Source organism: Hibiscus syriacus, unplaced genomic scaffold (genome assembly GCF_006381635.1).
Source record: "Hibiscus syriacus cultivar Baekdansim isolate YM2019G1 unplaced genomic scaffold, ASM638163v2 tig00014370_pilon, whole genome shotgun sequence".
Lineage (NCBI taxonomy): Eukaryota > Viridiplantae > Streptophyta > Magnoliopsida > Malvales > Malvaceae > Hibiscus > Hibiscus syriacus.
This window is the reverse complement of record NW_024062323.1, coordinates 191,864-327,738: the sequence shown is the minus strand read 5'-3', so window position 1 is coordinate 327,738 and position 135,875 is coordinate 191,864. Positions and strand designations below refer to the sequence as shown.

Sequence of the window (135,875 nt, the reverse complement as noted above, 5' to 3'; positions counted from 1 at the left end):
ACATCTTGTTCAATTCCATCAAAGAATGATGTGAATCGACATTTTTATTTCGCTCAAATCCATCGCAGAAGGAGTTGGATCAGCGTCAACTTTTTGCTCGTTTCTATCACAGAAGGAGGTAGATCAGCACCAACGTCTCGTTCGATTCCATCACAGAATGATGTGGATCGACATTTTTATTTCGCTCAAATCCATCGCAGAAGGAGTTAGATCAACGTCAACTTTTTGCTCGATTCTATCACAGAAGGAGATAGATCAGCATCGACATCTTGTTCGATTCCATCACAGAAGGAGGTGGATCGACATTTTTATTTCGCTCAAATCCATCGCAGAAGGAGTTGGATCAGCGTCAACTTTTGCTCGATTCTATCACAGAATGAGGTAGATCAGCATCGACATATCGTTCGATTTCCATCACAGAAGGAAGTGGATCGACATTTTTATTTTCGCTCAAATCCATCGCAGAAGGAGTTGGATCAGCGTCAACTTCTTTCTTGATTCATCACATATGGAGTTGAATCAGCAACACCTCTCTAGAGGGATCAACATTTCCAGTGGAAAGACCAGGATGAGAAGAACACATAATCAGAAGAACTGAAGATGAAGACTCAACCAAGAGAACGAAGCAAAGATGACATCATTTGCAGCAAGGACCCGATGAATTTCGCAGGAGGAGAAGAATTGAAATTCTCAGTGAAGAGTTTGCAGCGCGACAAGAAGAGACCAATATAAAAAATGGTGTTTTATTGTCTTTGCTCCATTCCCGTTTCACAGCAATGAGCAAAGAGGGGTAGCTGTGAGCACCATTTTTTCAATTCTTTATCTCCACCATCATATATTTCAACACCAACCCCCCACAATCCCGCAAGAAATTTGCAACCACCCCACTTTGCTTATTTTATATATGTAAATTTTAGCTATAAAGAAAAGGAGGGGGGAAGAAAAAAAAAGGAATATAAAACGGGGGTTCAAACAGAAAAATGAGTGAAACAATTGTAGGGTTTTCTCTCAGAGATTTTAGAGAAATAAACAAGCAGATTAAAGGGTCAATTTTTAATTTTCGTATTCAAATACTGATTTTTTTTACTCTATGCTATTACGAGAAAATACTAAAATAAATAGAGGAATGAAGCAAAGTAGTTTACCTTGGCCAGAGTGGTGGTCCTAGAGGGTTAAAGCTTTCGGGTTGGTGGCCTAAGGTTGGTTCAACGCCGATTCACGGCGGTTTTGTGTGTTTCGGGTCTCGGTCAAGAGGAAAGAAAGAGGTTAGGCGATAGATGAAGTGAAAGAAGAAAAGAGTAAAGGAAGAAGGGCTTGAGGGAGGAGATGTAATGGTGGTGAATGGCCACCGACGTGGTGGCCGACGCGGTGGCCCTAAGGGTTTTGGTTGTGTCAGTCGAAGTTTGAGAGAAAAAATGGTTGAGAGTGGCGCAGGAGTTGTGAGCGTGAAGAAGAGAAAAGAAGAAGAAATTTATGTGCGGCTTTAGGGAAATTTATGTGCGTGGATGATAGCTTAGGTTTAGTTTAGGTTACATATTAAAAACGTTTTGGTAAAATTATAGTTTAGCCACTAGAATTTTAAGAGAATTAGTTATAGACCTATATTTATGTATATTTTGATTTAGGTCACTAGTTATTTTTAATTTACATGCTTATTCTCACATGTTTTATATATATTTTAAATTTTATATTTTAGCATGGCATGTCTTTATTTTTATATTTAAGTCACGTTTGTACATTATATATTAATATGTATGGTTTATAATTTTAATTATATATATATATATATATATATATATATATATATATGTATGTATATAATTTGTGATATTAAATTGCATGATATTTTTCATATATAGTTTAATAACTTAGATTAATTAGATTTTTAATTAGTTCCCTAACTTTAGAAGTTGTCATTTTAGATCCTTATTCTTTTAAATATTTTAGGATTCGGTACTTTAAACCTTGACCTTTTTAGTCTTTGAACTTAGATTTGACATAATTAAATAGGTTAAATAGAGCCTCCATTTTAGTATATATTTCAAACTAATCTTTTAATTTAGGGGATAATTCGAGACGGCCCTCGCGTAAACGCTCGAGGGACCATCTCAGTTATTCGATTCAATAATTAATTAAAATCAAATAGGATTAATATTAGATCCTACGTTCTTAGGCTTGAGCCCCTAGGTTCTTTAATTTTCATAATTTGACACCGTAGGTTAGAAAAAGCCTTAATTTATTTTTAGTATAATTAGGATAAATAAAATTTTGCTTGATTGCATTGTTTTTAAAACTTAAGGCACTGTTCACTTATTAAGGAGTTAATAGTATATCCTCCGCGATCGTGCTCAGGGGGTGACTACTGGTAATTCCCTAAAATAGTTGACATCCTTTTCAAAACTGCATCATGTTTTTCTAAAAACGAGGCAATGTTCGGTTATTAGGCACAATAGCTGATCTCCCGCATTTACGCTCGGGGGCGAATGCTATCGGTCTCAATAAACAAATACCCTTTTCAACTTTGCACCCTTAATGATTTTTAAATTAAATAAAGATCGAACTCAAAATTTACGATTTTAAATATAGGGTAATCAACTAGGTACCAATTTTTGGCCGCTTGTGGGGGTGCTAATCCTTCCCCACGCGTAACCGACTCCCGAACCTGATTTCTGGATTTTCGCAGACCCCAAAACTCGGTATTTTATTAAAATAAAATGTTTTACTAAAATCACCCAGTTTTTTACGGTGTTCCAATCTCACCTTAAATGATTGGTGGCGACTCCTCACATTTTTAAATGATTTTCAAAGAGAAAACCCCCGAGTCGGTATCGGTCTTTCCCCGCCCGGGCGAAAAACGGTGTCGACAACACGCATTTGTGTGAAATAAACTTAAACACAATATATAAAAAATTGTACAAATTAAAACTAAATAAATGGCTTGCCCTATTGATAAGGGCACGCCCAAGATGTCCCTGGTTCGAATCCATGCCAAAGCTCTTTTACATCCAGTATATTTTCCCTTGTCACATGTGATGAACGTGTCACCACCTGATTGGTGAGAAAAAATATTTAATTAACATATTAAAATTAATTAAATTTACCCTCTAATTATATAGTGACTCGTGACACCTTCAGATTGGAGGATTAAATTTATTTAATTGAATTAAAATAATGACTATATTGATACAATATGTAAATATTAAGGATCAAATATATAATTATACAAATTTTATTAACTGTCGCATCATCAGCTCCGTTAAAAATTAACGGCCGGTGACTTGATTGAACCATTTAAATAATTGAGTGGTCTAATTGATCATTTTCAAACGTCGGTGGTCAAAATGGTTTATGACTATAGTTCGGTGGTCACCTTTATAGTTTACCCTAAATTGTATATACAGTTAAAACTCTATAAATTAATAATGTCATGACCGGAGAAATTTATTAATTTAGAGAGTTATTAATTTATTGATAAATTAATAATTATTAATTTAAAGAGTTTTTAAGTAATTATACTGTACATACCAAACAAAAAGGTAAATTAGTCTATGCCTTTTAGAATTACGTTGTAAGAGATGAGTTAAATTAATAATGAGCTCCAAATAGACTTGAACTTTAAAGAAAAACAGACAACTATTAAATCATATTTCAATAGAGTGTAATATATATTTTTTTCAGTTTCTATGAATTATTAATTTATAATTTTCGTGGGACCGAAAATTATAAAGGGATCTCACGAAAAATTATTATCTTATTATTTTATCGAGTTTTTCATTTTTTTACATTGACCCAAGTCAAAACCGGATAAATTTATTATTTTAAAAAATTTATTAATTTATAAGTATTAATTTAAAGAGTTTATACTGTATGCGCAACTTGTAAAGTGGTTAAACAATATCTTTTGTTTTGACTTCAATTTTTGGTTTTTCGGATTTCATTATCTGCACGCATATCAAAGTATTATTTACATCTTTTTATTAAAAGGGAGTCTTATGTACATTTTATTTCCATTATTTGAGGACATAGAATTTTGTCCTCCCTAATAAACAAATTTTCAAAATTACTATAAAAAAATGGAAAATTATTTGGTATAATATTTCATTGGAGAAGAAAAGTAGAGCAGTACGTCACGCAACTTAGACCCGTCAAGCAAACCAAGTTCTTGTCCATTTTGTCTCTTACCAACGGGACATTAAATTTATTTTTTATTCTCTTTTACTCTTTTATTATATATTTATCATCACATATTTATTATTTGAATTTAAATATTAGTATATTTTTTGTGCAGGTGATGTCAAATTATAATCGAGTTTATTGTTTTTAATACCTATGTAAATGAATTACTATGGGAAGCCTAATTTTTATTATCATCAAATGAAATAAAAAATTATGCAAATAACATACTCAAAAGCGAGGGTTCTAATAGTTTCATGGACCTCATCTAATTTAAGATTATGGTTAGTTAATACACCATTGTAACTTAAGTAACGTGCTACACTTATTTGTAGGATAAAGTAAACAAATGGTTCATCGGCTATTAGGTATTGTTTTATTAAGTTTCTCGATTATTAAAAGTTATAAAATAGTCATCATACTATTTATTATGTTCCGAACTCGTCATTTTCCATTAAAAAAACCGACAGTTGTCTAAGTTGGATGTTAATATGGTGATTGGGATGTGATAGTTGTTTGAGATTTTGGAATAAGATTTTATCATATCATAGTTAACAAATTAACGTTCAACTAATAATACCATCAACTTTTTAACGAAAAAGGACGAAATTCGGAACATAATGAATAGTCGGATGACCATTTTGTAACTTTTAATAGTCGATAAATTTAATAAAACATTACTCTATAGAAGAATGATAATTTTGTAACTTTTAATAATCAAGAGACTTAATAAAATATTATCTTATAGTCGGGGTACCAGTTATGTCATTTACCTTTATTTTTATGAGAATGAGCAACTTGAAATAAATGTTTATGGGTTTAATTGTATTGAGTTCAAACAACATCTTATTTGAGTCGTTTGAAATGCTCATTTATAATAAAACTTAAAATATATAAAATAAAATAAAATAAAATATAATCTAATTCTCATTTTAATTTCCGAATAATTTAAAAAAAAATAATGTGAACTAAACTGCTTTTTTAAGAGAAAAAATGAACTATAACTAAAATCACATTCACATCTCACTTGAAAAAATAGAATGAATAATTATTTTTATAGATTAAAAAACATCGGAGGGACCAAAGGTCACCGTTACTGACAATAAAAATACAAATTAAATAAAGGAATTTGTTGATGAGATGAGAAAATATTGAAGAGATAAGTAATTCTGTTTATTATTCAAGAAGCGGCAAATCCTGCTATCACAGAACAAACAACCCAGAACAACAACATTTAGGAGGAACAAATCCCCCATGTTATACAAAGATCATGATTAACCACATCACTCCTAATAATTTTCCTAAACATATTTACTCTAACTATCCCTTTTATACATTCTATAATATCTTCAACACCTCTATGTATACCCCTAAACTGCCTATGATTTCTCGTTTCCATATACAATATATGTAAGCATTCCAAAGTAACTTAAGTGTATACACCTGTTTTGTCCGAATTTTAATTATTATTATTATTTTATTTTAATATTAATACATTTTATTTTATTTAAAGACCCAAAACCCAATTACAAGGAGACCAACTAGCCCTAACATTACAATAGACCCGGGCCCAACCAAAAGGGGCCCTATAGAGCATCCCTCACCACTCCATCACCGACTGTTGTTGCCTCTGTCGTTCACCTCAATCGCGCCGACACTGCCGAGAAGGCCATTGTTTCAACCACTCCATCGTCATCACCTTAGCAAACAATGAAAAGGAGGGAAATCAGTCAATCCATACCAAACTCATTAAAAATCACACTAAATAAAAAATGGATATGGTTTTTAATGAGGTTTAGGGAAATCATTTCCCTATGGCCATAACTTTCACCGAATTATCACCAAACACAACAACCATATAAGGAAAACAGAGGAAGAAAAAGAGGGGATCGAAAATACAGAGGGAAAACGAAAGGAAAAAAATAAAAAAGAGAAAAAAAACGTTACCGCTCAGTTTCAAACGCCCTTGATTCGCCGGAGTCGTGGAGATCCCCACAACATTAAAGGTATCCCCTTTCTTTTTCGAGTTTTGGTATTTAAGAGAGTGTGATGAGTTAAGATAGAGATTTGGGGTCTTTTTGTTTGCGGGTTTGAAAAGATGGGGTCAAAGGAGATTATTGGCCTCTCGTCGGGATTGTCTAAGATGGTGGTCGGAGGGATTTAAAACAGGATGAGAGAAGAAAAAAAAAGTTTAATATAAAAATAAGTGTCAAAACTATACTCAAAATTAACTTTTGATACATAAGGTTTTTTTCGTTACACTTTTAGGTTTCTACCATTAAAATTTTTTATTAAGTGACACATGTCAAGTTCTGATTTTTTTAAAAAATATTTTTTAAAAATATTTTATTTAAAAAAAAAGATAGGCGCGACACGTGTTACTTAATAATTTTTTAAAGATAGATACCTAAAAATATAACAAAAAAAATTAAATACTTATTTTTAATATAAAATTCTTTATGCATTAAAACGTTGATGATACTCACTCATTTTTGTATTAAGCCAAAAAAAAATTGAAGGAAGGGGGAAACGGCGGCAGGAGTTATTGAAATAAAAGAATTAGGTTTTGTGAAACATAATTTAGGCTTGATTGGGCCCCAGCGAAGCATAGCCGTTTAGGCTGACCCACTATTTTCTTTTTTCGTGATTCATGGGTTATTTACAATATTAGGGCTTACTATTTTGCGTTCTTCTCTTGTTATCCCTGATTTTAGCAATGAAGTTCTTGATTTCAGATTTAAATTTTTGATCTGTTTCATTCTGGTCCATAATCCATGTTGGTTCTTATTTTTGTTTCTTTTATTTTAGGCATGTTATTTCATTGATTTTCATTTTAGTCCTAATTGGTTGTTAAGTGTTTTATTGCGATTCAAGTGCTTGTGCTTAACGTTATTTATGTTTCAATCCTCATCTTTGTCATGCCTTATATTTATGCATATTTAGTTTCTGAACTTGGCATTCAAATATCTCATGTTTGACACTCGTTGCATTTAAATCCCGCCTTTTAGTATATACGTATGCTATACGCAAACATATATTATAATTTGATTATGTCCATGTATATAAATTTGTGCTTTTTGGTTCTCATTTTTTTGAATATTAATATATATACGTAATAGACGTATTATACGCCTCTGTTTTCATGCCAGCTCTTTATTTATATATTAATTTATTATCTAAATATTTTTTGAGATGTTAATTAATGTTTCAACGCCTGTATGTATAGTAAGTATATTTTATATTGTTTCTCGTAGGTAATAGGTCACATGTGTACATATTTGTAATATTATTTATTTCTGTATACTAAGTACAATAATATATATATATATATTAATTGTATTATTTTTATGCATGCCATGTATGTATATGTGTAATTTGGTGCATATAGGTGTAGGTTTTATTTTAATTAATTTGTATGATATCATTCATTAACGTTCCTTGACTCGAATCAAATAATTTGATTAAAGTATAATACCCGTTTATTTTGAAATTGTGGGAAGTGATTGTCTTAAGGTATAAGAAGGTCACACTCGATGATTTTTAAAATAAAGGGGTATCATATTAAGCGAAATCATAAAATTTATTTCAAATACGAGACTTAGAAAAATATTACGTTATTTTAATTAAATTCACTGAGAAAAAACTATTAGATTAGATCTAAGATTTGGTCTCGATGTCTTTAAATAATTGAATATCTTTATTCTCATTAAAGGTTGGTAAAATAGTTAATTAATTGTATTCATTTGATGTATACATTTACGTTTCATCTTATTTTGAACGTGTTTAAAAGGGGTCTCAAATTAAGTTATACTTGAATGTATAAGTTTTATTGCAATGACAACTAATAATTAATTAGGTACCGATTTAGGACGTTGTGGGGGTGTTAATCCTTCCACGTGCGTAACCGACTCCCGAACTCAAATATTTGGTAACACATACCGTAAAATTATTGTTTTAATTCAAATTAATATTTTATTAAAATAACAAATATGTTTTTGGGTGCCCAATAACACCCTAATCAAATATTGGTGGTGACTCCACGAACCAATTTTATTGTTTTTAAACTCGAGCCCCAAATTATTCTAGGCGAATGTTTTTACAAAATCCCATTTTTTAATCGACAATATTTTAAAAGGAACGTCTCGACACTAAGAACGTAAACAATTAAAGATTTTCCTTTGAACCGTGCAACAACCCAACTGAACTATCCTTCCCAGCTCGCTACATCCCTCTCATTCCCATACAGCTCCTATTATCAGGCAACACACCACAGTTCCTACAGCTCCCATCAACTACCATCCCCATTCTAAGCAATCTATCAACAGCAGGTAGCCTATCTAGAATTGCCATCAAAATATCATAGAATGCTTGTGAACACTCATAGGAAACCAAACAATCTTCTGCCACACCACATTCCCAAACACAACCCTGATCTCATTCCAAATCCACCTTGCAGTGACCTTAGACCCATCAACCAAGGCACTATATTTCAATAATAAAAATAATAAAATAAATCAAAATTACAATAAACAAGTATAGAGAGAAAAATTGGAAACAATAGTCACCAAAATATTCATACAAAAATAAAATATTAAATCTTAAGATACAAAGAAAAACAAAACATTCTATTGAGAATGGCGACCAACATCAAAAGAACTCGGTAATCTTCATAAAAATTCATTGTCTTTGTCGAATGACACATTAGGAAGTGATGGAGTGTTGAGCGAACCAAACTATCTAAAAGGTTGTTTCGCTACACAATACTGATTATATCGACAAATAACATTTTACCAAAGAGATGATCTGACTATACTTGACCATTGATGAACAAATAAAAAAATAAATGTCGTGATGATTTTTGTACGAGCACCAAAACGACAATAAGATATGTGAAAAACTTACAAATTATTACTATTACACTATCATTAATTTCAATTGTTAAGTACTACTGGTTAGACATGCTATAATATCAATTCATTTTGAAGCCTAAAAAGGTACTGATAAATAAGAGATAATCTAAAGCCACATTTGTTATCCTCTAGAATATCTTTATTTACCAATGGCGTGGAATCGAAATATATTATAGATGATGAATATAACCTTTAAATAATTTTATAAAAAATATCTCTAATTTGTCGGCAAATATGTGTATGAGAAAACACCAAATGTGATGTTATATTATGTTTTGTATACAAGAAAGCATGGATTATTAAGTCGTATCTGTTTCCTTTCGCGTTAGGTTAATGGAAAGGGTAAAGTAAAAAAATGGTCCTCTGATTATAGGACACTACTTTATTAAGTCATTCGACTATTAAAAATTATGAAACGGTCATTCGACTATAGAGTGTTAATTTATTAAGTCCCTTGACTATTAAAAAATACAAAATGTTCAACTGACTATTCATTATATTTCAAACTTATCCTTTTATGCTAAAAAATTAACGACTTTATGAGCTAAACGTTATCTTGTTGACTGTGATATGATAAAACATAATTCTAAAATCTCAAACAACTTTCATATTTTAGTCATCATGTTAATATCTCGTTCAAATGATAGTCAAATTTTTAACAAAAAATTGATGAGTTTGAAACATAATAATAGTCGGCTGACCATTTTATAACTTTTAATAGTCGAGAGACTCAACAAAACAACACTCTATGATCAAATGATCATTTTGTAACTTTTAATAGTGTTAGAGCTTAATAAAGTAATATCCTATAGTCAGGGGACCATATGTGTACTTTACCCTAATAAAAATTAACAAACCCCTCACAAAATGCTACCGCTGTATAAGCCTAGAAACTTACACAAAATGCCAATTTAGTCATCTGACTGTTAAATCTCCGCCCTTCCTTCCTTATCACACCCAGTACTTCCTTTCTCTTATATTTATCTCCCCCACCATCATCTTCTAGCGGACGAGAGCTTCAGTTCTAATTTTTCATTTTTCCAATAATCACGCCTTCTTCATTATCCTATATCTGAAATAACTTCGTTTTCCCAGCTTTTAAACTAGTCTATCCTCTCTTATTCATTGGCTATTGCCGCCCTTCCTCGATTAGTTTTTAGTGCATTAAAAGGTCCGTTTTCTTCGCTCTCGAATCCTGTTTTGCTGCTGCTGCTCAGTAATTGTTGAAGCAAAAGGTTGAAAATGGCTCCAAGGAACAGCCGCGGAAAGGCCAAAGGAGAGAAGAAGAAGAAAGAAGATAAGCGTATATCTCCATTTCTATTAAAGCTTTTTCTGGATTTTTTCTTTAATATTTTTTTGTTCATTGATGAGATTCGAATCAGAAATTCGAGAATTAGCATGAAATTAGCACTTGTCCTATCATTTTTGTTTCGCCATTGCAGTTCTTCCATTGGCGATGGACATCACCGTACACCTCCCCGATGAAACTCATGTTATTCTCAAGGTTAATTTGTTCGTCGCTATATATTTCATGTTCTTTTGCACTCTCCATAATTTATGAACGAATCTTTGTTTTTTTAATCTGTAATTCAGTACAAGCTTCGCCCCTAACCGTTTCTTCTAATTCTGTTTTATCGTGGCATGCCATGCGTGCCTGTGAAGCCCTTACGCTTTTCTTTAGATTTTAGAGGCGACTCTCCACCTCACATGCTTTTCGAGCTTGGTTCTTTTAGTTACACAGCCGTAAATATTTTATTCCTTTCTATTACCATGAATGCTCACTGGTTGGTTATATAAACAGTCAAATACGAAAATACACTTCGAACATATCATAGTATTTTATAAAATATAAAAAAATATTTAATTTTTAAATTATTAAATTTATTAAATTGTTATAAAAAAATAGAAAGTGGTTGCGTGAATAGGTTAGGTACCAGTACCACAAAAGAATATACGGTTACGTAATTTGACTGTTGCAATATTTGGTTTTTTGTGGACAATTAGGCAAGAAATTAAAGTTTTATTTTGTTTTTATTTTATTTTCCACATGTGTTCTAATTTCTAAATTCAGATTGGAAAATATATGCAGGGAGTATCAACGGACAAAATCCTAGATGTTCGCCGTCTGTTGTCGGTGAAAACTGAGGCTTGCCACATCACCAATTTTTCGTTATCTCATGAGGTAAGGATAAAAGAAGGTGCTTGCATTTCTTATACAATTAATTACTTCTAAAGTTTTTTTTAGAAAATATATTATTTTATTAAACAAAATCTAATTCATTTATTTAATAATTTATAGATTTTCGAAAGAAAGAAAACCAAAGAGGGCAAAAGTGACACAAATAGGTTGAAATTGACACCTTGGAATCAATCACGGTGGCAATCATCCATTAATTGATAACGAAAACATTTATCAAAAACAGTGTTTAGTTTAATTATTCTAATTGTGAAAAAAAAACATAAAAAAAAAACTATAAACTTTTGAAAATTTGGACGGTAAATTTCATCACGTATTTGATATTTTCCTATTAACTCGGTGCGAACAAATGTTGCAATTGAAATTCTCCCGTTTTTTGTAAAAGGATAGGTTGATTGAATTATGTAAAAATAATTTATTTAATCAGTAATTTTTAAAATTTTCAAACAGTTATACAATTATTATAACAATTTATTTAATTGTTATAAAATAATCTTTAAATTAATAAATTATTATAAAATAAATTTAAGTTATCAAATTTAAAATTTAATGATTATTTTATAATATTTAAAATATTATTTTTACACTATTCAACAATTACTTTATCTTTTCAGGAAAAAAAGAATTTCTTTGTCATAAAATTCTCCGCTCCCTTCCCACCTACTTTTTTATTTTGCAAAATTGGATTCTCTTTATTTACAGAAAATCCAAAATTTGTATTGAAATGAGGATTGAGAGAAAATCTGGTGTCTTTTAGGCAATTTAGGCGTAGTTTAAGGGAAAATTTGAATGTTTCAACCTAAACTAATTATATATATATATATTGTTTTCTAAACTTTGCAGGTTAGAGGAGCGCGGTTAAAAGATACGGTCGACGTTTCAGCACTCAAGCCGTGCATTTTAACTTTGACCGAAGGTAAAAATTTTAGCAGGGCAAAAAAGTAAAATTCTACGACGATCAGTACTGTCATTGCATGCTAAGTACGTAATTACTAATTAGTAGTAGCATTACCATCTCAGAGTTATCTAATCGTCGTTGTTCTGTTTCTGCCATCAAAATTTGATTAAAAATATGAACAGACGACTACACTGAAGAGAGCGCGGTGGCGCACGTTAGACGGGTGCTGGATATCGTCGCCTGCACTACGTGCTTCGGGCCATCCGCCACCGTCAAAGATCAGCCCAAGCTTGACTCTAGCAAGAATACGCCGGTTGCGCTGGACAAGGGTAGTGTCGCCGCCAAGAAAACTACCGTCATTAAGGATAAAGAATCTTTGTCGAAATCTTCAACGAAGGACGTGCCAATTGATGCAGAAGGAGAGATAAGCCATTCTCGTCCTAAGCTCGGCACCTTCTACGAATTCTTCTCTCTCTCTCATCTCACTCCTCCTCTTCAGTGTACTCTCTCCCTCTCTCTCTCTCTCTCTCTCTCTCTCTCTCAAACTTTGATTTTTTTTTCTTGTTTCTCTCTCGCACGATTTGAATTTAGCAACATTTTCCTGCCTTTTCAGTTATAAGGAAAGGGGAGAAGCGGCATGTTGAGGAGCTGGCCAGTGACGATCATATCTTCTCTCTTGAAGTGAGATATTGTTTTCTGAACCGCTTGCAGTGATGCGTCTTTTTCTTCGCAGTACTATCTCTCTCTTAGACTCTTTCTCTTGTATTTGTAATGTGATTTTGTAATAACGATCAGGTTAAGCTTTGCAATGGAAAGCTGGTTCATGTTGAAGCTTGCCGGAAAGGATTTTGTAGCGTTGGGAAGCAGCTGATCCTTTGTCACAATCTTGTTGATTTGTTACGCCAACTCAGTAGAGCTTTTGATAATGTCAGCTTTTTTTATTTTCCCTCCTTTTTAGATATTACTTCTGTTTGTTTATTTTCTCTTTATCTAAACTAATAAAATTATTTGAAATATGATCCGCATCAAATTTTGATAATCTTTATGATAGGTTAGCGGTTTTGCAGATGATGTTGTCTTTTATATGTTATCATGGTTTTCCATCGTTAAGCATGATATAGTTTGTTTATCAGCATATCTTAAGGGTTGATTTACTTCTGTAATTTTGATGATATTTGTGGTTTTTTAGCTGAATGAGTGATGTGGAGATTGATTTTTATCATTGGTTTTTAGCACCGATGTTTCGGGAATATGTTGAAGTTTGATATGGAATGCTATGAACATGTTAATGGTAAATATGATTGTTTTGTGATTTTGGTTTTTCCACTTAGGTCAATGGTTACTAAGTGATACATTTGGTTGGTTACTAATCTTAAATTTGATATGATTCCTATTATTTGGTATTGTATAGTTTAGAATTTTTACAAGTGGTTTGTGATCAATTTTGACTTTGACTTGGGGAAAATAATGTATTTGGCTAAAAGAAATTTTTTGAATATGTTCAAGCATGATATTTGATCTTTGAAATTATAAATAATAATATTTGGGTATGAAGTTTAATTGAGTACTCTAAGATTTATGTATGAATTTCTATGGTGCTAAACTTGTGGATATGAGCTACCGACTACTGTGTTGGCATGACCTTTACATAGTTTTGTAATGGTTAAATTGATGAGAAACTTTCTTTTAGTTAGCGGAAAAGAAAAATGAAGTTTGTGTGTGATGCTTGAGGTGACTAGATGAGTTGTTGATATCCTTAAATCAGATTTAAAATTATATTGCCATCGATTGAAAGTTCCTTTCAAAGAGATTTTAATGACAATATTACGAATATGTAGTGCGTCTTTTCTACGTGTTTCTTTTGACTTGTTTTTGTGAAGTTAACTGAATTGTGTCTGAATCTATTAATTGGTTCATGTTTCCTCCTCTTATTTTTCTAAAGAATTTACTCATGTTAATATCTTGATATGTATATTACAGGCTTACTCTGATCTCATGAAAGCGTTTTTGGAACGTAACAAGGTATGCTCATTGCATCACTGCTTGTCCTTTTAATTTAGTTTCTTTGTTGGACTTAGCTTAAGATATCATCTATCAAGATAAACTACGATTGTGTTGTTTCACGATTTTTTTTCTTTTTGAACTTCTTTTTCCAGTTTGGGAATCTTCCTTATGGCTTTAGAGCCAATACCTGGCTCGTACCTCCAATCGCAGCACAATCACCTTCAAATTTCCCACCTCTCCCCACAGAGGATGAAACATGGGGAGGCAATGGAGGCGGTTTAGGAAGAGATGGAAAAAGTGATTTGATACCTTGGGAAAATGAGTTTTTATTTCTGGCATCTATGCCCTGCAAAACAGCAGAGGAGAGACAAATACGGGACAGAAAAGCATTCCTTCTTCACGGTCTATTTGTTGACGTGGCCATTCTCAGAGCCATTAAGGCTGTGAAGTATGTAATGGAAAATCTGAATCCAAGTTGTTCAATAAAGAATGGCGAGAATCTTTACACCAAGAGAGTGGGGGACTTGAATATTACGGTAATGAAAGATGCTTCAAATGCGAGCTGTAAGGTGGACACTAAAATTGATGGTATTCAAACTATTGGAGATCAAAATAATTTGCTAGAAAGGAACTTACTGAAAGGGATCACAGTTGATGAAAATACAGCTGCACACGTAAGATATTTTGGAAAACGTTAATGATGAATGATTCTCTTCACAGTTTGGGATTCTACTTTGTGAACTGATGGTATTGAAACAGATTTTACATGTCAACTGCAGGACATTTCAACTCTAGGTGTGGTAAATGTGAGATACTGTGGCTATATTGCCATTGTGAAAGTTGAGGGGAGACAGAAGGAGAAAAGCAGCCTTCCATCTCCAAGCATTGAATTAGAGCAGCCTGAAGGCGGGGCCAACGCCCTCAATATTAACAGGTTATTCTGATTCCCACTCTATGTTAAACATATGTATTTACAAGCTGTATTATATTTTATTTTATCAAACTGTCGATTTAACGTATTTTAACATGTTTAGTAAATGGGTCTCTTCTTCAGTGTATTTACAGTATGATTTAAAAAATAAAATTTTGTTTCAAGTTTGCATTAAATCTTTTATAATGTTCACATTAATCTTTTTTGTAGGGATAACGTAAACCTCAAAGATGCAAATCAGTGGTTTGGCGGTATCTTGATTAGCATCTAGATGCTGATGCTTACATATAATTTATAGTTTCAACTAATTTTTTGTGATTGATAAATGGGTCACTTCCTGAGTGTATTTACACTACGATTTAAAAAATAATATTCCGTTCCAATTTTGAATTAAGTCTTTTCCGATGTTCAGTATTAATCTTTCTTGGAGGGACAACTTAAATATCAAAGAGGCAAATCATTAGATTTACAGTTTCTTGACTTGCATCTAGATGGTACAGCTAGCATGTGGTTTCAACTTTCAACTAAATCTTTGTGTTCATTATTATTTTAGGGTATTGCTAACAATTACCTAGTAGGCAATCTTTTAGCATATACTATTTATTTTACTAACATTGTGCATTGGTCAATAACTTTATTCATTGTTTCCAATTCATTGGTGAAGATACTATTATATACAGTAATCTTAACGAGTGCCCTAAAATAATAGATTCAAACCTAAATCATTTATAGGTAAAAGATTACTGTATATAATAAAGTTAAGATCATTACTCGAACCTAAATGATGGAAATCACAGGATTGGTGGTTGCTTGACTTGCATCTAGATCTGTGCCTTGCATATAGATTCAAGTTTCATCTAAGTCTTTTCTAGTTTTATTTATCCTGAAGGAAAAACTCTAACCTCGAATATGGAAACCATTTATAGGTGGTTGCTTGAGTTGGATCTACATCAAATGGTCTGGCTTGCATGCATTTTTTGGTTTTAATGGGGTTGCAACATAAACATGTCTTTTAATGCTTCTTCCCTTTTTGATGAAAAAACTAGTAATTTGTTCACTACCATGCGTTCATTTCTCCATAGTTTCGGGGGGTTTTTTTTGCTTTCTTTGTCTTCATGAGCATAACTCAACATTTCCCATTTTTCTCAGTTTGAGATTACTTCTTCACAAAACAATACCTCCAGAACTCAATAAGCCAACTTCACCTTCACAAGTTTTGGAACATGAAGAGCCTAGTTGTTCTCAATTTTCGGTGGAGGACCTGGTGAAAGAAAGTCTTGCTAAACTTGAGGAAGAGGAACTCAAACAGGAACCTTTCATGAGATGGGAGCTTGGAGCCTGTTGGATACAACACTTGCAGGACCAAAAGAATACAGAAAAAGATAAAAAGACATCCAAGGAGAAGCCTAAGAATGAGATGAAGGTTGAGGGACTTGGGACACCTCTTCGGTCCCTCAAGAACAGGAAAAGAACAGATGGGAGTGCAGGGTATGGAAACTCAAATTCTCAACCAGGTGCTGTTGAAATCGGTGCATTTATGGAATCTCCACTTCAAACCCATTCAAGAGATGATGAACTTGGTTTGAAGAGCAAGTTATCTGAAGAGGCCTTCACTCGACTAAAAGAATCAGATACTGGACTTCATAGCAAGGTAGATATTACTGAATACTGGTAGCATAGAGTTTGTTATACGAGGAAGCGTTTGTCTAATATGTCCATTTTTGCGTGACAGTCTTTGCAGGAACTTATTGACTTGTCACAGAAATATTACATTGAAGTGGCTCTTCCAAAATTGGTAACCTGACTGTTACTTATTTTCTTCATTGTGTCTGTCGACAAGGCTAGGGCTATTCCTGGTTCTAGTACTTATTATGTTATTACAGGTTGCAGATTTTGGTTCTTTGGAACTTTCACCAGTTGATGGGCGGACCCTTACTGATTTCATGCACACTAGAGGCCTTCAAATGCGTTCTTTGGGACATGTTGTAAGTGCCATATGCTGGGATATTTGTCTCTTAAATGCTTTCCTTGTACAACATCATTTGCTGCCCATCCCCTTGCCATAAAATTGCTTCTGGTGTTTTGAGCCTGTGAGATATAGCAATATGTAACACCGACATTATCATTTTCCGTAACAAGTTTTTGCTTTATATTTATATTCATAATAAGTTATTGATTGAAATTTCTTTTCTGCTCAGGTCAAGCTTTCTGGAAAGCTATCGCACGTGCAGTCACTTTGTATTCATGAGATGATTGTTCGGGCTTTCAAGCATATCGTACAGGCAGTGATGGCCACTGTTGACAACACTAATAAAATAGCTGAGTCAATAGCTTCTGCACTGAACCTGCTGCTTGGAGTCCCTGATAATGGAGCACTACACAAGTCTTGCAAAATCCATTCCTTGGTGTGGAAATGGTTGCAGGTCTTCCTGAAGAAGCGATATGAATGGGATATTAGCAACTTAGATTTCAATGAAATCAGGAAATTTGCAATTCTACGTGGATTATGCCAAAAGGTACACAGGAAGCCTGATTTTTTTGTTTACTTTTTTAAGGATTTGTAGATGAATTACCTTCCACTGTGTTCACATATTAATTATAAGAAGCTAAATTGTCCTTTGCCACTATTTTTGAAATTACAGTGACACGATACATAGGACTGCTCCTGGATAGTTTCTTACTTTATAACCTAGTTTCATTAGTGCTCTTTCCATGGAAAGAGCATATAATCTATGTAGGTGATAAGCTATGTAGATGATGGATTTTGCTATCAATGTGGCTGAAAACACAATTTTACTCTTCAGAATTTACAGTAAGGAATGGCTGTGTAGAGTACTTTGTATGCCTCGGGAATGGTTATAATTTATAAATATAAAAAACAGGAACTGGTTGTCGATGAAGTATCAACTTCCTTTTTCTTTCCTTCATTTCTTTTAGGTTGGGATTGAGTTGGTTCCAAGGGATTTTAACATGGATTCTTCAAGCCCATTTCAACCATCAGATGTTGTCAGCCTGGTTCCAGTCCATAAGGTGATAAACTCAAATCACGGAACATTCTCTTTTCTCCCTCCCCAACTTTGTTTCTGAATATGTTCACTTTATCTTAGATTTGTATGTTACTTCTTTCAGCAATCAGCATGCTCATCTGCTGATGGAAGGCAACTTTTAGAATCATCAAAAACAGCCTTGGATAAGGGAAAACTCGAAGATGCAGTGACTTATGGAACCAAGGTATATGACTTGTATCCTCTTTACACCTCATTCCAGCCTTGTGCTCCATCAAAATCTAGTCTCTAAAGTCTAACCTACTTTATTTTTCTGGTTGTGACAGGCTCTTTCGAAGCTGGTGGCAGTTTGTGGTCCATATCACCGAATGACAGCTGGAGCTTACAGCCTTCTTGCTGTAGTTTTATATCACACCGGAGACTTCAATCAGGTCTTGTTATTAACTATTTCTATCTTCAGGGTGGAAATCCATATTATACTAGAATAATATTACCCAAAACAAATTTATGGAAGTATTCTTATTTGAAACTTGAATTTTGTTTACTAGGGCTTTCAATTTGAATTTGAATAAGTAATATTTTTCCAATTTCAGGCCACAGTATATCAGCAGAAAGCCTTGGATATCAATGAGAGAGAACTGGGACTAGACCATCCCGACACAATGAAGAGTTATGGAGATCTTGCTGTATTCTATTACAGACTTCAGCATACAGAACTTGCTCTTGAGTACGTTAGTTTTCATTTTATACATTTTAAATCATGGCTAACGCAAGTTGGTTACAATTTATTCTTAGTGTCATGTAGCTGTTTACGTACCTTTTAATACCACAGATTATGCGTTATAGATGTTAAAGCATCTTCACAGTTTGTAGTGGTCATTCAATGAATTTCAGTTTCATGGATCCTAGGTTCTTAGATGCCTATAACTAGATGCATTTCTTTTGAACCCAATCATATCGCGCATAATGGGTTTCTGAAGAAGTATCACGCAATACGATTTAAAGTCATATTTTCCAACCTTTTAATCTAACATTTGTAAATTATTGTCTGATCAGATATGTAAAGCGTACCCTGTATCTTTTACATCTTACTTGTGGCACGTCTCATCCAAATACTGCCGCAACATACATAAATGTAGCCATGATGGAAGAAGGGCTAGGCAATGTTCATGTTGCCCTTAGATATCTCCACAAAGCTCTGAAGTGTAACCAAAGGTTACTTGGTCCAGACCATATTCAGGTTTGAGTTTTTTTTTTAAATCTTTTCCTAGTCAATAATCTTTGATATTTGTTATTTTTAAATTTGTTTTCATCATACACATCTTAAATGACTAAAACTGAAGTAATTGCAGAGTTTTTTTTTCATATATATTTTTTCTTGGTTTTTCTTTTAAAGGTAGTGCTTGCTTCAATAATCCTAATCCAAAAATGCATTCAGGACTACAGATAATTAAAGTAGTTCATAAGCATGATAAGTTAGGTCACATTGTGGTTGGCAAGACAATACTGTATCAGATGTTTCTGAAAAGCAGTGTCTCTTAAAACATGGAAATGGCTACATGAAACTTGATTTCGTATATATACATGCTTCCAAATCATCTCTTTGGAAGTATTACTAATGTATTATGAAATTTACTTCTGGTTTCCTTTTTCCTAACCAGAATAATGCTTTCTATGATAATATGTCCAGACAGCAGCAAGTTATCATGCCATAGCAATTGCACTCTCATTGATGGAAGCTTACCCTTTGAGTGTACAACATGAACAAACAACCTTGCAAATTCTCCGAGCAAAGCTGGGACCAGATGATTTGCGTACCCAGGTCTCTTCCTCATGCAAACCATAAATTGATCATGTACACTGATTCAAACCACTAATAGAAGTAACTTGCGATCTATAAACAGCACAGATACTGGTTCAAACTCTTAGTTGACAGAATAGAATGTAATGAAGAGAAAGTTGGCAGCAACAGCAGCTTTCTAATTTTTGACATAAACACATCAATTGCATGGCTTAAATCAATAATTTCTGACAGGATGCTGCTGCATGGCTTGAGTACTTTGAGTCCAAGGCATTTGAACAACAAGAAGCTGCTCGACATGGTACTAAGAAGCCAGATGCATCCATAGCTAGCAAGGGACACCTAAGGTAAATTATCTTTGCATATTCACCTGATAAGTGACTAAGAAATTGTTGAATGTTGTAACGCTATGCGGTTACGTATTGCTACTTTATGTGGCATTGACATAATTGCTCCTTCTGTTATGCCAGTTGCTTGTATATCTCCCAGTTAACAAGTGGGAAAAGTAATCAATATCCTTTGCTTGTGGATTCTTAAGATTTCACTTATTTCTCTCTGCTTAAGAGAATAAAATGTTCCTTGAGCGCGTTAGCAAAACAAATTAGTTTTCTATATGGTCTGCAATATACCATAAACACCTGTCTCAGCCTCTTCTCGTCATGGCTGGTGGATTATTATTTTATTTGTACCAAATTGAGGAAAATGAGAACAAAACTTTAGCTTGTTGTTTCAAATGTTTTTGGCCGGCATAAATAATTTTGAGCTCTAATATCTAAAATGTTAAAACCTCTTTTTACCGTTTGGGGATATTTATACATCCTTCTACTGGTGTTGATGTCTTACGCAATTTTGCAGTGTATCTGATTTGCTTGACTACATTAGTCCAAATCATGATGCCAAAGGAAGAGATACTGCAGCAGGAAAGAGAAGAAGCTACGCTATGAAGGTAATGTGGAGTTTTATTTGCGGTTTCTCAAACATCTAGTTGACATAATTTTTGATGACTCGCTTGAGATGAGTTAGGATCTAGCTGCCGTCTATGACAATATCTAGAGTTTGTTGGTGACCAAGTTTTTGCATATTGTCTAAGAGCAGTTTAAAGTCCTTAACTACTGAGTTAGCAAAACCGTCATAATGAGGCTCCATTAGACTGATGCATAATATTGCTTAAGTAAACCTTGAAGACATGGTGGCACATTCTTCTCCAAGAAAGGGGAAAATTTACTTTCTACTTTTGTTTAACAATTTTAAATTAAAAAAAAGGAATGCATCTAGACATCCTGGTATAGGCATAGCCGTATGGTCATGGAACGACTCATCAGACAAGCCTGGATAATAGCAAGTCCTTTTTTTTCCGAATAGAATAAAGACAAAAAATAGCAAGTCTGCATTCTAGGAAAAGGGCAACATGAGTTTTTTTTTTTTGGCATGCACTACCTGATGAACATTTTTCTTCCTTTTATTTTACTCAATTTCAATTCTCCTATGCAGGTGAAGGGAAAACTCCATCCGGAAAACTCCGAGGGGTCTTTCAAAGAGGCTGCAAAAGAGGCTTCAGACGAAGAGAAACTTTTATCTGAGCAGGAAGATAAAACATATGTTAAGCAGAAGACTAGCTCTTCACCTTTGCAGCCCCTTGCTCCTGTTGCAGAAGAGACAACTGAGGCAAAACCAAACATTGATAATCACATTCATTCTGAATTACATGACGAGGGGGATGATGGGTGGCAACCTGCTCAAAGGCCAAGAGCATCTACCTCATTTGGTGGACGGCGACTAAAGAATAGGCGAGCAACTATAGGCAAGGTTTTTAGTTATCAGAAAAAGAATATTGATTCTGATGTGGAATACCCCCTGGTCAAGGCTGCTAATCAAAATAGTAGGTATTACTTTTTAAAGAAACGGGCAATATCACATGGAGCTTATACAGATCAGCACACCTTGAAACCCTCCCAAGGTTCAAAATTTGGACGGGGAATAATCAAAACCGTTACGTACAGGGTTAAGTCCACTCCATCAAGTAAAATTTCAGCTGAAATCTCTGGAAATGGAGGCGAGGTCATAAGTTCTTCAGGAGGATCTGCTTCCACCTTGCCACCAAATGATCTCCGACCTATAGTTAGTCTTGGGAAATCTCCTTCTTACAAGGAAGTAGCTTTGGCCCCTCCAGGAAGTATCTCTAAACTGCACATCAGGCCTGAAAGTGATTGCCCTGATAGCCCAGATCTGAGTGTTGGAAAAAATCAGGAGGATGTTAATGAAATAAAAGACGAGTTGGATCAGTTGACTACAGGGACCAAACACATATTTGAAGAGAAGAATGAAAATGCTTCATTGGATTCAATAGATGGCTCAAAAGAGGAAATTGATGTAATTGCAATTCAAGAAACTAAATCACCTACTTTGATGGAAGATAATTCATCCTTGGTGGTGACTGAGAGAATGGAAGGACAAGAACTTGAAGCTGGTGGTGATGAGGCTCAAGAAGTTGTACAGGATGACACATTCATAAGTGGCATGCCAAGTTCTATTGATTCTCCTGAAAAGGAATTCTGCGAGAAGAATTTGTTCACAAGTTTTGTACCCCACAGAGTTTCAAGCTCCAATTTACAAGGGGTAGAAGAATTGAAGGACAAATCCTTAGCCCTAAATTCTGGTAACAGTCAGGGACTTGCCAACAAGAAGTTGTCCGCGTCTGCAGCTCCTTTCAACCCATCAACACCCATTCCACGTCCTGCACCACACCCTATGAACATCACCCTTCCTCCTGGAGCTGGACCTGTTCCAGCCATTGCGCCTTGGCCAGTGAACATGCCTATTCATCCTGTATCGCCTCCTGTCTTACCAAATCCCATATGCTCCCAATCTAACCATCCATATCCATCACCTCCTCCAACTCCAAACATGATGCAGTCTCTATCCTTCATTTATCCACCCTATACTCAACCCCAACCTGTACCAACAAGCTCCTTTCCAGTAACTAGCAGCGCTTTTCACCCTAGCCAATTCTCATGGCAGTGCAATGTGAACCCCAGTGTACCAAAGTTCATTCCTGGGGCAGTTTGGCCCGGTCATCCAATGGATTTCTCCATACCATCAAGGATTGTTGAGCCAAATACTGATCATATATTGGAACCAAAAATCCAAGGTGACGGTTCTAACCCTAGTTCAGCTTCAATGCATCCAGTGGATATTGACAATGCAAGAGAAGCTAGCAAAGAAGTCAACATTTCAACATCTGAGGCATTAAATAATGCTAATGAAATAGCTAGCTCTGGGTTGGAAAGTCCGCACGAAAATGGTCACTTGAATCAATGTATCTTTTACAATTCTGGAAATCAACCGAGCCAATACAACAGCCCAAACAAAAATGCCGGAGGCAGCGCTGAAAGGAAGAGTGATGATGAGAGAACCTTCAGCATTCTAATAAGAGGTAGAAGAAACCGGAAGCAGACGTTGAGAATGCCGATCAGTTTACTTAGTCGACCATATGGCTCGCAGTCTTTTAAAGTTATATACAACAGAGTTATTAGAGGGACTGAAGCTCCAAAACCTACTGATTTTTGTACGAGTGATGATTGTACAGCTAGTGCCACATAGCCAAAAGCTTTTTCCCTTTCCTTGCTGATTTTATCATAGAAAGATTGTCGAACAGGGCAGAAGAAAAAAAAATGATCAGTCTTCTAGCTTTATGGGAACAAGGACGAGTGTGGCTTTTGAAATCAGGTATCATGACTTAACAGTTTCTATTTGTGTTCAACCTTTTGGTGTGGGCATTTTGTTGAGAAGGTTTCATATTTGTGCAGAATTCAGAAATGATCCATTCTTTAGAAAAGCAACTATGATCTAGAAAGATACAATTAGGGCTTTTTGAGTGAGATAGGTCCAGAGTTTAGAAAAGCATACTCAATGTGGCGGGAGTGGAGTTCAGTTTTTCCAACTTAGGACATTTGCAGTTGTGTTTTTCATGTGCTAATGTATCACTGTGGTTTTGTTCTGCAGGTTCAAATGGTATTTAAATACTGGAGATTTAAGGAGTTGTTAAGGTGACAATTTTGGTCTATACTTTAGCTAGAACAATTTTTTATATTATTGAATTTTAAAACACTGGTTTCACCTTTTCGTTTTTTATAGAAATCACGCTGGTATTGGTTTCATTCAATTGTATACGACTTGCTTTGAAAAATATTTTGATGGATTAAAGATCAAAATCGTTCTAGATACATCTTTGATGATGGATCCTCACTTCATGACCACGAACAGACAAATGCTTCATTTTGCGAGAAAGGTTAAAATTTACACTTCACAGAAGGGGAAAAAGAAACTGAGTCATGTTTGTTCTCTGGAAAACTCAAATTGGAATGGTTCAACTTCGGCAAACATATAGGAAGCTATTTAATCACTTTTCACACGAACAAAACTCACTCATGAAATGGATTTCGTAGCAGTTTCCGGTCAGGGGTTAAAGCCCGAACCAGGTCTCGTATAAGTCGAACAATGGTGTTGGCCATGGATTGACTTCTTCAATGATCAAACTGGCGAAAAAACTGAGCACACCTTTCAGATGCAAAATACATTACCCATCGTCACCAACCCCTTAGATCTGTCGATACTACCAAGATTTTCTCAACACGAACTACTAAATTTGATTCATTTGGAAGTTTGGAGGCAGATTGGGCTTGTCATCTCTTCTTCTCCTCAAACAGGAGAGTGCTTCTAAAACAATAATTACAAGTAAAGTTATAGCAAGAAGGAACCCATAGCCAATCTTCCATTCATCCCTTGCATTAGCGTATTGAATCCCCAATACGATGTTCACAGATCCAAAGAAAAGTGCCATTCGTCCGAACCAATGGTGGTACCAGTTCCAATATCGCCGGTACTTGGAATCTTTGTTAGGCCGTAGGAAAAAAGCCAGCACCTGAGATCACGTTTGTCACATTTTCATCAGTAGTTGTAAAAGAAAAAACAAGCGTCAGAGAGGTGATAATCGTGCATTGCAAACCTGAAGAATGCTAAGCACAAGCACAAAGATTCCTATGCCTCTATGAGCTGGAATATCGGCATTCATGCTTTGGTAAAGTTGTAATCCGAGGAGTACGGCTGCAAGTCCGAGGATGAACCCGAGAAACTGGATCGCAGCATGGAGATAATACCAGAGTGGATCTTTGTGCTTCAAGTATCTCGCAACGATAGCACCCGCCGGAAGGAATAATCCCCATCCTAATAAACCCAATGTCCCATGGTTCTTCCTCTGGCTTATGTCTATGTTTGTAACAGACGCTGCAAACGGGGTCGATCCATGATTATATCATATGTTAACATACATTTTCAAATTGAACTTAAGATGAGCAAGCAAACCTTGAGAGAAGTCAAACCAAACGGCGGCCTTATCATCATGTCTAGTTAGGTGCAAATGATTAGGGTATCTGGTTCCAAAAGCCAGTATAATCGGTTGCCGACCGAGTCTATGTTCGAACTTGGCTTGAAACGCCAAGTAAATCATGGCCCCGTGAAGGGCCACAACGGGTGGAATATTGTTAAGTGGCAACTCACCCTTATTAGCTATGACTTGGTATGTATGTCTACCTTGCAAGTAGAATTGCCTGATTCTCGCTTGTTCTTTTTTATTAAACCACCCCACCATGGCACTCGATCCAAGCATCATCCCGTTCCTCGAAAAACCGATCCCCACCCATCCGGTCGTGTATACTGCTGATAACACTATTGTCATCAAATTGTCTGATCTCTGATTATACTGCATATACAAGTAAACAACGAACCATCACTAGCTTAGTAAATGAATTCGCTAAAGGCTTGTTCATGTAGAGTTGAAAGAAACAACTTACCCTCAAAACAAAGTTATTCCATATAGGCGAACAAACCATATTGGAAGCAGAGATATTGCCATAAGGTGGACCAAGAAAACTTAGATCAGTACCACAAAGCTCGGATCTTGATCTTCCATCAACACTGGTACCAGCAGTGCTACTAGTAACTGAACCATTGGTTAAAGGATCCTTCGTATCTTTCTCGACTCGGATCTCCTCGACACCCACAGCGACGAATCGTTTATGTTCCAGGGTTATACAAAGAAGGCATAACCCAACAAGTATCCTGGAAAACGAAACCCTGAATCTCGAAGCGGCCATTGAGATACAAAGGGCCGAAGTTGAACTAACGAGCAGTTGTAAGAAGAAAAAAAGAGTGTGAAGGCAAAGTCGCGCATGGTGGTTAAGATGTTTCGGTTTATTTAAGCTCAAGGCTTTGAATTATGACGGTTGGTGGTGGTGGTGATAAATTGGCGGGTGCAAAATAATCATCATTCCCACCAGCAAACTCATCAACAAACGACAATTTACCTTTGGATGTTTTTAGATCGTTGTCACTTAGCAAGGGAGGAAGATATTAAAAAAAATTGAGGAACACAGATTTATGGAAGGACAAATCTAATTGAACCGTCATAAGCTTCAACTTCACAGGTGTTAAGTAAAGGGTCAAATTATGGTTTTGGTCCCTCTATTATCCACTATGTTACACGTTTCATTTTCAACCTCTACTAAGTTAATTTATTTACGGTTTACTAGGCCTAATATAAACTTGTGGATAATGAATAAGAATTTAAATATGCATATGCTAACCATCCCTAATGAATTTTTTATTGGACGGATTGTTTTAGAAGGAAATTGGAATCTTTTTAAAGATCTACTAGTTAGTTGCTATGTTTCTTTATATAATATGCTTTCTTACAACTCACTGCTATAAAGTACAAGTAAATGATTAAAATATTGAATATATATATATGAACAATCATTTAAAAGTTAACTACTGGAAAGATTCTTGTTGAATCTAACATTATGAAATTTTATTTTTAAAAAAAAGAAGATAAATTTGAGTTTTATAGGCAGAAAGAATAATGTTTGGTGATACGTTCCTTGCCACTGGCCTCGTCAACTTCAACAATCAGTTTGCTCTTAGCAACACCACTCTTCTTCATCTGAACTGTTCTTCGATCTCGTCTTCCGCTTGTATTGCTCCTTCCGGTGGTAGTGGTTGCCAAGTTGTTCGTCACTAATACCACCTTTTTGGGGTCGATGTTCATCGTCTTAAACAACTTTTGCTAGTCGCAGTTCTTGCAATCCGCTAGGGTGAAATCCATTTTCTCATAGTTTCTGCAGAATCCTGATGGGGTCACCTGTTTTGAACTCTACAGCGTTTATGAGACCCGATTCTTTTGCTTATTTTTTGCTCGTTGAAGTTTGACAGTTACGGATCCATAAATATTTTTCAAGATTGACACATATTAATTATTGAAAATTTCATGTAGGTAGACACAAGTAAAATTTCAGGTTGACACCTATAGTAAAAAAAACATCTAATATAAAAAATTCGGATTCCAGGGTGGGCACGTGCCCACCTGAAGATGCTTTGCATCCGCCACTGAAGTTTGGCCTCCGATAGGATGCAGAAGAACCTCACCCCGGTGTGTTTCGCGGCGGTGGCTAACGCGTTCGTGTAGGATGAGACACCGGATGTGGTCTCCACTTATCCTCTCGTGACGTGAGATGATCTAATTATAAGTAAACACGTTTTAGAAGGGCTATAAAGCAATTCTCATATTTTAAGCCGCACGAATGATCACTCGAACATGAACATTCTAATGAATAGTTGATAAGTTCAACCATTTTGAATCGGGTGGGTTGGCAGCTGCCCTGAATTTGACTATCCGGAATGCCGCTGATCGACAAAGACCACAAAATTGATCACATTTAGGGTTTAACGTTATTTATTTATCCCCATCACTTACATTCTCCTCGTTTTTCCCATTCTTCTAGCCTCATTTCTCAAGCATGCAGCATTACGTTGAATGAGGCCCGACTTTGTTGTTTTTGGTCAAGTCAAAAAAATATTTGGTAGAATGATATAAATATCCTCTAACATTTGCAAAAATTGTCGATTTATCCTCTATTCATTTTTGGATCATTTTACTCGCAGACGTTTCAGTTTTTAATCGAAACCTAATAACTTGTTGGAAAAAATTTGATAATTTTGGAATTTTGAATAGGAAATTGATCCAAACGTTGTTGAGGAAAGTGTGGAACCAATTGTTGGTTCGTAAATGTGCACGATGTGGGTAACATGAATGTCCAAACCGATCTAGCTCTTTGTGGGCTTGCGGATATTTTAACCCAAATATGAGATATTTTCCTCAAATAGAGAATATCTTTTCAAAATCTATTTTGGAATTAAAAGGATAAATATTAAAAGTTCTTTTAAACAAAACAATAATTTTGGAAATTGCTTAATTGTCTGATTCTCATTAATGCTTCATTAGGTAAAAAATTTCCAATTGTTCACAACGTGAACTCCCTATAAATATCGTATTAACATACTAGGTTAAAAACAATTCAAAAGCAACTCAGAAATCAATTCAAGGTTGTGATAGGCGAAGACAAGGAATAATTCGTGATCTCGGTAGTTATGCTATTATGTGTTGATCATCTCATTGTTGTATCCTGGGAGGCAGACGACCAAAGATCTCGAGCACCAAGGAATGACCGAAAATCTGTCTTAAGAAAATTAAGTAATTGCATGCCTCAACTTATTTCTATTCATATATTTATGGTTTTCTATTCATATTATTTAATCGAATATTTTCCATTTTATAAATTGTGTTTGTTTTATTCTTGCATGAATCACCGTGATAGCAAATTCTGGATTTATAAAATATTTGATTTTTTATTTGTTCGTCTCATATTGTTATACCTATAACAATCTTATGACATATTCTATCTTCTACCTTTTTGGGAAAAAAATCCGAGACGATTCAAAAATCTTGGAAAAATTGAGATAAACAAATAAATTCGTTTTCAGGATTTATCATGCCGTTTTAACGAGTTTGCTTAATTTTAAAGTAGACAAATATATGTAATAGAAATTATCGTTAGACAAATATATGTAATATAAATTATCGTTAAAGTAACATTGGGTACTATGTTTGAAACGTTATTTTTGTTAGATAATAAAAATAAAAAATAAGCGATATTGATTTGAATATGCGCAATGGTAAATACACAAATTATTTTGCAAGCTCATGTATGAATCAACTTGTGTAAATACACAAATGCAAGGTGACTAACACATGATGATTTGCCTTTTTTGCAAATAAAAGAATAAATGTGTTTCTTTGGTTATAGAAAAAAAATTCATATGTGGTTATTGCATATAAATGTAGAGCAATCAAAGTATCAACGTGATTCTTTCTATATTATGGTATTATTGGGGAATATCATAAAAGTGCACTTGAGCATTAATCATTATATTGTTTATGATATTATTGTTATAGTATTATTACCATATAACCTTTGGTCTATTAATATGGAATATTAAATATGAAATGAATAAAGAATACCTTTGATATTTATAATTATTATTAAATGTTATAATAATTATTGTGTGTGCTTTTGGAAACACTATAAATTTTATTATTGTACTAAAAATTTCTTTTGAGAAATTTTGTAGATATAAACGGATTTAAAATTTAATCTAATGCTTTTGATTATTGGGTTATCAAAAGTAAAATCAAATGATTAGTTCCTTTTGATTATTGTGTTGCCAAAAGTAAAATCAAAGGACTAGTTCCCTTCAATTATTGGACTTAGAAAATTAAAATCAAATGATTAGTTCATTTTGATTATTGGGTTGGTAAAATTAAAGGATTAATTCCTTTTGATTTCTGTTTGTTAAACATAACCGAGTTATTGTAATATATCTGTTTTGAGTTTTAGTGTTACTAATCCTGTAAGTTAACAAAATATAAAGGAAATAAATCATTGGATTTATTTCATCATTAGAATATTGTGTTGATTCTAACTTTGAAATGAAAATATATTGTTGAATTTTTTTCTTGAGAATCTTTAATGATTCTAATATTGTAATAAAAATAAATTGTTAAATTTATTTTTCTTGAGAATCTCACATGATTCTGATATGTAAAAGAAAATCATAGAATTTATTTTCTTGTTTTGAAAAATGAAATAAATCAATAAATTTATTTTCCTAAGAATCTTGTATAATTCTTATATGTAAAAGGAAATAAATCATTGGATTTACTTTTCTATTTTGAAAAAAGAATTAAATCATAAAATTTAGTTTCTTGGTTTGTAAAAGGAAATAAATCGTTAGATTTATTTTCTTATTTTTTAAAAAGCAAATAAATTGCTGGATTTAGTTTCCTATTTTGTAAAAGTAAATAAATTGAAACAAATCGTTTGAGTTATTTTCCTGTTTTGTAAGAGGAAAATAAATCGAAACAAATTGTTTGATTTATTTTCCTATTTTATAAAAGAAAATAAATCGTTAGATTTATTTTCCTATTTTGTAAAAGAAAATAAAACGTTGGATTTATTTTCATGATTTGGAAAAGAAAATAAAACGTTGGATTTATTTTCATGATTTGGAAAAGAAAATAAATCGGTGGATTGAAATTATTTTCTTGGGAATCAAGTATGATTCTATTTTGAAAGAAAGAAAGAAATCGTTAAATTTATTTCTTTAAAATCTTGATATGTTTGTAAAGTGAGATCTTGAAAGTAAATTTATTTTGTAAATTGAATTATTGTCTTCATAATGTGTTTACCTGATTTAATTTTACAAACAAGAAGGAATAAATATTTTATTACCTTCATCGGTGATAGCAAAAAGTATTGTTATATATTTGCTAAAGAGCAAAGGTGAAGATATAGAGAAATATATTCTCTATAAATTCAAAGTTGAAAACCAACTTAATAAAATCATTAAGATGGTAAAAAGTGATATTGGTGGTAAATAAATTAAACCATTAATTGATCAATACTATGCACAACATGATATTATTCATAAAGTGACATCATCATGAGATAGCAAAAGCAGAAGAATTAATTCTTAAAAAGGAAATTATGAACGCAATGCTAAGAAGTTCTGGGTCATCACAAAACATGCTGGGGAAGCTATTTTTTCAACTAATTACCTTTTAAATAAGGTTCTCTAGAAGAAGAAGAAATTGACAAGACATCATATGCGTTATGAAAATGTAAAAAATATTTCTACAATTACTTAAAAATGTGGGGGTGTCTTGTAAAGATAATGATCTCATTATCAAAGAAAACGAAATCTCAAATCGATGGATTATATTGACTATATAGATTATAGTAAGACATATTGACATCTTGTGTATGAATCAAAATTTTTTGAGATTCACAAGAACATGATAACAAAATCAAAGAATATCTCATTCTTTGAAAATATATTCCCTTATATAACTAAGGAAGATGATTGTAGACTATCAATAAAGATAAGTATAGATGTTCAACGAAATGTTGAAACAAAGATATTATCATTATGACAAACCTCTGAAAAGCAATTATGAAAGAACTGAGATATCTCAGATATGCTCAAAAGTATGGATTGTATTATCCCAAGATCATGCTTCCTTAGAAGGATACTCTAATGCCAGTTGAATATATAATATTCAAGATATCAAAGATAAAAGTGAATATGTTTCACATTGGGAAGAGGAGTCATGTCATAGAAATCCTCAAGAAAACGGTTATAACCAAATCTAAAATGGAAAGACAAGTCTAGAGAATAAGTTGAATGATTTAGAATTTCTTGGAGGATATTCTTGAATGACCAAAGTTTAGGCCCACAATATTTGTATATTGGTAGAGCACATAACTTTATGTATAATGGTAAGTTGATATATATACATCATCAACACAATACCATTAGACAACTGATTTTAAATTGAGTTATCACTGTTGACTTTGTAATATCAAAAGGATAACATCGCAGATTCACTAACCGAAGGGTTAATATTGAGATCAAGTTGAGAAAACATCGAAAGAAATGAAACTAAAGCTCATGAAATGAAAGGCTTTTATGTAAAGGAAAGACTTAACTTGTTGATTAGAGATCCCTAGATATAGGTTCAAAGGGACAACCTAATTACATAAACCGTGTGCAATTACTGTGGGGTTTATTATCCCAAGTCTGTTATTATGAGTTAAGTAGCGATCAAATTGATATAGGCTAAGCAAAGCTTTTAATGACCATTATGTGCTTCAAAGAGTCTAGCAACATAAGCCACCTATGTGAGAATGAAGTAGGGATGCTTCAAGGAAACTATTAGGCATAGTTCTTTCAAACTCTTGTAGAACCAGGCAGTGTCCATGGCTTTAAGGACATACCCATGAGAACTAAAATTCTTTTCAGAGGGATAGTTGTGTGAAGTATATCATCGTTTACACAAACGACAAAACAATTCAAGGACATCACGTCTACTGGTTAGCTAGTAAAGTAAATATGTTGTCAAAGGGAAGGTTCAAAGTAGGACACCTTCCTATCCTATGCAAATATCGATCATAGAGTCTATCACCACATCGAGTCAAAATGATTTTGATAAATGATAAATTTCATTTATGTGGGGGATTGTTGGAAATTTTTTTGATAATTTTGGAGCTTTGAATGAGAAATTGATCCAAAAGTTATTGAGGAAAATGTGGAACCAATTGTTGGTTCATAAATGTGCAGATGTGCACGATGTGGGTAACGTGAATGTCTGAACCGGTCTAACTCCCAAATGTGAGATATTTTCCTCAAATAGAGAATATATTTTGGAAATAAAATGATAAATATTAAAAGGTTTCTTTAATCAAAATATTAATTTTGGAAATTGCTTATTTGTTTGATTCTCATTAATGCTTCATTAGGTAAAAAATTTACAATTGTTCACAATGTGAACTCCCTATAAATACAGTGTTAACCTATTAGGTTAAAAAAACTCAAAAACCAATTCAAAGGGATTTTTTCTCTAGTTTTTGGTGGTAGGCGAAGATAAGGAATAGTTCGTCATCTCGACAGTTGTGCTATTGCGCGCTAATCATCTCGTTGTTATATCCTGGGAGAGTGACGACCAAAGATCTCGAGCACTAAGGAATTACCTAAAATCTATCTTAAGAAAATTGCGTAATTGCAGACCTTAACTTATCTCTATTCATATATTTATGGTTTTATATTCATATTATTTAATCGAATATTTTCCATGTTATTAATTGTGTTTGTTTTATTCTTGATTCATGTACACGAATTTTATGACGATATCATACCGAGGAATTGAATGACATTTTCCACGACTTGTATGAATCACCGTGGAAGCAAATTGTGGATCTATAAAATATTTGATTTATTATTTTCTTTTCATCTCAAATTGTTATACCTATAACATAACCTTCATATAAACTCCTTGTCTCTATCGAATGAGACGTTTGACGAAGTTATAAGAGAGTGGAGAGCGAACCAAATAATCTCGGCAAGGTTGGTCTCGGTGGAGTTAAGTCGATCGTGCACTTCATAAATCTGAGTGTGCACATCCGATTGTGGATCCTCTACCAGTGTCGGTGGTGGTGCAATCCTACTAAGAAAGAAACACTCATTACGAGGTGTCATAGTGTCGGGATGAATAATGTAAGGTGTATAGGGAGTGCTGACGAGTAGTCTTATCGTATCCAAACATCGTACATCGAAACTATCCATAGAAAAAACATAAGTAAACTATGTATCATCAAAAGTCAATGGAAAAAGTCCAGAGGTAGATGAGTGATGTAAGGGCTGAAAATAAGCAGTCGATCGGAGTGCACAACTAGCTCAAAAGTGCGAGCAAACTAAAAACCCAAATTTACCTTAGTGTCGGTTTGCATACACCATAAAAAAAATAACTCAACCTTAGTTAAACAGGACATAGTGTCATTACATCCCGTGTAGTTGTATGCAAGAAATTGGTGGAGATATGAAAGTGTCGGGTCATGGTTGTGCCACCCTTTTGTTGTCTGGGCATTGTAGGTTAGCATTGTCGAACCGGTGGATATGAGGATCGTGCCACAAGAGCAGAGGAAATGATGCCACAAGAGCAAAGAAAAATTATGTCACAAGGATATGGATGCTTATTCAAAATTAAAAAGACTTAAGAAAAAAACACAAATACATAATATAAAAAATAAGAGAACTAATAAGTTAAACAAAGTCGAAGAGAAAGAAGAAGATGACATAAAAATATTGAAAGAAAATTAGGTTGAAAGAGAAGAGATGCGGCTAGGGTTTAACCGAAAAATAATCACTTAAATTTTTAGGAGATTATTTTTTATGTACGTGTATTGTCAAAAAAAAAAACAAGTTAACGGGTGATATATGACAAAAATAACGTAAAGATTGTCTTTTTAAAATTCATGTTCAATCGACTCCAGAGGTATTAATATATTTAACAGTGAATATTTTAGGCTGAAAATTAATAACGAAACAGTGATATAAATATATTTTTATATATAAAAAAAGAATGTGTTGTTTAATGATTTAATTAAATAATTATATTTTAATTTTAAATATAATTATATAAAAAATTGAAGACATTAAATTTATGTACTAATGGATATAAATTAGTATAATTCATATACTAACAGGCACTAACCACAACAGGTATAAACACACTAAATAATTGAAACTCGGCAAAATTTTACTATTTCAACATAAGATTGATTTGATTGAACAAGAGTAGAGTATACATATAGTTATCTCACTGTATAATTACCTGACTATATAAATTAGTATATAAATAGTTACCTGACTATATTAGTGTTGTATTATTGAGTCATTAGACTATCAAAAAGCTACAAAATAATCGTCTGATTATAAGACGTTGTTTTATTGAGTCATTTGACTATTAAAAGTTACAAAATGATCTCTCAACTATTCATTATGTTCCAAATTTATCATTTTTTGTTAACAAAATGACGATAATCTGAGCTAGATGTTAATATGTTGTCTAAGATATTAGGGTTGTTCACTATTAGGTTTTAACCGAATTAGTTCGGTTAATTCAACCGGCCACCGAATTAATTCGGTCAGAGAAAGGTTAATACTTTTTTAACATTTGGTTAATGATTAATTCGGTTCAAAATCGGTTAATTAACCGAATTAACCGAAACTATTAAACATTATATATATATTATAAATATATTTTAAGTTCAAACCCATTAAAAATTAATACTCAATTATTTTTTTAATCACAATATACTCATTAAATTATCAATACCTAATTAATTTTTAACTCAAATAAAAATATGAATCTATTATATTTAAATTAATCTAATTATAATTTTTTTTGATTAATTCGGTTAACCGACCGAAATAACCAAACTTTGTTCGGTTCGGTTAATATTTTCAAAAAAAGTTTCGTTCGATAAATTGTTAAAGAAAAAAGTTTGGTTAATTCGGTTAATAGTAATTTAGTTCGTCGATGGCAGAATTAATCGTTTAAACACCCTAGAGATATGATAAAATATGATCTCATAACCTAAAACGACTATCATACCTTCGACTATAGATTAACATTCAACTGAGATCATCATTAATTTTTAAAAGAAAAATGATTAGTTTGGATCATAATGAATAGTTGGTTGACGATTTTATAACTTTTAATAGTCGAATGACTTAATAAAGTAGCATTTTATTATCGGAGATCATTTTGTAACTTTAATAATCAGGTGACTCAACAAAATAGTGTCATATAGTCAGAGGATCATTTGTGTACTTTACCCTTAAATCAAATACTAACAATTAACAACAACAAAATGGTCAAAAGTCAATCCACTATAACCTTAAAAGGGGCGAGGGCTCCGCTCGTCTTCTTCTTCCCTAAAGCTAAAACTAATTTCTCCATAACCATCGGCTTCCAAAAGAAGGCAATTTGACTTTCCTTAGTTCCATTCCTCGCTTTAAAGCTTCACTTTCCTGCTTCCTCCTTTCTTCCGTTCTTTCTTCTGGTAAGAATCCATCTTTCATTGTTAATAGTCTCCGTACGCTCAATCCCTAAACCCTAATATTAAGATCAAGATGAATTGAGCTGTGTTTTCCTTAAAATTTCCGTTTCTGGTACCTGGGGGTTTCGTTTTCTAGGGCTTGGGGTCTTTTCCTTGGGCCTGAACTGTGCTTTTTTTTTTCTTTTCCCGTTTGTATAGAGTTGCTAGATTGGGTGATGGGGCAACTATTGTGAATTTGTACAGACTTAGTTTAAATATTTCTAGTCTTATCTTTCTAGAGCGTTGAGAGGAATTTGTTGTTCAACGGTTCGCTGTAAAAAAATGTCCTCGGCTGGTCTTGATGTTGTTACGATTCGAAATGAACCTTTGACTCCTTCCAGTCATTTGAATCTCAAATTGGATCATTGCGACAACGAATCTATTCGGGTGTATTTGGCATTTTCTGGATCGATGATTCCGATGCGGATTATGGAATCGGATTCAATTGAATCCTTGAAGCTACGCATTCAAACCTGTAAAGGTTTTGTTGTGAAGAATCAGAAGTTGGTTTGTGGAGGCCGCGAGCTGGCACGGAGCAATTCCCTTGTTCGTGACTATGGAGTCAATGATGGGAATGTTTTACACTTGGTTCTTAGGCTTTCTGATCTTCAGGTCATTAATGTTAAGACTTGTTCTGGCAAAGAATTTACATTTCGAGTTCGACGGGGACGTGGATATGATGTTAATTATGTGAAACGGCAGGTTGCTAAGAGAGAGAAAGGGTTTACTAATCTTGACGACCAAGAAGTTGTTTTTGATGGGGAGCAATTAGAGGATCAGAGGCTTATTGATGATATATGTAAGCATAATGATGCTGTGTTGAATTTATTGGTCCAGAAATCTGCCAAAGTTAGGGTTAAGCCTTTTGCTAAGAATTTTGAGTTGTCTATTGTGGCACCAGAATTGAAAGATAAGCGAGTTAATGACGTTGGTGTGACAGATGATAGAGTAAAATATGATTTTTGTGGTGGAGAGAATTATAGCAGAGGATATGAAGTTGAGAGACATGTTGTACCAAGGAAAACTCCTGACAGGGATTTTATACTGGAACCTGTTATTGTTAATCCTAAAGTTGAATTGCCATCAGTGATTGTGGAAATGATTAACTCCACATTTGACGGATTAGATAGCGGGAGAAGTCCAATCAGGTCTACGGAGGGTACTGGAGGAGCCTATTTCATGCAGGATTTGTCAGGCCAAAAGTTTGTTGCTGTTTTTAAGCCAATTGATGAGGAGCCTTTGGCGGTTAACAATCCTCGAGAACTACCAATGTCATCAGACGGTGAAGGGTTGAAAAAGGGTACAAGAGTTGGAGAAGGAGCGTTCAGGGAAGTTGCAGCTTATATTTTGGATCATCCTAAGAATAAGCGGCGCACTATATACGGTGATGAGAAAGGTTTTGCTGGAGTACCTCCTACTGCTATGGTCAAGTGTTTGCATAATGGGTTTAACAATCCTAATGGTTCACCAAAAGTCAAGATCGGGTCATTGCAGATGTTTGTGGAGAACAGCGGAAGTTGTGAGGATATGGGTCCTAGGTCTTTCTCAGTCGACCAAGTACATAAAATCTCTGTTTTGGATATAAGGTTGGCTAATGCAGATAGGCATGCTGGGAATATCTTATTGGGAAAAGATGAAGATGGGCAGACCTTGCTGATTCCTATTGATCATGGCTATTGCTTGCCTGAGAGTGTAAGTAACTTTCCTAATATGTCTTCATTTCCTGCAAATTCATGAATGCTATTATCATTTTTCCTGTTCTTTTTGCTTTAAACCCACATCTCTTATTTCTCTACTAGGTTATAAATGTTAAACACAATACACTGTATGGTTCCAATTCAACTGTGAATTTAACTTGAGTCACATCATAGATTCAGAATTAGAAGGTTATTGAACTTGTATTAGTTCTTATTTAGTCTAGAGACTAGTAAACCGATAATGTTATCCTGATTCTGTAATTCTTTTAATTTTAAGTCTTAACTGAAAAATAAGAGGCCAAACTCTTTTCTTTTTTTTTACCAAGGAATGATTGGGTGTCGAATTTTTTTCATGGATGTTAACGGTTTGACCTTAAAATAGCAATGAAATGAAATTTTAGTCACTTTATTTGACCAAAAAAATTCTTTAGGCACTTAAAACAAAAAAATGTATAGTTTGAGCACTTAATTTTTAGTTAAGCCCAATTTTAATTTGTTATTTAGCCAGCTGATTTATGCTGCCTGCTCGATTCTGCATCTTTCACAACATTGTTAATTTATGTTATACATGTTTTCTGGGCTTTGCAATCTTATTTTTTTCCCATGTTGTCTTTTGTTGTGTTTTCAAGGCTATTCATCGTTGTGCCCGTGTATGTTTTTTGTACAGTTTGAAGATTGCACATTTGACTGGTTGTATTGGCCTCAAGCTCGCCAAGCTTACTCACCTGAGATAGTTGACTATATAAAATCCCTGGATGCTGAAAAAGATATTGCCCTTTTGAAATACCTCGGATGGGATATGCCACCTAAATGCGCGCGTACCCTCCACATCTCCACCATGATTCTCAAAAAGGGTGCAGCGAAAGCGCTCACTCCCTTTGTCATTGGGAGCATAATGTGCAGAGAGAACTTGAACGGGGAGTCGATGATTGAGCAAATTGTACAAGAGGCAGAGGATCATGTGGGTCCTAATGCAAGTGAAGCTGCATTTCTCAAAAAACTATCCCAGATCATGGATCACCGTCTTGATGAGATCGCTGGATCGTCGTAATTGTTTTTGGTCATGCCAACCTCAAATCGCCTGGCATACTGGATATGGAAGCGCGATGATTTTAACTTAAGAAAAGGCTTCTTAATTTGAAGCCTTGATTCACATTTATTAAATTGATTTATTCAAGAATTCTTTTATTGTTCTTTTGAGATTTGTATTGGAGACATGGTTTTCTTTTTGTTTCATTTTTGCATGAGTTGCAGCAACTATTAGCTTTACACCATAATTTAAGGTTATCAAATTATCACTGCCTCAAGTCATTGCTGATGAATTACAACAGATATAGTGAGATAGAAATCTAAACCCTATAATGGGAATGCATCATTTACAGCAAAATGCCGAGTATATACCACTTATTGTTAATGATGGCGAAGGCTTACGACTTCAATATCCATACAGAATTCAAGAATCCTCGACTGCGATTAATATTCCAATAATATGCATCAATCGATCCAACTATAACATTTTAACTACAAAATAGGAATACGTCAATCGATCCAACTATAACATTTTAACTACAAAGGTTGGGTATGCAGGCACCACCTTCGGGATTTTTCTGTTCCTTCCATATCTGCCCCGTTACTCGCAGCTTCAACTCCTTCCTGTCCCCTCCAGAGAAGAAAAGCGCCATGTTACGCTGTATAATAAGGCCATCATGGCTATCCGTAACCTTTCGGTGGCTATCTCTTATGCTTCTTGGGGTGCCTTCCCAAATGAGTTTCCTGCCATTCCCCCCAACTTCTAGGCTATAACTGTAGTTGCGGGCTTCGATCTCATCGCCCATGAAACGGAGGAATGCCATATAAACAGGGGCCATCCCGAGCTGAAAGGCTTCAAAATGCAGACAGAAGTACTGACCAAAACAATAAAATACCTAAACATATATGACAAGATATTAACCATTTAGCATTCAGGAAAATCTAAGATTGTACTGTACTGTGGGACTTCAGGGCTGGAAGTTCAAATAACTGGCAACGAACATACATCAACAGCATATTATTCTTCATCTACATCAAAGCAGATTAGCAAGGGTTACACTGTCACGTATCTATATATCTAATGCATTTTATCAATGAACTAAAACAACAAACTAAATCAGTGAAGGCAAAGAGCTAGCAGCCAAGCACAAGAATGGAGAATTTGACTAAGCATCCTGCCATGGTAGCCTCTCTTGATTTCGAGAAACCACGGTGACGTGAGGCACTGGCTCCAAAAAGAAACTACCAATAGTATAATGGGCAGCTTTTTAAATTCAGGAATAGAAAACATTAGGCAACTTAGAATTTTACATTATTGGTTGTTCATCATGAATTTGTCGAATGTCTCCAACCTGAATGAAGAGTATGGCTACGATGTATGAAAGTGGCAACCTTTTCCAGTACATGCTCAACTCTGTCGTAGAAATGTCAATGCCGTATTCATAAACAAGAAATCACGAAATTGCCGATTATTATATCTTCTTTATCATTATCCATCATCTATTAGTTCAATTCCTAATCAGAACAAAGATGCCTAAGAGCGAGTATACTTACAGTGAGCAACCATGTTGCATTTTCTACTTCCTGAGGATTAGACTTCACATAACGATGGTTAAAGGTGCATCCAGTGTGCATGTCCACCTTGTGGTCATCCTTTAGGTGAGCAACAAGGAGAGGGATATCGCCAACAACAGCACATTCTGATCCAGCATATGGGCAATTGTATGGCCTGAAGTTGCATATGGCCTCATGTTTGAGCTTACTATAGTAGGGAAAGATCTCTGGGCATCCGAGTGACGTAAATTTGCAAGGCAGTTGAAGAGATTCGGCCACCTTCTCTAGTGCCAGGCATCTAATATCACCAAGCTCCTGCCTACAAGTGGGGCATCGATTGTGTACCCTTGTTTTACAGGTTGAACAGAGGGTATGAGCATTGTGGCACTGTGGAAAAGCAAATTTTAAAATACTTAAGATAAGAAATTATATAGAGCAGCTTGATAGAAACCCAGTCCAATGCTACTAGCACACAAATATGGTTTTAACAGCATACAAATATGGTTTTACCAGCACACAAAAGAAGCAAACATAGAAACATGCAGATGTGCCTAGGTATAAACATAAATCTGCTCATGCTAAAGATCCAGCACGAAACCCAACCCGAAGGGGAAAAATAGCGTAGAAGTGGCTGTCGTCATCCTGAAACATCATTGGCTATGGTCAGCTGCTTATTTAACCAACCACTTGTCCCATGCAGGCTAATGATATGTACATACACCCATAGAAGGAGAAAGAAAGAAAGAAAAAAAGAAAGAAAGATAAGTTGACAAATTTCATTAATTTCAGCAAATAATACCGTCTCAATTAAGCCTTTTACTAAACCATATATGTTCATGTGAGGAAGATTAAAAGAAAGAATAGGCACTAAGGCACTCTTCAATTACTATAGCTATAAACACAACCTTACCAGCATTGATTATACTCTAGATGAAACCACTATATCTGTGTTTTTTTAGTGAATTATGCAACTTTAAAACACATATTTCTAATGTTCTTGACTCCCGAAATATCCTAGGAAACTATCATGGGAATAGACATGGATTCCTATATATGCATGAGAATTGAGAAAATGATATTCTATGCGGCCTTTCAGTTTCCGTTCAATTTGCCATCTTAGCCTCTCCAGAATGAGAGAAAGAAAACCACAGCTTTTGACTTTTCTAAAGCCCTTCCCATCCCAAACAGCTACAGACATATCACCTTCATTTACAATCCATAATTCCCTGCACCTGTGCCGAAATTTACAACATAATTGACCCATCATCTACTTCAATTTGCTCCACTTTACTCTATCAAAAAAGGCGGTTATAAGTTTCATTGTCATACAGAAAAAGGACTCATGTTCACTTCTTTGTTCGATCAAAACAAGACGGTAGCACCGGCATAGTCACAACTCTCAATTCAAATGGAAAAGTTGTAAGTTGACAGTTGACACCATTGACCAGGATCAAGCCCCGATAACCTCATCCCCTTTCCCAAATTTGTAATGATAAAAAAAACCAAGGCAGTAGTAGCATTGTAGCGATTCACGCACAGGGCCTAATTCTAAAATAGTCAACAAAATAAAGTCAACCTCAAATAGCATCCCTGCAAACAAAGTTCTCCAGCATATAGTACTAGTTCTAACCCTAAAATCTCTGAAAATAAATTGCAACCCTAAAAGAGCACAATCAAAAACATAAGACTAAGCCTAAAAAGACAATAAATTGACTTTAAAAAGTCACGAAAAAAAGGAACAGATTAATACCATTCAAGCACCCCAAAAGCATTAAACAAAGATGTTCACAAAGAAGAAAAAGAAACCGGCCTGGTGGATCGGAAGGTACATGGACTTGGTACAGACAGGGCATTCAAGGAGTTCATGGACACTGGTGGTGCTTGGGTTAACTGCCGATGACACGTTACTGTTCCTGTTCCCATTGTTGCCGTGGGTCTTCAACAATGGAGAAAGCTGATGATGATGATGATGATTGTGATGGTGTACTTCATCATCATCAATCACATCTGAAGATGCCATACAATCAAATGATATCTGACTCCATCGGAAAAAGGAGATAAATTTACCAAAATTTATCACTAATTAACATCACAATTAATTGTAAATGGATGTAGCTTTGCTTTGTCGGGCGGCTGAGGTAATAGAAGGGCCAACTGGCTACGACTTGGACTAAATCTAAATTCTAGTAGATTGTTTAAGGTACTAAAATTTAATATATTTGAAAATAATTATTTTTAATTTAAAGATTGAAGTTATGTATAATTACAAATTTATTATAAAGTAACTATTTAAAATATATAATATTTTCATGATTAAAGTAAATATTTAAAATTATAACCCTATCTTAATATGAGAACCAAAACATGAATCAGCTCCGGTTGGAACCAACCCTACATTGTCTGGACTTTTCAGACAATGGGATATGATAGGACTAGTAATTAAGAAATAGGGTAAATTATGCATATAATACTAAAATTATCAGTTTTAGTCCGTTTTAATATTTAAACTTTCAAAATTTTGAAATCATATCTAAATTTAGTTTTCATTTCATTTTAATATATGTCGCTAAAAACTTAAAGTGTTTAGTACCTAAACTATCTATTTTGGTTTGTTTTAGCATTTAAACTTTCATTTTTTTCAAAACTTAACATTAAATTTTGAATGGAGTACTAAAATGAAACAAAAATCAAAGTTTTTAAAGGTATGTATCAAAATGAAAAAAACTAAAGTTTATGTATAGTTTTGAAAAAATTAAAAAATTTTGTATTGAAAACATGTCAAAATTAATAGTTTAAGTATTAAATGTCTAATTTACCCTACAAATATCATTGCCAAAACATTTCAAATATACTATAGGTCTTTGAATTTGAATTGGTAATTTGATTCTTAAGCTAATTTAGAAATAACTCTATTATTTAAATTAAGGAGATTACAAATTAATGTGTTCTACATACTCTTAATCATTTGATAATAAATGTTCAATCATCTCTACTATAATTGTTAGTACTCGATTTTGATACCTTTAAGAATAATAATTATTCTTTTAATCACATAGATAATTTGATTAACGCAAAACAACTCTAATTAATCAAAGGTAAAACAAAATTATGTACACAAGTTTTTTTTATACAAAATCCCCATGTTAACTACTACCATTAACATAGAATAACAACTTAAAAGGTAAATTAAAGCAAGATTTAGGGACATTATTATTATTATTCATGAATATTACCGGATTTATTTATTTTCTACTATGACATTACGTGGTCCGCCAAGCGAGGCCGAGCAATAGCCAGTAAAGGCTCGGCCTTGGGCATGGTCATCCCATAAACCTCCACCGTAATAATATCTTCGGGCCTCAAGCCTTCCGGCGGGCTCCAATCGAAGCAATGAAAGAGCCTGGCCAAAGCCATGAGCACCAACGTCACTCCCAGCGGCGCGGGGGGACACTTTCTTTTCCCGGCACTGAAAGGTAGTATTTTGAAATCGGCTCCATGGCTGATCTCGACTCAACTCCCGTCAGCTAGCCAGTGTCTCTCCGGCCTGAATACCTCGACGTCGTCCCACAGTTTGGTGTTCCAGCCAAGCCCGTGCGCGTTGATGAAGACACGTGTCTTCGCCGGGATGTGATAACCGTGGATGTTGGTGTCTCGAAGCGACTCGTGCGGGATCAAGAACGACCCCGCCGGGTGCATGCGGAACGTTTCTCGTACTACGCAGCGCAGGTAGTTAAGGTGAGGCAGATCGGATTCCGCCACCATACGGTTGCGACCCACGACGAATCGAGCTCATCTTGGATCTTACGTAGGACACGTGGATGCTTTATCACCTCCGCCATTGCCCATTCGTTGGTCACTGCTGACTTGTCCGTTGCCGCTGCTATCATATCCTAAAGAAAACACAAAACCAAGAAATAACCCACACACTGCACTGTAACTGGAAAAATTAGAATTAAAAGCTAAAGGTCTAATTATGGTCTTAGTCCTTGTATTCTAAAAACTTATATTTATTCTATATTTTAATTTATAGATCAATCTAAAAGAGGATAGAACCTAATTAGAGCTTTGATATCGGTATCATTCATGAGAGGTTTAGCATCTTCACCGGGCAATGACAGCAAAACATCAACAAAATCCATTTCTTCGCCATCATCTTCTTTGCCAAAATCCTTCTTTGCTCTCCTATGTTCTTCAATGATCCTTTCATGGAAATCATCCACTCTCTTCTCCACTTCCCTCGTCCTTTTCTCGCACCCATGGGGATCCACCCACCTCCAAATGGGCAAATAATCCCCCCAAATAGATAATCCCCAGTTGCCAAAACAGCTCATGTGTTATGTGCATGAACTCCATGGTTTCACTTGGGCCAGCAGATTCGGCCCCAAAATATTGCCTCCCTAGCAACATCCCAGTCACATTGTTCATCGAGAACGCACCCAAAACTTCCCTCAAGTTCGCTGCCTTCCCGAGCCGAAAACGTCCCAGTCACATTGTTCATCGAGAACGCACCACAATTGGACCATTTCAACACTTATCTTCTGATAGGATCTTGCTTTGCTTGTTCAATGGCTATTATTGTTACTACTACAAGAAAATTCTCTTCCTTCGTTCTTTTCAACTAAAGTTGGATATACCCTTTATAGAATTTGAAGGAAAAAAAAAAGGGAAGGGATGGCCTTGAATTCAAGAAGATATTAGGTTTTCTGCACCCAGCTTTTTCTACCCTACTTAAACAAAGCCTACAGAAATGATTGGTACAAAATGTGTACTGTTAATTTCACAACCCCAGAATTTGAATGCTTCTTTTGGGTTGTTTCCTGGTTCCTGCACCATTCACATTCATGTTCTTTTACCCTTTTTATCATACAGAATAAATATTCAGCAACATTGGCATATTATAGAATCCTCAAACGATACATAATAATGCTGATGAGGCAAAGAACAAAAAAAATAAGTATCAATTTCTAAGCAACATTAAATTTACAAATTTAGTTCATCTTGCAAAGATATCTCATTATGACAGATATGAATATGATATAAAAAGAAATCATAGAAATTTTGCTGTCCTATTTGGACAATAAGTAGTTATTTCTTCTACTCCTACCAGGTTCCTTATGCTTCTTTAAGGATTACTTACTACCTGTGTATCAAAAACATTCTGAAGAAGCTTTTTCTAATCTTGTTTTTCAGTTTAATTTTGCACCTATGGACTATGTTAAATGCGATTGTGTGCTATCTAAGGGATTTGAGTCGCGCGAAAATGCTGCAATCAACTTCTCCCTTGTTAGCTTCTCATATCCTTGAGGCTCGATAAGGAATGTATGGTACACGGTGTCATCTGTTGCGGAAAGTTTTGACTCGAGCATGTTGATCTGTGCTTCTTTGAGTGCTTGGATTACTCTTGATGCAGGATGTGAATCTAGAGGGCAGCTTACTTGTATAACAACCTCATCATGAATGGCTTGAACATTGATATCGGGAGCTCGGATATGGTTCTCTGCATTTGCATTTGCATTAGGATCCGATCCTGACAAAACTCTTGGAGTACTACTGCCAAACCTCTTCCTCTCGGCTTCCATGGCATTTAGCTTTGCCTGAAGTTCGTTGATGTAAGCAATTGCATCTCCTAACAATGAAGCTTTATCCATCTTTGATATCTTGGGCACCACAGCTCGCAAGGCATAGAACCGCTGGTTCAGCTTTTCGCGCCGCTGCCGCTCTGCTTCGACATGATTTAGAGGCTCTTCTCTTCCATTAGCAGGCTTTCTACCCCTTTTCCGGGGCCTCCTAGCATCAGCTGCACTTGGCTTCTCTTCCAGGCACAAAACTTCGACATCCGAGTGCTCAAAACCAGTCCTTAATGGCCTAGTAATGGCAGAAGGCCTTGAAGTAGCCCCTGAAAAATCAATCTGTATTTGAGCGGGCTCTTGTGATTGATAGTGGTTAACCTGAAAGTCGCCCCTAGCTCCTTTAGCAAGCTCTTCAAAACTATTCACCGTATTTTTTCGAGAAGCAAGTGAACTCCATTGTTTCACTCCATGAACATGTTGCAAACCCAAACCATGCACACCATTTTGATGACTCGAAAACGAAAGCCTGCCACCATCATCAGCATGTGCACCCCATGCAGCTCTATCATCAATATTTCTAACTGCAAGTTCCTGCCCAAAAATCTTTGGAACTCCTTCAACTGTTTCAACAATCCCCGAATTCGAGATTCGGGGATTTTCATCTTTCTTCTCATTCACCACAGGCATGGCTGCTGCCATTTCTTTAGCCCCAAGCAACGAAGAACTCGATGAAAACAAACTTCTTATCGATTGCAGCAACTCTAAGCTTTCAGGGACATGTCTCACAGACCCCAATTCAACAACACCAACATCCGTAGGAACCAAAACAATGGTCCGAATTCCAGCAGATTTTGTCAAAAACGACCGAACACAATACTCGGAACCCGGTTTCAATGCATCCGAGATCCAAACATGGTTCCCAGAAGCAAAACACTTCCCCGGACCGCCTTCTCCTCCACGAAAAGAGAAATACATGGATGCTAAAAAGAACATCTCAGTATCAGTGACTCTATCCAAACCAATAGCATAATTATCCTCACATGATCCACCGAACAAAGTATGCAATCTCTGCAACACCCTTCTCCTCATACGCTGCAGAGTCTCGTCTTCGAGTCGGGGAGCAAGAATCCGAGTAGCTTCGGATTCTTCCCCTTCTCTAGGCTCTCTGCAACACCCATCTCCCCAACCGAGTACCCAATTGCCAGAGTTGGAAGTCGAAATTTGCCAGAAAATGGCATAGTTCCAGCTAAAATTAGAAGCGTTGGGGCGGTCCACAAGATCTGAGAGCTTGTTTTGAAGATTCTCATCACCATTTATAGCCATTAAAAGGTTCTCATTTGAAACTGAACTTGTTAGCAAGAAGTCAAATGCTTTTGTTCCCAAAACAAAGGCAACCGTAGCCTTATCTTCATTGTTCCAATCCCAGCCTCCCATACCCACTTGAATTTGCATATCCTAAACAACCCCAGAAATGAAAAAAGATATTTTCTTTTTCAAATACCCAAATTATATCTCATCCATGAAAAAAAAAAGTAAACATTTTTTTCAATGTATTGAGTTTTCCCTATTTGCGGAGTTTAAAGTAACCATTTTCCTCCCTTTTCATAAAAGAGCAAAAATTAGAGGAAAAAAGAAACGATAATTGAAGAGAAATAATAATACACACCAGTTTGCACGAAAATGGCAATTTAGGATTAACAGAAGAGCGGGGAAAATCACAGAGCACTGTCGAAGAAACAAAACACAAAAAAACAAAGCAAAAGAGGCAGTTAAGATGGAAGCAGAAGAAGCAATCCAGTTTTTTATATATTTAAACCCAAAAAAAAGTCCAAAAAAAACCCTTTTTTAAAATTTCCCACTTTGTAGCAATTCGTGAGATGGAAAAACAAGGGATAGGAAGAAGGGGGAAAGGGAAAATTGTTGTTGTTATTTTTACAAGAGAACCATGGTTAAGCTGAAAGAGTTGAATACTAACCAAACCATGGTCAAAATTTAATTTATTTTTTGGCTTAATACCAAAATAAGTGCCCAAACTATACAATTTTTCTCAAATAGGTTCCTAAACTAATTTTCGTCTCATCCAGATGGCTAACGTTACAAACGTTACCCATTTAGGTGCTCGGGCCATCAACGGCGTTAATTTTCTCCGTTAAGTGACACGTGTCAAAATCTGGTGATTTTAAAATTTATTTTTTAAAAAATATTAAAAATATTATGATATTTATATAAAAACACTAATTTTCCTTATATTTTAAAAGTCCCAAAATCCCAAATCCAAACCTTAATCCGTTGTCGCCGCCTTTCCGGCCACAACCACCGCCAATGGCGTAGTCCCTACCATCCTCCTACTCATATATCATCGTATTTTCCTTCGATTGGTCGTCGAAATTGCGTGGGATCGAGATTTTAATCCTAGGGTTCGAGCCGTTTCAAATGTTTATTTGTCATCGATCGGTCATGATTTCATGGGGCTTTTGGTCAGCAGGGGGAGGGGAGGTCGAGTGGAGGCTTGACGACGGGCGGTCGATGTGGGTTTAGGGGTTGAAATGAATGTTTTCAAAGTTTTGAGTTTATTTCAAAATTTATGTTTTCTATTTTTTAAGAAAATATATAATTTTAAATAAATTTTTTAAAATTACCCTATTATGACACGTGTCATTTAGCGGGAAAATTAACATCGTTACAGGCCCAAGCACCTAAATGGGTAACGTTTGTAATGTTAGGCACCTGGATCAGACGAAAATTAATTTAGGCACCTATTTGGGAAAAACGATATAGTTTGTGCACTTATTTTGGTATTAAGCCTTAATTTTTTATGTTCAATTCATTTTTTTAATATAATTTAACATGTATTTATTTTTTATTATTAAAAATAATTATATTTATAATTTCTAAAATGTATAGAAGATACTCAAAAAAAACTTATACCTCAAGTTAACAATAATTATAAATTGAATTATACAATTATTGATTAATAATTTTTTTATAATTCTATGGGTGATTATAAGGTGATATCTATTTAAAAGAATTCAATTATTAACAACACGTGTATTTTACAAACATAATTATTTTAAATCAGGACTTTTAAAAGATGATAATCTCTTTCAGTTCAAGACCGGTAAAATAACAACTTTGAGACATGATGGAATTGAAAGTTTAACAAAAAGCAGGTCTTAGGATACCAATAACTTTTAATAAGTTTGAGATTTGAAGATTAATCAGGTAATTAAGCCATAATAATGCATCCTCCGAGGCCCTTAATTTTGTATAATCTTAGGCAAGACCAAAGTTGAGACTGATGAGCCTAATAAAATAACAAAAAATAAAGGAGGAAAGTGTGATTTGTGGGCTAATCTTATTTACTTACAGACTTTATTTTATAATAATGAAACATAAAAGTTGTAGTAGTATAGTTTAATTATAAATTGTGTAAAGTACACGAATGATTCATCGACTATAGGGTGTTATTTTATTAAGTCCCTCGACTCTTAAATGTTACAAAATTTTTCCTTCGACTATAGTTTGTTACTTTGTTGAGTCTCTTGACTGTTAAAAGTTACAAAATAGTCACCCGACTATTCACTATAGAAGGATTTGGTTCTCTTTCGTTAAAAAATTGATAGTATTATGAGCTGAACGTTAACTTTCTGATTGTAATTTGATAAAATATGATATCGGAATCTCAGCCATCATGCTATCGTCCAGCTCAGTCAACCGCCAATCTTTTAATAGAAAATGACGACTTTTGGACGTAATGAATAGTCAGATGATCATTTTGTAACTTTTAATAGTTGAGTATCTTAACAAATCAACATTCTATAGTCGAATGCCCATTTTAAAATTTTTAATAATTAATGAAAGAGATCAATTCAAAAGTAAACTCATCGACCGTGTGAAAATGAGAAAAAAGAGGTCATCTTAAATGAGGGGGGGGGGGAAGACAGATTAAAACAATCAATTGGAGTAAGCAACAGTGAAGAATGAGATGGAGATGATAAGAGACATCGAGAGATTGAAATTGAGCTCTTAAAAAACATTTTTTATTCTGTTTTCACATTTTGTTGCATGGCTGTCCGGCACGTATACCAACTTTCTTACCATTTTCTTTTATAAAATAAATCATCAAATTTCAAAACTAAAAATCATTATCTAAAAACAGTTTTTTTTTTTAATGAAAAGTTGATGAATGAGCTAAATCTTAGACATCTCACTCCCATCCTGATGTTAAAAAAATTAAGGATAAATTACATGTTTACTACCTAAATTTTTTATTTTTTTCAAAATTATATCTAAAGTTTAGTTTTTATTTTATTTTAGTACCAATACTAAAAATTTAATGTTAATTTTATTTTTAAAAATAAAAGTTTAAGTATTAAAATGGATCAAAACTGATAGTTTAGATACTAAATATGTTAAGTTTTTAACAGTGGGATACTAAAATGAAACAAAAACTAAAAGTTAGGTATAATTTTTAAAAAAATTGAAGTTTAGGTAAAAAAAAGAATCAAAATTAATAGTTTAGGTGTTAAATGCATAGTTTACCCAAAAAGGAATTAGATTTTGGTGGATAATATATGTGTGTTTAAGAGTGTGATACTAAAATGAAAAAAAATAAACGTTAGGTATAATTTTAAAAATTTAAAAATTTAAATACTAAAATATATCAAAATTGATAGTTTAGATATTAAATGTCTAATTTACCCAAAAAGATAATTAGATTTTGGTGGATAATATATGTGTATATATAACAAAAACGCACCGGTGTGAAATATTGAAGAGACCAGAAAAGACCGCATGTGGTACGCGTTTTCTCTTTTAAACGTGCGTCGTTTTCAGTTTAACAAACGCGTTGCCTGATGTGGACACGAGAGCACATCCGTTGCGGCTTACTTTACTGGGTGAGTTTCACATTAGCCTGCACGATGAAAAAAAAGCAAACTATGTGCTCCGTTCAACCCTGTTTTTTATTGGTTTAACATTTTCATAGAAAAAGATATTTTTCTGTATTAATATTCCTGCCTATGGGTTTTCTGGAGTTGCTCAAATTACGATTGCTTCTAGCTTAAGAAACGTAGGCAATGAACTGATAAATATGTATACCGTATTTTCTTCCAACAACAACTTTGTCATGTTCCGTGCAAATTTTGGCTGGGTTCAGTCACTGGGCCCAACCATTATGAAATATTCTAAAACTCTTTAGGGATGTAAATGAGACGAGGTAGATCGAGAATTACACGAGATCGACTCGGTCAAAACTCGTTCAATACTCGAATCGAATGAACTCGACTCGAGCTCGAACTCGACTCGAGCTCGATCTCGACTCAAATTTTTAACAAGCTAAAACGAGTTACTTAATACTCGACTCGAAAAGCTCGCAAGCTACTTGAAACAAATATTATATTATAATTTTAATTTTTTTTTAAATTTAAAATTACATTATTAAAAATATATTATTGATAATTATAAATATTTAAAAATATATTTTTAAATATAAAATAAGATTTTTCTAGGTTCAAATTTGAGTTTGAGTTCAAGCTTCAATCGAGCTCTTGAATTTTTTTGAGTTCGAGCCTTTTTGAATTCGATTCAAATTTCAATATTTATTTCAATATTATAAAACGATCATCATGGAACTCGTTTTCCGTCAGATAAAACTTTAAAAAAAATCAAAGAAAAAATAATTGTATTGAAAAATAAATACAAAGTAAATTAATAATTGTAAAAAGTAAAATGTTTAAAAAAATAAAATAAAATTTATTTATTTTCTAAGTTCTCGACGATGCCCAATAGTCTTAAATGACCTCGGATGGTGGCACCTTTCCAAAACTTGGTAGACCGATATCACGAGGTCGTAATTGTTCCGCCTTACTACGGGGCACCATTCATAAGAACACATTTATTATTTATATTTTCAAATGTTTTGAAGTTTAAACAATTATTTTAAAAAATAATTTAAAAAATTAAGAATTTATAATGTTATGGTGTCAAAATTTAAGAATTTAGGATTTTAGAATGTTATAATGAAATAATTTGAGAATTATGAATAAAAAATTAATATAAAATGAAAATGAAAAATAAAAACTATATAATAAATCGAGTACCGTTTTGACGGTCTCCGGTTAACTAACATTTTATGACCCAAGCCCAACCTAGAATCCCCGAAAAAAGTAGCGAGTACACCTTACACCAGTATGACACACAATTGACCAATAAGAGTGCCACATGGTACCACCAAAGTGGCTAACCAACATTTTCTTTAACATGCTCAATTGAAAACATTCATTTAAAATTTGCTCATGATAAAATAAATAATATTATATAAATTAGTTTACAATCGGGAGCTCCCATAATAACATTCCAAAATATACAAACCAAAGTTTAAATTTAGTCATGACTCGATAATATAAAACATGGTTACAATTATATATGTCATCTAAGAAGAAACTTAGATGTATACTATGCTATGAAATATGGGTTTGGACCTACTATGCACAAAAGCTCTTCAACTGCTCCACCTATGAGTATGCGTAAGGAAACAAATTCCAAACGCTGAGCTAACTAGCTCAGTGTCACACTAACAACTAAATCATACTAAGAGTGCATCAATATGCTCAAGCTATCAGATCTCATGTATCAGTGAGTATACTCACTCTCTATTGTAGGGTAGACATCATTGTGTGGCTAAGGGTTACATCTCGAAGCTTACACACCCCTCTAGTCTACCAAGGATGTGGCCCAGAATCTCTACATCGTACACACACCCTCGACTAACCCACCCCTCACGGGTTTCGAACCTCACGCCCTAGTTAGTCAGTTTAAAGTGCCTCGCGCACAACCTAAGGATATCTAGACTGAATCTATACATCGACAATGTATCTTTGCTAAAGAAGCTCGGGTGTCATGATCTTTCCCGAGCATCAATCAAGGTAGTCTTATATCACCCTAATTGATCTCATTGCTAAGTGTAATTTAGCATTATTATAATTTTTCACTTGTAGTCTTTTGAAGGTAACTATAGAGTTCTTGGGAAACCATAATACCCTCTTAAAATTTTGAGAAAATAATTCCCGAAATTATACGTGGTACCGATATTGGTCACTCGGTATCAATACTAGTCCTTTAGTATCGATACCCCTTGGGTATTGAAACCCGTTAAGTATTTAATGACGAGATACTAAAATGAAACAAAATATAAACGTTAGGTATGATTTAAAAAAATAAAAGTTTAGATACTAAAATAAATCAAAATTAATAGTTTAGGTACTAATGTGCAATTTATCCAAAGATGAATTGGTGCATCTCTTTGAGAAGAAACTGACCTACGTTTTGAGATGGTCTGCCATCGGAGAGGTTCTTACCCTCCCTTTGTCTTGGGTAATAAAAGTAGGGTCGAATAGTTTGTCAGTCTTTCCATAAAGATGTCCGTTTTTGTCCTCTTAAATGCATCACTGAAATAGCCTATTGGTTAAGGCAGGCAACCCTAGAGTCACCTCCATTCATGGAGTGCCAGATTTCAAGGATGAAGATAAGCTAAACCATACAAGTTAATTTAGGCCTCGTATCTCTTTAATCTGTGGAAAAATTGACCCAATCATAAGCGAGCTAATTATTTAATCAATATTGCATCAGACTTTTTATTTGAAAATTACGACATATGTTACAGTTTTTTTAAACTCATGAGCATGACGAGTTATAATAAAATATATATTTTTATTGAATTTATAACTCATATGTCATAAAATATAATAAATCATAAAAATAATAAAAAAGTATATTATTATAATTTTAAATAAAAAATATCATAGTGATGAATTTATTATACACTGTACCATTTATCGTAGATTCCAAAATAATTTTGGGATGATATAATGGACTAATATTTTTACCTATGATCTAGTGGGCTGGAAAAAAAACCTTAAAATTTTTATAAACGGGACCCAACTCTATCGGGCTTCATCCACTAATATAGAATCAATAATAATACTTAACGAGATTCATATGACTGGCTTCCCTCTCTTCGTAGTTGGTAATGTGCCTGCCATTTGGTTTGCACGGAGAAGGTTCGAGGGCCGGGTATGGGATTAGGGTTATTGAAATAGGTATATAAAATACCTTTATGCATTTTCTCCACTGAATATAAAAAACAAAATGGATGAGTTGAATTTGAATTTTGAGAGTAATATTTTTGGGTAAACTGCGTATAATATGTCTAAACTTTCAGTTTTAATTTTTAGTACCTATATTTTCATTTTTTTTCTAAATCGTATTTTATTTTTATTTTATTTTAGTATCCGTCTTTAAAATAAACGGAACCTTTGCACGTGACATTTTTCATGGGTAAATTACATCATTCATTCCTTAACTAACTCCTCCTATTTTGGTCATTCAAATTTAAAAATTTTGAAAGTTTATGTACTAAAACGGACCAAAATTAATAGTTTATATATTAAATGCGTAATTTAACTTAATTTTTATCATTTTCTTCAAAAATAGGCAAAAGGGTACCAGAGGCCCATGTACTTGTAAAAAAAAAAAACCAATGTGGTCCTCAACATTTTTTGCATTCAATATGACACTCGAGCTTATAAGAAGAATCCAATGTGGCCATTTAACCAACGGTTTCAATCGTTGACTATTACGATACTAACATGACACATCACAGTGATGATATGGCGATCCATAGTATTGACGTGTAATCCACAATGGTTGGTGACGTGACTGATAGCGTGACAGGTGGGCTAAAATTCAAGGGTCAAATTGTTTTTTTAAAAGTTAAAGGGCTTGTTTGATTTTTTAAATAAAAATATATTAAATTTAAAATATATAAAAAAATATAAATATAAATACCAAAAATAACAATTAAATTACTAATCTATATATATATATATATATATATTATATATATATATTATTTGTTTTAAAATAAAAATAAAAAAAAACTTATATCAATTTTGCCTCTAAATTCTAATGTGAATTTTATTTATTTTTATTTATTGAGATTATTTCTTGATTTTTTTTTTGAAAAAAAACAAATATTAGGGTGACAAAAAACCTCGAATAATGCGGAGATCATATCTACCTTGATTTTTATAGAGTATCTAATAAAATTGACAGTAAATCGATATTCCTACTTTTTCTTAAGATCAAGTTTAGGTGAAATTTACTTCTCTATATCATGTTATATCCACTAATCTATGTAAATAAAAGTCAAATTAAATTTGAAGTAAAAAAGTAATAATATATTTTTTAATTTTTTGAATAATTTAATTTTTATTTTTGGTATTATTAGTTTTAAGTTTTTGAATATTTTTATATTTTGAATTGAAAATATTTTTATTTTTTTAAAATATCAAATAATCCCTTAAACTTAAAAAAACCAATCTTGCCCTTGAACTTAAAAAATCAATTTAGTTCACCTGTCACATCATCAATTATGTCACCATCCACTGTGAATTACTATGTCAGCACTATGGATCGTTACATCAACATTATAAAGTGTCACGTATTATAACGATCAACGATGAAAACTGTTCGTCAAAGGGACATATTAGATCTTTTTATAAGTTCTAGAGCCACATTGAGTGCAAAAAAATGTTGAGGGCTACATTGATTTTTTTGGACAAGTATAGGGACCTCATGTACCCTTTTGCCAAAATATATTAAATATTTTCCATTTTAGATTATAAAACATACTAAAATGATTGGGCTTTCACTTTAGTAATAATGATTATTGGTATTATTAATTTGGACTTATTAATAACAATCCAAAAGTAAAGGACTAAATTAAGTTAATGTAAAATAGGAATTTAATCAAATACTTTTACTTAATATAGTGAATATGCTAAATCGGAAATACACCATTTTAAAAATCAATCAATATTACACGAATCAAGTTACTTTAGTTTTAAGTGATTAAAGAGATGATTATTACCTCTAGAGATATCGAGTTTGCTCATTAATGATGACAAAAGCTTTTAAGCATTTATTGTCAAATGTTTAAAAATATTTAGAGTATATACTATTATTTATAATCACCTTAGATTAATAAAAAAATCAATGGGATATTATTACATTGGTTTTGAGTAGCTTTGTATATATTGTGAGTTATGCCTTGAAAGTTTGGGTCCTCCATACGTATTTATTTTTTTATTGACCCTTTTTCTATATGTAATGGGATAAGGATAAGGTAGGGTAGTAGGCTGCTCCCAATGCTAAGTTGAAAGTAACTTCCGTGAAAGACCTTCAGCAATTATGAATTTCCCACCGTAAGACTCGATCTCACGACTACAAGATTAAGAGCTTTGCACTCTACCAATTGAGTTGGATATGCAATTCTCTATATGTATTTATCATTTGATATAAAGAGGCTCAGTCGTTTTAAATTATTTCAAATAAAGCCCCTCAATTCCATGTACCTAGGCCCTATCATAGCCAGCCTATGTTTTGATTCCCACCCATCGACTCTCGTCTACCATAAGTACCCTCTTCATAGTCAAAGAAAGACATAGTAATTAAGCCCTTTGATTGGCATGCCAAAAGTGAGCAAACATCCTTGGGTTCTGCACTCTCATTTTTATAATATTATTACATTTGCAAAATATTAAAAGTGGTTTATTTACGTCAATGTAAAATTAAAATCATTTTGTATATTTTCTTAAATTTTTATAGGATTATATTTAACAATTTAATTGCATGTTTTATGTTTTTGTCTCTTGTTACCATATGTAATGGGATAAGAGGGAGTAAGATAGTAGGTTCCCCCAACACTAGGTTGAGAGCAAACTTTCGTAGGAGTTTTTGGCGAGTATGATTATATTAGAAAATAAAGTTAAATATTTTAAGCATAAATTAAAAAAATTGTAAGTGTAACACTTTCAGGTATATGACATAAGTATCTATGTATAGCGTGGGTTGCTTAAAGTGAACGGTCTATTAATATTGTACCTTATAAGTTTTAGATAATATATCTCATCAAATTTACTGGGAAAAAAATACAAATATAAATAGCCATAAGAGTTAAATTTGGATGAACAAGAATGGAGACCATTAGAATATTATTTTATTAAATCAATCGATTGTTAAAAGTTATAAAACGATCTTTCGATTACAAGTTTGTTTTGTTGAGTTATTAGACTATTAAGAGTTACGAAATAGTCATTCCATATGTTTCAAACTCATTATTTTCTATTAAAAATTGACGATTGTTTGAGTCGAGCGTTAATTTGCAGGCTGATATATCATAAAATTATTTTAATGATGTCTTAATACCACTATTACTTTTAATGGGTCAACGACATAATGTTTCAAGCACTAGTTCTACGACATAATATAATCGAAGAGTCTATTTGCAAAACACAACTTAAAAATTGACGATTGTTTGAGTCGAGCGTTAATTTGCAGGCTGATATATCATAAAATATTATTTTAATGATGTCTATTAATACCACTATTACTTTAATGGGTCAACGACATAATGTTTCAAGCACTAGTTCTACGACATAATATCGAAAGTCTATTTGCAAAACACAACTCAAATAATTTTGGAACCATATTTTATCATATCCCAATCAAGAGGTCAACGTCCAGTTTAAACGACAGTTAGTTTTTAAAAAAATATGAATTTAGAACATATGAATAATATAATGATCATTTTTGTAACTTTTAATAATCGATAAACTCAATGAATCAACGATATATTGTTAAGGGATTATTTTTGAAATGTTTAAGAAATTGTAGCAGAATGTCCTGCGGGAACTTCTGCTGTGCGGCGCCTAAAAAATGCTAAAAACGGAGTGACCTGTTAATAGTGACCAATTAAAATTTAGACCGGTTATGTTACATTATTTAATCGGAAATATTAAGTACAATAATATTAGGTAGCGCTTATATTGACCTATTTTCTAACTAAACAAATATATTTAAATCGGTATCATTGCAATTTACCTCATTATAATATAGGTTTTGATGTTTTTGGATTGATACAATTTTTGATCCATACACTTCGTTATATTTAAACCTATTTGTAATTAAACCAGTATTTTTTACCAGTTACATTATAAATTTACCTGTTTCTGGGATTTTGTTATTTGAAAAACTGATAACATGATGAGTTTCCCAATGTTATTCTTTTGTTACTGCAAAGTTTTTGTTCTTTCTTATTTGGTTTTGCTTAAAATATTTAACTTTTGTATTAAAAAATGAAAATTATGAAATAAAAATGACCACACAAGTACACTTTTTTACTACGATTTTATCATTTCGAGCCGATTTTATCATTTTTATCTGTTATATTGTTATGGATCGATATATTTTATAAAGTATCGACACTTTATTGACGCTATAACTTCTTTTCTTTTAAATTCCAAAAGTGTCGATACTTATAATAAAATATCGACACTTTCAACATATTTGGTAGCTCTTTACCGATTTTGTCATTTCGAGACCGATTTTTTCATATTTTTACTGTTATATTGTTATGGATCGATACATTCTTATAAAGTATCGACACTTTATTAGCGCTATAATTTATTCTCTTTTAAATTCCAAAAGTGTCGATATTTATAATAAAGTATCGACACTATCAACATATACGGTAGTGTTTTACCTGTTTTGTCATTTTTTACATGTTATATTGTTATGGATCGATACATTTTTATAAAGTATCGACACTTTCAATATATCCGGTAGCGCTTTACCTGTTTTTTCATTTATATACCGGTTTTGTCATTTTTTACATGTTATATTGTTATAGATCGATACATTTTTATAAATTATCGACACTTTCAATATATCCGTAGCGCTTAACTGTTTTGTCATTTATTGACGGTTTTGTTTTTTTCTGTTATATTGTTTGTCATTTTTTACTTGTTATATTGTTATGGATCGATATATTTTTATAAAGTATTGATACTTTCAATATATCCGGTAGCGCTTTACATGTTTTGTCATTTATAGACCGGTTTTGTCATTTTTTTACATGTTATATTATATGGATCAATATATTTTTATAAAGTATCGACACAAACCGACAAGCTAAGTTTGTCGGTTGCCAAATTTTTTAATATTTCTTCATGATTTCCACCTATTATATTATTATTACTCGATATTTCCGATAGCGCTAAACTGAATTTATCAAATATCTTTTAATGTATCTAATAACACCGTATATTAATCGTATATTAATCCGACTTACTAAAAAAATCCCATATCCTGTCTGAATGGGAGATGGCAACACAAGTCGGATCATGACACGCTGGTACGAAAACGACACACCACGTGGCTAGCTTTATGAGGTTGCAGTTCTGACGTGTACTGTGTGGACCATCCCCATTTACACATGGTTTGGTCAGATTTCTCCCCCGCCCAATGGGGCCCTCCCAAAGAGTGTGCCCTGACACTGTCTAACTCACCTTTCTTCTCCATTTATTTATTTCTGCTCTTGCAATTATCTCTTTCTAATGTGATGGAGTTTTAAACTTCAATACAAGATTAGCAATGGTTGAGCGTTTTAGTTCAAAGGGAAAACTTTTTATCGAATATTACTAATATGAGTATGGAAATTAAGCTATAACGATGGAGCAAAGTTTGATCATTGTAGAGATTATATAAAAACGAGGGAAAAAAGAATAATAATGAAAATTCTTCAGTCGGAAACGAACTACCTACCAACAATGAATTCATTTATATTATGTATACATATATAGCCGTGTCTGGTTAGTCTTATTATTCTCTGTTTTGTTATTATTTTATTTTTTTCCCTTTATTCGACTCTTACCGGGGGGATCTTCTCCGTTCTCCGCTAATGGGGTAGACTTTGCCTGCTTCAGAGATTTTTTTTGCTGTTTTTTTAGCTCTAGTGTATCTTCTTCAGTGCTTTATTAGTATTGAATTGTTTTATTTTCTTCGAACTCGAAGAGATCACCGCATTATTACTTTCTTCTGCAGGCTGAACTAGAGACCGATGAAGTTTATGCTCAGATCACTTTGCAGCCTGAAGCAGATGTAAGTGAATGCTATCCCTCACAATTTCACTCATAACGCTTGTATAGAAACAAGGAAAACACTTGTTTCGAACTTTCGATGCTTGACGACTTATAATATAATTGCAGCAAAGTGAGCCGATGAGTCCTGATCCATTCCCAATCGAGGCTCCGAAGAGGGCAGTTCATTCCTTCTGTAAGATTTTAACAGCATCGGACACTAGCACTCATGGAGGGTTTTCCGTCCTCCGAAAGCATGCTACCGAGTGCCTGCTCCATTGGTAATAAGTCAGTTTATGACGTTAATTGTCCTTGTTAGACTGTTGCATTGTGGTGTTTGATTAGAATTCCGTTTCTATTTATTTTGTTCAGGATATGAGTCAAGCTACTCCAACTCAGGAGTTGATTGCCAAGGATCTTCACGGGTACGAGTGGCGGTTCAAGCATATATTTAGGGGTAATGTTTTCGTGCCATTTCGGATTTGCTTTCAGAACACATTCCAAGCTCTCCTGTTCATTTCTTGGTCTTTCCTCGATGTTTAATTACGAACGAACAGGGAAACCGCGGGGACATTTACTTACAACTGGGTGGAGCACCTTTATCACTTCTAAGAGATTGGTTGCGGGAGATGCATTCGTGTTCCTCAGGTACTCGGTATCTTGGAACTTTATCTTATGTTGTGCGTGAGTTTGTGTGTGCATTATCTTTGGTTGTAACCGCACCGGCATGTTTTGTTAGAGGTGATAATGGAGAAGTAAGAGTTGGGGTTCGGCGGCTTGCTCATCAACAAAGCACAATGCCTTCGTCGGTCATATCCAGCCAGAGCATGCATTTAGGAGGCTCGCTACTGCTGCTCATGCAGTTACAACTCAGACTTTCTTTGTTGTGTTCTACAAGCCACGGATCTAATTTTATCTCTTGGTGCAATATGGTTAACATCATTTGTTTGTACTTGTAGTTATGTTTATCTCGGGATCGAGTTTCTTTCGTCTGCTCATGTTCAGGACAAGCCAATTCATAATAGGAGTAAACAAGTACCTGGAGGCTATTAACAATGGATTCTCCATTGGCATGCGTCTCAAGATGAGATTCGAGGGTGAAGACTGTTAGAAGAATGAGTATGTTTAGAAGAATATTAGGCAGTTAGGAAGCTGTTAAGCTGGTTGTTAAGAGAGGTTATTCTGTTAAGCTACCTGTGCAGTATATAAACACAGCAGCCCTTGTATTGTAATCAGAGTATCAATAAATGTTTTACTTCAATAAACGTTTTACTGCTTTCTCTTCAACTACTTCCTAATATGGTATCATTCGCCAAACGGTCCTGACTTCATTTGTTCTTTCGCTGCATGGAAGAGGAGGAGAAAATGTCATCGGCGTCTTCGGCAGCGGCAACGGCTGCTAAACCGGCGTCGTTTACTGCATCAGGAAACATGAGATTGCAACGAATTATGGCGGTTTCTATGATCTTCTCATCACATTTGCATCATGTCCACTCTTCCAGAGAGATAGAGATACTTATTAAGCAGATCGCCGTGCCGGTTTCTTCGGCAGTCCATGCCTTGGTCTAAATGGCCCAAGGGGTAAGGCTAGCACCAGTTTCATCGCGAGTTCCATCCAAGGTATTAAGCATTGTTTGATAAGTGGAAAGGGCTTCCTCCGTGATCATATCACCCACCAGAACGACAAAGTAATCATCGGGAATCTCCTTTGCCCTTTCCCGGAGCTCGTTGACTTGGTCATAAAAACCATTGGAATTAGGATCCGGGAGAAAGTAGGCGGGCTGCCAACATTTCTCGACTGGTTTCAAGTGAGTCAGGATGTTGTTCTCGGCCCATCCTTCCAGAGATTTGAAGATCTCAACCTTACGAGGCGGCATGGAGTGGGTGATCTGAGCAGGCACCTCCCGTGGAGGCGCGAAAGGCTTTTTCAGATTCCCAACATCTTTGGAGCCATAAGGAATGGTGGAGATCATGGAAAACTTGGGAGATCTGAGAGTGGATTTGGGAGGAAGAGCATGGCAAGGGAGTTTCTGAGAAATCGAGGCAATGAGACTGAGATTCAGAGCCATTTTCGCGCTCGCCAGATGGGTAGTGTCGCTTCTGCGCTTAAAAATTCCCCCATATTCCGAACGCTGGGTCTAATAGGCGGGAAATGGATTGAGGCTTATGATCACCACACTCTTCAGGTTAATAATTCTGCCAATGGGAACTTATAACAGAGATTCCGTTTATGGGTACACTGGAGACCATGATGTTATTTCTGCATAGTAGTATAATTTTTTTGTGTAAGTAAACAGAAGTTTAATTTTGCATTCATTTTGTTGCTTTTATTGCTTATATCTCAAAAGTGTTATGGGACTTGAAAGCTTCTCAGCTAAAAGTCCATAAAAAAATTTTCAAGGAATCTGGTAAAAGAGGGTGAAGAACAAAGAAATGAAGGTGAATCAGAAGTACGAAAGGAAGCATAAGCACTTTCGATTCAAAGTGAACGGAAGGAAGCATCGGCACTTTCGGTTCAAGAAGAATGAAAGGAAGCATCGAAAGCATCGACACTTTCGATTCAAAGTGAACGGAAGGAAGCATCAGCACTTTCGACTCAATTGTTCATCTTTTTGTCAAGAAGGTTGAGAAAGTAGGGAGAATGTTAGAAGAATGAGTATGTTTAGAAGAATATTAGGCAGTTAGGAAGCTGTTAAGCTGGTTGTTAAGAGAGGTTATTCTGTTAAGCTACCTGTGCAGTATATAAACACAGCAGCCCTTGTATTGTAATCAGAGTATCAATAAATGTTTTACTTCAATAAACGTTTTACTGCTTTCTCTTCAACTACTTCCTAATAAAGACTCCCCTGAGAGAAGGTATTAAAAATGGATTCTCCTTTGGCATGTGTTTCTGTTGTTTCTGACCCTTTTTCGAAATCAAGTTCACCGGGACCATAGTCGGCATTGGAGACATTTCCCCACATTGGTCAGAATCTAAATGGCGGTCCTTAATGGTTGAATATAGCTTTCAATCCGTGATTTTGAAATGCTAACTTGACTCTTTTTCTTGTTTTTTTTATAGTAGTTCTGTCCAACTATTTCTCCTTTGAGGTTCAATGGGATGAACCTGCAATAATACAAAGGCCAGGGAGAGTTTCTCCTTGGGAAATAGAGCCATTTGCGATTTCTACTTCCATTGGTGTTGTACAACCGGCTTCGAAGAACAAAAGACCACGACCGGTTTATATTCTGGCTTCTGGTGCGGGAAAATGATCCTTTCAAGCATTTTTATTAGATTCATGAGTGCTGACTTTATTAACTTTAGGATTCAATTATTGAAGTTGCGGAAATGACTTCAAATTCAGATGGATCAGCCTTCTGGTGTCACGGGTCAACCGTGTCTCACGAACTCACCCAAGTCGGAACTGGAAGCACAGCTGAAGTCCAAAGCCGTGACAGCCAAGTTATCTGGCCAATGAGACAGAAAGAAGTTAATAACAGTCTTATCAATAGTAGCAGAGTTTATAACTCAATGACTCAACTTGAAAATGCCTGGCCACCTTCGCCTCTTCTAAATGTCTATCTAAACATTTTTCGCAATCCAGTGGATTCATCTTCGGTTCAATCCCGACCATGCAAAGGCCTGAAGTATGACCTAGTTGAAAAAGGGGGAAAACTCGGAAATGTCCTCAGGTTGCAGGTTGTTCAGGTTCAATTTGAGAGATGGCCGTAATGCAGTGAGAGTGTGACCGATATAGCTTCATCCCCAATTGATCAAAATACAGAAACTTCAAATTTATCCAAGGAGAAAAAGCAAGTTGCAACATCAGAGACGTCAACCAAGGAGATACAGGCTAAGCAGGGAACTGCAACGTCGGTGAGAACACGTGCCAAGGTAAATTCTCCGCATTTATTTAGGTTATTTAGGTTCATTTCTTATGAAAAACAAGATTTGTGGATTCCATAGGTACAAATGCAAGGCATTGCAGTCGGTCGTGCCGTCGACTTAGCTTCATTGAAAGGATACAACGATCTCATAAACGAGCTGGAGAAAATGTTCGATATCGAGGGAGAGCTTTCTCCCCGTAGTAAATGGTCCGTTTTTTTACGATGACTAGGGTGACATGATGCTTGCGGGCAATGATTCCTGGCTGTAAGTAAACCACTTTTTGTGGCCTTCTCATGGCTGGCTTTTAGATAAAATGCTTACCCTTATTTTGTTATTTAAATTGCAGGGAATTCTGTAAGATGGTGAGAAAGATCTTCATATATTCGATCGAGGAGGTGAAGAAAATCAGTACAAAATGCAAATTTCCAGCCTCATCTTTGGAGGGAGAAGGGACTATTGTAAGGTTGGATTCAGAAACATGAAAAAGCTTGAAATCCCATCATATTATATTTGGTATTGTTTATGGTAAGACAATAGGGGAAGACTTTCCATGTTTAGAAACGGAAGCATGTTGCAGACACTCGCATTGTTGGGTGATGGTGTGGCTTCGGCTTAAATGTGTTTGCATTTAATCAATCACTTAGTTTATTGTTGGTTGGTTCGATCACTCGGTTGTTGTTTTTACTAATTAGGGATGGCAAAAAAACCCGAACCCGACGGAAAAAATCGAAAACCGATGCTAAACGGGGACGGAGAAAAATCGTTTATGTTAAACGGGGACGGGTTTAGTAATTCCTGCCCCGATTACCCGGCCCGATACTCGGCTCGATAAATATTAAAAATAATTATTATATATATATATATATATTATTAATAAATTTAATTTAAATTAAAAAATATATAATATTTATATATTTAATTTAAATATATATCATGCCCGATATCCGTTTAAATAACTGTTTATACTAAACGGAGATACCCGTTTTCTCGTGGTTTTCTCCGATTACCCGATGGGGATCCTCGTTTAAATTCTCGCGATTTTTTAAGCGGAGACGAGTATATATTTTTTAAACAAGGAAGGATACGGGAGACCAATACCCAGTCCGTTGTCATCTCTATTTACCATGGGTCCAACCCCGTCGATTTCGGCACCATTTGGAACCAACCGGCTCACTGGTGCTCTCTGCCCAGAGGACCCCAACGTGCTGTCCAAAAGTTAGCCGTGCCCAAAATGCTGTGTTGCTGCAGCTGCTGGTCCCTATTGCACGGTCTTATCCACACTATATGTCCTCGATTAAATGCCGAAAGTGTCCGGTCCTTCGATGGGTCGGGTACCGCTTTCGTGGTTTTAACGAGTGCTGGACCGATCTAATAAGGATAAAGTACACGTCACTGACAAATAATCATTTTAGTTAAACACATTTTTAAAAATAATTGAATAATTATTAGAAAATGGTTACTAAATTTTATACAACTAATATTATAAAGATGTCCAAGGAAGGGTTGTTTAGCACAACCAAATTGAGGATGGGGAAATTAGGCATTACAAGTTGGTAGAAAATCCACTTGATAATGACGGTTAAGACTTTGTCAATTTAAACAGTCCTCTTTTATTTTTTAATATCACCTAATAAAGTACTATATTGTTAATTGTATATATTTTGGTGGGTCATACTTATAATCGTAAGTCTTTATTTCAAATATTTTGTATGGGTTTATTTGTTAGATTTTTTTTCTTGAAAAATATAATTTTAATTTTTTCTGTCTTTCATTTTCATGAGGTCCAATAACATGGGCCCTAGCATTTTTTATTGGGCAATTTTTCGGCACTACAATTTTTCAAAGTATCATCTCATATTTATTAAGATTTTTTTTTTGTGAAATTGTATTTGTTTTATGATTTATTAAGATCAATTTTTAAATTTTTATCATTATATTTAACACTTTTATCATTGAAATCCGAATTTATTTATTTTTGTAAAAATATAACACGTTAGTTCGTTTCATCTCGTATTCCATGTGATTTGAGAATCATTCCCCCTGGTCACATCCAGAGACCGATGGTAGAACTAAAAACTTTGATAATGGTACGGGCATGGGTCAGGTTGGGTCAGATTTTTGGTTTATTCGATCATACTCGAAATTATATATCATCCACTAGACTCATAAAATATATACTTAACTTGAATCCGACCCGTCTTTTTAGGATAAAATTTGAACCCGACCCGACTCGAAATAATATATAGAGAAAATAACCTCAGTGACCGAAAATACCTTATAATATACGATTTTAACCAACTTTTTTTAGATTTGCCAAAATGACCAACAAAATCGTAACGCAATCTTAAATTCGCAACGCAAACTCTAATTTTTCAACCCCGTTTCCAAATTCGCAACGCGAATATCCAGATTCGCAACGCGATTGTAAGATTCGCAACGCGATTTCGAAAAATGTGTTGCGATAGTTAAAATGTGTTGCGAGAGTTTGAAAAACGTGTTGTTGCGATAGTGAAAAAGTGTTGCGATAGTGAAAAATCCAAAATAAGTTTACATTTTAACTATTCCAAATTCACGTGGAGTTTGAAACAATAAAGAATGTGTTGCGATAGTGTAAAAGATTCCCAAGCCATTTGTAAGATCTTAATTTGAAACAATAAATAATGTGTTGCGATAGTGTAAAAGATTCTTAAGTGTTTGCAATGCTCAATCCCACATAGTATTAGAAACACTATTGGGAATGAGTATTTAAGGCTTGATTTCTCACTTCCTTGTTGAGTGAAAGAGAATAAGGGGGACTCTCGCGCACCACCGATGTCGCCGTCTCGTCCCGTCTCGGGTAGGGTCGGGTCGTGGTCGTGGTAATACGTGTCTTCAACACATCCGCGCGGATATTATCTTTTTTGAGAAAATTCTTAAGAAACAAATACAATACCACCAGTCGTTGCGATTTTTCAAAATCGCAACGTGAACTTGGACTATCGCAACGAATTTGGACTAACGTAAATTTCATTTTGGCAAATCAAAAAAAAGTTGGTCAAAATCGTATATTATAAGGCATTTTCGGTCACTGAAGTTATTTTCTCTAATATATATGTTAAAAATATTACTTTTATTCAATAAAAATGGAGATTTAATTGAGAAAAATAATATGTATATGAGTATTATTACAGTTGTCACTCAATATATAAGGTAAAATTATAATTTTTTTCGGGTCAGATCAATTGAACTCCACCCGAACCTAAAATATTTTTAAAAAAATCTGACCTAATCGGATCGAGTCGGATTAAAACTCATCAGATTTGAATCCCATGCCATCTCTGTCGGTGACTGCTGGCAGTGTGGTCAGTGGAAGACAATAACGATGATGGGTCTCAAATGATCAGCTCATTTACACTTGCCCAAGGAAATGGAATTGCATTATAGAGAAGTGCTTCACTCAACTACTCCCATTTATGACCATCCAAATCATCAAGATTTCTTCCATGGCTCAGCTGCATTGTTTTTTACCAGTGATTTCTAGGGAAAATAAAAGGTAGTAATCCAATGAACGTTAAAATATCTTATAGTCTCATGTGATCGAACCCAAGATCTTTAGTAATAACAATCATCCCTTTAATTATTAAAATCGATTGGTTCATGTTCTTCTATAAGTCACTTTCAATAAATTATTTTGATAATTAATGATATGTGTATCAATGGTGCTTGGTGACTTGTCGGTACTTTAAAAGCTTGGACAAGAAGAGCAAAGTGAAAAGCTTCAACATGAAGAAGGAAATGGGCAAAGAGCCAAAGAACATAATATATTCAGCATGTGCTCGTAATTAAGTAGGAAAAGGACGGAGAGTGATTGTCGTGTTTTTTATACGCTTTAATCATTCTCGGTTCCAGTTCACTAATCGATGATTATTTGCTTATTAAAACAGATTATTATTGAGAAAAAAATTTAATTAGTGAAACATAATGAGAACGTTTGGCAAACAGCTTTTTGAAGAACTTTTAATTTATGTGAACATAAATAGGTTATTGATAATCAAACCTTTTAATTTTAGTGTTTAGTAAACACCTTTTTAAAATAACTTATTCTATAAAATAAACTGAAAATGAAAATACTAGAAAATCTAGCGGTTTGAAAGAACTGGTTGTAAAACAAGATGGTAAATGACATATTTAAGTTAATATAATGAAATAGCATTCATCCTAATATATTTAAGCTAGAATTTTATTTTATTATTTTATTTTATTTTTTAGTTGTAGATTATCAAATATATATAAGAAAATATAGTAAAACATGAAAGTAAAAAAAATATAGTGTTGATATTTTATACAAAGTTAATGGTATGTACCAATCTCAAAAGGTTAATATTTGTAAATATTAAATTTAAAAAATATATTCAAAATTTTTAAAAATATTCACTAATTTTTTTAAGGAATTTTTAATTCCTTGTCAAAAGTATTTTATCCGAATAATTTTACCCTCAATAAAGACTAAAGTATTATAAAACATATATGTACTTAATAACTAAATGTATCACACTCTTATTTGTCATTTTACACATACCAACTATCAACTAAATTATACCGAACATTTTTATATAAACAATTAATCAAATTAGTTTCTCAAATAAACTAATCAAATCATTTGATCAAACCAACTACTGAAATTAACTATAAGTTATCAACTATCAGTTGTTTACCGAACACTCCCAATACAAAAATTTGATTGAAACTTGCTTTCTGGACCTGCTTTTCCCTTCATCCATGCATCTACATAATCATCCTTGCCTGGCCACGTTTTGTATACCTTTTGTTTCTGGGATTTGCATAAGTCAAAACGTCCGATGAAGGATTCTGTAATGAGCACGGCTTTTAGCCTTTACAGATAGTGAAAATTAAGGAAAATGAGAGCCATTTGATGGCTTCTCAAAGGGGAAAAAAAAGGCCTAAAGTCAAAGGAGATACCCAACATTTTTTAGGTTCTAATTAAAAATAGGACAAAGTACACAAATGGTCCCCTGACTATAGGATATTACTTTATTAAGTCTATTGACTATTAAAAGTTATCAAATGGTCAACCGGTTATTCATTATATTCCAAACTCGTCATTTTCCGTTAAAATTGACGATTGTCTAACCTAAACGTTAACATGAGGACTGAGATATGATAATCGTTTGAGATTTTGATATCAAATTTTATCATATCATAGTTAGTAGAGTAACTTTTAACTCAGAATACCCTCAATTTTTAACGAAAAAGGATAAAATTGAAACATAATGAATAACCGGATGATCATTTTATAACTTTTAATAGTCGAGTGACTCAACAAAGTAACACTCTATAGTCAGAGGATCGTTTTGTAACTTTTAATAATCAAGTGACTTAATAAAATAGTAGCTTATAGTTGAGGGACCATTTTTGTACTTTACCCTTAAAAATAACATAATACACATTTATTACTTACTTTTCTAATTGCATGTCCAGCTCAGTTGGTAGAGCGCAAGACTCTTAATCTAGTAGTCGTGAGATCAAATCTTACGGTGGACAATTGATAATTCTGACTACCGGAGGTCTCCCACGGAAGTTGCTCTCAACCTAACGTTGGGAACAACCTACTATCCTACCTCCTCTTACCCAATTACATATGGGAATAAGGTCAGCTAATTTTACATTTATTACTTACTTTTCCCTTACGATTCAACCACTCTCCTTATAAGCTTTGTCTCTTATAGACAAATCATTTATTAGTTAACCTGTCTTCTCCCCCTTTTTGACTTTGCCATTACATAAGCTGGCTTACACAGTCCTCTGCTTTTAATGCCGTTCCTCCATTTTTTTCTACCAAACCCTTAATTAAAGTAACATTGGTGGATGAATATTGTATATGTTTTTTTACGATTCATTCTTTTTGATTTGGATCAAAAATCGTTAATTATGATAGTCAAAAATCTTAAGTACGACTAGTGTATTTGAATAACTTCCGGTGAGAGGTTGAATCCTCTCTTTTTTGTTGTTGTTGCAAGTGATAAAAAATTATCTTCTTTTATCTCTAAAATAATAACCTAAAACATAGGGTAAATGTTGATGAAGATGAATGACTTTTTTTTTGAAGTCTCATGATTCGATAATGAAGTTGTATATACTCGATTTTTTAGCACGTGACAGGAAAGGAGCCGGCGGTGATGATTAATGTAGAAAAGGTTTAATTATAAAATAAGCCTCCAAATTATAACTTTTTCTCAAATAGGTGTTTAATTTTTTTCCCGAATCATCTAGGTGCTTAACGTTACAAATGTTATCGCTTTAGGTACCTTGAACGTAACGGTCGTTGAAAAATCCTGTTAAATGACACGTGTCACATTTATATATATAGTTTTAAAATTTTATTTAAAAACATAAAATTAACATTAAAAAACTTTAAAATTTTAAAATCTAAAAAATAACATCAAAGTCTAAAAAATTTCTTATTCTAGTCCACTTTATTCCGATCATTGGCCATCTCCGATAACCCATCTGTCAACGAATGACCACCCATATGTCGTCGACCACCCACTGACCGGTCAAAACCCTGGCTATCATCTTAAAACTCAAAATTCTCAAATCCTTACACTTCAATCCATGATCCCTAAAATCTCAAATAACCGATCTCTTTAATCTCTTTGGTCGATTGTGGTAATAGGATGTTTAGCCTAATGTGGCAGCGACTGTTTAGACATCCGTTTAAACTTTGGCCATTGTAGGGGAGGGGGACGCAGGTTGGGGAATTTTTCTTTAATTTTTTAATATTATTTATTTATTTATTTTTAAAATAAAAGTTTCAAAATTTTATAAATGTGACACTTGTTACTTAAAGAGATTATTTAATGATTGTTACGATCAAAACACCTAAAGTGATAATATTTGTACCATTAAGTACTTGAATGATTCAAAAAGAAATTTAGACACCTATTTTGATATTGTTTAGACAACTATTTTATAATTAAATCTAAAAAAGTTATAACCTTTAATGGCTGAAACGGCCGAGGCTTGATATTTGATCCGCTAAACTTGTTGTTTAAGGGGCTTTTATTGCATTATGGCTATGTTCTCCGACCAAGACATTTATAGGGTTTTTAAGGTCGTGGGAGTATAAGTTCCACAAGCGTTCGATCGCTTTCGTCTCTTTTCTTTTCATGAATAATATTATGCATTGAACCTATGTTTTCTTTGCAATAACCCACGATGGTGACCATAAATCTGGCCAATGTACATCGTGCATTAATGATTGGTAATTAATTTCCCGTTAAGCATACATGTACATCACGAGTAATGCACAAATCATATTGTTTGAGTGTGATTTTTGTGGATGGATTAAGTGGTAACCAACTTGATATCGGATAAGTAAGGTCTCGAGTTCGAGTCTTTGTATATGTAGAAAATCTCTATTGGAAGACCCACCATAAAAACTAAGTGGACGACCCAAGACAAAACCTAGAAACCAGGTGAACATTCTACAAACACTTTATTGCAGATGTAACATAAATCAATAGAATTATTATATATATATTTTTTCTTTCTAAAAGAAATTATTTAATAAATAATTATAAGTGGAATAATCTATATATTTATTATATATGAGACAAACTCAAACAAAACTTTTATAATAATATACGCAAATTACTTGGGCATATGAATTAAAACCTTGTGGTATCCACTTCACCTTTTATTTTATATTCAAAGTTGGAAAGATTAGGTACCTTTAGTGAAAGATATTCTAAAGGGGTACGCCATCTACGTATGTTTTCCTACTTTAGTGCTTTTATGATTGGGGGTAACCATGAATATATTTGGTGCTTTGTAAATGAATAATTTTTTTAACAATCGTAATTGAATTTCATTAATAAAAATTAAAGAATCAAAATTACAATGCATCTAAAGAAAAAATTAGAGATAATGGTCACCAAAAACTCATACATAAAATAAAAATATTAAACTCAAATATATGAAGAGAATGAAACCTTCCAAACATCAGAACATTCCAGTAACTTTCATAAAATTCATTGTCTCTATCGAACGAGAAGTTTTACGATGTGATAAAGGAGCGGTGAGCGAACCAAACAATTTAGCAGACTGCGTCGCTACACAATTCTAATTATATCGGCAAACGACCATTTACAAAAGAGGGGATTTGACAATATGTGCCTACCGACCAGCTAATCAGAAAAAAATGTCGTGAGGATCTTTGTGGAAACACCAACACGACTGCAGAAATATGTGAAAAACTTACCGAAAAATATAAGGTACGTGCCAAAAGAACAGAGAAAAAGCGTGTCACAAGGATAAAAATTATTATTTAAAATTGAACAAAGTCAAGAAAAATAAATAAAAACATAATATGAAAAAGAACAAGAAAATTAATAATCACCGGCGGTCTGCAACCAGTATCAAAATTTAGTGTAATCGCCGGCTAAACAAAAAAATAAAGGAAGAAAAAAAGATGGCATAAAAATATTGAGAGAAAAAATTACGTTAAAGAAGACGGCTTGTAAATGAATAATTTTATATATTTCAAATGAATATTTGATAATAATAATAATTTAAGTAGAAAATAATCAGATTTGATTCATACTCATAAATTAATCTTAAAAATTCAGAACAAACCAATTTAATTCAGCTGGTAAATGAACATTTTTGTTCTTGGTCACGAATTCGAACACTAACAACTACAGTAGAGTAATTCAACGTTCGTTAATAGCTAATAGGGTGATTCAACGTTGATTAATAACAACCATAGAACTCAATCCTTTAATGTATTTAGTTAGAATTCCATATTAATTTGTAAAGCTTATATTTCAAGTCTTTTTTTTTAACTTAAGGTTCAAGTTGAGAGCTTTACATTATAAGAACGGCTTTTCTTTCCTCTAACCTTCCCGTACGTTAAAAACAATTAGTAACCATTTTCTTAAAGCAGCCAAACCATGGGATTCGAGTCATCAAGGCTACCATTGTTTTCATCTCCACATGCACACATGGAGGTGTCACCGGAAAGACCAGGGACGTTAACCCCACCGTTACGCGCCTCCGCATCGGTCCCGTTCGGGTGGGAGGAGGAACCGGGAAAACCCAAGCCTTGTACCACGGTCACCCCATTCTCCGACGACTTTGCTGGGAAGTGCCTGGAGCTTCCCCCCAGGTTGCTGCTATTGCAGGAAGCCAACAAGAACAACAAACTTAACTCGCCCACCGCCGTATTGGACGTTCCTTACGTGGGTAGGGGTAGGCTTCTGTCTTCTTCTTTTAGGATGGTGAAAAGTGAGCGTTACGGCGGTTCGTTTCGTGCCGGTAGCTTTAGCCCTGAGAACGCGGATGATGATGATGACGGTGGTGCGATGGTTCTTAGCAAGAGAAGGAACAACGGGTTTCTTGGTTCTCGGAGGAGAAGCGATGTTGGGGGTAAGAATTATGTGTTCCCTTCTCATGGAGAAAAAGGAGAAGAATACAGTGACTTTAGTATCACCAGGATGAGAAAGAAGGGCAGCTTCAATAATCTCCCTCCGTCCAAATCCCATTTCTGGGTATGTATCTCTCTGTTTTAGTCTTTTCTTTTCTTGATACAGTTTACAAATGGTATCAACTAAAGGTATTTAGTTTGTTGAGACTTCACCGTCAAAATTTATAAAATGATTTTCTAATTATAAGATGTTATTTTATTTAGTCCATCGATTATTAAAAATTACAAAATTATCATTTGGTTATTTATTATATTCTAAATTTGTCATTTTCCTTAAAAAAATGACGACAATCTGAGCTGAATGTTAATATACTATCTGAGATAATTTTAAAATCTTATTCGATAATCTCAAACGATTATCATAACCCATACAACAGATTAACATCCAACTCAAACTATCGTTAATTTTTGAACGAAAAATGATGAGTTTGGAATATAATGAACAGTTAGGTAACCGTTTTGTGACTTTTAATAGTCAAGGGACTCAACAAAGCAACATCTTATAGTTGAGGATCATTTATAATTTTTAATAGTTGGGAGACTCAATAAAATAATATCTTATAATTGAGGAACCATTTGTGTACTTTACCTTTTTTTTAAGTAATGCAATATCATAATAGAGGAACCTAAGGAGAGGCGGACGGTTGGAGCAATCGTCCTTAAAATTTTGTTTTCTTTTGATAATTTATTATCTCTACCTAAAATTTTATATGTTTGCACGCTAATATAAAATCATGTGTCAATCCCTAAATATCACAAAAGGCTTGGTTTTAGATTAACCCAGGTCTAAAACCTGAGTACTTGGAAATGCAGCAACATTAAATATTTGATAGGAAAAGACACTACATATTAGTCTATATGCTCAGACACTATGATTCATACACAGAGAAAAATTCAGACCATCACTTTGGTATTATAATTTTGGATCTACTAACAACATTATAGTAGTACTAGGACCAAATTGTGTCAAATTAAAGAGAATATATCATTGATTTAACATAGCGGAGGGTCTAATACCATAATTAGACAACTTAGTTACTTCGATATTTTGCATACAGAATAACTCATCCTTTCCTTCATAGAGAAATTAAGTGTGCACCAAAAGAAAATTTTCTGAAATTGTAGGCGCCTGCCTCAATCTGTTTATTTCACATTTAAGTCCCTGCCTTTTGATTTGTTCTAAATATTCATCCTGGAAAGTTGTTTGAATTGTTGCGTGGAACACGACAGGCAAGCATCTATGAAGGCTTAAAGCAAGTGGTTCCATGGAGCAAGAGGGAAAAGAAGGATAGGTATACTGGGGCTGACTTCTGAAATTTCCAATCCATTTAAAGCCGATTTGATATACTTTTACTGTGAATGAAAATGACCAATCAAATGTAATTTAGAGCCAAGTATTGCTGCAATTATGAATTGTGCATGTAAAAACATTTCAATATGAGAAAGATTCAAGACTGTTGTCTTGTATGTATTAGTAGCAATAAATGTCGAGACAGGCCAATCATATCATGGACAGTGGGAGGTTTGTAAGTTTGTAATCCCGTTTTCTCGATTCGAATCTGAAATGTTACTAAAAAAATATCAATTTTTTTATCACTCGAATAACACACAGGCCATCAATGGAACAAGGACCAAAGTACTCGAATTCGGAAGCGGAGTGTTCAATATATCTTCCAAGACACTAACACGGTCACCGCCGAAACCACCCGATCCATCGTCACCGCTGCAGTTTCTACATCGTCGGATACGGTACCCGGAACTGTAATCCGAGTAGTGCAAACTTTAACTTGATCGATCCACCTTATACGGACGCCATCGGAGTCCCGGTAGAAGGATGGGCCGTAATTAGATTTGTTGCAGACAATCCAGGTATGGTACTCGACTTTGAAATCTTTGTAAGGACTATGAGCAGTACTACATTCATGCTAATTACATATTAATTTGATTGTTGCGCCATGTTTAGGGGTCTGGTTAATGTGTTAATTTTAGAGACGACGCCTATTTCTGGACGAAATTACATCAATCTAACGAAATTACACCAATTGTTTAATTTTTTGAAAAGGGTTGCATCCATCCTTCACTCCATTGTCATAAACAAAAGTGAATAAAAGGGAAATGGTAAGCAATCCATCTAACGGTCAAAATCAACAGGATAGCTAACCATATGGATTCATTTACTATTGATTGTTTATGAATTGACCCATCAAATTTACTTTGGACATAAAAGGGTAAATTACAAATTTCATCACTAAACTTTACTCTCTCTCCTATTTTATTCACTAAACTTTAATAAATTTCAATTACCTCACTGAACATAATAAATTGGGTTTTTCTTGTCACTGAACTTTATTCTCTCTCATATTTGGTCACTCCGCCATTAAATAGTTAACGGCATTAAAAAACGATGCCGTTTTATAAAAACAAAATTTCAACCAAAACGAAGTTGTTTTGCATCTATATAACAACTCATTTTAACGCCGTTAACTATTTATCGGGAGAGTGACCAAAAACACCCAATGTATTAAGTTCAGCAAGGAAATTGAAAAGATTTAAAGTATAATGATAAAATAGAAGAGAGAGAATAAAAATTAGTTACCAAATTTATAATTTACCCTATAAGAAAACCATGTGCAAGCGTCATCCTCCCTAGCCCAAATTTAACTCTGATGCGCAGAGTTCATTTATTTTATGTTTTTCAATGGAATAAGGGATGGTGATCAAAGCACGAAATCTTTGAAACCTTATAGGCCTAAACTGCTATACCAACCTACATCGTTCCTTTTTTTTTTCCCCTCCCTGATTTAAAGCTTTACCTTAGTAAATTTGGATCGATTCGCATTGTACATCTAATTATGAAGGGTGAATTTTCCATCAAGAATTTTCTGCATATACAAAAACTTGAACTCAAGATATTACTTAAACGATATCAAACTACTTATCACTTGAACTAACTCATATTAATTACATCGTTCTTTTTTTCTCCTCTGAATTTTCTCATTTATTACTTGAGTTTAGTTGAGATATCACAAGAATTAACAATAATACTCGCGAATCATTTTTCAGATGAAACTTCTGACAAGATTCGAACTTGATGTTTATCAAAGCATTAGTAATAAGGGTAAAATACACGAATGGTCATCCGAAGGATATTATTTTATTAAGAACCCCAACTATTAAAAATTACAAAAATGATCCATTAACTATAGGGTTTTGTTTTGTTGAATCCCTTAACTATAAAAAGTTACAAAATGATCACTCAAACTAATCATATGTAGTTACAAAATGATCATCCCAACTAATCATATGTTTTAAACTCATCATTTTTCATTAGAAAATTCATGACAGTCTGAGCTGAACGTTAACATGTTTATTGAGATATGATAGTCGTTTGAGATTTTGGGATTAGGTTTTATCATGTCACATTCAAGAGGTTAACGTCCAGCTCAGTCTGCCGTCAAATTTCAACAGAAAATGACTAGTTTGAAACACATAAATAGTCAAGTGATCATTTTGTAACTTTTAATTGTCGGGGAACTCAACAAAGCAATACACTATAATCAATTAGTCATTTTGTAATTTCTAATAGTTGTTATAGAATAAAACCCCATTAATGAACGTTCAGATAACTTAAAAGCGATTAACCCCAGCTCTTAGCTTGATTGCAATAATATAAGCAGCAGCATATCGGAGGGAATGAGATTGATCAATAATGAGGAATACCATTGACTTATAATGTTAAATATTTTTTTATAGAAATAATTAATTTTATTTAAAATAAGAAATATATCAAATTATAATAAAAATTTACAATCACAATCGTAAATTAAACATATAATTAGTAAAAATTTCCTATAATTATTGAAACAAAATTATCAATTTAAGATCACATGAGGACCATACAAGTAAAGATTAAATTTAACCAAGAAACTTGAACAAAATAGATATAAACAGATCTGATCGCATACGCAAACGAACTAGAAAAGGGATCAAGCTATTGAAAGAATACGAACAAACAGTAAATCAGACTCGAGTGATGTGAAAAGCTATCAACGAACGCAAATCATGTATACAAATATAATCCGAGAGTCTAAAGCAAGGAAGATCATCAAGATATCAGATAAGCGTCATCTTTATCAGTCGTGGCGATATCAAATCAACCCTTAGAAAAAAATAAATAAAAAATGATCTAAGAACCAATATTTTATCGTTGACTGTTACGATGTTAACGTGACAATTTATTGTACTGACGTGGCAGACTACGGTAGTTGATACGTGGCGGATAACATGGCAAATGAACTAAATTGACAACTCAAACATGATAGATGTACTGGTACATCAGCATCGTGGACCGTCACGTCAGTATCGTAACAATCAACGATGAAAAATGTTGGTCAAAATGTCATATTAAGTTCATTTTCTGAGTTTAAGGGTAACATCGAGAGAATAAATAATACGAGGAATATATTATTTTTTTTAAAAATACAAGGACTTTTTACTTTTTTCCCTAAACATTTTGAGGTTTTATATTCAATTCTTATGGAATTAGTTATTCGAAATTGATTTATTATTAAAATCGTTGATATAATTATATGACGTTATTAAAAGGAAAAGATAAAAAATTTAATCGAGTAACAAATCATTCTTCAAATGAATAGTCATAGATTTTTTTTTGGATTATTGTGGCATGTTCATGATCATTATGTTTATTAACATTGAGTTATTTGTGCTTCGATAAAAAAAATCGTTATTATTAGGTATGTTCCTCTCTCTCTCCTCCCTAATATTACGAGTTGATTACAATTTAATATTTATTTCAAATCTTTCTTAGTTATTAATAACATACATACATTGTAAACATAATTATTCAAACTCGAAACTTCTAAAAAAATAATACTTACTTTTAGAACTAAATTCGCTTGATTAATTCTATTAAATGTGTTTCTAAATATGAAAATCCACATCACAAAAAATATATATTCTATGTTTTGTGGCGTGAATTTTAAACGTAGATTTCATAGGACGTATAAAATTTATGAAATTAAAAGAAAAACAATTCTAATTTAGATTTCACTATTAAACTTATACTATTCTAATTTAACGACTTCGATGGTAAATGAATTATTATTATTTCTTGAGGTCCTACGTTTGAACACTGGGAATGCCAAAAGTATGAGCGTTCAACGTCAAATGATTGAGAGTTAACTTTGAGCAGATGCTACCTTTTAGTCACTCCAAATTAATATTAATAAAAAAGAATAAGTCGAATAATGAAACTTACGTCACATAAATGTAAAATAAATATTAACAAGGACGGACGTTGATTTCTTTGCCATTCTAGTTATGTACCCCTGTATCTCAATGGTAGGGTGTGAATCAATTTGTTCCCTAAAATGCATAAACATAGCTTTCACATTGACGTTGCCTTTTTGTTCATATTGTCTGCCAAGACACGTATATATACGTATATTAATTTTCAAACATGTCTTGTCTTTTAATTCGTTCCAGGCATAACTGTTACCTGCAAGAAAAGAGAATGTATTCTTTATAGTTTCTTTATTTTTTTTATTTTTCTAAAGAATTTTCCTTCACGAGAATGTTTTTCTTTTCCTTTTCTTTAATTGAAATTGAGAATTTTTTGTTTTACCCTATTATGGATTCGTTTAAATTTAACATGAAATTTTATTACGAAAAAACGATAATTAGAAAATGAGATTGTAAAATAATAATCTATCATTTATGTGGGGGGAAATTAAACGAGAAAAATCATGAAAATTTTATTATGCAAGTCGTTTAAATATATATATATATATATATATATATATATATATATATATATATATATATATATATATATATATATATATATATATATAGATTTCAATTTACTTTTTCACTAAACAAGTCGTACAACAAATTTTGGTATAATACTAAAACTAGCCCTAACGTTTATCAAAATGATTATTTTGCCCCCTATTTTATTTTTAGAAGACGTTTCATGCAAAAATGCTCCTAACATTAACAGAATAATCACTTTGAACTTTATTCTTTTTTTCTAGAACATTTTAGTTTTCAACGTTTTATTTTAGGTTAAAAAGTCTCTATCTTAGAGCGTTAGTCATGTGTTAACTTATATTTTCTTTCTATAGATGAAACTTTTTGCCCAAAGTAAAACGCTATGGGTCAAAATGCTCCCAAAAAAAATAATAAAACCAAAATGATCATTTCGATAAACGGCGGCCGCTAATTTTAGCATTGTACCTAAATTTTTATGACCAATGTATAACACAATTTAAGTTATGAACTCTAATAGAGGACTTCACTTGCTTCGGGTTTTGTTTTAATAGTCTCAAAACACAAGAAGATTTTAGCAAAGAAATTTAACTTTGGGATTGGGAGTTAATCTTTATAAACCCTAAAACCACTTTATAACCTCTCTGACATAAAATTATTGCTTCCTCCATTGAACCACCTTTTTAGGCTTCTTTTTCTGAAAAATTGAACTTCAACTCTGGAGATTCAACAGCACACTTGCCAGTGGGATTGTATTTCAATACGTAAATCAATAGTATACGATATAAAGCACGTGCATAGTAGTAATCAAGTAATTAATTGCATTGATGGCTAATTTAAAGAACCGATGTTATATTTAGAACGCTAATGCTTCTTTAATCTATTTAAACATGGAGTATAATGGATTGGTTCCATTGACAGATTTTGACAAAAACAAAATTGAGGAAATTACTTGCACTTTTTTAAATTGAATTATTTTTTTAATAAGAAATTTTAAAAATTCAAAAGAAGATTTAACTAAAAAGACCCAAATAAATTAATTTTTCTGAGATTTTTTATAAAGAAAAAAAAATAAAAGATCAAATTAAAGAAATCGAATATTAGCTTTTCAAAATTTTAAAAGAACAGAGCACTGTGATACATTACCATCCATGCACCTTTGATTGCTTATCCATACCTAATATATATATATATATGTGTGTGTTTTTTTTGTTATTATTATGTTTAAGGTGCCATTAGGAAACTTGAAATTGTTATATTTCTACTACATTTATTTAAACATATTAGTATATTTTATCATAATCATGACATTTTTCATATTTTATAATATATATATTGTTATGATTGTACTTGATTATATTTATATATTTATTATATGGTTGGACTTCATTTTTTTTTGAAACGCATTGTGAAAATATAAAATTATAATTGTCTTCATTGAATAATTACAAGTTTAATAATTCAATCCTCTGAATATTAAATTCTACTACCAATAGAGGCTGGTTCAAGTGGTAAGCATCTTGATATCACTTAAGCAATGTCTCGAGTTCGAGTCCTTGTGTATGCGGAAAATTTATGCTGGGAGACCCACTCAACAAAGCCAGGTGTGTGACGCGGGTCGGTGTGGATTAATTAAGGCAAAATCTTGATACCATAGGGCAACCATTAGCAAACAAAACTAGCAAATAATTGAATCTAATGATTAGTAAATAAACGGCATGAACCAAATTATCTCAAATATTAAAGGAATCATTATTGTTTCTAGAGGTTGCGAGTTCAAGCACTAACGATTTTAGAGTGATTGAGCGTTCATTGTCAAATGATTAAGAAAAAATTAATAAACAACCGGTCACTTCTATATATCTCTTATTGTTTTGAACAATTGATAAGTTTTTTTTGTTGCCCTTCCGATTCTAGGGTTTTATTCTGATTAATCCAGACCGACTCGTGTCGCATATCTGATTTTGGTGGGTGAGTATCTCAACAGGAATTTTCTATATACATAAAAACTCGAACTCGAAACATTATTTAATTGATATCAAATTGTTTACGACTATAAGACGTGGGTAATGGTTATTAAGTATCATTATTCGTTTCCCATAATTCTCCTAACTTGCCGGTTGTGAACATTTATATTGATACCAAATTAATAAACAACCAGTCACTTCTATATATCTCTTGTGGGTGTTGGGATCTGTCCCTTGGCTCAAAAGACGTTTGCTGAGATGGGTGTTCCAGTAATTCTTAATCTCGTTATCGGTTCGACCAGGGAGCCGTCCGGCGATGAGAGACCAGCGGTTTCCGAGAAGAGAATGCAATCTGATGATGAGATCATCCTCTTCGGGTGTTATGTTTCCTCTCTTGATATCTGGTCTTAGATAGTTCATCCATCTCAGCCTGCAACTCTTTCCACACCTAAGCAGCCCTGGCAGCAAATTCAACTCAAACAAACTCGAATCACACGAATCACGGAGCACTTAATTCAACTCAAACAAAACTCGCGAACATGAAAATCTGGTACCTGCTTTCTTAGGGAGGGATCTCCAGTGACCTTCACCGTGAGCTTGAATGTAGTTGACGAGCAACGTGTCTTCCGTGGGAGTCCATGGACCTTTATGCAACCCTACTTTAGAACAACAAGGAGCTCTTCCCATCTCTCTGTATTATTATTATTATTATTGTTTTCTTTCTTCTTTGGTTTCGCTTACTGTTCAAACATTGAAACAGATGAGGGAAACACAAAGAGAACCAGAAGAGATGTGGGAGACGATGCTATAAGGAGCGCGATTCCCAAAGCTTCGGCTTAGGCCTTTTTAAAACCGTTAAAAACACGCCAATATTTATATTAAAATTTTATAAAGAAACTTCACGTGTTTAAATATGCTCAAAGCTTTTATCAATTAATTGTATGACGGAATACGATACTAATAATTAAAAGAAAAAAATATTATGCAAATTAATTAAACTTGTGGCGTATTAAAAAATAACATAATTTTAATCATGATTGATATTATATCTTAAATTTAATCTTGAATAATTTGTCCTCTTAACGAAGTATCCAACAAAGAAGGTATGAACATGCCATATAATTTGTCCCATCTCTTGCTTTGGTAAAATTATTATTTTAGCCCATAAATTATACAAGTTTTAGATGAAAACATGGTGAAATTTCTCTATGACCCGCCTAGTTTAGTGAAAGTGAGTTTTTGATATCGAAATCAAAAGGTTTCTAGTTAATAAAATGGTGAAATTTAGCCGCATATCTCTTATAAGTTTTGAAATCCAATCTTCCCTCTAACATTTTCCCAACTTCGTGGTTTGCATGTTCATTTTAAATTAGGATAAAATACACAATTGATCTCATGACTATATGGTCTTACTTTGTTGAGTCTCTTGATTTTTAAAAGTTATAAAATGGTCACTCGACTATGGAGTGTTGCGTTGTTGAGTCTTTCGATTATTAAAAGTTATAAAATAATCATTTGACTATCCATATGTTTCAAACTCGTCATTTTTCATTTAAAAGTTAATTGCAATTTTAGTTGGACATTAACCTGTTGAATGAGATATAATAAAATTTGATCATAGAATCTCAATAAAATATCATATCCTAATGTTAATGTCCAATTCTGACGACTGCCAAATTTAACGAAAAATAATGAATTTAGAACATATAAATAGTCGGATGACCATTTTGCATTTTTTAATAATCGAGTGAATCATCAAAGCAATGTCCTATTATCGGAGGATTATTTTGTAGCTTTTAACAGTCGAATGACTCAACAAAATAATACAATATAGTCAGAGGATCAATTGTGTACTTTACCCTTTAAATTAATATCATACCGTTTAAAAAATATTAAACGTTCGGGTTAACATATATAAAAATTATTTTAACTTAATCAGAAATTTAAATTTAAATCATTAAAAATAAAATAACATTAAAAAAACGTGATATAAATTTTTTTTATCCGTTTTATAATCTTAAACGACTTGATAAAATATATCTCTATTTAAACCGATAAATTGATAAACCGAAAGTACCCATAAGTCATTAGACCCGCCGGTCTGCTGGCAATGTCCACGGTGGCATGCATATTTGCACCGACCAAAATCGAAATTATAAAAATTTTAGGATTTATTTATAATTTAACATGTTTTTAGAGGCCAGTTTTTAAACTCAACAACCTTTCTACCAGGCTATCTGCCCTTCTCAACGTTCAATTATACATACCAAGGCAGCTGATTAATCACAGCCGTCCATCACCTGGAAAGTGCGACTGTAACCGGCGCTTGATATCATAAATGTAGCCCAATATTTGGTACGCCATAATATTTACAATGTATATATATTAACATACGAAAAAAAAGCTCAATCAAAATGAATATAATCTATATTTAAATTTTAAATCTATATTTAAATTTTAAATCTATATTTAAATTTTAAATCAATATTTAAACAGTCAATTAAAAGTTAATAATTCATTGATTTATTAATTAAAATTCTAATTCAATAAAAATTAATTTCAATAAAAATTTGAGTATTCATATTCAAGTATCTACTTTGTATACCTGTATATATAGGGATGACAATGGATCCTAGACCCGACTCGAATATGTTGATCCAATTCTATTTTATAGGGTCTAGATCCTAAAATTTTGAACACGACAGATCCTGATCAAATCTGGATCATCTGATTAAAGTACGGACAGGGGTCCGAATCTGACATTAAGATATCGGGTCTAGACTGTTTACAGAAAAAACCCACATTTGGTTTTAAAATATATATAAATGATGATTTGTTCTCTTTGGTTGGTTGTTTGTTTCATGATGTTGATGGTTTAAGTAGTGATGAAAACTGACACTTTAAGGAGGTAAAAGTGTGATACTCAGCTTGCGACAATAAAATGTTTCATGATCTACAATTTTTAATGTTTGTGTTATTCAAAAGATATTTATGTAATTGTGTTGGAGTTTTTTTTAGACTTTAGTTTATCATTTTTTTATTTTGTTACTAGTTTATTAAAATTAATCTTTCCTCCATCGAAGATGTGATGTGAAATTAGTCAATGACAGTTTAATTACGTTAAAAATATATTGAATGGTCTTTTTTTAACATACCCATTTCAGACCCGGATTCGTGTGATCCGTTGTATCTGGATCTAGGTTCCAATTTTCTAGACTCGCGGACCGGGCAAGTCTGAATCCAAGATGTAAACGGGTCTGGATCTAGATCTAGCTAGATCTAATCCCGATCCGCTCTTTGTCATCCCTACCTATATATAAAGAATTCACTTTGAATGCATTTTTTTTTTGACAAATTCTAAATCTAATTAGTTGTTCTGTTTATTACTACAAAAACAGTGTTTTTTTCTTACATAGGGGAGCTCTTAAACTTGGGCCCAAATTGAAAGTAAAGGAATCAGGCTCAAGTCATTGAAGATCTTTAACCTGTCTCTAATGTCAATGGGATAATAATAGAAATGGATTCTAACGGGTCTATTGTTTTCTTGTCCAAAGCATATTTACAATATTGTATCTAATTTTGCATTTTATTCTTTTACAATTTAATTACATTTTTAATAATGTAATTAACTAAATTAACTCTTCAATTTTCACAAAGTACGATGATCAGATGATTAGTGTAGCTCCACGTTTGAAGCAAACAAAAGTGGTTGAATCTTGACTCACCCTTTAGATTATTTCCTCTGTATTTTCTATTAAAAAATTATTTTTTTCCCTTAAAATTTAACGAATCTAAGTCAACGCTTTAAAATTTTAAAAATTCAAATTAAAAATTTAAATTTGTTACCTAACATAAAATTTAACATCCGTCCCAGTTTGTACGGAGTTCGGATGTGCCATCATTGCGTCCCTCCGTGGCAATATCATTATTATTCGCCCGAAGAAAAAGACATTGCATCCAACAAATGCTCGAACTATTTCCAAGTTTGCGACTTGTATATGTATGTTTCGACCAACAACCCTAAAAAGTGAAGCTAAAACTGGTCTCTCAATAGTTTTATTTTTTTAGAAAATTTATGTATTTAGTACATAAACTATTATTGTTGGTCTATTTTAGTATCTAAATTTTCAATTTTTTTTAAAACCATATAATGTTTAGTTTTGTTTCATATTAATAACACGACATTAAAAACTTTAGTTTTTGTTTCATTTTTAGTACCCTGTTCAAAATTTGACGTTAAGTTTTAAAAAGATTGAAAATTTAGGTACTAAACAAACCGAAACTGATAGTTTAGTACTAAACGCGTTAAGTTTTTAACGGCAATATATTAAAATGAAATGAAAACTAAACGTTATATATAATTTTGAAAAAATAGAAAATTTAGGTATTAAAATAGATCAAAATTAATAATTTAGGTACTAAATTTATATTTTACCTTCTTTTTTTTAATAAGGGAAAATATCATGTGAAACACAACCGGTATAAGATTAAACAAGTGGTGGAGTAAATTGAATGGACGGTCGAGAAAGAAAGGAGAATGACGTTTACAACACCGGGTACATTGGAATCAACAAAATTAAAATAATATTTTCATTTTCATCACTATTTATTAGGGTATAGTTGTGAGGGATCCAAAAATTTAAAAATAACGGTCTAAAATTTTAATATTTATTTCTTAAAAATAATGGATGTACGTTTTTTTTTCTTTTTTTTACAAAATTCTTTATTTTTTTCCTTATCACATTACACTAGATTTAACCAATTTCTCAAAATAATAGGATGTATTTGGCCCCCTAGGCGGCTTAGTGCATCTGCCACTGTAAAGTACATTCATTGGTAATACAATAGTGTTTTATTAAGTCTGTCGATTATTAAAAGTTATAAAGTGATTATTCGACTATAAAACGTTATTTTGTTAAGTCTCTCAACTATTAAAAGTTGCAAGATGATCCCTCAACTATTCATTATGGTTTAAACTCGTCCCTTTTTCGTTAAAAAATAACATATTTTTAAGTTGAATATTTGTAAGATGACTGAGATATGATAGTCGTTTGAGATTCTAAGATTACATTTAATCATATCACAATTAGCATGTAAACGTTTAGCTTATAATATCGTCCACTTTTTACTTGAAAATGGCGAGTTTTGAACATAATAATTAGTTGTGTGATCGAAACAAATACATTCTTTAAATTTAATAATTCTTATATAAATGTTAAAACCAATGATTAAAAGACAAACATTTTAAAAAATCAATGACTATTAAGAAGTATAAATAATAATTTCATAAGGGTTTAGATTGTTTATCCAAACTATTTTTCATGAACAAGAGAAAGTAATTAAACAAAGTTGCTTCCCCCACTCCTGAAACTAGAAAGTGCTTTTACCTACGGATTGATTGTGTTTGGTTGGATCGCACACTCAAATTTTATCTTCTCTGGGAGACATAAAAAGCCTTCTTCTCCAATAATTGTGTGTTTAAAAAAAACAGCACTTCCTCCTTCCAATTCATCATTTTGTTCTTAGAAAACACTAATCAAATTGAAGTCTTTGCCAAATTTTGAACAATCTAAGATAAAAGATAATTAACCACATATATATATTAGGGTAAATTTACGTCAATTATGATTCATTTTAATACATAAACTCTTAATTTTTTTGATATTAAAACGGATCAAAACCGATGGTAACGGATAGTTTAAATACTAACAAGTGTGATTTTGAGCAGAATGGTTGATTAGGGGTGTCAAAGCATAAAGCAGAAGCATTAATGAGAAAGGTGGGAGGAAAATGCGAGGGGGTTTCGGGGTTCAACTGGGGTGTTACTGGGATTCTGAGTCTGGCTGTTTTCGAATAATTTGAAGCCAAAAATGTCACCCTCAACCATTAAAAAAACAACAACAACCTATCTTCTTCATCCTATGACCTATATCGCATTATCTGGGTCCCACGTTTCCTTTTGTCGGCTCGACCCTCTCAATGCCCTTCTTTACACTAACCACCCTTCTTTTGAATTTGATCCCTTTTCTCCCCCTTTCTTTTGAAGGTTGAACTCTTCTCATTCCAATGCTAAATTTTTTGATTGAAAACTTATTTCTATTTCTCAACTACTTAATATTTAGGAAATATAGCAATTGATGTTGATTGTACTTTATTCTTTGTACTTAATTAGGGATGGTAGTATGATCCGAATCCGACGGGAAATTCGAAATTCGGTTAAGTTCGGGTCGGGTTGAATGATATTGGGTCGGGTTAGGGTTTGGAGATTTTTTTTGGAGATTTTTTCGGGTCGGGTTCGGGATAAGGTATCCCCGTCCCGCCCCACCCCGATTATATATATATATATATATATATTTTATATTTTTATATTAATTATATATATAATATTTTATATATTTTATATTAATTACATATAAAATATTTTCGGGTTCGGGTTCGGGTTTGAGTATAATATTTTGGGTCGGGTTCGGGGACGGAGCAAAAAAATCCCCGACGGGGCACCTCGAAAAAAAACCCGTCGAGGTCGGGGTTGGGGATGGTGATTCATTTTGGGTTCAGGGACGGGGCGAGCAAAACCCGCCCCGAACCCGACCCGTTGCCATTCCTATACTTAACATTAAGGAAATATTTATCGATAAGGTTTAGGTATGTAAAAAAAATCCTTACTAAAGAAACTTATCCGTCAAAATTAATTGTGCAACATGGGTCAATTTGAATTACTCAAGATAAAGCCTTAGAATCGAGGTGACAACTTAAAAATAAATAAATTTAACTAATTTTTATTTTACAATTTAGATAAATAGAAAATGTTGACTTAGAAATGGGCGAAACATAGATGACTTTAACTGCAAGCAAACTGGAGGAACTAGTTTCAAGATCACATGAAAAAGTAGAACCAGCGAAGATCATCTTTTTGACAAGTTAACACCACAGGTGTGTAAATATCATCAATTTCTCATCTTGTGGTCCATTCTCTTGTTTATTTTTTTTGGATGATTATATGTGTTTTTACTTTGTTTACTTTTTTATCACTGATTTAAAAATATATAAGATATTATCATCTTAATTTTTATTTAATTAAGATATTATCACTTTTATTTTTTATTTATTTAAAATGTAGTCACCAAAAATTAAAATAAATTTAATCCTCCAATTTAATGATGTCACGTGTTATTGGTGGCATGTATCATACCGCGTGTCATCATTAAGTTGAATGACTAATTTTATTTTAATTTAATATATATATTTTCTACCGATTTGCTTAAAATAAATTAAAATAAAATAAAATTAGTCTTCTAACTGAATGGTGACACACGACACGATACATAGTACCAATGATAGTGATATCATTCGATTTGATGATTAAATTTATTTTAATTTATTAAAGTATGACTACATTGAGATAATATGTAAATAACATGAACACAATGTGTGATTATACCAAAATATTTAACAACAGTTAACTCGTGGTGAACACATCTTATGTATTTTGAAATCAATGACTAAAAATGAACAAAACAAAAACATAAGTGATCATCCATATAGTTAACCCTTATTTTTTCTACGTATATTATAACTATTGTTCAAAAACTCGTATTTATATGAATTTTGGTATATCTTATATTTGGAATTACTTTTTTCTACGTTGGATCATTTTTAATTATTACTTATTATATTTTTAATATTCTTTTATGTTTGTTTTGTAAGCACGGTGAAATTTAATGAATGATGTGTAAAGAAATCAACTTAATTAATCGATTTAATCATATACTAATAATAAAATAATAATTTTATCTAAATATCACCTAAAAAATAATTTAAGAATTAATCACTCATTGCATATTAATTCTCAAATTGTCACAATTTTAGTAAAATGTGTCATATGAGATATATTTTTGGGGAAAATATTTTTTATAGAAAACTGCTAACTTTATTAAAAATAGAATATATCTAGAATTACAATGAAAATTTACAAACATAACAGTAAACATAAACGAAACTATAATTATGACATTTTCTTATAATTATTGACAAAAAACTAATCACCTAGATCACACAAGGACAAAAAAAAAGAGAGTAAAATATCTAACTAATGCTCAAACAAAATAAAGATACAAACAAATATGACTGCATCATTAAACAAACCACAAAAAGAAATGAAGCTACTGTAGACCACCGACGAATAGTAAATCAGAGTCAAACGACATGAGAAAACTATCCACGAATGCAAAACGCGTATCCAAATCAATCCAAGGGTCCAAAGCAGGGTAGATCAACATAATAACAAATAAGTGTCATCTTGATTAATCGTGTTGATGTCAAATCCAACCCTGAGAAAAAAGATAAACAAAAATAATGGTAAAAAACCGTAAGCTACTAAAAGGTAGAGAAAAATGTGCCATAAAGACATAGATAAACGTGCTATAAAGGCAGAGAACATGTTATAAAGACGTAAGTTTTTTTATTATTAAAAATTAAAAAAAAGGCAAAAGGCAGAGAAAATGTTTGTTTTCGTGTATAGTTTTTCATGTCGCTCGAGTCTAATTTGAGGTATATATGTGGTCTTTCAATAGTTTGATCCCCTTTTGTAGTTTGTTTGTTGATGCGATCAGATCTGTTTGTATCTATCTTTGTTCAAGTTTCTTGGTTAAATTTAATCTTTACTTGTATGATCCTTATGCGATCTTAAGTTGTTAGTTTTGTTTCAATGATTATAGAAAATTTTCTTAATTATGTGTTTAATCTACTATTGTGGTTGAAAATCTTTATTGTAATTTAGAATATTTCATATTTTGAATAAAACTAATTACTTCAATAAAAAAATCGTAACCAAACTTATTGATTTTGAGCTGTAGATGCGGATATCGAATTTGATCAGACTCATATCAATACAATAATCAAATACAATTTTTGATATTGAAATATCGAGTATTTCATAAGATAATTAATAAAGTTCGGTTGCTGAATTTGATCAAGTTTAGAATTTATTTTTGATAGTTCAAAATTAGCATGCCTAGCTAAAATCTCATATTCTTTGGACATGAGCTTTTCAAATACGAGTGATAAGAATAGGAAAGAGAGAAGAAAGCAAAAGAAAAGAGTGTTTACATTTGTAAGGTCTTGAAAGACTGTTATACAATTCGAGACGAAAATAAAATAAAAACAAATTAAATTTTATTAATAAAGTAGAAGAAACCTATTAGAGTAAATAACCCGAACAATAACAAGATATCGAACTTGAATTAGGTTGAGGCCTGCAACAACGCAGTTTCCTTAAAACATATTTTCGGTCACTCATTGGTGCTCGAGATATATTGGTAACTCGTCTCCCATGATACAACAATGATATAATCAGCACATAGTAGCAAAACTTTCGAGATCACGAACCAAATCTTGCTAGAGGCTATCATCGAAAAGAAGAGAGGAAGAAGAGAGTTTTTGAACCGTGTTTAACCTAGTAGGTTAGCATAGTATTTATAGTGTCCGAATAAAATTTAGTTGTTAATTAGCATCCGAATAAAATCGAAAATAATCAATTAGAACCGTATCATATCGAATACATTCGTGAATTACAAGTCATACTATATTTAATATTTAAATTAAAAGGAAATCGCATTATTTTCTTTTTAATTCAGACTATTAAAAAAGATAAACTTCACTTAAGGAAAATATTTAATTCGTAGTGAATTGCAAGTCATACTATATTTAATATTTAAATTAAAAGGAAATCACATAATTTTCTTTTTGATTCAGAATATTAAAAAAGATAAGCTATACTTAAGGAAAATATTTAATTTGTAGTAGGTAAAATATCTGTAAGCTCCTAGAGGGCCCGACCAATTTGAACGTTTGCATCACCCACATCGTGTGGGTGCATCCCTAACCCTGATGGGTTCGACGATATACAATTTTAACCTAAATCATTCATTAACTAGTAAGTGGGTTTATGTATATAAATTATTTCTTTGCTTAATATACCACTAATATGAGATATGTGTTTTTTCATTTTCGTTACACAACATAATTCTTATACACCCTATTTTAAGCATTAATTTCTCACTTATCACTCAATCGTTTTAAAAATATGAGATACCGTTGTAAATATATCCGGTATTATCACAATTTTTTTCCAACAAAGGACAATACAGTGCACACTCACAATTCCACCCACACTCGCATTCAAATCAAAACAGCTGATATTCGTCATTATAAAATCAAAACAGAATTTTGATGTCCATAATTATACGGTATGAATAGTCAAAACAAGCCCAACCCTCCATCATTCATAAAGTGAAAAGCCAACTAAAGCTACCATAGAAATAGTCTAAAAAACATTCTTTCTTGCTCTAAAGGAGATCATCAGTTGCAGACAAACAAAGGAGGTTTTAGCTCTCTCTCTCTCTCTCTCTCTCTCTCCCCCTTTGTGAAGTCATCAGAGTTCCTTTTCCTTTCTTTTTATCTTCTTCTGAAGTTAATGGATGCTGATAAATGGTCACAGGTAGGTGATTTTATCCTGATTTTCCTTTTCTTTTTCTTGCTTTTTAGAGCCTAATAAATATACCAATTTCTAATTTATTTTTAGAGGCTGCAAGTGTTTTTTCATAATATCATTGTTCAAATATCAGTCCTTTGCTGTAAGTTGAAGATTAGGCTTGTTCTTCCAACGCCAAAAAGCCTGCACTTTTTTTCAGTTTTCCCATCTTTTAAGGAGATGAAGAAAGGTTTTCTTTGTTATTATTATTAGCTGATATTCTTTTGTGTTGCTGGTGAAATGATTGCTGTCTCTCAGCCTTCTTTTTCTTTATATGTCAAAAGGGTTTTCAGAGTATTGGCATGGTGAAGTCCATGGAGGAGATGGTGCCCAACACATGCACAAAGGGAGGGCCAGTTCTAGAGAGAAAAGCAAGGCCACCGGAGCAATTGAATTGCCCGAGGTGCAACTCCACAAACACCAAGTTCTGTTACTACAACAATTATAGCCTCACGCAGCCGAGATACTTCTGCAAGACTTGCAGGAGGTACTGGACCGAAGGCGGGTCTTTGAGGAATGTGCCGGTCGGCGGTGGTTCGAGGAAGAACAAAAGATCGACGACGATATCGACCTCGTCGTCGTCATCGACTTCAGCCAAAGTCCCAGATCTAAACCCGACGAGTTTCCCACACTTTTTGTCGTCTCAAAACCCTAAGGCAGCAGCCTACAAAGGCCAGGACCTTAACCTGACTTTCCCGGCTATGGAAGAGACTCATCATGGTTCAGGTTTATCTCATTATAATGACCACCAAAACTACTACTCGCCTTCAGCTATTGATCTCCTCAGGGCCGGGATGGTATCATCAAAGGGGCTGAATTCTTTCGTTCCGGCACCGACACAAGACTCGGCTGCGCTTTACTCGACCGAGTTTCCCATGCAAGACTATAAACCGATACTCAGTTTTCCGATCGATGGAGCTAGGGCTTCTGGCGTGCTCCATGGTGGTCAAGAGAATAATGGTGGAAGGGTTTTCTTCCCTTTTGGAGAAATGAAACCCATTTCGAGCTCTAATGAAGTCGATGATCAAAACAAGGAACAAAGCAATTCAGCTGGATATTGGAATAATAATGGAGTGCTACGTGGAGGATCATGGTAAAAGAAATGGAGGAGGAGGATCAAGGAACTTCTTTTTCCTTAATTTTTCTTTCACTCTTTTTTTTCCCAGATGGTTGATTTGATCATTACTTGTTAAAAGTATTCTAGAACTAACAGATCATTATCATAGGATATATATATAATGATGGGGTTTTCTTTGCTTTTCATTCTCCTTTCTCTCCTACGAACAATGTAAAAAGCAGATCGGATCCAATTTGGGGTTTTGCTTTTAATTGAGAGTTTCTATGTTTTATGTGAATCTAGAATTGTTTCCAAGGATTCTGCTATCAGAAGTGTTGCTGCAATGAAAGAGTCCTCTGTATGTGATTCTAAAGTTTGTACTTTGTACTTAAAGTTTGGAGTTTCTAAACATACCATTTGAAAAACCCTAGTCGAACCCTAAAAATCTCAATGTTAATTATTATTGTTATGGTTCATTGTTGATTTGATTCACTTAGGTTGAGTGGCGGATTCAGAAATCATTTTGAGAGTGGCCACATATAGGTTAACAGTATACAGAAAAAAATCGAATTTAAGAGTAGCACGTACCCTCAACCCTCAATGAATTTATCACTGAGTAGGTTTGAGGGTGAAAGTGGTAATAGCTACGAATTCAAATTACGGTTGCGGTCGTATTTTTAGTTGGTCGGTTGAAATCTCGGGACTTATGGGTGGCCGCCCGAGGGGTTTGATTCTTTCAGAAAAAGAGAAAACGGGTTTACCTGCTCCAACTATAAACCTTACCTAATAGTATATAAAAAGGCCATTTCAATGGCGGGTCTTTGCCCCCAAACATCAGAAGCACTCCCAATACTCTTTTATTTTATTTTTTTTAATAAAAAAGGGGGGTTTGAAATTTAAGACAAAGGTGCTACCCCACACTTAAATTTGGTACAGAAACATTCCATCTCCGGAAGTCAATCCCAGTGTTCCCTTCTTTGCTTGGATTTGTGCTGTTGTCTTTATCATTACCGAAATCTTTGTTCATTAAATTAGGGTCTCTATCCTATGTCCTTGGCTCCCTCTCCATTTACTTTTATGCTTCTCGAATCTATGTGGAGTTTTTGTTTGGAATCACGTCTCTTCTTTAACTATCTTATGGCAATCAAAGACTATAACGACAACTGGCTGGGGTTGAAGACGACTACTACATTATTTTTCCAGAATATATAAAGGTCTAATTATGATTTTGATCTCTTTACCTTATAAAAACCGACAAGTTAATCTTTATACTTTAATTTATCGTAATTTTGTTCTTATACTCTATGAAAATTAGTCAAGTTGTTGATGAATACATGAACTGTTGACTTCTGGTAAACTACTGATATTTTGTTGCATACAATTTTTTGAATTGTAGATTATTCAGTTAGTGATTTAAATGCAAAGTTCAGAATGTACTCAATCGGACTAAGTTTTTAGTTTTTATAAAATACGAGGATCAAATTTTGAAAAAAATACAATAAAAAGACTGACGTTTTAATTTTGTATTTTGATAAAATAGATGAATACATCATCAGCAAGATACAGAAAAACCGTATGACTAATTGTTTCCCTAGCCATGCGTATAGTTCGTTACCCCGATTATGGAAACACAATGAGAGGCTCCTTAAGCAACATCCAATGCTCGATAAGAAACACACGTACATAGACAAATACAGAGAACATCATCATCAGCATCCAATGCTCGATGCTGGAGAACGGACACATGCATACAGACATAAATCCAGAGATACAGAACACCAGCAGCAAGATGGATAAAAACTGTAAAACATAATATAGGACTTACAGTACAACAGGTACAGCAGTTAAAAACTCTCTGTTCCGAGTTAGCTGCTTCCCGTTGTCTGGTCAAGCTATTGTAAATTCCTTGATCATCGGCAAATGGGGTTCCTTTATTCCAGTGAAAGAAGTGGATGTGACATGAAAATAGACAATCCGATCATGGTGGACAAAAAATTCGAAAGCAAAAGCTTAATTTCTGGTGTACGGGAGTTGAGACTGCAAGTATATGACAGTCTATTTCTCGAATCGAAGCAGATTTTCAGATCATAATCACATTGTTCAATAGAAAATAGGTACTGTCTTCGTCCTACAAGCGCTGATGATCTGAAAATATAAGCACATCCGGCGTCACCCGGATTTAAACCAGAGATCTTCAGTGTGTTTGACGTGATAACCAACTACAACACGACACCTCTCTACTGTGCTAAAAGTATTTTGTTATATATTGTTATTATAATAATTGAAAAGAAGAAACATACTCTTTCTGAAATTTTTCCTCGCAAATCCAGTGATTCTTGCTGCAGTTGAATTAATATTCATCCAAACAATCAAATTTCGATGATAACACATGCTCCAAGATACGACCGTAACCTTATTACGAGTATCGAAGTTGCCCATAACCAGGACAGCCAGAATAAAACCTGCAACTGAATGTTGTGGTAAAACAAGTCCAAAGTGATGTCAAACAGACACTGCAACTTCACAGTGTAGAAGAACGTGACCCAAGTTCTCTTCAACTTCGCATCTACACCGCAGCTTGTTCCCAGCAAAATAGACATGAAAACTTGAGAGATTTGTGTAACACTATGTGCATCATTAGGTGCTAAAATACCCTCTATAAAAGGACTCGTTTTCACAAGATCCAATACTTCTCTAAACGTAAAATTCTCATATAATTCTTTATAAATGGTTTTGAATAAAAGGTACAAATGCATTAGAGGTCCCTGTACTTTAAAAAAACAATGTGGCCCTCGTATTATTTTTTCTCTCTACGTGGCCATCCAACTCAGAAAATAAACTCAATATAGCCCTTTGACCAATGTTTTTTGTCGTAACTATTACGATGCTAACGTGGCAGTTCTATTAACATGACGGTCCACAGTGGTTGCTATCGTGACAGATGATATGAAAGATGAACTAAATTAATAACTCAAACATGGTTGATGGATTGTCATGTCAGCACCGTGACTGTCATGCCAGTACCGTAACGGTCAATGAAGGAAAAACGTTGGTCAAAGTGTCACATTGAATTTGTTTTATTATTTGGAGGGTCACATTGAGAGAAAAATGAAAAATAATACGAGAACCACATTGGTTCTCCCAAAGTAAATGGACCTCGGATATATTTGTGTCTGAATAGAATAAATGTTAAAAAAACGTACAGCTTACTTTGATTCTAAACTTATTAAATGAATTATCTCAACCGTTAACAAATTATATGATATCATTACTATTATAAGATCAAATAATTGAGGTAGATGTAGCCTAATCCATATATTAGAATCCATCAAATCATCTTAATTGAGGAGAGAGGGTTAGGAGTAGGGAAATTTCATAGAAAGGCCGAGACTGGACAATTTAAGCAAATCCATTATGTGAAAAGGAGTCACTTACAGCGGATGCCGTCCCCAACATAGGAACCTTCCTAGAAACTCATCTCTTTGAATTTTGATAGTGATACTAATATTATATCAATGAGGGTTAAATCCAAAGATTATTCGGTGTACAGAAGTTTGATTATTGTAAGCAATGGTTTTGGAACCATATGATCTCCAATGTCACATCATCCCCTCAAAATGCTTTATGTGAGAAAGCGAATAAACTTTTCGATGCTCATAAAGACTACACTATTCCTTTATATAACCCGATTCGATTTGATGCAAAGTGCACACTGCTCACCTCGAGCTATCTTTGTACCTCTGTGTTGTCTTTTTTGTTAGCTTGTTTCGAATGGAAAACGAGGGAATTGAGGGAGGAGTTACGACGACGACGTACGAGTACAGGGACTTGTTACCGGTGATGGCCGAGAAGCTGGACGTAGAAGCTTTTGTGTTTGAATTATGTGGAGGGTTTCATCTTCTAGCTGATCAGAACACAGGGTCGATAACGCCCGAGAGTCTAAGGATGAACGCTGCACTTTTAGGTATGGAAGGGATGAGCAATGATGAAGCACAAGATATGGTCAGAGAAGGTGATCTTGATGGAGATGGGGCACTCAACCAGACCGAGTTTTCCATCCTGATGGTGAGGCTTAGCCCCGGAATGATTAGCGATGCTGAGTCGTGGCTCGAGGAAGCTATCATTCAAGAGCTAAAGAGATCACCAGCTTGATCCTTTTCATCTTCTTTTGTTTTTTCGAAGGTATGCTTGTATGAAATTGGAGCACTAAGATGTTATATTCGTCTTGTTGTACTGCAAGATGATTATTAATTAAAAAGATTATGAAACGATTAATGATCGAAATTGAGACCCAAGACCTGCAGACAAGTACTTCCCTGTTCACATTACACGTTCTTCACAAGTATTTTCAAGGACAAATACATCCTACTAATTAGCTAAACTGATAAAGAATCAAAGCCAAACTGCACGAACCCAAAGTTCGGCCTAATGCGAACATGAAGAACCTTCCCATATGGCTCAAAGTGTTACTTTAATCCAAAGAAGTCTCTTGGTTTGACAGTATCTTAAAAAAGATAAATTGGTGGGATTTTTAAATAAGTACGAGTAAGTTTAACGGATTATTTCGATTTAAGACAAAATTAATATAATATTTAAGGCTTGAGGTCTAAAACTATTATTATATCATGTCACATTAAATGTTTATTTCAATTTTAACGACACAATGATATATTTGTAACATCATTTTAATTAAACGACTAAATTATATATTTTTTAAAATAACTTATTTTACCCTTGTCTGTAATACTTAGATATCCTGCTCCATTATCATTAAAAGTTCAGATTCAAAGTTAATTAATTTCTCTTGTAGCTTCATCACCGTTGACACCCTATGTAAGATTTCATATATTTCATCACATCTAGGATGAGATTTATCCTCCACAAGAAACTTATGCATTTCGCCTCCCTCTTCAAGGAAGCTATATCCGGCTGCCTTTGTAATTCTGCCGCCTTTCATCATCTTCCTTAGCTTTGCAACCCCATCCCACCGGCCCAAAGATGCGTATATATTAGAAAGAATAATGTAGTTTCCAGCATTCCATGGCTCGAGCTCAAACAGAGGTTGAGCTGCTTTTTCTGCTAGTTCGACATTGTTATGGAAGCTGCAAGCTCCCAATAGAGATCCCCAAACCACCACATCAGGCTTCATAGGCATGGTTTTAATAAGATCATAAGCTTCCTGCAATGCTCCGGCCCGACCTAGGAGATCAACCATGCATCCATAATGCTCCAATTTAGGATTGATATTATAGTTTCTCAGCATTGATTCGAAAAGTTCTTGTCCTTCCGTCACCAATCCTCCATGCGTGCATGCTAAGAGAACTCCAACAAATGTAACATCATCTGGTACAGTTCCTTCATGCTGTTGCAATCAATGACATAAATATAAAAAGAATGAACTAAATAGGAATGCAAAAATATTACAAGGAAATGCTAACCAGCATTTGATCGTAATACTCGAGAGCTTCAATCGATTTTCCATGAAGTGCAAGAGCCATGATCATTGAATTCCAAGAGCACAAATTTCTCCTCTTGCCGATTTCATCGAACACCTTTTTCGCCACTTCGATTTTACCACACCTCGCATGCATTTCGAGGATAGAATTGCTAACATACAAATCCTCGAACAATCCATTCTCTCTCGCATAAGCTTCGATCCTTTCCCCAACCTCCAACGCTCCAAGACTTGCACAAGCTGGAAGCACACTAGCAATGGTCACTCGATTCGGCTTAACACCCCTCTCGTTCTCCATCTCTAGAAACATATCCAAGGCTCTTGAAAATTGCCCGTTCTGCGAATAACCAGATATCATGGAGGTCCACGAAACCACATTCTTCTCCGGCATCGATTTAAATAATTCCAAAGCTTCATTCATATCCCCACACCTCGAATACCCAGAAATCAAAGCGTTCCAAGTGGGCACATTTCTCACACGCATTTCGTCGAACAATTTACGAGCCGACGGTAACATAAGCAGTTTCGCATACATATCGAGCAAAGCGGTCAACGCATAGCAATCGAGACCAAACCCAGATTTGAGAAGACGGGTATGAAGGATTTGGCCGTGGGAAAGGGAGGAAAGTGCAGCACAGGCAGGGAAAAGGAAGATGAAAGAATGCTCGTTGGGGGAACAGTTGTTGAGGCACATTTGGGAGTAGAGAGTGAGGCATTCGTGGGATCGGTTAACCGAGGAGTAGGCTTGGATGAGTTTGTTGTAGAGAAACACAGTTTTTTTTGGAGTGAGATCGAAGAGCTTGTGGGCATAAGGGATGTTCGGTGCTTGGATGAGTTGGATGATGAGAAGCTCAGTCTGGTGTTGCTCCAGGCCATTTTTGAGAGTGTAAGCAATGGATTTTTTCAGCCGGTTCATGACATCTTTCACAAACTTGGCTAATCATCTCAACCTAAATTTATTTGATTCAACTGCTATTATTAAAATAATTTATTCACAGCATCAAAATTTTAACTTCCGTCACTTAATTTGACCTAGTAAAATTTCAAAGCCAATACGAGGCAATGAGATGCTTATTTTATATGATCCACAAGATTTTACCTTTAGCTCTGGTCGAATTTTAAAGGTTTAAATATATAAATGGTGTACAACGTATATTGTTTTTGTTTTAATTTAGTGTTAATGTTTATTTCATTCTAGTTTAGTGTCTAACATTTTATTTAGTTACTCATTTAGGTATTCGAGTCATCAACGGCATTAATTTCTGTGACACGTGTCACAACTTAGTAATTTTAAAAGTTTTAAAAATTATATTTAAAATTAAAAAGTATATAATTTTAAAGAGAAATTTTTTGAAATAAACCCAAATTTTTTGAAAAAAAATTTCAACCCCTAAACCCACGCTGATCATTGCCTTTTGACGTTGACGAAGTTCCACCCGACCTCCCCTCCTCTCGGCGACCAAAACCCCCATAAAATCGTGACCGAACGATGAAGAATCAATGTTTTATACACCACAAACCCTAGGATGAAAATTGTGATCCCATCCAATTCCGACTGCTGATCGACCATCGATCAATCACGATTTCATGGGGTTTTGATCGTCGAGGGGAGGGGAGGTCGGATGGACCTTCGTCGACAGCAAAAGGGCGACAGTCGACGTGAGTTTAGAGGTTGAAATGAAGGTTTTTAAAGTTTTGGATTTATTTCAAATTTGTGTTTTCTTTATATATATATATATATATAATTTTTAAATATATTTTTTAAATTATCAGATTGCGACACATATAATCTAACGGCCAAAATTAACGGTCCGTCACGGCCTGATCTAATTTGAGTTACAGAATGAAACATTAGGCACCAAACTAAGTAGGGTTTTTTTGTTGCCCTTTGGATCTAAACTTTTTCCTAACTAATCTAGACCTACCTGGATTACACACATGACTTTGGTGGGTAAGTCTCCCGACGGAGATTTTATGCATACATAAAAACTTGAACATGAGATCTTGCTTAAACGATATCAAACTGTTACTACTTAAACTAATACTATCGTTAAAAGTGGGTCTTTGTGTACACGTAATTGAGATAACAGATATGTTACGTGTTCACAGTGCGAGCTCTCAGGAACTTCTGGCCCTCGTTGATTCTCAAAGCAAATGATTGTGCTGTTGGATCTACAAGCCTTGCTTTCTCAAAGAATCCAAAAGCTTGTGTGGGGAGTGAAAGATTGAACCTTTTATCTGCTTCAAGCAGGCAGCAACAACAAGAAGATCCAATAAGGCTTACGGTCCAGGGGTCACGACATTTAGATTAGTGTAAGGCTTTTAGGGTTGTAAAATAAGCTGACAAGCAGCATATGGTCAAATGACAGTACCAAGGATTGAATTCCAAACTAGTTTCCTACGCTGTAATTCTTTTGCCACGTGTCACAACTCAACTCCTTTAAACATTCCCAATCAGTTCCCCACTCACTGCACTTAGCACATCGCATGCATTGATTTTCCTCGCCAAACTATAGCTTCACTAGAAAAGGCAATGAAGGTAAATTGCAATACCCCATAAATTTGTTAAACCAGAGCTTCCTTTTAGTTTCTAATGGTTTCCTCTGCATTTTCGTGTTTGGTCTTAATTTTATTCGATAGATATTCAACTGGGTGCAGAGGAGGTTCAATCATACCGTCCTCAAAGGTTCAATTTCTTGCATTATATATACGTAGCATTGTACATTCTCTGTGGAACAGTGTTTGATCATTAGGAAACTTCCATATTTTGAGCAGATGGGCCGTCTCGAAGTGTTAAGAAGACTGATGGCATTGTGATCGACACAGATACAAAGGCTTTGCTCGAGCAGGTACCCCTGGTTGACGTGCTCGATGGCATTCTAACAATTGGTACCTTCGGTTTCGATCCTCTGAAATTACCCTGGGGTGAACAGAAATCCTGCTTCGCCTCTGAAAGCGATGATGAACAAGGGGAGGAAGAACAACACTCCGATAACGAAGACTACAGTGATAGTAATGAAGAAGAGAATCCACTGATGTTAAGCAGTTTCGACCACGGTTTCAAGGACATGACTATGACGGTTAATCCGGCTTCTGAGGGGTCTACAAATGATGAAATCAGGACAAAATTGGATGCCATTGAGGGACATTCTGGGATGGTGAGAAGAAGAACGACACTGGCCGACCTATTCTCCGAGGATTCTGATTCCAGCATGAAAAAGAAGCCGAGCTCTCTTGAATCGGACTCGAATTGTAGCAGAAAAGGATCAGTTCGTACAAAACAGGGCCTTTCTTTCTCTAAGAAACTCATTCCTCAAGTTGGAGAGCATTCGCGCCCCATCAAAATGCTAAACCAAGTGACTGTGAGTACAAATATAAACTATATAAAGTTCTTCATATTTTCCATAATTAATTTTTATCCGTTATTAGACGATGAGGAGAATGTTGAAGAAGAAGATCCACCCAGAGTTTGGAGGCAGGGGAAATAAATTAAACAAGCAATGTAGCAAGAAGAAGCATGAAGCCAGTGAATCAGCTTATCTGCTTGAACAATCTCCAGGTAGATTTTATGAGCCACAGAAAATGATTCACTATTCGGTCTTTCCCTTTCTTCTTGTATTACATGCGAAGGTTTTGCAACTGGATCTTGTTGTACGTACTCCATGTCTCTGCATGGTTAGGTCAAGTTTGCATGGACAGGAGAGAAGCTTGAAATAATTGGGGCCCTTTAAGGGAAAAAAGAAGTTGACAAGAACACCGAGTTGAATCCAACTTTGGCCCCATGATAATTCCCATGGTAGGGTTTCCATGTGTGTCTGCCGGTAATTTAAGATTGGTAGGGACGAATCCCCACAACCTTTTAATCATCTTTAACGTACATTGTGAACATAAAATTCTTGATTTAAGTAACTAATGAGTATCGATCAAGTTTCTTGAAATTGGTTTTGGAGTAATCTATTTCACATTTTCACCATTGTTGTTGTTGCAGGTACTGCTACAGCTTGAGCTTCGAGTTGATGACGATTACCTAAGCTGCTAGAAATTATCGTTTTCCCGTGTTGTGCTTAAATGATTGTTTTCTGATTAATCAAGCTCTTCGTGTACGTGAAATATGGAACCGTGTGATTCTCTTTAGTGATGATCCTTTCATGCTCTGTTTCGACTTTTCGCATGTGTGAGTTGTTTGATTTGCTTACTGGAATGTGATAATTACATGAAAATTTAAAATTTTTAAAACTACCGTCGTACCCCAACACCCCCTCTACCCATCCATGCATAGATATATGAAACTGCAACCGAGTTCTTCAGCATCCAGCCATTTTAATACTGGAGCACTTATTCTTCTACTTATTAATGTTATTATTGCTGAAAGAGATCTCTACATGTTGTGCATGGGCCGCCATTACAGGGCATATGCAAGTTGCATGAAACTTTAATAAAAGAAAGAAATATTATCTGTCTGGAATCAAATCTTGAGAGTAAGGATGCACGTATCTAGTCATGGCTGCTAAAGCAAAGAAAGCATCCCTCGTTTATCTAGCCTAGGGAAATAAATAAGACGAGATGAGACAGACCGTGAACTATTTGAGATCGATTCGGTCAAACTTCGATAAATACTTTTCGAATAGACTCGACTTTGAACTCAACTCAAGTTCTTAAAGAGACGAAATGAGCTACTTAATACTCGACTCGAAAAGTTTGGCAACATCTCGAAAAAATTAATATATTAATATTTAAAAAAATAAATTATTAATAACATTAACATTTATGTGTTGATTTTTTTAAAAAATACAATATAAGGTTTTTATATATTTAAGGTGCAGTTTTGAGTTTGAGTTTTCAGTCGAGTTAAATTTAAGATTTTTTTTCATTTCTAGCTTTTACTAGCTTCAGTTCATAGTTTCGAGTTCGAGTCGAGCTTGAAAATTTTAAGCTCGCGAGTTTTCAAATCGAGACGAACTCTATTTTAGAGTTTTCGAGTTGAGTCGAACTCAGCGATACTCCAACTCGACTCGACTCTTTGCAGTCCTACTTGGTCCAACATCTAAATGGAACCAATCTACAAGCATTCTGTCTTCAACTCAATCAAATTCTGCGATATATATGTATTATATATGTGATTTCAGTTGACTATGTCCATTATGGTTTGGTTGTTTTGAGTTCGATATAAACTTGTGTAGCGGTAAGTCTTTCTTTATTATATATATATACACACATATAAGACGAAGAGAGTGGCATGGGGTTTTTTAATGGAAATTTGAGGTGAATCAAATCTAGACGTAGGACCCCAAATCTAGTGTTGAATCCCACATGCTGTTTGAACTTTTGTCGGTCAATAGCAGAGAGCAATGGCAATGTAAAATGTGAATTGTGATGTCCGCCATGGCCTGAATAGTTCATGTATGTGGCTCTTCAAAGTACCACGGATTCAAACCTGAACATATTCCTCCATCTTTCCAAAATTCAAAAATATCAAGGAGAAATTATTAGATGGACTTAACTCGCCACGTTATATGTGTTCTCAACTAATAATATTTGTACATCTTATTTTTTTTTAATGTGTATCTTAACTTCTTTAATACATTTAAATAACAAGTGGTAGTTATTTGGAAGTTATTTTGAAATCTGCGAACTCTCATTCTCTGAGATCAAAGATGACGTGGTAAGCCATGTCCATAAAATAATTTCTCATATATGGACTAACGTAGAATTTTATGATAAAAACGGATTTAAATTTTTAAAATTTTATGAAACGAACTTAAACTTAGAAAGTTTTAAAGAAAGAATATAGATTTTTAATAAAAAAATATATAAAAATTTAAAATATATATTAATTTTAAAATTTCAAAGAAAAGAGCTGTCTTATCCATCCATCCCATATATATATATATATATATATTTAAATAACAAGTGGTAGTTATTTGGAAGTTATTTTAAAATCTGCGAATTCTCATTCTCTGAGATTAAAGATGACGTTGTAAGCCATGTCCATAAAATAATTTCTCATAAATGGACTAACGTAGAATTTTATGATAAAAACGGATTTAAATTTTTAAAATTTTATGAAACGAACTTAAACTTAGAAAGTTTTAAAGAAAGAATATAGATTTTTAATAAAAATATATATAAAAATTTAAAATATATATAAGTGAAGAATCTTTACACCTTCCCCCACCTCCACTATGGCTAGTCAGAATGGATTGAAGGCATCAAATCCAATGATCTCTCAGGTTTTTACGCCATAGTGGGTTAGGCTTTAACAATCCCACTAATCGAAATTGTTGATATTAAAAAAAAATCTAAAATGGTTAACCAGTTAAATAAATGCTTATATAACAAAATAAGTACCTCAAGTATATTATCTTTTTCATTTAAATACCTAAAGTATTTTTTGATCATAATAAAAACATAATGTTATCTTTTTAGCTAAAATATAGTACCTAAAGTATTTTTTGGTCAAAATAAATGCCTAAAGGATTCAATTTTTTATCTAAGTACCTAAAGTATTCTTTAATTAATATTACATGTCAACTTTTTTAGAATTTAGATGAAAAAGTGTGAATAATTTAGGTATTTATTTTGACATAAAATACTTTAGGTACTTAATTGGATCAAAATATAACTTTAAATACTTATTTTAACTAACAAATACTTTAAATTATTAAATGAAAAGGCAGATATACTTCAGGTAAATAAACTCACATGAACGCTTAGATTTCATATTCTATCATTGTCTTATTCAGCAGAGTTGATAAAACTTTTTCCCTGGGATTTTTCTGGTCAAAAGATGATGTAGAACGAAGGCATGGTTTTTTTCTGACTAATAAGGACCGAGTTGGAAAAAAACTCTTTTGCAAATATGTATGGTGTAATTGCAGACATAATGTCATGTTTGACAGCAACAGCAGACAATCATATGATTAAACAAATCCGGTATCCACTATTTAAAGCTTAATTCGAGGGAAAAACTTTGGGTTAAGTGTTTTTCCACACTAAAGACGAAAACCATGGGAAGTTTGAACTCTTGAACAAGACATCAATGCTAGTGGTGCCCAAGCTTTGATTCTTGTGGAAGAGAATGATCATCAGTTGATTTCCCAGATGTGCCACATTTAGGTCTTTAAATTAAAATCTCAGCTCATGTATGGATGTATATGATTTGGTTTAGGGTTTTCACTTTAATATATTCAAAGGAGCTTTGGTGGAGATATGGACCATACTTTAGAGTAGCTAGGGTATCTATGATTCGTTTTAGGGTTTTTACTAAATTCTTGAAATTAAAAGCAGATAATTAAATTTTAAACACGTAAAAAACATATTAAAAGTATAATTAATGATGGATTTGGTTCAAATAATGAGCAGTTTGATATCACTTAAACAAATATTGAGTTTGAATCATTGTGTATGCAAAAAAAATCCGTTGGGAGACTCACACACAAAAATCAAGTGTATGATGCGGGTCGATTTGAATTAATCAAGACGGAATTTTGGAAGTGGGAGGACAAAAAAAGGAGGTATAATTATTCATCGATTAATCGAATAATTAAAGAATATTCATATTATGTCATTTAATATATGTTAAGTTAAACTACTTATTTAGTTATCTTTCGAGTAAGCATTTTAACAATTAATTGTTCAATTGACAACAAATAATAAACAATAATTAAAATTTTCTAAATAATAAATGTCTTATGTAATTTTCAACATTTCCACGGTCGAGTTCATAGTAAAAGACAAACCAACTTGGCCCAAAGATCCTCAGCCGACACACAACGCACCATAAATGAAGATTAAATTATTATCCTCCCAATGTTTGGTCTTTGGTCTACCGTCTCCATGTAGATCTTGCCGTAAATAAAATCAAATATATGTTTGAAATAATGATAAAATATGTTATAATGTTAAGAGATTTTGACTTTTAAAAATGATATTATTAAAAATAATATAAATATTGAATATAAATTATAAAATAGAAAAATAAAGACTAGCTGGGATTGTCCAACTTCGCAATCTAAGTAATTTAGGTACTACCTTGCCAAAAAAGTCATTTAGTTACTAGAATTAGCCAATTGTAAATAATGTCGAAAACTTTATTCTCGTTGTAAAATATAATCTAACTTTTAATTTAATTAAAATAAATTAAAAGTTGACGTGATTCTACGAAAAAATTAGTTAAAGTGATAAGTATCTTGATATCGCTTAAGTAAATCTTAAGTTAGAGTTATTTTATATGTAAAAAATTTCCGTTAAAAGATTCATCCACTAAAATCAAATATATAACTCGAATTAATGCAAATTAATTAAAACAAAACCTTAAAAATTATACTAAAAATATTTTGATGTGATGATTCCTTTTATGGTAAAACTCGATATGACTATCGGATAAACCAAATCTGCAAAAAATTAAGTGTAGATATATATTTGGGTCCCGGTTTAATTATCTTCACTTTTACGCTGTCCCGATGCCTCAGCATATCCATCTCTGTCCGTCACTAATTCAGAAATTTAAGAATGAGATTAAGAAATTTTAATTTTTTTTTTTTAAAATAATAGATATATAAAAATTGTAATTTTTTCCTTAAAATATACAAAAATTTAACCATTTTTTTCTTCAAAATAATGGGATCTACTTTTCCTATGAGGCTTAGTGCATTCCCCGGTGATCCAAGCATTGCGGTCAATCATTTCGACGATTATACCCATCTGATTTAGCCACAAAGCGGTCATGATTGCAAATAGAGCATGGGTATTAATGAGAACACGCGAAATGAGTAGTGCGTTCCATTATTCATTTCGGCCCCAGATGAAGACCACGTGTCTCGGACCGGTATTGGAAAGAGGCGGAAACTTCTTGATGCGAATTGCAGGAGTTGTCGCCGTCGTGTACATAAGAAATCGCATTAAACAAATACGTGCCTAAGGTAAATTATATTAATAAGGGTCACTACACAAATGATTATTTATATTTATGTTTTTGTTTATTTTTTATCACTGATTTCAATAAAATATAAGATATAATCATTTTTTATTTTTATGTGATCACTCCGAGTTAATTATCGTTAACAATTAACAAAATATGTAACGGATAGTTGGTATAATAACACACTTAATTTATGTTATTTACATATTCTTTCAATTTAGTTATATTTTTAAATAAATTTTAACATAAAATATATATTTTTAAATAAAAATAAAAATTTAAAATGAAGTTAATAATAAAATATATTTAATAAATTAATATAGTTTTTTAAAGTTAATATATATAATATTATGAACTTAAGTATTTATATTAAGATATATATATATATATATTATGTTGTCTACTTTAACCAAGCAATGGTCTTGGCTTCGTGGTTGAATATAGTTTAGTTTCCTAAGTGACCAAGATTTGAATTTTTTTTACCTCAATTTGTTTTCCTTTGCTTTCTTTCAACTAGATGATGACACATGTTACTCTTTGATTGGTGAAAATAAATATATTAAAATAAAATAAAATTAGTCATTTAATCGAATGATAACACATGACATGACATGTGACATCATTCGATTAGAGGATTAAATTTATTTTAATTTATTAAAAGTATGACTAAATTGAGAGAATATATAGATAATAAAACCAAATATGTGATTATATAAAAATATTTAATTGTTGTTAGCTAAAAGTAGACAAAACACAAACATAAGTAATCATCCGTGTAGTTAATCATATTAAATTTTTTAAATAAATACAAATTTGATATTAACATTTTAAAAATGAATAAACCCATATATATATATATATATATAATTTTATTTATTCAAATTTCATTTTATTTACACTCATAAATTTAAACATATAAATCAACAAATATAATTATTTAAATTCATAGTTTAAAAAGAATATTATTTTTTATCATTAAATTTGTTGAAGGGATCTAGGTCACCCCGTTCGTATGTTCCTTGCAGGCGTATTCAACTCAGGCTTCCATGCTGGTGTGTATAATCTATACTTGTATTAATACATTCAACGTTAACTAAAATATTTACCTATTTCGAAGTTGACTTGTACGAGGTAGTTGTCTTCTCACGCGCCAGACTTTACTCTCTTCCCACATTCTTACTAATTAATTTCAGTGATCATTTAGAAAAGGACATTATTCTTTTTAATGTCTTTCCCCGCCTGCTAATTATTACATTTTTTATTTGTCTTCTAACAACCACAAAATTAATATAAAAGTATATTACATTTCTCCGTTGTAATAAAAAATATTGATAAGGGATGGGTGGTGACAAGATGTAAATGAACTTGAATGTTTGATGAAGTTTTCATGAATCGTTCTTATAACGTCTATTTAGTAAATTAAATAAATAAGTAAGAATAGAATTTTTATATTATTTTAATAAACGAATGAACTTAAACAAAAATATTAAAGTTATGGTTCATTTTCTTCTCGATCGGCTCGTGAAATTACAATCAAAACAATGGTAAAAGTGTGAAGTCTATATAGCCGGCGAATCCCGCCATAGGTCTACACGATGGGGTACATAGCAATATAATTCGTTTGTAACTTTATTTCTTGTCGTTTTTATGTTGATCAAGAAATAAAATTCAGTTAGAGTAAGATTCTCCCTAAACAAGCTTCCTCTGTTTTTTATCCTTACAAAAATAAAATTAGGGAATATGGTTTTATGTTGCGTGTTGATGGAATAGTTGTAACAAATCTTGTACTCTCCCTCATGATGAATTTTCTTCTTCTTTGTCTGTGATTTTTTTTATTTTGGGTTTACAAATGAATCTTGGTGTCCTTTATTAATCTCTTAGATATATTTTGTTTGTCGTTAATTGTTCTAATAATCATAACAAAACAAAAGTATTGGCTATTATGATCAGCCGAAAACCGTCAAGATGGGGTGAATTAGCCTTTAAAAATCTTTGGTGTGGAAGCAATAAAAGATAATAATTGGACACAAGATTTATAGTGGTTCGACTTTTTCAACCAAAGTCTACATCCACTACCTTAGTTCCAAGTAAGAATTTAAAAAAAATTCACTAATATGTTCTTTCTTTTTCTAGGCTCAAGAGTAACCTTTACAATTCTATAGTTTTTCGAGGCTAAATTATAATCACCCCCTTTTACAAAGGATAAGAAAATGTAAACAAAAAACCTCAAAAGATAGGTGTTTATAAAGATTTAAGCTCACAATAATAAAAACAAAAGATATTCAATTAAGCTCTATATACTTATGTAAAAAAAATGAAGGAAATAGGAATAAAAACTCTTTTCTCTTGATCTCTAAGCTTGGATAGTTGTAGTAACCTTCTTCAAATGTCCTTAGAGTGTTTTTATTTTGTGGAATGAGTTGTTAGTCGTTTATGACCATTGGAGATGAGCTATAGCCGTTGGGAAGCTTTAAAAATATGCAATAAAGGCCACCTACACATGCAATTTCGAAACTTTGTGAAAGTATCGAAACTTTTAAACACATTGTTCTTGAAAGTTTCAAAACTCTTACTTAAAAATATGATCGTTGAAGAAAATCAGGCCATTAAAACAGTTTATGAGTGCAAAGTTTCAAAACTTTTGTAAAGTTTCGAAACTCTTAATAAAAATTTTCAAACTCTTACAAAGTTTCCAAACTATGAACAATACATGTGTACTAAGAGTGTCATGAACAATATCAAATAGTAACTGATAGTATTTTTCATATGTAAAAAGCTTTAAACACTTTAAACATGTTTTAATTAACTCAAAAACATTTCATATATATAAAACAATTAAGAACACATATTTTTCAAGTTATATTGGAATTTGAATTATTTTTGAAATATTTAATTAAGTCTAAAATCAATTTTACAAATATTTGTTATATCAAAATATAAGTTCAACAAAAAGTATGTTCAATTCATTTATGTCAATGAACAAACTCATTTATGGGCTAGTTTACTTGGTTATTTTTTTCTTTTATTTTTTTATATTTTAAAGATTGGTGAAGGTAAGAATTGAATTGAAGAAAATGTGAAGTTTGAAGTTTAAATTATAAAGTCTAAGGACTAGTGGTGTAAAATCACCTTTTGTCTTTGGCTTGTAACTAAAAGGCTTGATTATAAAACAAGTGCTCAAACTATATCACTTTTCACGAATAGGAGACTAAATTATTTTTTGAATGAATTTGGTGTCTAATGTTATAAATGTTACAACTTCAGGTGTTTAGGCCGTCAACAACATTAATTTTCTCTATTACGTGAAACATGTCACATTATGGTAATTTAAAAATTTATTTAAATTTTAAAAAATATATATTTAAAAACACATAAATTTTTGAGATAACTCCAAAAACGGAAATTTTTTGAAATAATTTTAAAACTTTGAAAACCTTCATTTCAACTCTTAAACCCACGCCGATTGTCGTCCTTTGCTGTGGACGAAGCTTCACACGACCTCACCTCCCCTATCGACCAAAGCCCTTATGAAATTATGACTGATCGACGACGAATCGACATTTTATACCTTGCAAAAACTAGGATGAAAATCTCGATACTACGCGATTCTAATGGTCAATCGACGACAACTCTGATGATGTATGGCTAGGAGGATGGTAGGGACTACGTCGACGATGGTGATCGTGGTCGAAAATGGCAACGACAACGAGTTAGGGTTAAAACTTAGGGATTTTGGGTTTTTTGTAACTTAAGAGAAATTAGGTTTTTTAATATAAAATATTTTTAATATCTTTTTAAAAATAAATTTCAAAATTATTAATCGTGACACGTGTCGCTTTACGGATGAAATTAACATTGTAGACGACCCACCTAAAATGATAACGTTTGTAATATTAGCACATGATCATTCATAAAATAGTTTAGGCTCTATTCGTGCAAAAAACACTATAGTTTAGGTACTTATTTTATATTTAAGCCTAAAAAAGGATAAAAATAGAATGTCGATTGGCGAGCAATAAATGAACATGTTTACAAATGCTAAACAAACACAAACACCTTTAAAAAATAAATAATCAAATACGACCCGAATATGAACACCTTTAAAATTAAAGAAATAAACATGAATATAATTTTATTCGTTAAAACTTGATTCATTTACATCCGTAGTGCAAGACCTTGGTCATACAGAAGAGTATTGATTTTATGAAAATTCGGTATTTCACTAAGTTAATCATTATAAGTTATTAATATTACTATTAATTGATTAATGACGAATGATATTATATTCTTATATTTATTATATTAATCTTAATTTTATAAAACGATTTTTAATATTTATATATATTACCAATTTCATCATATTTCTAAAAAATATTATTCTGAGAAAATATAAAAAATCATAATATATAAATATGAAAAATAAAGAAAGCAAATGATTGATGTAATGAAGAGGACTTATAAGACAATTTGCATATAATATTTTCTAAAATATTTTTTATGCTCCTAAGGTGTTATATTTATGTGCATGAATTAAGTTATATCACTGGTTAAATGAATGATTGTTATATCTAGAGATTTCAAATTCGTACATACAAAATTATAAAATATTTTAACGTTTATTATTAAATAATTGATAATCTTTAAAATAAATACTATTATTTATAAGCACTAGTGGGATGAGGCACTAAGTCCTTAAATAAGGTCAGGAGTTCGAATCCTGATGCTTGTGAATTGAGTAAACTGTGTTGGAAGGATCGCTCTCACCTCTACAGTACCTGATTTGGATTAGTCGGTCAATAAATCAGATATCAATGATTAATTAAAAAAAGTGTCATGTCATGTTTAAGCAAATAGTTGTCCGTTCACATTCAAAAATTAAGATTTAATAAGCATTGCAATACGTTATTACTATGATATAAGGGCTAATATGCATCATACAAAATCCAGATTTTAAGCTCTGACTAAGACCTACATTTTGTGCTGTCTCGACAATCAAACGTCGGCGAGGTAAGCGTGTTTTCCACGCGATTTCATAGACAATAGTGGCGGCGCTAGTAATTAATAATAAAATTATCTACGATGGAAGCTTTACTTTTATACATGTATTATAAAGGATTATAGAAATACAAAATAAAAAAGTTTCGTTGCAAAAGCATACGGTACATTCTTTTTTTAAAATAAAAAAATCAGTATAATAATGAAAATTTTATTTAAATCCTTAAAATTTTTAGAAATTTAGTTAAAAAAAATGTAGACTATCCTCTTAAACTACGTTGTCAAAACTGATAGCTAAAAGATGAGATTGTTGTGCCTATATAAAGAGCAGCCACACTAGTTCGCTTTACTCCCAGAATCAGAAAGCCGGCGTCTTTCCTTCAAAAGAAGAAAAGATCAGCGTCTCTTTTTCTTCAATCTGCCCTCGTTTGAGTTATCATTAAACTACTTATAGCTAAACTAACCCAACTCCATGAGAAGTGACTTTGAGTGTGTCTGGGTTTTTGCCCTTGCATCGAAATGCAGAGCTTTTTCTCAAGAAAACATTGCATGTTCAATTTTTATCATCGCCCTAGCCTGGCTGGTTATGGCCCTAATCTACTGGTCTCACCCCGGTGGTTCGGCTTGGGGCAAATATAGGCTCAAAAAGTGGGCCACTCTCTCTGTTTGCTACCGAGCAATACCAGGCCCTAGAGGGTTTCCTTTGATCGGGAGCATGGACCTTATGGCCAGCTCCCTAGCGCACCACAGAATTGCAGCCGCTGCCGAGACATGCAAGGCCAAGAGGCTCATGGCCTTTAGCCTCGGCGATACTCGCGTCATCGTCACGTGCAATCCTGATGTAGCGAGAGAGATTCTCAACAGCTCTGTGTTTGCTGATCGTCCAGTGAAAGAATCGGCTTATAGCTTGATGTTCAACAGAGCGATCGGGTTCGCTCCTTACGGAGTTTACTGGCGAACACTGAGAAGGATCGCAGCAACCCACTTATTTTGCCCTAAGCAAATCAAAGGTTCCGAGGAACAGAGGCGCTTGAGTGCCTCTGAATTAGTAACCTTATTTGCTAATCACCATAACCGAAGCTTCCACGTTCGGGACGTGCTAAAACGAGCCTCGCTAAACAACATGATGGTTTCGATATTCGGAAAGAAGTATAAACTAGATTGTGCCGATAGTGAAGTCGATGAACTTCGGGCTCTAGTTGATGAAGGGTATGATTTATTAGGGACATTGAACTGGTCCGATCATCTCCCTTGGCTAGCCGAATTCGACCCTCAAAATATCAGGGCTAGATGCTCAAACCTTGTACCTAAAGTTAACCTATTTGTTAGCCGAATCATATCCCAACACAGAGCTCAAACAAACGAGAAAGGTCGAGATTTCGTCGACGTGTTGCTTGCTCTCCAAGGAGCCGATAAATTATCGGACTCCGATATGATCGCCGTTTTATGGGTAAGTTATTATTTGTATTTTGACTGATTGAGTTAATGTCACCTTCATAATATTTGTGTTTGTGTAGGAAATGATATTTAGAGGAACTGATACAGTAGCGGTCCTCATCGAGTGGATATTAGCTAGGATCGTGCTTCACCCTGATGTTCGATCAACGGTCCATGATGAACTCGACAAGGTTGTTGGCAGATCGAGAGCCGTTGATGAGTCTGACGTAATGAACTTGATTTATCTTGCGGCTGTGATCAAGGAGGTTCTGAGGCTTCATCCACCGGGCCCGTTGTTATCATGGGCCCGTCTTTCTACCACCGATACAACCGTTGATGGGTATCACGTTCCGAAGGGGACCACGGCGGTGGTGAACATGTGGGCCATCGCGAGGGACCCTCAAGAGTGGGTGGATCCACTTGAATTTGTACCCGACAGATTTGTTGCTAAACAAGGTGAGGTGGAGTTTTCTGTACTCGGCTCGGATCTCAGGCTGGCTCCATTCGGGTCGGGTAGGAGAACATGCCCCGGAAAGAACTTGGGGTTGACCACCGTCACCTTTTGGGTGGCGACCCTTCTGCACGAGTTCGAATGGCGACCTTCCGATCAGAGTCCTATTGACTTGTCCGAGGTTTTGAAGCTGTCGTGTGAGATGGCTAATCCTTTGAGTGTTGAAGTTCGTCCTAGGCGTATGTCTCACTACTAGCACAACTAATTAGTCACGTGGAAAATGAGATATTAAGACACAAAAATGTTGTCCCTGTCTTTTATGTATTGTAAGTAGGAGTGATGAGAGAGAGCATGTAATTCAAAGTTCCCTAGTATTAATATTACTCTCTTCCCCTACGTTAAAACAAACTAATGATAGCATTTTTGGTAATTAACTGCTTAGATTTTATATTGCATGGACTAAAACTTGATGTATACATAGTTCCACAAGTAAAATTCAACAATATTAAACAACCCTTAGTTGATAAAGGTAAAGCTCTTAAGGTTTTAAGCACACAACTATTAATTTATTTGTTTGTGTATTATAATGATTAATTATGATTATATCTTGACACAATATACAAGAGGATTTAAGGGTTTTTTTTTAAAAAAAAGGAAAAGCCTAAAGCTAAGTTAGTTGATGGAAGCGATCCCTATGGAGAAGGGTGGTGATGGCAGGACGAGGGCTCTGCAAAGTAGCCGTGTCAAAATCTTGATTGGTGCAAAGTTTGGCCGTGGCGTCTGCGACACTGTTGCTGTCCCGGGAAATCCAAACGAAATCTGTGAACCAGCCACGCCTACGGAGGGTGGTGATCGCATGAACCAGGTGAGATGAAGGCATGGAGACCGCAAGGTTGTTGAGGAGGCGAACTGCCATGGTGCTATCGGATTGGACCTGCAAGATTTCCAAGCCTAAAGACCAGGCAAGCTGCATTCCAATGAAGATTCCTCAAAGCTCAGCTTGGAGGGGGTGGAAACGCCGATGAGTTTGTTGAAGCCGAGGAGCCAAGAGCCATCCGAGGAGCGAATGACACCGCCTATGGTGGCGTGACAAGTGACAGTGTTGACAGAGGCATCCGTATTGAGACACGACAAACAAGCCAGAATAGGGGGCCAAGACACAGGCCGCTAGGGGGACGCAGCAGCTCTAGGAGTGTTAATAGGGTTGGAGGCAAAGTGAGATGCCCAGCCTCGACTGATTGCAATGACATCCTCCATGGAGGAGCTCGAGTCATTAAAAACAAAGCTATTCCTGCACTTCCAAACCTGCCAAAGCAAAGAACAAAAGAGAAGAGACCAAGGAACCTGCAAATTTGCAATAATATGACTGGACGAGATGTTACTATGGAGCCAGACTTTTAAGTTTTGGGTGAAGAAAGTGTGGTGATGAGAAGGGGGACACTGGAAAGCCAAATGGAGCGAACAGCTATGCAGTCTCGGAGGGTATGAAGGGGGGGCTTTGGACGTACTACCACAGACAGGGCAAGAAGCAGAAGGCGAGAGACGATGACGAAAACGCTCTTGGTTGGTCATGAGGCGGTTGTGGGAGAGGAGCCAAAGCAAAACACGAACCCAAATGATTTTCCAAATGGCATTGGAAGGATTCCAGGACAGGGTCGTATATGCTCAAAAAAACACTCTCAACTATTTCACATTAAAATCTCACATTCTTTGCATTATTGGTTTACAAATACGAGAACTCAAAAAATAACAACAATTCATTTACTACCGATATCACTTGATTCATGCTAAATTATTCTCTATTCTCTGATTTATAAATAATTGATTATTTGATTAGTATATATATTATATCAAATTATTAAAAACATTATTTAATGACATATATTAATACAGAGACAGAGTCAGGATACAACTCAAGGGGACAAATTATAATTACCCATGAAAAATGAGGGAGAAAACTATAATTAATCATAGAATTGAGGGAGGCAAAATTAAACTAAACTTAGAAGGTCTAATGTAATATTTACCCATTTATATTCTAAATTATAAAAAAATAGAGGGCAATAACCCAGAACAAAGCTTAGCTTCGTCCCTGTACTAATAATAATATATTACTACTGACAGCTGTATAGATATATGTTAATATCTATTATATCTGAAAATTCTAACATTGAAAATATTTCAAGAAATTATTATTATTTTTATAAATTAGTCATAAAGAAAAGTAAAGTAAATGTTATTGCAAATAATAAAATTTGAAGTGCAAGGGGTAGGTAGAGGCGTCACCATCTTAATTCTTAATTCCTCCAAACACTTCAAAGTTTCTGAAGTATAAGAGACTTGTTTAAGCGTGTGTAAATTACTAATAGACGGGGTTTTTTAATTCTGGGGTAAGTTATTTAATTCTGGGGTAAGTTATGCATTTAGTATTTGAATTATCAGTTTTTATACGTTTTAGTACTTAAATTTTCAATTTTTTTTCAGAATCATAACTAAAGTTTAGTTTTTATTTCATTTTAGTAACTCGTCGTTAAAAACTTAACCCGTTTAGTACATAAACTATCATTAAATTTGGTCCGTTTTTAGTCCCTAAACTTCGGATTTTTTCAAAAACTTAACTTTAAATTTTGAATGGTACTAAAATAAACAAAAATTAAACTTTAGATACTATTTTAAAAAATAAAAGTTTAGGTACTAAAACAAATCAAAACTAATAAATTAGGGGCTCATTGCATAATTTATACTTAATTCTATTAGTGGGGCGGATGTCAAATCAGAGCACGTTAATTACATTGATAATGCTGACCTTAATTACAATTAAAAAAAACACGATTAAAATGACAAGTGTGCAAATGACAAATTGTCCAATTAAAAACATGATTAAAATATGTTGATGGCAACAGGGCTATTAGATTTGGCATTAATTAGTGCCCCAAAAAACAAAGGAATTGGTTCTTTTCATCTTTGGTGTATTGCCATTACAAAATTTTCCTAAAACTTGGGTACATAACATTTAAATATGGCACGCAGTTTCTGCCTGCATCACATCATCCTACTCAGCAAATTATATTCCTAATCAGAGCAAATGCGTGTTCAAATTGATTTCAAGTTCTAGTTTAATTCAGTATTTAGTCCGCCATATTTACTAGAGCTTATATTTTTAATTAGTAATAGTTAATCAAGATAGATTAAATCATGACAACCAATCATTTTTTATAATCATTCGTATACACAAACTAACTATCGGATAATTTTGAATATAAGCCGATGGTATTATTAGAAAGTAAAAATATTTAAAGTTACAATAAGAGTTTATAATTTATCATCGTAACTTAAATACATAGTTTGGACTTTTCTATAACATTCAAACTAATAACTTTATATTTTATAAGTGAATTAAGCTATTGAGAGATCACCGAGATTCACAAAAGGGAATTAAGCTATCGAAAGACCACCAATAATCGTAAATCAGAGTCGAGCGTTGTGAGAAACTATCCACGAAAGAAAAATCACGCATCTAAATTCAATCCGAATGTCCATAACAGGGAAGATCAACAAGATTTCAAATATGCACCATCTTGATCAATCGTGGCGTCGTCAAATCTAACCCTTAGAAAATATAAGTAAAAGAACAATCAAGCGTCCAAGAAAAAAACAAAAAAATACCACAAAAGAATAGATAAAAGTGTCACTAAGGTAGAGATAAACGTGCCAGAAAAAATAATAATATTTTTATTAATAAGAAAAAAAAATCGAAAGTCAATAACCGACATCAAAATTGATACCGTCGACCGCTAAAAAAGTAAAAGAATAAAAAATTAATATGATTTATAAAAAATACACAAACTTAAAGATAAAAAAAGGACGAGAGCTAGGTTTTGTACTAACTACTATATATGAAATTTTAAAAACTAAAAAAATAATAAATATAATATTATTACTAATAATAAAAAAACACCGTCAACATAAAAATAAATATAATAATAGCATATTGTTAAAACGGAGTTAATTAATTAATAATAATTTCTTCCTACATTCATTTTGAAATTTATACTTACTTGGCTGATATGTTAAAAGGTTGACCTGATAATTAGATTTCTTTATTTTAAAGAGTGTCGAAGGTGAGTTTTGGATCATCTACAGTAATTAACCCCCTTTTTTTCTTTCCTTTAAGTCAAATTTTCGGAAGGGGCTAAATATATAATTAATGAGTAAATTACGTATTTAATACTTAAAGTATTAATTTTGATATATTTTAGGTATTAAAATGGACTAAAATTTTATAATTCAGGTACTAAACGCATTGACCATGAGGTACTAAAATAAAATAAAAACTAAGTGTTAGATATGCTTTTAAAAAAAATTGAAAGCATAAGTACTAACACGGACCAAAACTAATAGTTTAAGTATTAAATTTATAGTTTGCCCCTATATAATTAAAGATAATGTCACCTATCAACCCAATGGATCCGGCTAACAACAAAGGAGGCAGGGATGAATTAATAATTCATCCCATAGATTAAATAAGATCAGTCTTAAACTAATCGAACCATTAACTAATAAGGTAAGCAGAAAAAGAGACCAATCAAAATCCGACAACATATTTGATTATTTAGTTCTTCTGCAATTAACTAAAAACGCCATTACAACAGATCAGTTTATGCTTACGAGGTTTTTCTAAGCGGCAATTGTTGAAAGATTTTGTCATAAAATACCCCCCCCCCGTTTTGTAATTAGATTTGTTATCCACAAAAGAACATAAGTGGAATTGGATCACAAAAGGCCTATTGGGCCAATAGGTGGGTATCGAGCAACATCAACATTGGAAGCACAATGAGCGGCCGAGCCGAGCACAGTTTCAACCAGGGGTGTTCAAATAATCGAATTAATTCGGTTAATCGATCGAATTGAATTAGTTCGGTTAATTCGGTTCAGTTAACGATTAAAAAAAATTTTAAAATTCAGTTAACGATTAATTCGGTTCGAATTCGGTTAATTAACCGAAATTAAAATTTAAATATTCAATATATTATATATAATATATAGGCTAAGCCCAAACCATTTAAAACCCAATTAATAATTTAAGATCAAATAACTTTTAAACCTAAATCAATATTAATTAATTAAAAAAATATATAAAATTTTTATTTTATAATTATATATTATTTAAATTAATTGTAAACTGTTTTTTTTAATTAAAAAATATTAAATATATTATATATAACATATGGGCTAAGCCCAAACCATTTAAAACCCAATTAATAATTTAAGATCCAATAACTTTTAAACCTAAATCAATATTAATTAATAAAAAATTTTATCTGAAATTTTTATTTTATAATTATATATTATTTAAATTAATTATAAACTTTTTTTGAATTAAAAAACATTTAATTTGTATATAAATTATAAAATTAAAAAAAATCGGTTAATTTGAAAATTTACCGAATTAATTGAAATTTATTCGGTTCGGTTAATATTTTTGAAAAAAATTCGATTCGATTAACGGTTAAAGAAAAAAAATTCGATTAATTCAGTTCGGCTCTGAAATATGAGGTTAGAGTATCAAGTTGGATGGGCATAGATAACCATATTGGACCTGGAATCTGAGGTTAGAGTAGCCGATACAACACCCGTGAACGTATCGTCTCTCCTTCTATGTACCTAGTCTCATCAAATATCACAAGAAACACAGCTGAAGTTACGGCTTGATGAGTCGTTTATTTTTTTTTTTTTACTATTTTACTGTTAATTACTCATTGTTGTTTCTTAGGGTATTTTGATTCATTTCTATTGAATTAGTGGGCATGACTTGAGACATGATAATATGTAACATGATAATTTCTAGAAAGACGAGCAGATAACTAGAAATTAGTTTAAATTTAAATTTGGGAATTATCAATTGTTTGCTTAGAACTGGGTTTACTATCGTCGACTTCTGTGTATCATTCTCTTCACTTTTAAATTTAGTCGAGTCTTAAGTTTTTGTCTATATGCAGAGATTTTTTCGCAGGGATTACTGCCCATTACAGACGTGCATATGATATTAATAATATTAATGACTGCATATGAATACTGTTCAACTATATATTTACTTATACATGCATTGCATTTTATCTATATTTTTAATTTTCTGACTGTCGGAGGTATTCCACGGAAGCTACTCTCAACCTGGCGTTGGGAGCAGCCTACTACCCTACCTCCCCCTTACCCCATTACATATGAGAATTGGGGTTTGTTGTTGTTGTTGAATTATCAATTGTTTATTTTTTTATTTGAATATTTTTAAGATTTTATCATTAATTATTTTATTTGATTTTTATGATTTTAGAAAGCTATAAATACCTCTAAGGCTAAAGATCGAGACATACTTCAATTTAGCTTTGTTTTTTATTTTTCATTTTTTATAAAAGTTTTCTTCTTTTCGTCTCTTTCGTTTTACTTTACGTTTTTTTATTTTACTTTCTTTAAAAATGCTAAGTATGATTTTTATCATGCTTAGCTAATTTTCTTTAGAAGTATACCGGATTTACGATCGGTAATGTAGAAATCTGTAGAAAACCTCTGTAATGAAAAACAAAGGCAAGCGGAATAAAGAACTCTAACATAAACATTCCTATTACCTCAATCCACCATATTGTACAGATTCAGAAAAAGAACTAGAAAGGCAGAGAATAAGCATGTTGAAGGCGAAGAAGCGCCGTTCTTTATGCCGATTACCATATAAGAACAGTAGAACAGAATTCTTATACACCATGTTATTGATTTGGACAGCATATTCAAGAATCACATACGATATGACCATTATAGAACAGGCAAACTATCACCTTTAAACAAGGCTAACATATACTATGCCTGGTTAATCTTAAGAGTATGCTCTAATAATAATCGAGTTCCACTAATAAAAATGCTAAGATCAATCTTCAAATTTAGCTGCGCTTCAAGATTTAGGCAGTAAACAGAAGAAATCAGCACAAAATCAGGAGAATTGGACCAATGCAGCAAAATGGCACCAATTCAATTCAACAAGAACACATATATGCTTAGACTCATACCTCACAATATGCTAGGTTCCATTGAAACCAAGATCTTTTAACATTAACCGGTTTCAGACCAAATTGTCCATATTCATAGAGGAGAGTAGATGCATATATGCATCTGGCAACCCTTTCATATGAGGTTTCCAAAGATAAACTTTCACACGATTCTACCTAAGAAATGAACAAAAACAAAGGGCAACTGTGAATAAAATTGAACAACTAATTGCACTCAAGTCCATAGTGCTCAAGAAATTTATGAGAAACAGAATGAAAAATTACAAGGAACCCACACATTACAACATAGAAAAGGCGATAAAAACTGAAACTTTAGGAATGAAAGTACCCCAGTGATCTTCACAAGCTGTCCTTCACGTGCAAGTCGAAGATCAGAGACAGGTAAAGAGTTAATGAAGAAAGCGAAAGCATATCTGTTGTGAGGTCTCCAGTTAACAGCATTCCAAGCTAAGAAAGAAGCGACCAGAGCGAATAGCAAGAGGAAAGAGAGAAGGAAAGCAGAGTTGTGGACCACAACGAGGATGAAAATGGAGACAGAGACCAATGAGGGAAAGGGTTAAGCAGGATTAAAAGAGCTAAGCTTGGTAAGGGTTTGCAGCTGAAACTAGTACGGTGTTCGCTTACAGCTGCATCGGAGAGGTCGTTCATCACTCTTTTTACTAAAAAGACTGAAATGGGGAGGAAGACAACTGGTGTGAGTGAATGAATTGAAAAAAGTTGGAAACTTTAAAATGGATACAATAGGATAAAGTGATTTTTTAGGACAGAAAAAAGGTGCAGAGGTTTGTTCATGGAGTCAAAGTTGGGCCACTATCATAAGAACTCTTCTGAAGATGGGGGTCTTGCGCAATGGAAACTAGAGAGTTCACCAACTTGTTAATGTTGAATACTGTAAGGTACCCATCATACAAAGCACAACAAAATTGAATCTCTGGCCTCATAATTGTCCCTTCAACTCACATCAACAGGGAGAAAGTGAAAATTGCTGTCGTCCATGATTCTTTGAAGCTGTTTGCTTGAGCTATTGGAATGACAAAGCTTGATGCCAATTCAACATTTGCTGCAAGCTTTGAGGTTCCAATTGTTTTAAACAAGCTGCCACCCAGTGATCGTCTAGGAATTTCAGTTTTTTGACAACTTTTCTTTTATATAAAGGACAATTGCAACCAAATTGGCATGGTACAGGCAGAGTAGATTGAAGTTGAATGCCCCAGATTTTGGCTTATACAGGGTTCTTAAATCTGCCAAGTATAGCTAACCAAGCCATGAAAGAGCATTTAGGTACATTAAAAGAAAATCACACCACCAGTAAGTTTTTATCACAATCATAATAAGCAGAGGATTCAAATCCAAATTTTAGAGGTAACATTGATGTTAAAGACAATCAAGGCCTCGAAAAGATGGTATTCATGAACCCTAAAAATAACATGAAAGATGCCTTAATTGTTAAAAAAAAACACTCCAAACTATGCCATGGAAGGGGATTCTGCTTTGCACTCAATTAGATCCTTTGTCTTGAATGCTGAAAACTGAATGTTCTCAAGGATACTGGTTGTTTTCCCATTTTGTCACATGTTGTTTTCTTGAGGTTCTATAAGGCCTACATTTGTCTGGACAGTTCCTGGAGAATACTGCAACATAATACTCCTGACAAAGACGTTATGTGGGGAAAAAAATCTGGATTTTCAGGTAAAGATTTTCTTCTCTTCTTCTTCTTTTGATTTTATCAATTCTATTTGCTCCCTGTGTATCTCTTAATTTCCTATAAACTTTTGCAAATTAAGAGTTTTTTTGAAGCAAAACTCTACTTGGATGAGCATTGAAAATGGCATGCGTCCCTGTTTCAGCACATAGAAGAACCCTAAAATCCGATTTTTCTTCGTCTAGATTAACTGATACATGCTCAATATTTCCAGTCTCCTATGTACCCTACTTGCTACTTTGCCCCCAACACCTTAGAAGATTATTTACATACAATTTTTTTTCTTCATTAGTACATTTTTTCAAGACCAAAAATCCCACCACTGGTACCCACAACCGGACTGATCAAAGAGAGCATCAGATTCAAAACTGTGCCAATCTTCCAGATATGTTAAAGCACCATCAGCTGGTTCCACCATGCATACAAGTCCAGGCTCTTCTTCTAGCCTAAGGTAGCCTGTCATTATGGCACTATCGTCATCCGACAACGCTCCAAGTGCATGTTCCGATCTTTCCATTGAAAAACTCAGCTGCTCTTCACACTCGGACTTCACTGCCTGTCCCTCGTTACTGTTTACTTGTCCACAACAGTGCTCTTCCACCTCCGGCTTCTTACGCAAATCCTTCAGCTTCTGCAACTGTTAATAAAAAAAAGGCAACTTCATCAGCGTCTTTATGAAAAGAAAACATTCCATTAATGTATTGTTTAGGAATTGAAAGTTACCTGAGAAAGCAAAGCCTGTTTTTCTGTCTTTAGGCCTTCGAACAAGGAAGCTAGGTTGTTGTAATTGTGTAGTAGGTTGTTGTAGTCGCGTTCGAGCTGCTTGGATTTGCGCCTGGATCTCTTGTTCTGGAACCATATCGCAACCTGCCGTGGCTGCAACCCCAAGTCCTTTGCCACCTGAATCTTCTTCCGGGGATCGAGCCGGGATTCCGATTCGAATATCGATTCCAACGATCGGATTTGGTCGTCGCTGAATCTTCTCTTGTTCTTGTTCTGCTTCCTTTTGGTTGTCGTTGTAACTTCAGCCATGGTGCAAAAAGGGTGATCTTCCATGATTCCCTGGGTGTTATAATCAGATGGAGATCTAAATCTTTGGCTGTTCATGTGTAATTATTATTACAACACATAGGTGGAAAAGGGAATGTTCCTAAGTAGCCTTCGTTTATATATATTGATAGTTTTTAATTACACGGTATAAAATTATTTATTTTTTCGTAAAAAATATGATTATTGAATATATATATATATATATATATAAATTATTAAATTCATGTATATTAGTATGGTATCTTTTACTTTTAAATTTATAAAATAATACAATACATATAATGTTAATCTCAGTCATCTATGTAAATTTATCTATATGAAACTAATAAATTTTGTATAATATAATTGAATTATTAAATATATATCCCAAATTCCATGGATCTCACAAGTGAAAGTATAAAGCTTTTTATCTCTTCCTTTGTTAAAAATAATCAATTTTTTTTATCATTTTAATCAAATTAATTAAATTATCATTTTATATTTTGAGTAAATTACACGTATAATACCTAAACTATCAGTTTATGTCCATTTTAATATCTAAACTTTCAATTTTTTCAAAATCATATATAAAATTTAGTTTTGTTTCATTTTAATACCGCTGTTCAAAATTTAACATTAAGTTTCGAAAAATTGAGATTTTATGTACTAAAACTAATAGTTTAAGTACTAAATGCGTTAAATAGAACAAAATTGATATTTTATGTTCGAAATATGCAATTTACCTTTATATTTTTAAAATAATTTGAGTGATAACAAGATAATATTTATTTATAATTTTCTTAATTATTAACAACAAAAATTTACCCCTGACGGAGTTTATATTATAAAATGAATATAAATTCCACCCTTAATAAAAAATTCACAAATTAAAATCAGTTGCCTGCGGACATCATCTTCCACATGTCACCGCGTAAGCCAATAGTTGCTTACCACCTGGAACCTCCTGCCGGTCAAAACCTGTACTCCCTGACGTAGTGTCCCCCCGGCGGCGAAAGTTTGAAGTGATGATGTGTCCGGAAAATCGTGGTTCAAAAAAGCTCGGATTAATTTAACCGGTTACGTGTCCAGTTTTTGTTTCGTTTTCGCGGCTTAGTGTGGGGACAGAGCTTTTTTAAACCACAGGTGTCTGTCTCACCTGGCTTTTTCCTACGTCTCTCTGTCTGCTTGCCACGTAGATATAAATACATTTCTTCTTGCTTAATAAGAAAACATGTCACTAAATTATGCTCAACATTGATTTTTGATGTCTAATTTTTTTTATTAAAAATTTGTGTTTAATATTTTCTATGTTATATTTTTATGTTCTTACCGTTAAGTGATACATAAATATAAATATATCTAACATTTTTTATATTATATTTTTAAATATTAACTATTAAAAAAATCGTTAAATAACAACCGTAGAGTTTTCATAGTCAATTTCCTTGAAACTGGTCTAGGTTTTGGCTTGCGAACATCATCTTCCTCTCAAGTTTTTGAATGTGGCCTTTCCCCTTCTCGAACTCCAACCATTCTTTATAAAAAGGATAACCTCTTTAATGAAGTTATATTGATTAAGTATTCTAAAGCAGCAGATAATATAAATTAAGAGGGGGATTAGAGTGGTAAACACGATGATTAAGAGTGTCTTTGACAGTGAAATGAAGTTTTGTTTGCATTAGGCGAGACTATGGTTGCACCAACAGATTTGGACCAGTTTGGGCATATCAAAATCTAGCTCGAGAGAGGACGTTCATGTGTCTTGTGGAGATTGAGCTGACTCAGCTTTTAAGTTTGTCGTATGAAGGTTGAATTAATAATATATTAAAAGACTAAAAATATAACCTTGTATCAGTATGCGAGTAAATTGATTAAGTATAGGGTCTGTTGTGAATTTGTGAGTACGAACCCATACATGATAGTCATCGTCTGGAGATAAGTAGTAGTCTTGGCCCTTCTCAAATGGTGGAATTTTACTTTAACTCCTTTCGATTTTCTAAAATTTTAAACTAATATAATACTATAATTATTTTTGAAAATTAAATTAAATGATGAATTTATGATTTAGTCTCGTTAAAATTTAGGATAAATACGCATTTAGTACCTAAACTATCAGTTTTGGTCCGTTTTAATACCTAAATTTTTAAAAATCAAAATCATACCTCATGTTCAATTTTTGTTTTATTTTAGTACCCGCTGTTAAAAACTTCGCGTTTAGTACTTAAACTATCAGTTTTGATCCATTTTAGTACTTGAAATTTCATTTTTCCCCAAAACTTAATATTAAACTTCGAACGGGGTACTAAAATGTAACATAAACTAAACATTAGATATGATTTTGAAAAAAATTAAAAGTTTAGGTACTAAATATATAGTTTAGCATAAAATTATAAAAATTTAAATTAATATTGGGATAAAAAATAAAGTTATATGATAAAAATTATTGTCTTAGAAACGTAGTGATAAAAGTATAATTGTAAAAAGAACGTCTACCTCAAAGTTACAAATAACTTTTACATTCATATACTCAGATCGAGAAAAACGGAATATAAATAGTATTATTCTTTTTAGGAGAAGATAAAATGATGAGGGAAGTTCTATCGTACGACGGTTTTAATATACGGTTAAGTAAATGTATTACCGGTTTTGTTATTTTTTAACAAAATTGATAAAAATACCGGAAACATTAATATTTCTACCCAAAACATTATTGAGTGTTTTACCGAGCTTGGTAATATATCCGGCAAAGAGCTACGTAAAATATTATTTTTTTCTACTGGATATATTATCAAACGCGGTAAAGCTCTTAAAAATAACAAAACTAATAGAAATACTAATATTTTTGATAATTTTTTACCGGTTTTATTAAAAAATAAAAAAAACCGGTAACACTTTTCCTTAACGGTATATTAGGATGCGAATGTGATACTTCCCATAATGATGACGAAATAGAGAGAAACGAAAATGAATCTATCATATATTCTACATGCAATGATAGTTTGGAGAAGAAGAGGTTGAATCCAAGTTCGAGGAAGGCATCACTTTTCGCAGCATGTCAACATTTCGGAGTGACTAGAAGTGGCCCAAATTACGCCGTGTTTCATTTTGGGCCATAAGTTTTTGTTCGGCCGGGAGTCGTGGATCCGCTAGTTCGGAGAGTAGGCCCTCACCCCTAAACTAGACAATTATAAGTGATGTATGAAATGAATTAAAAAAAGACACGAGAGTTTTTGTACTCTTGAAAAAAAAATTAACGTGGTCTTCGTGTTATTTTTATCTCAATGTGACCCTCTAACTCATAATTAAATCTAATGTGGTCATTTGATCAATGTTTTCTGTCGTTGACCGTTGCGGTACTGATGTGACAGTTTATGTTGCTAACATAACGATCCACGATGCTAACGTGATAGTCAACGGTGGTTGATATGAGTTACCAATTTAATCTATTTGTCATGTTACCGTTTATATTATCAAACATTATTGGCTACCATGTCAGCATCGTGCATCGTCACGTTAGTAATTTGAACTACCATGTTAACGTCATAACAATCAACAATGAAAAGAATTGGTTTAAGAGCCACATTAAGTTTTTTTTTCTAAATTGAATCATCACATTAAAAGAAAAAATAATATGAAAATTACATTGATTTTTATTCTTCAAAACTACAGTGATTTCTGATATTTTTTTAAAAGTAAAATGAGTAGGATGTCCTACCGTGCGATACCTTTAATATACAACTAAAGAAGGTGCTATCGGCTTTGTTATTATTTAACTAATAAAACTGGTAAAATCATGTTTTTACAATATTTCGATAAGTATCAAAATAACAAAATCGATAAAAAAATAATAAAAATAATAAAAATAATAATTTTTTGATAATATTTTATCAGTTTTTTATTTAAATAATAATAAAATCAATAATACTTTTTTAATCATATATTAAAACCGTCGCACGTAATTATTTCTAAAATGAGTAAGGGAGAGCAAGAGCACGTGAACATTTTGTATGGAGAGGGGTGAAGGAATAAGTAAAGGCAGCCAGGTGGATATGCAGGGGAGGGGAGGTGTTGGTACAAGCAAGATAATCAGATTGTGATAATTATAAAATTATTGAAGAAGGGGGGGGGGCAGGATTTGACATTTACGTGTTGTTTCTTTCTCGCTTCCTCTCTGTCACACAAATTTCGAAGACTGTGAAGGCATCGAAATGCGGAGCTAGTATCGTCGTCTCCCTCTGTCACTGTTCTACAGTTGAACGATTCGCTGTAAAGATCATGGAGCATTTTTTTAATCCCACAATTGGCCTTTTATATTTCGTCAAACTTTGCTTAATTTATTTTTTCGGGGAAAAAAAACAATGATGGAGATTGAGCCAAGGAAAGAAACAATGGACATGCGGAAAAGAGACGAGAACCCATTAATTCGCGGGAGCTGCTTGTACTGTAGAATCATACTGATCTCGCCGAGTCATTTTCCCGACACCAACAAAGCAAAGTAAATTTTCCCAGATTACTATTTTCGTGTTTGATGACTGCATCCACCATCACCCCTTTAATCTTCATTAATGAACTGATTTCTCAGTCAAACATTGGTTGTACGAGGTGTTTAACATGGTAATCATCAAGGTGATCCGACGGTCGATATAGGGTTCCTGATCCATACGAATAACACCCAAAGTAGAGATGAAAGGTAGAATGTTAGACGGTAAAAAGAGATTATTAGTGTGCATGGTGGTCGTGGTCATTTCTGAAACTGAGAAAACAGCTGGTAGGGTCGAGTCTACACCTATTATCTTTGTTTAACTGGTAAAAAATGGACCTATTGGTAAATTATTTGAAGTTCATTTCACAATATAAAGGTTAAATCATTTTTACAGTAGTCGTTGATGTTTGAACATTTTATTTTACTACATTATATGTCGACTATTTTCTTCTCTTTATTTCTCAATTGTTATCCCATCATCCGAAAAACTTTCCAACTATTTTTTCCCTCTAGCAATATCATCCTTTTCTACTTTGAACCTTAAGTATATAAATTTTAAAAGATTATGTTAATCTCATAAGATAATATCCAATCTAACGATACATTGGTCATAATAATTTTAATTTTAAAGCAATAATTTACTTATAACATGATCAAAGTTCATATTTATTTGTTATAATATTATTTTCCCAGTCATTGTTAACAATGGTTTTGTAGTAATATCATCACTCTTAATATTTATAATATTTAGTTCCTCTTTGAGTAATAATTTTTTTTCTGTTGTCCTCCAATTCTATGTTTTTGCCTTAATTAATATAAATCGATTCGAGTTGTACTCTTGGTTTTGGTGTGAGAGTCTTTCAACGAGGATTTTCTGCATACATATTAACTCAAACTTGAGATCTTACTTATGCGACATCAAGATGCTTACTATTTGAACCTATCCCGTTGGTGATTAATAAATTATTTGATGTTATTATATTATAATTTTTAAGTTAAATCTGATAGAAAATAAATAATATTATTTTTCGGTTTAATAGTTTGAATCCACACGATTCAATATAATCGTATAACTGCATAATACTAGGGTTTTTGACCAAAAAAATCCAACGCCTTTTACTCTTCTTAACTACCCGTCACCCACATTTTTCCCTTCATCGTCCCATTATAACCCAGAAGGCCAAACCCACCAATCTCTCATCTCTTGGGGAGAACGAAAGAGATAAGGGAACCCGGTAAACAAAATCAAAAATCACTTAGCATCAAACCCTCTTTTGAAGGAAGTTCGAATCAGGATGTTCAAAGGGAGTATTATCTTTGAGGGGAATGTTGTCTGGATCGGGGACGCTTGTTTTCATTCCATCGTTGTTGAAATGGATTGAGGTTTTGCTGCCTGTGTCGTCGGACCAGGCTTCATTCCCCCCAATCATTGCTCCCATATCATGCTTTGCAAAGGCAACGACTGCAGCGTGTAAGGGTTTCGGTTTCCAGGTTTTAATGGCTATTCGGGTCTGGTTTACGTTAGATCATGTGATTGGGTATGTTGTTGTTTATTTGTCGTGTGTAATGATGAATGGTTTCGACCAATTTGATGTCTGGAATTTTTTTTTTATCATCATTAGGATCTCCTTTTGATTTTGCTGTGTGTTTCTGCCAGTACAAAGTTTCAGTCCTCCTTTCTGGTTTATCATTGCTCAGATCTTTCCCATGATGTTTTTTCCTTACTCCCTAGGGTTTCGAACAAAGCCCAAGCCAAAGGTAAAGAGAGACATATACAGGTCTATTTTGGATCAACCCTTACATTTAACAACCCTAAACCCTTATATTTACTGCTTACATGCTCAGCCGCCATGGTGGAGTTAATGCCTTGAGCAGTGAATGGTACTTAAATCCTGGTTGAGAATCTAGGTAACCAATGTCACAATCTTCTTCTTAATACTCCACGACAGCATTAATGTTTCTAATTAATTTCTTCAGACATAATTAATGTTGTTAAACCACCATTGGACCCATAAACTTGGATTTCAACCTAGATGTTAATGCCTCGTTTGCATACCTGCAGGATGATCCTATGCTTGGCTTGGTTTCATTTCATCTCAGCAAAAATTCTCAACAGTGCTGCTAGCCACCTCCCATTAGCTGAAAGGACGCTTGATTTGGACCCACGTCGGCTCCACCTCCGTTTTTGGTCATGGCCATCGTCTCCGACACCTTCCTTGCCATCTCCGTAGTCGGACGGTGTCGTTCTTGCTGTGGAGCCGTGATAGTCTTCGCGATGGTCGTCGCTTCATCGGGGTAGATTTTGTCTTGATTTTAGGGGTTTTCGGCTATTATTATGGCGCTTGTTTGTTGGTTAAGTGATCTTTGGTGGAGGCGTTGCCATCGACGACAAAAGCAGTGGGTGGCGACGTGCAGTAGTATAGGGACTAGATTTAGGGGTTTCAAAGTTTAGGATAGATTTTTAATTTTTTTGAAAATTTAAGTTTTTTTTTAAATGTCTTTTTAAAGTTTTTAAAATAAAAATTTCAAAATTATTAACAGTGGAATTTAACGACCTTTACATCCAAGGTGGTAGCTTTTGTAACACTAAGCACATTAATGATTCAAAAAATAATTTAGTCACCAATTCAAGAATAACCATTGTTAACATGCCATATGTCACATGGTGAAAATGATGATATGACAAATGTTACGTATAAAAAACAGTAAATCATTAGTCAATTAATAATTCTCATCCTATTAAGAACCATTTAGCCCAAAATGAAATCTGGGAGCTGAAATGCTCCAAAAATAGGAGCTAACGTAATTATTTAATCGAACATTAAATTTTTTCTTTCATTATACCAAAATTTGAAGAAATATATTTTTAGTATATACATGATATGGTCCAATATTCCAAAGCCCAATACTAATATAATTGGGCTAAAGCTCAGAATTTACTCTCATCATATATTCAAGTTGTCATTCCACATTGGTCTCGCCGTTTTTACCAGCCGAATCTCTTAAAGCCCGAACCTGCAAAGATGTGCCCAAACATATAATATCCATAACGTTATCTAATTTTTTTATTAAGCACAAAGGTTTGGCGAACTCAAAATTAGAATTTTGCAAACTAGTTTTTTTTTTGTTGCTTTCCTGTTATAAGGGTTTGTTTTGACTAATTCAGACCGATCCATTTCGCACATCTGGTTTTAATAGGTAAATTTATCAGTATGAATTTTCTCTATACACAAGGACTTGAACTCAAAATTATGTTTAAATAAAATCAAAGTGCTTATCACTTGAATCAATCCATGTTGCCTGTTGGTGAATTTCGCAAACTAGTTTTGATACTATATTCGGTTCCCCATAAGTGATGAAATTGAACAAGTCTATATGTACCCATTATTTAACGCAAGGTTAAAATTCTAAACTCAGAAAAAAAAAAGTTGTTTTGGATGCATGTGAAATGATCATCCAGCTCAGTTGGTAGAGCACAAGGTTCTTAACCTTGAGGTCATGAGATCGAGTCCCACGGAGGACATATCATAATTCGGAGGTCTCTTACGGAAACTGCTCTCAACCTGGTATTGGGTAGTAACCTACTATCTTACCTCCTTCTTACTCCATACATATGAGAGGGACAGTTATTTTTTTGTTTTGGATGCATGTGGTGTACAAATAAAATGGGCGGACCAACGATTTTTTTCAAAACAACAGCCTATAATTCCATTTGATGGAACCTCCAAGTGTATGTATTTAGACAAGTTTCGTGTGGAATAATTAAGCGAGTTGATTGTGTAATAATTGATGCTTAAATGGTGTTTGAAATGACGCTTAAATCATTTATAATTGATGCCCGTAACTATAGGGATTGGCTAACACTTTGTGGGCTGCGGAGTATTTGGTATTTTGAACATTGAAGCATTAGCTACACCTAGGGTTGGGCACGAGATCTAAACTCGACGGGTTTTGATCCGATTCTATTCGATCAGGTTGGATTTTTTTATTATAAAAAAGTAAGTTCTGATAAGACTAGGTTAATTTTTTTTAGAGAATATGTTTGGTTTGGGTAGGATTCGAGTTTAGGGTGAAAATTTTCTGACTCGACCTGACCCGAAAAATAATTTAAATTTACCATAAATATTTAGAGATAATTACAATAATAACCCTCTATATATTATTTCTTAATTAAATCACTATTTTTATTAAATAAAAATATTTTTATAAATATATTTATTTAGGATCGGGCCAGGTTTGGGATTTTAATAAAAATTTCTGTCGAATTTTTGGTAAATTTAAATTACAATTTTTTTTTGAAATGTCAGAATTAGCAAATTTTAAAATAACCAATATACGTTTCTACCTCCAAAATACATATATCTTTCAAATCAACCTATCAAATCAGTTAATATATATAATTAAGTATAAAAGCATATTATGTAAAACTTATTAAAAAAAAGGACAAAATTTTCGAAATAATGTTCTGGAAGAAATTAATTTACGAGATAATGCACTTCCCAGATTAATTGCTCAAATAGGGTGAAATCCACAGTGTTGATCGTAGGTCACCATGCCTTCCGGGCGACCTATTTCGTGGCCAGCTTCCCGGCGAACTCACATAGATAATAAACGTGTTGCATGGCACATGCACGTCCCAACAAATAGATCGTCATGCCCTCCAGGCGACCTAACCTTGCTCGCTTGCTCAGATGCCCTCGCATAGCTCGATCGGCTGTCCTCGCATAGCTCGCTCAAATGCCCACGCATAGTTCGCTCGGCTGCCCTCGCATAGCTCGCTCGGATGGTCTCGGTCAGTTAGTCTCGGATGCTCTCGCATAGCTGGATCGGATGACCTCAGATGCCCAGCGTGTTGGGACGTGCATATAGCTCGATCGGCTGTCCTCGCATAGCTCGCTCAAATGCCCACGCATAGTTCGCTCGCTGCCCTCGCATAGCTCGCTCGGATGGTCTCGGTCAGTTAGTCTCGGATGCTCTCGCATAGCTGGATCGGATGACCTCAGATGCCCAGCGTGTTGGGACGTGCATGACATATGCAATCTCTCGTAGTTAGCCGGGAAGACATGACGACCTACTAGGTTGCCCGAAAAACATAACGACCTACAATCAACACTGTGAATTTCACCCTATTTAAACAATTAATCTTGAGAATGCATTATCTCGCGAATTAATTTCTTTCAGAACATTATCTCAAAAGTTTTGTCACAAAAAGCTATCCCCCGCCCCCGAAAAGGAATTGCGGTCTTAATCTTACACGTGGCGTTTGACCGTATTTTCGAGTTGTTACGGCAAAGCACGTACTCTTGGGGACACCATCGTCTTTTGCAGCACGATTTAATTAATTTATTAGTGTTTTTTTACTCCTTAATCAACATTTTCTCAAAGAAATAAACATTTGTACTGATTATAAAAAAGAGAAACCAACTAACCCGTAATAAGCGGTAGGAATAAAAAAAATAAGAAATTTAGAAAATTCACAATACTGACGTCACCTTACCTCCTCTTCCATGCCTATTTGGACACACTCGAAACCTGGCTATGGCCTTACCTGTCTTTTTTATATATATTCTTATTATATTTATATTTAATGTTAGATTTTTTAATGCTCAATATTATTTTTATTTATAAATTTAAAACTTGAATCTTACCGCTCAAAGCCGTAAAACGACATCTTTCATGTCGTCTGTCGGCAACTTTCCTTTAATTATAATAAAAATGGGTAAACTACAAATTTCATCACTAAACTTTATTTATTCTCCTATTTTGCTCAATAAACTTTAAAAATTTTCAATTTCTTCATTTAACTTAATATATTAGGTTTTTTTTGTCAGTGAACTTTATTTTCTCTCTTATTTGGGTTACTTCGTCTTTAAATAATTAACGGTGTTAAAAACGATGCCGTTTTAGAAAAAAATTCACCAAAACGACATCGTTTTATATCTATATAACAACCGATTTTATATAATATATTAAGTTCAGTAAAGAAATTGAAAGGATTTAAATCAACCATGTGAATCTACTCAATTTGTAATTTACCCTAAAAAATTTCATATTCCCTTCCACCTCCATCCACGTGTATCTACTCAACCTTACCCTTTAAATCATCATAAGAATCCTTTAAAAATCAAACTTTCTTAAGAAACACCCTAGCCCTTTCCGTAGATATAAAAACCGTCTCCTTTCTTCCTCCATGTTACACATTATATATTCTGGGTACAATGAGTTTGCGAGTTGATATGGAAGATTATCAACCATGAATAAAGCCTATTCTTCACATGCAAAGAACCCTTGGCCCTTTCCTTCTTCTTCCTTGTAACCCTTTGTTTTTTTTAAAAGTAGGGTTTTCGGTTTAAAGCTTTGCTTCTGTTTAAATATGGGCGGTGGAGAGAAGAATACAGTGAGGAGCTTCCATTTACACCTACCGAATCTTCACCATCATCATCATGGGAAGAAGAAAACAAAGGATGTGCCGAAAGGGTGTTTGGCTATCAAAGTAGGGTCAACTGAGGCGGAGCAAGAGAGATTCGTGGTGCCGGTTATTTACTTCAACCACCCTTTGTTCATGCAGCTGTTGAAAGAAGCCGAGGAGGAGTACGGGTTCGACCAGAAGGGCACCATCACAATCCCTTGTCCCGTAGAGGAGTTTAGGAATGTTCGGGGCTTGATTGATGGCGACAAATCCCTTCTTCTTCTTCTTCATCATCATCATGTCGGTTGTTTTAGGGTTTGATGATAAAAAAATTATTAGCAGATGAGAAAGAAGATGATGCGGCGATGACGATAAAACGTTGTTTTATAACTGCATTACCCCACGTATATATTTGTTTTGGACTCATATTGGAAAAGAAGCAGCCAATGCCTTCCTCCTTTCCGTTTCTTTTCAATCTTTAAATATATATATTGAGGACAAGTAAGGTCATTGCCTTTGCTTTAAGTTTGAAAATTTGAGCACTATACTTTTAGGATGAATATATATATTAATAACAAATTTCTTTCATATGTAATGAATATAAATTAAATTTCAAAATAAGCATGTGTTCATTTTAAAATCTTTCATCTCGCCTCTGATTTGAAAATCGTTATCGATAAATGGAATCGAGTAACACAATGAGGGAGGGCGTCCCGGTTTAGGGTCTAAACATGTCTATAAAGATTAAAATTTTATTTGCGGATCACTTTGTTATCCGAATCGCATTGAATTTGAGTTAGGTGTTGGGAATTGAATGAGACGTCGAACTGTGTGAAGAAGGAAAGCCAAGAGCGGACGGTGGGTTCAATTAATACCCTGTTTTGGAGCAACTCATTTCCTTCACACCAAGGGGTTTTATGTGTTTGTTCTTGTTTGTAGGGCACACAAAATTTACTCGTCCTTAAAACCAAACAACGAACATACGGATAAAACAGCATTTGGAGACATTTATGTCGTGGAAAATCCAACGTATAACTAGCCATCAAGTTTAGGTCTCGACCTGAACCAAAATAACATGGACACGAAAAAAAATAAGATAAGCATCTATACATACATAAATTTATACATGATAAAACTCAAATTTCAAACACCGAAAATTCCAACACCTCGATCTGACCATAGTTTTCTCATCTTGCTTTGTTTTGTTGATTGTGACGGGGGAACAAATATATATAGCTCGCTAACTATCCGATCAACAATTTATTTAATGGAATAATATTAGCTAGCTAGTAATTTCAATTAAAAAAAAACCCATCAAGATATATATTATTCAAGCTATATAGCTGACCAAATGTCACATATTAAACTATGCCTTTATTACTATAATGTCAGAGATGACGAGGTATGGATTCATGCTACAATGCCTATGGGATTAAACTTAACCGTTTAACGAACCATTCATGATTGCGAGAAACTAATGTCATTTTAATTTGCCCATGGCTATAGAGGCATCCAATTGGTGCACTCAGATCGGTTCGGTGCATGAACAACATAGTTTTTAATTGCAAGTTTATATAATAGTATAATGAGTAATAATCAATTGG

The 135,875-nt window shown here is 33.6% G+C and overlaps 14 protein-coding genes and 1 pseudogene across 18 annotated transcripts; 9 read left to right on the top strand and 6 right to left on the bottom strand.

Annotated features, from left to right (window-relative positions):
* Nucleotides 1–10,155: 10,155 nt before the first annotated feature.
* On the top strand, nt 10,156–24,081 carry LOC120207186 (protein TSS-like). Of its 2 annotated transcripts, XM_039206702.1 has the most exons (24): nt 10,157–10,386; nt 10,526–10,587; nt 11,173–11,265; nt 12,124–12,196; nt 12,361–12,678; nt 12,792–12,859; nt 12,974–13,105; nt 14,159–14,200; nt 14,335–14,856; nt 14,962–15,116; nt 16,263–16,764; nt 16,846–16,908; nt 16,997–17,098; nt 17,312–17,629; nt 18,051–18,143; nt 18,243–18,344; nt 18,445–18,549; nt 18,712–18,845; nt 19,175–19,358; nt 19,809–19,940; nt 20,154–20,266; nt 20,775–20,865; nt 21,411–23,645; nt 23,922–24,081. In XM_039206702.1, exons 1-23 carry the CDS (start codon nt 10,326–10,328, stop codon nt 23,517–23,519), a joined length of 5,574 nt encoding a protein of 1,857 aa, XP_039062633.1. In that variant the 5' UTR covers nt 10,157–10,325; the 3' UTR covers nt 23,520–23,645; nt 23,922–24,081. The 2 variants fall into 2 exon arrangements, with proteins under 2 accessions (XP_039062635.1, XP_039062633.1); XM_039206704.1 differs by lacking the exon at nt 18,051–18,143 and having other exon boundaries at nt 10,156–10,384; nt 10,524–10,587.
* Nucleotides 24,082–24,169: 88 nt separating this feature from the next.
* LOC120207189 (cytochrome b561 and DOMON domain-containing protein At3g61750-like) lies at nt 24,170–26,192 on the bottom strand. Its single transcript, XM_039206706.1, has 4 exons — nt 25,769–26,192; nt 25,281–25,677; nt 24,925–25,202; nt 24,170–24,840 (listed from the first exon to the last, which is right to left on the bottom strand). The coding sequence occupies exons 1-4, from the start codon at nt 26,069–26,071 to the stop codon at nt 24,559–24,561; spliced, it is 1,260 nt and encodes a 419-aa protein (XP_039062637.1). The 5' UTR covers nt 26,072–26,192; the 3' UTR covers nt 24,170–24,558.
* A 9,429-nt stretch (nt 26,193–35,621) lies between these two features.
* LOC120207188 (phosphatidylinositol 4-kinase gamma 4-like) lies at nt 35,622–38,638 on the top strand. The gene is made up of 2 exons (XM_039206705.1): nt 35,622–37,501; nt 38,174–38,638. Exons 1-2 carry the CDS (start codon nt 36,092–36,094, stop codon nt 38,555–38,557), a joined length of 1,794 nt encoding a protein of 597 aa, XP_039062636.1. The 5' UTR covers nt 35,622–36,091; the 3' UTR covers nt 38,558–38,638.
* Nucleotides 38,639–38,902: 264 nt separating this feature from the next.
* Nucleotides 38,903–42,226, bottom strand: LOC120207185 (E3 ubiquitin-protein ligase SINAT3-like). Of its 2 annotated transcripts, none has more exons than XM_039206701.1 (3): nt 41,900–42,226; nt 40,090–40,476; nt 38,903–39,410 (listed from the first exon to the last, which is right to left on the bottom strand). In XM_039206701.1, exons 1-3 carry the CDS (start codon nt 42,107–42,109, stop codon nt 39,069–39,071), a joined length of 939 nt encoding a protein of 312 aa, XP_039062632.1. In that variant the 5' UTR covers nt 42,110–42,226; the 3' UTR covers nt 38,903–39,068. The 2 variants fall into 2 exon arrangements, with proteins under 2 accessions (XP_039062632.1, XP_039062631.1); XM_039206700.1 differs by having other exon boundaries at nt 38,903–39,431; nt 41,900–42,225.
* Nucleotides 42,227–45,028: 2,802 nt separating this feature from the next.
* On the bottom strand, nt 45,029–47,536 carry LOC120207184 (transcription factor MTB1-like). The gene has a single exon (XM_039206699.1). The coding sequence runs from the start codon at nt 47,109–47,111 to the stop codon at nt 45,300–45,302; it is 1,812 nt and encodes a 603-aa protein (XP_039062630.1). The 5' UTR covers nt 47,112–47,536; the 3' UTR covers nt 45,029–45,299.
* An 11,695-nt stretch (nt 47,537–59,231) lies between these two features.
* LOC120207126 lies at nt 59,232–64,033 on the top strand (annotated as a pseudogene).
* Nucleotides 64,034–72,388: 8,355 nt separating this feature from the next.
* On the top strand, nt 72,389–74,532 carry LOC120207182 (uncharacterized protein At4g00950-like). Its single transcript, XM_039206697.1, has 2 exons — nt 72,389–73,054; nt 74,221–74,532. Exons 1-2 carry the CDS (start codon nt 72,458–72,460, stop codon nt 74,302–74,304), a joined length of 681 nt encoding a protein of 226 aa, XP_039062628.1. The 5' UTR covers nt 72,389–72,457; the 3' UTR covers nt 74,305–74,532.
* Nucleotides 74,533–78,418: 3,886 nt separating this feature from the next.
* LOC120207180 (pentatricopeptide repeat-containing protein At5g08510-like) lies at nt 78,419–98,748 on the bottom strand. Its single transcript, XM_039206692.1, has 4 exons — nt 97,774–98,748; nt 97,068–97,697; nt 79,907–79,912; nt 78,419–78,429 (listed from the first exon to the last, which is right to left on the bottom strand). The coding sequence occupies exons 1-2, from the start codon at nt 98,704–98,706 to the stop codon at nt 97,083–97,085; spliced, it is 1,548 nt and encodes a 515-aa protein (XP_039062623.1). The 5' UTR covers nt 98,707–98,748; the 3' UTR covers nt 78,419–78,429; nt 79,907–79,912; nt 97,068–97,082.
* Nucleotides 80,889–81,552, bottom strand: LOC120207125 (transcription factor MYB3-like). Its single transcript, XM_039206643.1, has 2 exons — nt 81,302–81,552; nt 80,889–81,205 (listed from the first exon to the last, which is right to left on the bottom strand). The coding sequence occupies exons 1-2, from the start codon at nt 81,432–81,434 to the stop codon at nt 80,889–80,891; spliced, it is 450 nt and encodes a 149-aa protein (XP_039062574.1). The 5' UTR covers nt 81,435–81,552.
* Nucleotides 91,061–92,558, top strand: LOC120207181 (dof zinc finger protein DOF3.7-like). 3 transcript variants are annotated; one of them, XM_039206696.1, is made up of 3 exons: nt 91,063–91,245; nt 91,563–91,869; nt 91,906–92,558. In XM_039206696.1, the coding sequence occupies exons 1-3, from the start codon at nt 91,222–91,224 to the stop codon at nt 92,373–92,375; spliced, it is 801 nt and encodes a 266-aa protein (XP_039062627.1). In that variant the 5' UTR covers nt 91,063–91,221; the 3' UTR covers nt 92,376–92,558. The 3 variants fall into 3 exon arrangements, with proteins under 3 accessions (XP_039062626.1, XP_039062627.1, XP_039062624.1); XM_039206695.1 differs by having other exon boundaries at nt 91,061–91,245; nt 91,572–92,558; XM_039206693.1 differs by having other exon boundaries at nt 91,563–92,558.
* Nucleotides 96,004–96,568, top strand: LOC120207183 (calcium-binding protein KIC-like). Its single transcript, XM_039206698.1, has one exon. It carries the CDS (start codon nt 96,107–96,109, stop codon nt 96,485–96,487), a length of 381 nt encoding a protein of 126 aa, XP_039062629.1. The 5' UTR covers nt 96,004–96,106; the 3' UTR covers nt 96,488–96,568.
* Nucleotides 98,749–99,728: 980 nt separating the features above from the next.
* LOC120207123 (protein TILLER ANGLE CONTROL 1-like) lies at nt 99,729–101,795 on the top strand. The gene is made up of 6 exons (XM_039206642.1): nt 99,729–99,741; nt 99,900–100,075; nt 100,431–100,476; nt 100,566–101,152; nt 101,220–101,349; nt 101,779–101,795. Exons 1-6 carry the CDS (start codon nt 99,729–99,731, stop codon nt 101,793–101,795), a joined length of 969 nt encoding a protein of 322 aa, XP_039062573.1.
* A 10,275-nt stretch (nt 101,796–112,070) lies between these two features.
* On the top strand, nt 112,071–113,979 carry LOC120207179 (cytochrome P450 78A9-like). Its single transcript, XM_039206691.1, has 2 exons — nt 112,071–113,155; nt 113,223–113,979. The coding sequence occupies exons 1-2, from the start codon at nt 112,178–112,180 to the stop codon at nt 113,847–113,849; spliced, it is 1,605 nt and encodes a 534-aa protein (XP_039062622.1). The 5' UTR covers nt 112,071–112,177; the 3' UTR covers nt 113,850–113,979.
* An 8,667-nt stretch (nt 113,980–122,646) lies between these two features.
* Nucleotides 122,647–123,458, bottom strand: LOC120207155 (homeobox-leucine zipper protein ATHB-12-like). Its single transcript, XM_039206663.1, has 2 exons — nt 123,074–123,458; nt 122,647–122,987 (listed from the first exon to the last, which is right to left on the bottom strand). The coding sequence occupies exons 1-2, from the start codon at nt 123,455–123,457 to the stop codon at nt 122,652–122,654; spliced, it is 720 nt and encodes a 239-aa protein (XP_039062594.1). The 5' UTR covers nt 123,458; the 3' UTR covers nt 122,647–122,651.
* A 10,741-nt stretch (nt 123,459–134,199) lies between these two features.
* LOC120207153 (auxin-responsive protein SAUR32-like) lies at nt 134,200–134,607 on the top strand. Its single transcript, XM_039206662.1, has one exon. The coding sequence runs from the start codon at nt 134,236–134,238 to the stop codon at nt 134,590–134,592; it is 357 nt and encodes a 118-aa protein (XP_039062593.1). The 5' UTR covers nt 134,200–134,235; the 3' UTR covers nt 134,593–134,607.
* The last annotated feature ends 1,268 nt before the right edge of the window (nt 134,608–135,875 follow it).

Coding starts and splice junctions, on each gene's coding strand:
- LOC120207183 (XM_039206698.1), top strand. CDS start 96,107: ATGGAAAACGAGGGAATTGAGGGAGGAGTTACGACGACGACGTACGAG.
- LOC120207182 (XM_039206697.1), top strand. CDS start 72,458: ATGGGATTCGAGTCATCAAGGCTACCATTGTTTTCATCTCCACATGCA. Junction 73,055..74,220: donor CGTCCAAATCCCATTTCTGG/GTATGTATCTCT, acceptor GGAACACGACAG/GCAAGCATCTATGAAGGCTT.
- LOC120207155 (XM_039206663.1), bottom strand. CDS start 123,457: ATGAACAGCCAAAGATTTAGATCTCCATCTGATTATAACACCCAGGGA. Junction 122,988..123,073: donor AACAGGCTTTGCTTTCTCAG/GTAACTTTCAAT, acceptor TTTTATTAACAG/TTGCAGAAGCTGAAGGATTT.
- LOC120207179 (XM_039206691.1), top strand. CDS start 112,178: ATGAGAAGTGACTTTGAGTGTGTCTGGGTTTTTGCCCTTGCATCGAAA. Junction 113,156..113,222: donor ATATGATCGCCGTTTTATGG/GTAAGTTATTAT, acceptor GTGTTTGTGTAG/GAAATGATATTTAGAGGAAC.
- LOC120207184 (XM_039206699.1), bottom strand. CDS start 47,111: ATGCAAATTCAAGTGGGTATGGGAGGCTGGGATTGGAACAATGAAGAT.
- LOC120207189 (XM_039206706.1), bottom strand. CDS start 26,071: ATGGCCGCTTCGAGATTCAGGGTTTCGTTTTCCAGGATACTTGTTGGG. Junction 25,203..25,280: donor TTGGTTTGACTTCTCTCAAG/GTTTGCTTGCTC, acceptor CCCCGTTTGCAG/CGTCTGTTACAAACATAGAC. Junction 24,841..24,924: donor TTGTGCTTAGCATTCTTCAG/GTTTGCAATGCA, acceptor ACGTGATCTCAG/GTGCTGGCTTTTTTCCTACG.
- LOC120207180 (XM_039206692.1), bottom strand. CDS start 98,706: ATGAACCGGCTGAAAAAATCCATTGCTTACACTCTCAAAAATGGCCTG. Junction 97,698..97,773: donor AGTATTACGATCAAATGCTG/GTTAGCATTTCC, acceptor TGATTGCAACAG/CATGAAGGAACTGTACCAGA.
- LOC120207188 (XM_039206705.1), top strand. CDS start 36,092: ATGTCCTCGGCTGGTCTTGATGTTGTTACGATTCGAAATGAACCTTTG. Junction 37,502..38,173: donor GCTATTGCTTGCCTGAGAGT/GTAAGTAACTTT, acceptor TTTTTTGTACAG/TTTGAAGATTGCACATTTGA.
- LOC120207185 (XM_039206700.1), bottom strand. CDS start 42,109: ATGGCATCTTCAGATGTGATTGATGATGATGAAGTACACCATCACAAT. Junction 40,477..41,899: donor TGTACCTTCCGATCCACCAG/GCCGGTTTCTTT, acceptor GCTTTTCCACAG/TGCCACAATGCTCATACCCT. Junction 39,432..40,089: donor ATGCAACATGGTTGCTCACT/GTAAGTATACTC, acceptor ATATATGTTTAG/GTATTTTATTGTTTTGGTCA.
- LOC120207186 (XM_039206702.1), top strand. CDS start 10,326: ATGGCTCCAAGGAACAGCCGCGGAAAGGCCAAAGGAGAGAAGAAGAAG. Junction 10,588..11,172: donor AAACTCATGTTATTCTCAAG/GTTAATTTGTTC, acceptor AAATATATGCAG/GGAGTATCAACGGACAAAAT. Junction 18,846..19,174: donor CATACAGAACTTGCTCTTGA/GTACGTTAGTTT, acceptor TTGTCTGATCAG/ATATGTAAAGCGTACCCTGT.
- LOC120207181 (XM_039206693.1), top strand. CDS start 91,222: ATGGATGCTGATAAATGGTCACAG. Junction 91,246..91,562: donor ATGCTGATAAATGGTCACAG/GTAGGTGATTTT, acceptor ATATGTCAAAAG/GGTTTTCAGAGTATTGGCAT.
- LOC120207123 (XM_039206642.1), top strand. Junction 100,076..100,430: donor AAGATCCAATAAGGCTTACG/GTCCAGGGGTCA, acceptor TTTATTCGATAG/ATATTCAACTGGGTGCAGAG. Junction 100,477..100,565: donor CAATCATACCGTCCTCAAAG/GTTCAATTTCTT, acceptor TATTTTGAGCAG/ATGGGCCGTCTCGAAGTGTT.
- LOC120207153 (XM_039206662.1), top strand. CDS start 134,236: ATGGGCGGTGGAGAGAAGAATACAGTGAGGAGCTTCCATTTACACCTA.
- LOC120207125 (XM_039206643.1), bottom strand. CDS start 81,434: ATGGGAAGAGCTCCTTGTTGTTCTAAAGTAGGGTTGCATAAAGGTCCA. Junction 81,206..81,301: donor ATCCCTCCCTAAGAAAGCAG/GTACCAGATTTT, acceptor ATTTGCTGCCAG/GGCTGCTTAGGTGTGGAAAG.